Source organism: Lolium perenne, chromosome 5, assembly GCF_019359855.2.
Source record: "Lolium perenne isolate Kyuss_39 chromosome 5, Kyuss_2.0, whole genome shotgun sequence".
NCBI lineage: Eukaryota > Viridiplantae > Streptophyta > Magnoliopsida > Poales > Poaceae > Lolium > Lolium perenne.
The window spans coordinates 14,862,007-15,006,185 of NC_067248.2; the positions used below are offsets into that span (position 1 = coordinate 14,862,007).

At 43.2% G+C, this 144,179-nt stretch overlaps 2 protein-coding genes and 2 long non-coding RNA genes across 6 annotated transcripts; 2 read left to right on the plus strand and 2 right to left on the minus strand.

The window, feature by feature from the left end:
* Nucleotides 1-11,502: 11,502 nt before the first annotated feature.
* LOC139831217 (transcription factor HHO6-like) lies at nt 11,503-11,991 on the minus strand. The gene is made up of 2 exons (XM_071820560.1): nt 11,901-11,991; nt 11,503-11,802 (listed from the first exon to the last, which is right to left on the minus strand). The coding sequence occupies exons 1-2, from the start codon at nt 11,949-11,951 to the stop codon at nt 11,518-11,520; spliced, it is 336 nt and encodes a 111-aa protein (XP_071676661.1). The 5' UTR covers nt 11,952-11,991; the 3' UTR covers nt 11,503-11,517.
* An 18,501-nt stretch (nt 11,992-30,492) lies between these two features.
* LOC127298916 (uncharacterized) lies at nt 30,493-33,423 on the plus strand. Its single transcript, XR_007850206.2, has 2 exons — nt 30,493-31,127; nt 31,212-33,423. It is a non-coding gene; the product is annotated as an uncharacterized lncRNA (long non-coding RNA).
* A 2,564-nt stretch (nt 33,424-35,987) lies between these two features.
* On the minus strand, nt 35,988-107,212 carry LOC127298915 (transcription factor HHO6). Of its 3 annotated transcripts, none has more exons than XM_051328779.2 (5): nt 106,910-107,196; nt 106,568-106,812; nt 105,806-106,076; nt 36,553-36,629; nt 35,988-36,454 (listed from the first exon to the last, which is right to left on the minus strand). In XM_051328779.2, the coding sequence occupies exons 1-5, from the start codon at nt 107,148-107,150 to the stop codon at nt 36,170-36,172; spliced, it is 1,119 nt and encodes a 372-aa protein (XP_051184739.2). In that variant the 5' UTR covers nt 107,151-107,196; the 3' UTR covers nt 35,988-36,169. The 3 variants fall into 3 exon arrangements, with proteins under 3 accessions (XP_051184739.2, XP_071675844.1, XP_051184747.1); XM_071819743.1 differs by lacking the exons at nt 35,988-36,454; nt 36,553-36,629 and adding exons at nt 59,682-60,056; nt 60,167-60,243 and having other exon boundaries at nt 106,910-107,212; XM_051328787.2 differs by lacking the exons at nt 35,988-36,454; nt 36,553-36,629 and adding exons at nt 105,112-105,518; nt 105,644-105,720 and having other exon boundaries at nt 106,910-107,206.
* LOC127298917 (uncharacterized) lies at nt 50,492-52,477 on the plus strand. The gene is made up of 3 exons (XR_011745889.1): nt 50,492-51,665; nt 51,810-51,854; nt 52,042-52,477. It is a non-coding gene; the product is annotated as an uncharacterized lncRNA (long non-coding RNA).
* Nucleotides 107,213-144,179: the final 36,967 nt, after the last annotated feature.

Sequence of the window (144,179 nt, forward strand, 5' to 3'; positions counted from 1 at the left end):
CATGACACCCTTTACTCAATCCACCCCGGAGGTACCAAGATGTACCAGGACCTGAAAGAACAATTTTGGTGGCACGGGATGAAGAGAGAGATCGGTAGCTATATCGCTAAGTGTGACATCTGTCAGAGAGTCAAGGCAGAACATCAACGACCCGCCGATCGTTACAACCCCTCCGTATTCCGGAATGGAAATGGGACTCCGTAGGAATGGACTTTATCACCGGACTGCCCAAATCCAGAAAGGCAATGATTCAATATGGGTAGTGGTCGATAGATTGACCAAAGTCGCCCATTTCATTGCCGTCAAAACCACCTATCAAGGCCCAAAGTTAGCTGAACTTTACATCTCCAGAATAGTCGCTCTGCACGAAACCCCCAAATCGATAGTGTCAGATAGAGGATCACAGTTCACCTCAAGGTTCTGGCAGAAAGTGCATGAAGGACTAGGCACTCGCCTAAATTTCAGCACTGCCTATCACCCTCAGACCGACGGACAGACTGAGAGAGTAAACCAGATACTGGAAGACATGCTTAGAGCATGCGTACTGGAATACGGATCCAAGTGGGAAGACTGCCTACCTTACGCAGAATTCTCTTACAACAATAGTTACCAAGCCAGCCTACAGATGGCCCCCTTTGAAGCCTTGTACGGAAGGAAGTGCCGTACCCCCCTGAACTGGTCAGAAGTCGGAGAGAGCCAAGTTTTCGGCCCTGATGTTCTTCGTGAAGCCGAAGAGAAAGTCCACAAGATCCGAGAGTATCTCAAGACTGCGCAATCCAGACAGAAGAGCTACGCCGACAAGAGACGTCGGGAAATGACCTTTGAGATCGGAGACTTCGTCTATCTCAAAGTATCCCCCTTGAAAGGAATGCAAAGGTTCCAACTGAAAGGAAAACTTGCACCCCGCTATGTCAGACCTTTCAAAGTCCTCAGCCGCCGAGGTGAAGTATCTTATCAACTGGAGTTGCCTGAAGAAATGTCGGCGGTGCACGACGTGTTTCACATCTCACTTCTCCGGAAATGCCTTGAAGTCCCGGAGAAGACCGAAGTGTTCAAGAACATCGATCACCGATCGGTGGATATCAACAAGGATCTGACTTACCGCGAAGTGCCGATTCGCATTCTGGAAGAATCTTACCGAACCACCCGCACCCGAAGCATCAAGTTTCTGAAGATCCAATGGAGCAATCATACCGAGGATGAAGCCACATGGGAACGCGAAGACTTCATGAAGAAGGAGTACCCAGATCTCTTTAGTACCTAACTTTCTTTTCGATCTCGGGACGAGATCTTTTGTAAGGGGGAAGGGTTTGTAACACCCCAAATTTCAATAAAAAGAAAGTTAGAGAAATCCAGAAAGCAAAATTTCAAACCAACAAAAACTTTTCTATTTGCATATAGTACCATGCATAGGACTTGTGCATTTGAGTGATATGCCATGATGATTTCTTTTACTTGTATTTGATATGCTCTAAAACCCTAATGTGATCATATGAAGATCACCAACCAAATAAATCAAAGAGGAAGAAAATCCATAAAATGCAAAACCCTAAAAACCCTCACATATGCCCTATGGCATTTTTATAAATTTTGACCCTAGACCTATTGGGTCTTCACCATTAGTTGAATAATGTTATTAAACACTTATTACAACTTTTGGAATCAAAGTTTCACAATTCAAATGGATTCCAAACACAAATCCCACTCACATATGATAATGGTCAAAACTGAAATTTATAGTCTGATCACCACTTTGAGCCCTTGCCATTCATTTTTCCCAAACCAATTCTTGCTAACTCTTTGCACCATTTCAAAGTCAACATCAAGGTGAACAACTTTGGTGAAGATCACCATGCCAAAATCATCTTTGATCATGAGCAAGGCTCATCCAAAGTCCCAACTTTTTAACATATGGAACAATCTACACTTAGCCATTTTGGCAAATTTTTGAATTCTAAAAATTCCACCACCACCTCAAATCACCTCTGGTCATTTACAACTAATATCAACACTCACTTTTCAAACACATTCACCATTTGAATTATTTCAAATTTGGACAATTTTGTAATTTCCAAATTCGGGCACTATTTGCAACTATTGCAAATAGTGATCTACCTCACCTAATCTAACCCAAAGCTATTCTACATTGTCCCCTGGTCCCCTTAAACCCTAAGTGCTGCATAGCAAACCTAGGGAGAGGAGGAGCAAGCTAGGGCATAGCCATGCCGGCCATGTCCCCGAGCTCGTCGACCTCCCCCTCTCATCCTTCCTTCCCCAACCTGGCCACCATGCCGTAGCTCGCCACCTCGCTCCTCTACGTCGCCTAGCACCGGCCATTGTCGAGGAGGAGCACTGCATCGGCCAGACCAGCGCGCGCCCCTGGCGGCCAGCATGCCGCTCGCGTCGCACGTGTGCGCGCCGCGGACACGCCCTGGCCACACGCCGCGCAGCCACCTCGCTCACGCCCTGGCCCCGCTCGCAACGCCTTGAGCCTCGCCGTGACACCGCAACACCTTGGGACACGCCCTCGACCACGACCCGTGCCCGCCGCCGCCGGAGACGAAGAGGAAACCCCGCCGCGGGCGCGACAGACGCGGAAGCGAGGCGACCAAACCAGCCACCCCCTACCCTACCTGTCGCCATCCACAGGACCACCGTGGACGCCGGGGAACACCACCGCGCCCTCGCCTAGCTCGCTAGACCGCCGGAGACGCCGCGCCCTTGTCGAGTTCGCCGCAGAGCCTCGGGCACTCGCTCGCCTATAAAAGGAGGCCTCGCCTCGTCGATTTCTTCACACCAGCCGCGTCACCTCTTCTCACTCAACCGCCTGAGCTCCTCCACTACCTCGATTAGCCATCGCCACCGCCCAATTTCTACCTCACTGCCGCACGCCGCCGCGGAAGCTCGCCGACGATTGGAGCCACCTCAGGCGACGCCACCGGTACCTGGAGCTTCGCCGTCATCCACATCTACCCCAAGCACACTGCCATACCTTGCTGGAGCCGCCGTAAGCCCTCCGACCCCCTACTGCCGCCGCCGCATCGTCGGGTTCTCGTCGGCGACGACGATGAACCACGGCCGTTGATCTGGATTCTAATCCAACGCTCCCCTTTAAAACATACCGCTTCGGGCGTTATGAGCCACTGACGCCCGGACCCCACCCTGTCAGCGCGCCGCGCGTCTGTGGACCGTGGCTGGGTTGGACTGGGCCGTTTTTATTCGAATCTGGCCCAGTTTCGTTTCCCGCCGGCCTTTTAATTCAAACTAGATTTAATTAATTCAAATAGTTTTGAATACTGCCTCCACTTTGAAATTCAATAGATTCAAATTGGCTAAACCAAATTTAGTGAACTTTATATGGTTGGAAAGCTACTGAAATTATCTAGCCAATGCCACTGGCCTCATGGCCAGATTCTTTGTATAATAAATGTGATAAAAATAACAAGACAGGGACTTTTCCCTATTCAAATAATTCTTAAAAATCAACCAAAATAGATATTAAGTTAATTCCAACTCTAATAGCTCACATTTGACTTGCACTAATTGTTTATGCAATAAAATGGTGTGGTCACTTTGCATGATCATGCCCTAGTTTAATTAAAGGATCATTTGACTAGTTTAACTAGTTGATATTGTCCAAAACTATTAAAGTACATTATGTGGAGTCTTACACTTCATTTAAACTTGTCTCACATGAATTCATGGGATGTTTGGACCCCTGGTCCTAAACTCTCTTATATGAATTACTTGAGATTTAAATCAAATGTAGTGTTATTTAAATAGTATGAGGTGATCCACCTCATTTAAATCATTTTCCCAAATGATGATGATGAACATTTGACTTAGGTCAATATGAGTTCATCCATGATTGTTTGAGAAATTAAATCTTAAGAAGATTTCCATGAGAGGAAATTATTTCTCAAGAACCCTATGGAAACTATCATTTACATATGAAATACAAAGAAGTGAATTCTATTTTAAACCACACAACCCATGTACTCTAGTTAATTTATTTGTGTGCATAGAGTAGTTTGTGTGTTATATGTGATGTATGGAATAGCCATTGAATTAGTGAGTAATTATACTCGTATTCAAATTTAGACAGTAGCACCGGAGAGTACGCCGAAGAAGAAGGTTGCTACCAAGAGGAGGAGGAGGAACAGTTTGAGAACTACCAAGGCAAGCTAACATTCTTGCAAAGTGCAAAGCCCCTTGGGGCAAGGCACCATGTTTCTTATCTTTTCTTATATGAACCCATCCCAAGTTTTTACTTTACAAGTTTTTACTTGTTTTCTAAATGAGTACTTTTATAGTTAACTTTGGTCAAAGTACAAGTTGATTTCTAGAGTAGTGAGTTAGTCTCTCCAAGCAAAGCAAGATAGCACCCCTCATGAATTAGAGCTAGTGCTAATGAATTAAAACTTGACTACTCTAGATGGGAACAATGTGAATTTGAAGTGATTTTGAAACCTTGGAATGAAGATGCATTCCAGTGAATGATTTTTGAAGGTGATTGTGAACAAGAGAAGATGGTGATTTTTGATAAACAATGATGTTGGGTTGAATGCGATACCTTTCCAATTATTAAGTACCCCCACAATACCTGATTATGGGTAGGGCTTAACTGGAAGTTTATGCGTCTTAGTATGGGTTCCCTCTAAACAAGCGTCATCGGGGTTATGCCGAAAGCTGCCTCTACAACAAAAGAAATGATATGATATGATGCGAAATGAGGTGAATATCCGGCCCAAGCCCTGTGCAGTTCCCGAGTTGACGGTTGGTCTTCACCGGGAGGCCAAGCTCATGGGGAGAGGTGCTCATACTAGGATTCGTAAGTGAAAGGTTATGGTTGATGATCCGCGTATCGTGTTACGATGAGTCGGGGTAATCCCGACGGATGAAATCAAATGTTGTGGCACAAGTGTGCAACCTCTGCAGAGTGTAAACCTATTCGAATAGCCGCGTCCACGGTTACGGACGGTTGGAAAGGCCATACAGTTTCCGATGTCATATCTTTGAAAATGATGTTGAAAAGGGTGATGGTGAAATGACTTGTGGTGAATTGAATTGAAATCACCACTTGAATGGTGGGAATGACACTAATGTTCCCACTTGAGTTAGTTAGCACTTGAATAAGCTTTTCTCAAACTTTGTGAACTAAAACTAGCTTTATGCAAATAAACTAGAGCTTAGCAAACCATACTAGAATGTCTAGCACTTACATTAGTATTAGTTTGCGAGTACTCAACGTACTCACGGCTTTGTCCCTGGCTATTCAAATGGCCAGAGTATGAAGATGATCAAGGAGATGACCAGCAGGACGCCTACGACAACTAAGCGCCTTCCGACGTCAAGCGTTGGCCTGTGGACTAGAGAGTCCTTGTATCTTACGCTTCCGCTATGTTGAACTATGAACTTGTGTTTGTTCGTTGATCAATAGATCAACTATTCGTGTAATATGGATCATGTGATTCCAAATTTGTAAGACTTATGGTTTGTAATGAATGATGACTGTGATACTTAACTATTATGCCTCGCAACAACAATATTCCTGGGATTGCGATATATGACATAATAGGCATTCGGACTTAAAAATCCGGGTGTTGACAGGGGGTGGCCGGCCCCCTTAGGGGAGTCCACTTGGGACTCCTCCCCCTTTAGGTTTGGCCGGCCATGGAGGTGGAGTCCCTTTGGGACTCCGCCTTCCAAAGTGGTTTCTTCCGGACTTTCTAGAACCTTCTAGAACCTTCCATAGAACCTTCCGGATCATTTTAAATCTTATAAAATGACTTCCTATATATGAATCTTATTCTCCGGACCATTCCGAAACTCCTCGTGATGTCCGGGATCTCATCCGGGACTCCGAACAAATATTCGAACTCCATTCCATATTCAAGTTCTACCATTTCAACATCCAACTTTAAGTGTGTCACCCTACGGTTCGCGAACTATGCGGACATGGTTGAGTACTCACTCCGACCAATAACCAATAGCGGGATCTGAAGATCCATAATGGCTCCCACATATTCAACGATGACTTTAGTGATCGAATGAACCATTCACATACGATACCAATTCCCTTTGTCACGCGATATTTTACTTGTCCGAGGTTTGATCATCGGTATCACTCCATACCTTGTTCAACCTCGTCTCCTGACAAGTACTCTTTACTCGTACCGTGGTATGTGGTCTCTTATGAACTTATTCATATGCTTGCAAGACATTAGACGACATTCCACCGAGAGGGCCCAGAGTATATCTATCCGTCATCGGGATGGACAAATCCCACTGTTGATCCATATGCCTCAACTCATACTTTCCGGATACTTAATCCCACCTTTATAACCACCCATTTACGCAGTGGCGTTTGATGTAATCAAAGTACCTTTCCGGTATAAGTGATTTACATGATCTCATGGTCATAAGGACTAGGTAACTATGTATCGAAAGCTTATAGCAAATAACTTAATGACGTGATCTTATGCTACGCTTAATTGGGTGTGTCCATTACATCATTCATACAATGATATAACCTTGTTATTAATAACATCCAATGTTCATGATTATGAAACTAATCATCTATTAATCAACAAGCTAGTTAAGAGGCACACTAGGGACTCTTTGTTGTTTACATATCACATATGTATCAATGTTTCGGTTAATACAATTATAGCATGGTATATAAACATTTATCATAAACATGAAGATATATAATAACCACTTTTATTATTGCCTCTTGGGCATATCTCCTTCATTCAATTCTTCCACAGACAGACTAATGTCATTAGGAAGAAAGCTAGCAGGATTAGAAAGATGAAAATTAACAAGTCTTTTAGTTTCAACCTCCTTAATCTTATCAATGACAGCATCAACATTTTTTGTTTTAAGACCCAGGCTAATGCCAGCCTTATTTGCTTTATCAAGTAAAGAAGGATTATCAAGAGCAGCAAAAGAATTAGAAAATCCAAAGATCTTATTACCTTTGGGAATGTACAGGTTTTTTGCCTTCTTAAGGCTTGTGCTTTTTCAATAACACTCTTGCCATCTCTTGGAATTCTAGAGCTCATCCTAGTAGCTTGAACATGGCCCCAATGCTTCTTCTCCTTCCATGCCATGGGAGGCATGGTAAAATCAGGCTAGTTTTTTCTTTTTTCTTTTTGAGGGTAAGAAATCAGGCTAGAAAGGAGGCAAAAGGACGGGAGTCATTTCTTTTGCGTCAGGTTCAGCCCATTTCTGATGGGTCCAAGCCACAACGCTCCAATCCGCTGTGGTGGTCAGCCCACAACGGTCAAATCCATTTAGTTGTAGCACCTACTTCAGCCCGACCCAACCATACCTAATCAAAATCCGCGCCCTAAACTCCCACTTACTTTATTTTGAGAGAAATGTAATTGGTAATTTAGGACATCCTAAACTCCCAATTACACCCGCACCTTTATAAGCGCGGGATAAAATATCTCTCAAAAAAAGCGTGAATAAAAGACAAGGTAAACACGTTTTGCAGGTTTAAAAAGTAAAAGAATACATTGTGCAGATCAACCCCACGTATATTATTACACCATTTTCTTTTGCAAGGTCTAGTAGCGAGGCTCGCGCGACCTTAAATATTGTTTGCAACGTTTCAACATATATGTGTAACATAGTGTATAAAATTTAAATATAATGGCAATATAAACTAAATATGCTTTTTTTTAAATGTGAACCTACGCACATACTCAATGGTCGTATCTTCATCAATGTGAAGGTACTCGTCAGTGTAGTTGACCGAAATGCCATATGCGATAACTCTCAGCGCTACAGACATCTTTTGATATGCCCTAAACCCAAGGAATTCGGTTGCATTTCTATTGCGCTTAAAATAGAAACGTTTTGCCTCGCGAGTTTTGATTGTCTCAAAAAAAGAGATCGACGCATTCAATAGGGGTGATGAAAGAGATGAGCCGGATATGTCGATACCTCGGTGATGAGCATGATGTGGCCGAGCGCGTGGTTTTGAGGAATGCAAATCGGGTCGAGTTTGGATCCCGGATAGCGCTTCTTCCTCCGATCCTTGAGCACCTCCGCGGCGAGTAGCACCACCATTTGCTCGACATCATTGTCAAGCAAATCCTCCAAATCCGAAGTAATCATCACTTGATCTCCCCTTTGTAGTGATGTGTTCTGATGGAGTGTCAATAACATCTCTCTGGTGTACTTTTTGGGGTCAAACTTTAGTAGCCATTGACACGATAATTAGTAAAAATGATCGATTGAACTACATGTATTGCCAGTTATTTCATCGAGTTCATATGTTGATTCCTCACTTCCTTGGTGCTCAACTGCACATCCATGTCATCTCTTTTCTTCGATAGTGAAGTTATTGGACATCCCGTGAACAAAACGGTGAGTGCGGCCCATGGTCAATGGAACGAGTGGTTTCATCAGAGTACTTGGACTTTCCAAGCAAAATTTTCCAATTTTAATAGTTCACACTATTGACAATTTTCTAGAAAAAAAACTTATATAAGGAAGCTTTGAATATCCATATATTCGATAAGCAGCTAAAATATGCAAGTAAAATTACTTCGCCCCTAATAGGTAATTATTCATAATGGTGGATTGCTACTTTACACACACATGTGCGCGCACAAATGCAGAAGTACTATGAATTTATTGAAGAGACTAATGGAAGTAAATGATGAGTACGCTAGCTGCTCACTCAATGATAAGTGCACCTTCAACCCTTTTCTATACAGCCGCATGCTTGAGTCTTCAGTGCCTACTACAAATCTTCATGAAACCACGTACAACAGAAAAGTGGTTATAATTATAGAAAACAACATAGAGACATAATGGTCTATAATGAAGATATAACACATGTGTCTAAGAAGCGAGGATCTAAAATGGCTGAAGAAAGGCATTTAACTAAGACTGGCACAAGTTTAAGGTGTGTCTTACTTAAGAATGGGAGGCTCGGCGGAAAATTGATGGAATAAACTAGGAAATAGTGTTGCTCATTTGCTATGTGATCTTGACAAGACCTCTCTATTCAGTGGCATTTCTTCTATTGTTGTCATCATATTACTTCATTCCCGTTAAAACCGAGGCCTTTGATCTTCCACTGTTTTTCTCATTCTATCTCCATTTGTGTAAACTCCATTCCCACCATGAGATTTCATTCAAGAAAGTCGAAATGGATGGAATCAAATTGGATTGATACTTTCTTCATGATGATGTTTGGTTGCTTGCGACAATTAAGAAATATGTTATCACATTCATTCAAAGCTTGTTCAATGGACTAACATTGGATAATTTTCCAAATTTGACCAAGCATGGTAATCGATGCTCTAGAAGATTAAGCTAAGAGCATACACATGACATGGACCTAGGAGTAGCATGGAACTGTATCAAAGTTAATATATGATAATTATTATATATTTATGTGCATAATTCAGGATATGGTGTGTTGCACTTTATAGTAGTTTTCCACCGTAACTGGAAAAAATTATGTGTGTATCTCTCAAAAATATAGTTTTCCATAACTGTCACAACTATAATGTACTTATTTAGTGATGATCTTATGTGTATGTGGTTCAAAACTGAACAAGGAGACAGAAAATAAAGAAACGACGCAATACTGCCTCGCCATTAGAAAACAAAATTTTAACCTAGAAGTACCAGCAAAATCATATCAACTACATTCAGCCGTTTGACAAAATTAAGGGGGCTACAGAGATAAAATAAAAGTAGTTACAAGAAAGGTGTTGATTCGAAGTCATGGTAAGGTACTACTCTATCCAGAGATCTAAGATTTATGCCTTGAACAACCCAAAGTTAAGTTAATAATGTGCTAGGCCCATTCCATTTACTTGCAACCCATAGCCTATGCAGGTATAGCTATATATAACCATTCGACGCGCAAAAAAACCCACTCGTGGTTTGGTTTCTTCACCGAAATTAGAGCAAGGAGGGATTTGTATGTGTGTGTGTGTTTCCTTCTTTTTTTTCCACTCTCCATGATGTTAACTAGGAATGAGTTGCATCAAGAACTTGTGATGTTCATGGAAACCAATTCTTGGTTCCTAATGCAACATGAGTTGTACACTTGATGCTGATGGGACCTCAATGGACTGGGTTCTCCAAAGCGGATGAACCAGCCTTAGACATTGGGCTAGGAGGGATTAAGTGATACCATCTCTCACTGTTGAGTTTCAGGTAGTACGATAACAATAGGACTGGCATTTCAACCTGGTACTACTTTGTATATAGACTTTTATCACTCTGTAATGGTTTATAGAACTTAGTTTTCTAAACCAGCCTATTAATTTTCACGGACCTTAACTTATTCTCCGATGTATGTACGGTCCGGTTCAAACTTTGGTTGTAGTGTTTCTGTCTACCTCTAGCTCCGGATTAATTTATCCATCTCCTAACTCCACTCTTGCAAGAAATGAACTTCTTCCAGCGGCACAAGTGGAGGGGTGTGTTTCTATGAAGAAAAAAACCTGCTCTACTTTGAACTAGAACCTAAAACATGTCTTTTCTGCTTTGTATTTCTCTAGAGAACTCAAAATGTCTTCATGATAAACTTGAAGGTGAAATATGCTTCTGTTGAAAAAACTTTGTATCATTTCCGTGGACAGTTGGTTCCTTAGCATGCCTTTGATGCCGATGAACTCGTGTTAAAATTTGTAATCCATCCTTTTCAAAATTTCTAGATCTTGCTTGTATTCCTAAATCATCAATTTGACCTACGAAGTATTTCTTGTCCTTCATGCAGCACAACAACATGGTTGTGCAATTCTACAAACGATCGCGTTGTTCAAGATGGGGACGAGGACGCCTTCGTGCCGGTCTGCTGCATCTCCCAGCTGAAGCTCGCCGACTTGCCGTCCTCCTCCTCCTCGCCGCCATCGCAGCTGTCTCCGGCATATGAGTTGGCACTTCTAAAGAATTAACATGCTGTTGTGATTGCTGTTGATAGAACATATTTAGTTTTGTGAACAAGTTCGTTCCCTGTTTATTTTCACGGACTCTAACTTATTATCCGATGAGAACGATGATAACCAAGTTGCCTAACTAGTGGAGGGGTGTGTTTCTACGAAGAAAAAACCCTGCTCTACTCTGAACTAGAACCTAAAACGTGTCTTTTCTGCTTCGTTCTTCTCTAGAGAACTAAAATGTCTTCATGAGAAACTTGAAGGTATTTGTTGAACAAACTTTGTGTCATTTCCGTGGACAGTTGGTTCCTTAGCATGCCTTTTGATGCCGATCAAGTAGGTGTTAAAATTTGTAATCCATCCTTTTCAGGGTTTGTAGATCCCGCTTGTATCCATGAAACAACTCAATTACTCACATCAGTTCAGTTACTTTCAGCACAATCCACCTCAAAAAATTACATTTCTCAGTCTCAGGTCTCTCCTTCGCTGTACACAGGGGAAAAAAGCCTCAATCCCGAATCCTCAGTTACGTTGTTCTGGTCCTACATGCAGCACTGCAGCATGGCTGTGCAAATCTACAACCGATCGATAGCGGTGTTCAAGACGACGACGCCGCCTTCGTGCCAGTCTGCTGCACCTCCCAGCTGTAGCTCGCTGACTTGCCGTCCTCCTCCTCCTCCTCGCCGCCGTCGCAGCTGTCTCCGGCGGTCGCCGACACGTCGCGGCTGGACCCGGTTGTCATCAGACGCAGGGGCCCCTGGGGCGAGCCCGACTGCGACGTGCTGTGCTGTGACGTGGTGTACTGCTCCGGCGGCGGCCAGACGCTTGCGGACTGCTGCTGCCGATGGCCGTCGGATGTTCGCCGCGTGTGTAGCCTGTATTTCTGCAGTGTTTTTTTTGTACACGTGGTCAATGCTCCAATGCTTGATGGTGAGGATCACGGTAGCTGGTGTGGTGTGAGTGGATCAGATGGGAACAAACCTGCAGATGGCTCTTGACCTCGTCGTTGGTGAGCCCATCCACCTTCATCATGTCCCTGATCTGCTTCGGAGTGGCAACTGCGTCTACATCAATCACAACAACATGTTAATTGTTCGGACCAACCCAGCAAACATTTTAATTGCTGGTGCTGTGGCTCCCGTGGGTCGAGAGCTACGCGGAGCTCAGCTCCTCTTGTCCGTCAACGGAAAGTGTGGTTTCATCGGCGTACTTGGACTTTCCGAGCTAATTTTCCCAATTTTGATAGTTCACACTCTTGGCAATTTTCTAGGAAGAAACTAATATAAGTAGGAAGCTTATATAAGTAAGCTTTGAATAGCCATATATACGATACGCTGCTAAAATATGTAGGTCAAATTACATCGCTCCTAATAGGTAGTTGTTCATAATGGTAGGTTGCAACTTTACACACACATGTGCCCAAATGCAGAAGTACTCTGAATTTATTGAAGAGGCTAATGGAGGTAAATGATGAGTACTCTACTCACTCAATGATAAGTGCACATTTGACGCTTTTCTATACAGCCACATGTTTGAGTCTTCAGTGCCTTTACTACAAATCTTCATGAAACCATGTACAATAGAGAAGTGGTAACAATCTATCTATTATATACTAAAAGCAAAATAAGGGAGTTTAATAGAGCCACCATATTAAGCCACACCATCCAAATTATTTTAACAGTTAGATATAAAATAAGTGGCTATGATTTAATGAAAGATTATTGTGTACGTAACAGTTTATAGTCCCATTAACACGTTTAATATATGGAGAGACCCGTGTCTCCGTATTGTTTTTGGCCAGTCCATAGAATTGTTTTAAACAAGGTGGATCCTTCTAATTAATTAACCTACTAATCCTTTTATTTGCGACCGGACCGGATACTCCAATTAGATAACTCCATTCACCCCCAAAAAAAAAGCTACCCAGCTAGCTCCCCATCAGAGATTTCGACCATACAAAAAAAAATAACGTACACGTACTAGCTTAGTTAGCTTATAATATAATGAAGTGTAATTGTATGTGAGTGTACAGATCTATGTCATGTGTATTACTCCCTCCGTTCAACAAAGATATCTCAACTTTATCTATATAGATATATTTGGTTTGATTTAGTGTATAGGTAGACCTAAATTTAGGCAAAGTTGAGACATCATTTGTTTGATGAAGAGAGTATTATTTACTAAAAACAATATAAAAGTATTTGTTGAGGCGTCAGGTTAATCCAGATATACTAAAAAAAATTAATCATAGCTTCTAAAATTGTATGTGTACAAAGTTATCGGCTGTGACCAACATCGGGGATCGATAGAATCGAGCGAAGCAGTATCAGTCCTCATGGATTCTTTGGTTAGGAATTAAGAAGTCCAGACATTACACGATATGTGAAATTAGGCCAGCTTATTTTTTTTGTTTATATCCTTTTGCTATATGCCGTGTCAACCGAGCTAGCTATGTAGCTTAAATAACTCCATGGAGAATACGCCAATGACACATTAGCCGGGCTGAGTTAATCTGTATAGAATTTACTTGGTCTAACACACTTATGTTTTGTCAGTTAATTAGTGGATCTTTAATTCTCAAGATTATAACGTGTATGAGATTTCAGTTTCATGCATACTTGATTCCTTCCAAACTTAATTTGTACAAACAAAATTTTCTTTTTGATAGATTTGAGTGTGAGGAGAACTTAATTTTCAAAACTATAGCTAGGATAAATCGGTAGGCGCTTTTTAGAACTTCCTTGCCGATCCACCTCGCCACCGTAGATTCGTCGGATCCCTCGCCCTCTGGCGGCTGCTCCGGCGGCGGGAGGGTTGGGGATCCCCGTCTCTCGGTTGTAGATAGCGTAGGTTCTGCAGGGGCTTCAGTCGGTGGCGCTGTGGAGGTGGTGGGCTCGCCGGTGTGGTTTCTTTTGTAGGCGTGCGTCCCCTTCGACGGTGGCGCTCGGCGGAGCTTCACGGTGGCGCGCCTGAGTCTCCTGCACCCGCGGATCGGTGGATCCGTGTAATGTCCCAGGTTTAGAGACGATCGAGGGGTAGATTTTAGAAAGGGATATGCATTGCATCGTAAATTCTGGGGAAATTTCGCGCTTTTAAAACAAAACTGCATCGAAGGGGGACAAGTTTCTCTCTCGACACCTTACAGGGTTAGGGTTTCGAGAGTGCGACAAACTTGTTTCTCATTCAACTAAGTTAGGGTTTTGAGAAGAGAGGATAGCACACACACATCCAGTGAGTCACCAAGTATTGCCAGGCTCAGCTGTCGACCAGGAGAGCAAAGAGAGGATGAAATAAAAGCCTCCACAGTAAACCCTAACCAGGCCATCGACACAAGCAGCTGGGTAAGTTCATCAGAAACACAAGAACTCAAGAACAGGAAGAACAACTACTGCTGTTCAACCTGCTCAAACAGCCACAGCACTTAAACAAGCATCACAAGCTTGCAAGGAGGAGCAGGGCAAGCATAAGCAATCACTGAAGCAATCCTCTACACCAACAACTAATCTAGGAGCTGGAGTGAGGTATAAACAAGATCATCCTGAGCAAAACCATGTTTTGCTCATAAATAAGCATACACATGCATGTGTCACAGAAGCACAGAAGGGTAGAACCCTGTTTGTGTCATCATCTGGCTACAAAGCCATTTGGTGCAAGCAAATATGGGTAAGGCCAATAGGTAATCATCCTAGGGGAACATTAGTTGTGTCAATCAGTGGCACAACTAAGGAAATCCAGCAAAGAATGAATTCACAGCTAGCCTAGCCCAACACACTTAGCACCTACAACTAGCTATGCCATCAGACAATAGACAAATCCTTGTCTATATAATTTCTCAACATCAAAAGCCACTGGAAGTCCAGTATTGGATCAACCAGTGAGCAATGATCCAATTCCAGCAAGCAATCACCAACCATAGCAAGCCACAGAGAGGGGGAGCTACCCTTGACAGCATCAAAGAGCTGCCAGGGCCACCTCAAACCCACAGACCAACACTTTGAACCACCACATCATCACCCAGGAGGGTTCAGTAGTGGGCTAGGGTACCAACCAGTGGTTGGCATCCAGCTAGCCCTAACAAATTCATTGAAATGATCATCACTGAATCATAGTTCACATCATTCATCCATTTAATAAAGCAAGATAAACAGATAAATGAATTACACAAGCAATTGATGCACCAGAGCCTTACAGATGATCCAATGGATCATTGCAAGCATCCACTGATGCTTGAGCAAGCACCATCACACACAGACCAAGCCTGTGTGATGCCCACACAGCACAGGGTGAGCACCAGATAGGCACAAACAGAAGTACAACAATTAATCATCAAGCAACTGATGATCATATGATCACCAGAGCTTGCTAGCACTTGTTACAAGTGGTTAAAGCCAAGCATAGCATCAGTAATGAGCCAGTTACTGAGGAATTACTGAAGGAGATATGCCCAAGAGGCAATAATAAAAGTGGTTATTATATATCTTTATGTTTATGATAAATGTTTATATATCATGCTATAATTGTATTAACCGAAACATTGATACATGTGTGATATGTAAACAACAAAGAGTCCCTAGTATGCCTCTTAACTAGCTTGTTGATTAATGGATGATTAGTTTCATAATCATGAACATTGGATGTTATTAATAACAAGGTTATATCATTATATGAATGATATAATGGACACACCCAATTAAGCATAGCATAAGATCACGTCATTGAGTTATTTGCTATAAGCTTTCGATACATAGTTACCTAGTCCTTATGACCATGAGATCATGTAAATCACTTATACCGGAAAGGTACTTTGATTACACCAAACGCCACTGCGTAAATGGGTGGTTATAAAGGTGGGATTAAGTATCCGGAAAGTATGAGTTGAGGCATATGGATCAACAGTGGGATTTGTCCATCCTGATGACGGATAGATATACTCTGGGCCCTCTCGGTGGAATGTCGTCTAATGTCTTGCAAGCATATGAATAAGTTCATAAGAGACCACATACCACAGTACGAGTAAAAAGTACTTGTCAGGAGACGAGGTTGAACAAGGTATAGAGTGATACCGATGATCAAACCTCGGACAAGTAAAATATCGCGTGACAAAGGAATTGGTATCGTATGTGAATGGTTCATTCGATCACTGAAGTCATCGTTGAATATGTGGGAGCCATTATGGATCTCCAGATCCCACTATTGGTTATTGGTCGGAGTGAGTACTCAACCATGTCCGCATAGTTCGCGAACCGTAGGGTGACACACTTAAGGTTTGATGTTGAAATGGTAGAACTTGAATATGGAATGGAGTTCGAATATTTGTTCGGAGTCCCGGATGAGATCCCGGACATCACGAGGAGTTCCGGAATGGTCAGTATAATAAGATTCATATATAGGAAGTCATATTCCAAGTTTGGAAATGATCCGGTGCATTTATGGCAGGTTCTAGAAGGTTCTAGAAAACTCCGGAAGAAATCACCATGGAAAGTAGAGTCCCGGAGGGACTCCACCTTGCATGGCCAGCCAACCCTAAAGGGGAGGAGTCCAAGGTGGACTCCCCAAGGGTGGCCGGCCAACCCCCCTCATGGAAGGGGGGAATCCCACCCCAAGTGGGATTCCCACCTTGGGTAAGTTTCCCTACACATGGAAGGTTTTTGGTCCGGGTCTTATTCGAAGACTTGTAGTCCAACACTTGGGGCTTCCACCTATATAATGAGGGGCATAGGAGAGGGGGCTGACCACCACAAGCCCATAGCTTGGCCGCACCCCTAGGTGGCCGGCCACCCCCTCTCCCAAACCCTAGCCGCCCCCTCTCTCCTCCTCTTCTCCCGCACGCTTAGCGAAGCTCCGCCGAAGATCTCCACCGCCACCGCCACCACGCCGTCGTGCTGCCGGATTCAAGGAGGAGCTACTACTTCCGCTGCCCGCTGGAACGGGGAGAAGGACGTCGTCTTCATCAACACCGAACGTGTGACCGAGTACGGAGGTGCTGCCCGATTGTGGCACCGTGATCAAGATCTTCTACGCGCTTTTGCAAGCGGCAAGTGATCGTCTACCGCAGCAATAAGAGCCTACTCTTATAGGCTTTGGAAATCTTCAAGGGTTAGTCTTGATCATCCCCTCGTTGCTCCCGTCTTCTAGATTGCATCTTGGCTTGGATTGCGTTCTCGCGGTAGGAAATTTTTTGTTTTCTATGCAACGAATCCCTACAGTGGTATCAGAGCCGTGTCTATGCATAGATGGTTGCACGAGTAGAACACAATGTTTTTGTGGGCGTTGATGCTCTTGTTGTCTTTAGTTTGAGTACTTTGCATCTTTGTGGCATAGTGGGATGAAGCGGCCCGGACTAACTTTACATGACCACGTTCATGAGACTTGTTCCTCGTTCGACATGCAACTTGTATTGCATAAGAGGCTTTGCGAGTGTCTATCTCTCCTACTATAGTGAAGATTCAATTTACTCTTCTATTGACAACATTAGTATCACCGTTGTGGTTCATGTTCGTAGGTAGATTAGATCTCTCTCGAAAACCTAAACCACGTAAAATATGCAAACCAAATTAGAGACGTCTAACTTGTTTTTTGCAGGGTTTGGTGATGTGATATGGCCATAATGTGATGATGAATATGTATGAGATGATCATTATTGTATTGTGGCAACCGGCAGGAGCCTTATGGTTGTCTTTAAATTTCATGTTGAGTAGTATTTCAAAGTAGTTGTAATAGTTGCTACATGAGGTGAACAACCATGAAGACGACGCCATGAACCTTGACGCTACGCCGATGATGATGGAGATCATGCCCGTTGATGATGGAGATCATGTCCGTGCTTTGGAGATGAAGATCGAAGGCGCTAAGACAAAAGGGCCATATCATATCACATATGAATTGCATGTGATGTTAATCCTTTATGCATCTTATTTTGCTTAGAACGCGGCGGTAGCATTATAAGATGATCCCTCACATTAATATCAAGATAATAAAGTGTTCTCCCCTCGTATGCACCGTTGCCAAAGTTCGTCGTTTCAAAGCATCTCGTGACGATCGGATGTGATAGATTCAACGTTCATATACAACGGGTGTAAGCCATGTTGCACACGCGGAATACTTGGGTTTGCTTGACGAGCCTAGCATGTACAGACATGGCCTCTGGACAACGAAAACCGAAAGGTTGAACACGAGTCATATGGATGATATGATCAACATGTTGATGTTCACCATTGAAGCTACATCATCTCACGTGATGATCAGTTTTGGTGTAGTGGATTTGGATCGTGTACCACTTAACAACTATGAGGGATGTTGTATTAAGTGGGAGTTCATTAGTAATTAGATTAAAACATGAACTAATTATCATAAACATAGTCTGAGTAGTATTTTGAATTAATTTTGTAGTATTGGCATCCGTTTTCTACCATGCGCTAGTCTTGTAATTGAGATAGAAATACTGTTAAGTCTGATAAGAAACTTTACGGACTGATACCGTATTGTTAAAGAATCAAGAAATGATTAAGTCCTATTGCAAACTTTTAGTAAACCTCACATTGTTGATTCAAAGAGTTGTGGTTTCAATTAGTACCTAAAGTTATCTTGTCTCCGTAAAACTTGAAGTTCAAATCTGTTTGAAAAATAAGGAGCTGAAAATTTAGTTTTCAGAAATAATCAAGGTATGAGATATATGTGATATCTAAGACCTTATTGCAAGATGATAGAATATTTTTTGGTGAGACTACATAAACTCATAAGTTTTATGGGAATGTACGAAGGTTGAAGACGCAAGGCGTCCCAATCCTCCAACTATTGGGGCACTAACGATATTCGCATATCCATGAAGTGATTGTCCTTAGTATGCACCGTTGCTAAGACTCATCGTTTCGGAGCATCACGTGATGATCGGGTGTTATAGATTCAACGTGTGCTTACAACGGGTACAAGCCAGATTTGCACATGCGAATACTAAGGTTAAACTTTACGAGCCTAGCATGTACAGACATGGTCTCGAAAATTCGTCATGATATGATGGATAAAATTATGAGTGAAATTGTTCATCATGTTAAAAGGTTATTAATAGAGAAATCCGGAACACTTGTCATATGATGATCAACTTCAAAGTAAGAACCTCAAGGTTATTGGTATTTGTTATCACCAAAATTTGACCGGATCAGAGGTGGGCCGTGATTAAGATGGGCTTGAAGAATATGCACGGAAGATATACATGAATCGGCCTTGTACACGAAGTTTGGGCTAGTTTGCCCGTGTATCTGTAAATATAGTAGGATACGTGTCGGTTAGGGAGAATTTGGCTCGTACACGGTTGGGATTATTCCCACGTTAGAAAGTCTACGGACTATAAATATGTATCTAGGGTTATTGAGAAAAACAACAATCACGTTCACAACAAACCAATCTAGGCGCATCGCCAACCCCTTGTTTCGAGGGTTTCTTCCGGGTAAGCATCATGCTGCCTAGATCGCATCTTGCGATCTAGGTAGTATACGTTTATTCGTTGTTCATGCGTTGCTCGTGCTGAAGCCTTGTTGATGGCGAGCAACGTAGTTATCGTAGATGTGTTAGGGTTAGCATTGTTTTACCACGATATATGCTTTTATCCATGCTATCCCTAGACGTCTAGCTGCCTTTACACCTATCTTAGGTGTAAGGGCAGCACCTTGCTTGATCCGTATTTAGTAGATCCGATCTGTTATGATTGCTCCTTGTTCTTCAAGGATTAGTTTAATATCTGCATAGTTAGGCCTTGCAAACGGGTTGAAGGATCCAGTAGCACGTAGGGTGTAGTTTGCTAGCCCTAGATAAGATGTTCCAGGAATCAACTCCATGTTGGTTTTTAGGCCTTATCTAGGGCTGACTTATTATCATCTTGCGTGGCTGCCAGGCTCAATCACGTGTAGGATATTCCGATTATGTGGTGAAAACCCTAAATCGTCGTAGGCCGTTTTAGCTTTATATTGATCAAGCAGGACCACCATGTGATCGTAGACCTCATACGAATCATGGGTGGATCGGCTCCTTGAGCCGATTCACAGGACAACCTGAGAGCCGATCGAGGCTCGTATTTAATGTTTACGTGTATGCCATGCATGAAACTAAGCGAAGCAATCCATCACCTTCCTGACCAGGTATAGGTCAGGTGGCACGCCCTTGCACCAGCATCGGGACGTGCGTGCCGGAGCTTTACGGGTCGTCGCACGAGGGACCAGGGCCTACCGCAGTTCTGGGAGCCTCCCGGCTCTACGTGTTGCCCGTCGCTACTCGCCGGTGGGTTTCGGACGCCAATAGTGTTTGACCAACAAACCTAGAAGTTATTGATGTTGAAGTGTTTTTCTGAATAATGAGGAAAGCTAAAAGAGAAACTGCAAAAGATATTTTGGCAGAAAGAAAGAAAAGACTAGAAAGTCTAGCTCAGGTGTATATAAATGATATACATGTTATGGTTGTATTCCTAGTTAGGTCACACTATGAAATTCTTGAGTATTAGTACTATATTGGTTGGTATGAAGTGTCATACAAAACAACACAATACAAGAATACAATGGCCTAAGTGACTGACAAGGAATATGATAGGAATACACGTCTGGAACAAAATAAAGTGTTATTATGTTCGTTGTTGGCATTCTATCTAGCCCTTAGAATTTATAATAAAGAACTTAATAATTGTTATTTTGCTCTGGTCAAATGAAAACAATGAGTTGTTCAAATTATGACATTACTCCATGTACGATGGATAAGTTATTATAAATCTTAATGGTGAAACACACATACATAACATTGACGCTAAAATGCCATAAGGCAAATGATTTGAATTCTACGTATTTGTGGAATCGCCATTTAGGTCATGTTAGAAAGGAACGCATGAAGGAACTCCATGCAAATGGATTTTGGAGTCATTTGATTTTTGAATCATTTGGCGCTTGCAAATCTTTTCTTAAGAGAATGATTAAAATACCGTTCATAGGCCAAGAGTTGAACGGGCAACTAACTTAGTGAAAAATACATGATGATGTATGTGGTTCACTGGGCATAGTTGTGTGCGGGAGATTCTTCTACTTCATGAAAACTTTCAACAATGAATTGAGTATATATATGTGGATATATTCAATAAGGAAGAAGTTTGAAATATTTGAATGGATTCAAATAAATTTCAGCATGAAGTGGAAATCATCGTAATAGAAAAGTCAAATATCTATGATTGGATCATGGTGAAAATATTTGAATTACGAGTTTTAGCGAACATCTAAGAGAGTCATGAAATTGTTCTACAACTCATATTTCTTGGAGCATCATAATGATGATATAGTATCCGAGAGATGTATCCAAGCCTTGTTGGATTAATGATGAAATAAAATATTATGACGCCATTATATTTTTGTGGATTATGCTTTAGTGACTACCGCTTTTACACTGAATAGAGCATCATCATGATCCGTAGAAATGACACCATACGAGTTATGGCATGGGTATAAACCCTAATAGTTCTTTCTTTAAATTTTGGTCTAAAAGTTAACAACCAAAATCGGATGAATGTCTTTGTTGGTTATCCCAAAGAATTGATTGGGAATTCTTTCCACTATGAAGTAAACGACAAAAGTGTTTGTTAATGTTACTTGCTTATTTCCAAGAAATTGTTTTCTAGCGAAGTATTTGAGTGGGAGGACAATAGAACTTGATAAGGTTTACGAACCTGAGCATAATGATCAGAGTGGCGCAGCATCGGAAATTGGTTCCGGAAGCGACCATGACGAACATGGCTCCCATGACTACAAAGTGTTTTAGCCATGGAGATCGAAGTACATATTGAACCTTGTAGGTATGGTTTACTTTGTGATCAAATAAATGATTTGTGAACAAAGGATTGATTTTGAACAATGATAAACCAACTACAAACAAAGAAGTTATGATGGGCCCTGACTCCGTTAAAATGGCTATATGCCAAGAAATCCAAGATAGATAAATACTTTTTGAAAGTAAATGGATCTATAAAATGGATGGACTTGGATGGAATATCCTTAAAGAAGATCGACTTGTCGAAAAATTGTTTACGACAAAGTTCAAAGAGTTGACTACGATAAGATTAGATCTTCCGTAGCAATGCTTATAGTCTATGTGGATTATTCTAGTAATCACTACATATTTCTTTTATGAGATATGCTAGTAGGATGGTAAAATACATTACTTATCAGAAGTATGTATTAAAAGGTGTATACAAGATACAACCAAGAGTTTTGCTGGTCCGTGAAATACTAGATAGGTATACAAACTTCAATTTGATGAAGTAAGTATAGCGGAGTTTGAATCTTCACTGGATGAAATAGTCAAAGAGTTTTTGATTTCATCAGAGACGATGAAGAGGCATGCATTTGCAAGAAATTAAGTGGGAGCGCTGAGACATATTTATAATACTTATGTAGAAGACATATAGTTGGTTATAAATAATGTAATTACATACTTGATTAAAAGGTTTCATTGAAAAATTAACTTCAATGAAAGTGATATGGACTGAAACAAATTTTGTGTCAAGATCTATGAAGATAGATTGAAACACATAATATGTTCAAGTCAAAGTACATAGAATGGATATTGAAATAGTTCAATATAAAAATTCTTGTCATGTTAAGTTTTAACAAGACTTGAGTGTATCTGACACTCAATGAGTAAAAACACATGAGTGATTATAGATCACGAATAATATGTACACAATCAGATATCATGTGCTATAAAGTGTTATGAGCATATACCAGAATGATTCATATGATGATCATTGGACGACAGTAAGAATATTCTTGAGTATTTTAGAAGAACTAAGGATATATATATAGTTTTGTATGGGAAATGACAAACAAATCGCTGTAAGATGTTGCACCGATATTTGTTTTGTCACATATGAAAATAAAATTTCAATCTCAAATTAGACTAAGTGTTGTTTAAAAGGTAGCACGATGAGCTAGAAGTTGTCTATGTTAGATTTAGAAGAGTTCTAAATATTATGACGGATTCTACAAAAGAAGGCAGAATATGTCATTGTTTTGACAATGACAAAGGATGTTAAAGTCAAGAGGTTCTTTGAGAACTTGGTGTAGTTCCGGCGTAGTCGGAACTTTGAAGCTATATTGTGTGTGACAATATTAGTAACATATTTCAGACCGCGGAATTAAGGTTCCACCAGAAGACCAAACATATTTAATGCCGACTCATTTGGAAATGAGTGATGCGTTGAGATGCAAATGAATTACAAAATACATACGTTTCTGAGCATGTCAGATCAGTTGACTAAAACCTCTCCCGTGAGCAAAACATGATAAAACACCAGAAGGCCAAGGTGTTATATCTTTACAAATGTAAACTAGATTATTGACTCTAGTGCAAGTGGGAGACTGAAGGAGATATGCCCAAGAGGCAATAATAAAAGTGGTTATTATATATCTTTATGTTTATGATAAATGTTTATATATCATGCTATAATTGTATTAACCGAAACATTGATACATGTGTGATATGTAAACAACAAAGAGTCCCTAGTATGCCTCTTAACTAGCTTGTTGATTAATGGATGATTAGTTTCATAATCATGAACATTGGATGTTATTAATAACAAGGTTATATCAATATATGAATGATGTAATGGACACACCCAATTAAGCATAGCATAAGATCACGTCATTGAGTTATTTGCTATAAGCTTTCGATACATAGTTACCTAGTCCTTATGATCATGAGATCAAGTAAATCACTTATACCGGAAAGGTACTTTGATTACACCAAACGCCACTGCGTAAATGGGTGGTTATAAAGGTGGGATTAAGTATCCGGAAAGTATGAGTTGAGGCATATGGATCAACAGTGGGATTTGTCCATCCTGATGACGGATAGATATACTCTGGCCCCTCTCGGTGGAATGTCGTCTAATGTATTGCAAGCATATGAATAAGTTTATAAGAGACCACATACCACGGTACGAGTAAAAAGTACTTGTCAGGAGACGAGGTTGAACAAGGTATAGAGTGATACCGATGATCAAACCTCGGACAAGTAAAATATCGCGTGACAAAGGGAATTGGTATCGTATGTGAATGGTTCATTCGATCACTGAAGTCATCGTTGAATATGTGGGAGCCATTATGGATCTCTAGATCCCGCTATTGGTTATTGGTGGAGTGAGTACTCAACCATGTCCGCATAGTTCGCGAACCGTAGGGTGACACACTTAAGGTTTGATGTCGAAATGGTAGTACTTGAATATGGAATGGAGTTCGAATATTTGTTCGGAGTCCCGAATGAGATCCCGGACATCAGAGGAGTTCTGGAATGGTCCGGAGAATAAGATTCATATATAGGAAGTCATATTCCAAGTTTGGAAATGATCCGGTGCATTTATGGCAGGTTCTAGAAGGTTCTAGAAAAGTCCGGAAGAAATCACCATGGAAAGTAGAGTCCCGGAGGGACTCCACCTTGCATGGCCAGCCAACCCTAAAGGGGAGGAGTCCAAGGTGGACTCCCCAAGGGTGGCCGGCCAACCCCCCTCATGGAAGGGGGGAATCCCACCCCAAGTGGGATTCCCACCTTGGGTAGGTTTCCCTACACATGGAAGGTTTTTGGTTCGGGTCTTATTCGAAGACTTGTAGTCCAACACTTGGGGCTTCCACCTATATAATGAGGGGCATAGGAGAGGGGGCTGACCACCACAAGCCCATAGCTTGGCCGCACCCCTAGGTGGCCGGCCACCCCCTCTCCCAAACCCTAGCCGCCCCCTCTCTCCCCTCTTCTCCCGCACGCTTAGCGAAGCTCCGCCGGAGATCTCCACCGCCACCGCCACCACGCCGTCGTGCTGCCGGATTCAAGGAGGGGCTACTACTTCCGCTGCCCGCTGGAACGGGGAGAAGGACGTCGTCTTCATCAACACCGAACGTGTGACCGAGTACGGAGGTGCTGCCCGATTGTGGCACCGTGATCAAGATCTTCTACGCGCTTTTGCAAGCGGCAAGTGATCGTCTACCGCAGCAATAAGAGCCTACTCTTATAGGCTTTGGAAATCTTCAAGGGTTAGTCTTGATCATCCCCTCGTTGCTCCCGTCTTCTAGATTGCATCTTGGCTTGGATTGCGTTATCGCGGTAGGAATTTTTTTGTTTTCTATGCAACGAATCCCTACAATTACACCAAGCCATAACTGAATAAACAGATACAGAAATAATGACTTTATAATTGTATCCAGAAGCACATCAAAGGCATGATGAACCACTGGATCAAGATACACAAATAAAGCACACAACATTCATCACTGAATAGTACTGTTAAACCAACAAGAATGCCCAATTAAGCATGCTCATGAATTTAAGCACAAGATATAGCACATCAGAGCACTGGTACTTGCAAATTGCAAGGAATACACACAGTAATCAAGCCAGGGCAGCATAATTGAATACACTTGAGTGTCTAGCAAGAACGGTAACAAGAACAGAGGCACAGGGAAGGATCCTAGCAAGAAATGCAAGCTTAAACAAGCACATAGCTTAGGAACTTTGCACAGAACCATGCACAACAAAGATAGCCACAATTAAGCAAAGCCCTTAGGCAGAGTAGGGTAGCACAGCAGCACAAGCAGCACAGCAGCAGCGCAGCAGCATACGCGCATACACATCTAGCTAGGCACAGCAGCAGAGCATCAGCATGGCAGGCATCTCCACGAGGAGGAGTAGCCGTGGCCAGAGCTAGAGGATGAAAAAGAAGAACAGTTAAGAGAGAGAGAGAGGGTGGAGCACGTACTAGGGCGAGCAGACAGCAGACGCGGCCATGGCGGCCACGGCGGCGCACGCCGAGCGCACGGTAGCACCTGGCCAGGCCAGGCCACGCCTCGACCAGCGCCGCAACGCCCCGCACCACTTCGGCGAGGCTCACGGCGGCGCCATAGCACCAGGAACCCTAGGAGCAGTGAGATCGCCGCGGATCCCGTAACCCTAGCCACAGAGAGGGGGTCGGGGACGAGCAGGAGCAACGCCAGCTCCATATCTACGCGGAGGAGAATGACCGGCGTCGAGGGGCGGTTCGATTGCGCCCCATGGCGAGGGCCATGGCGGTCGGAGTTCGCCGGAATCGACCGGCGACGGCGAGGGCGACGCGAGTCACCAGAGCGCGCGGGGAATTAGGGTTCATTGAGGCGGCGCGGTGGGGGAGAAGTGGGAGCGACCGCACGGGTCGGTTGGACCCAAGCTAGGCTAACCCAACCCACTGGGCTCCACTGACAGGTGGGCCCAGGGGTAATTGTGACATTTCACAATTCCATAAAATGCAGAAACTTTGAAAATACATAGTAAATGTTTAATAGCTCTAAAAAATAATTAAAATATGAAAACCACTCAGTATAAAAATCTCTATCATAATAAAATATGAAATAGAATTTTTGAAGTTAAACAAGAATAAGTTCAAATTTGATGATTTAAATAATCATTTAAATCACACCTTATATTTTCAATAATGAAAATAAGTCCATAAATTCTTTTGGACTTTAAAAACACCTTGACAACATTTCAAGGTTGTATTTTACCCTAAATAGAGTATCCCTAAATTATTCTTAGTATTAAACTCTCACATAAAATAATAAGACATCGGAAGGGGGGAACAAACCCTAAAACTGGAATCATGCATCAATGCTTCTTTAACCATTGCCCTTATCGGACAATGATGCTATTTTTCAGAAACAGAGGACAAGGGTCAGTCCACACCATCCAACTGCAACACTTTGCAGTGTTCAGGCAAGTTCATCACTTGCTCATGTCATTCGAGTATTTTTATCAAATTACTTGCAAAGTACTATGTTTATCACTATTGCATAAAAAGCAAAACCACTATTTTCATAACTATGAATATGACTAAGTGGTGGGCAATGGAACCATGGATTGTGTTGATATGGTGGAGGTTCCATTGCAAGGGTTTATATCCATCTAGGATTAAATAACAAATGTCGTCCAGTGATTCTTGTGCCGTAATACCCGTCTTAACCATAAGATCCGGAGTGGGACAGAGTAGTCAAAAGTGTTTCCACCTCTCGTTCATCAACGGATGCGCATTACTGTGTGCACTTGATCTCAAGAGACAAGATGCAGGGTGGGGAACCCGTAGAAGTCCCCACGGTAATGTGGTCTATGATGGTTTGCAACTGCCGGCGAAGGAATGTATGATAGAGCTCTGCATTGTCGTCGTGGTCGGGGTCTATCCTTAATTGGTGTAAGAGGACCGGCGAGGACCCAGGGTCGGAGATTGCAACAACGGGTGGGTGTTCGAGGTAGCGGAGGAACATGATTGGCTAGACCTTATACCGGGCCTCACACCATAGGAAGTGTGGACGGGAAAGCTGTCCGGTTGGCACCAAGGTTAAGATCTCTTATGGGTAAAGCAACACACCTCTGCAGAGTGTAATGAACCGTGACCTGTCAGTCCCTGTTCCGGGATATGGAACTGCGAACGCTGCCGGAAAGGAACTCCATGAAGTTCTAGTAAACCGGTGAAGGCTGACGGACATAGTTCTTTGGAATAAAAGCAACCTCTTGAAGAAATGTTTATCAAAACCTGCATTGGTATTAGGCTTTCTGGTCTAATATCGTAGCTAGTGCATTAAACACCTCTTTTCTATAATAAACTTGTTGAGTACGCTCGTACTCATACCACTCTTAAATCCCCTGCTTAGATTGTCTGAACCATCTGGAGGAGGACAACGACAACCCTGAAGGAGCCGACATAATCGGCTATGAAGAACCAGACCTCTCTGGAGGTGTTGAAGGTGTAGACTACCTTATAGTCTACGGAACCGGGGAGGGTTCTGGAGGAGAGCAAGCTTAGACCGATAAGTAGTAGTAGTAACTGAGCAGTACGAACTCTTAGTACTTAACTGCTCGAGGGAATAAATGTATAACTTAGTAAGACTTCTATATTGTAAGTTGAGTTGGGTTCGCCGCGAACCCAGGAGTATCCCTCTTAGGACCCAAGAGGAGCTCTGAGATGATATGTATATTATGCTTGTAATAATAAATGAATGAGTTATGGACCTGCTATGTTCTGTTGTACTACTCTGAGGGATGTAATATTTGCGGATTGGTACTTCGTGAATGTTATATCAACGACTGGCATACTACAACATGCAGTGGTATGCAGGGTCACCACAATCCGTGTTGTGCTTCGTTCCTCGGCCAGATCCTGTGCGGCGGCGGATCTGGGTTGAAGATGAAGCTGCTGTTGATGATGGAAGACGATGTTGCCGACGGAGTAGGGCGGAGGCTCTCCGGAGTTCGAGGCCCGACGACTTCCCGTACGCTAGGGGACATCCTCCGATACAAGGCTCAAGGGAGGATGCTGCGGGGGCGCGCCATCGGAACGTTCTGCTCCTCGCCGGCGACATCGAGTTGCAGAGGGTCTTCATTGTAATTTATATCTTTGTTGTGTGCCTTTCTGTAACCTTCTTCCTTTAGTATCATCGGTGGTTCCCCGTAAAAAAAGGTAGCACCACGTCTCGATATTCTTGAACTTTTTTCTAGATAATTATTTTGTTAAGGTAAGATAGCGGTGTCGCTCGGTTATCTAGAAGACATTAACACTAAAATATAGCATGTTTCTCAACATGTATTTTGAAAATATTTAAAGTGTCACGGAAGTGACATAACTATCATATGTCTAAAATAAAATAATATATTTCCTATAATGCAATAAATATTGTGCTCAACATTATAAAAAAAAGATGATACCCTCGCATTTGCGAGGGTCACCTTGCTAGTTATAGAAAACAACATAGAGACATAATGGTCTATAGTGAAAATATAACACATGTGTCTAAGATGTCGGGATCTAAAATGGCTGAATAAGGGCATTTAACTAAGAATCGCACATGATTAAGGTGTGTCTTACTTGCTACGTGATCTTGCAATACCTCTCCATTCAGTGACATGTTTATTCTTCTATTGTTGTCATCATATTATTTCATTCCCATTAAAACCTTGAAGCATTTGATCTTCCACTGTTTTTCTCATTCCATCTCCATTTGTGTGAACTCCATTCCCACCATGAGAGTTCATTCAAGAAAGTCGAAATGGATGGGATCAAATTGGATTGATATTTTCTTCATGATGATATTTGGTTGCTTGCGATGATTAAGAATTATGTTATCACATTCGTTCAAAGCTCATTCAATGGACTATCGTTGGATAATTTTCCAAATTTGACCAAGCATGGTAATCAATGCTCTAGAAGGTTAAGCTAAGTGCATACACATGACATGGACCTAGGAGTAGCATGGAATTGTATTGAAGTTAATATATGACAATTATTATATATTTGTGTGCATAATTTAGAATAGAGTGTGTTGCAGTTTATTGTAGTTTTCCATCGTAACTGAATTTTTTTTATGTTTCTATCTCTCAAAAATATAGTTTTCCAGAATTGTTACAACTATAATGTAGTTATTTAGTGATGATCTCATGTGTATAAGTAGTATACTAAACCTTAACAGCTTCCTTTTTTGTGAGAGTTTTGACTTCTTTTTGAGATTAACAGTGTGGTGACACGTAGGTTACTTGGTGATTGATTTCTACAATGTTTTTTCCTGTGTGTAGTTTCGGTGTTGCCTAACAATTTGGGGTTGCATGTTTTTCTTCCTCCTACATAAGTGGTGATTGTTCTGGTGCGTTCCTGGTGTGACCATAGCTGCAAGATGGATAGAACGGTGGATTTGCACAACCTGTCGACCCACGTGTGTTGCTTTGACGATCTTTTGTTCTGTCTGACTATGTGGCCTCTCTCTGGACGAATCCCCTGTCCATACCGTTCCATATTTTTTCGATTCCCTCCCCTCTCTCTCCTTCCAGTATCTTCACGAACGTCCCGGATTCCGTCCGCCGCAGCTGCTCCTGGCCATCCCCACACTTCCACCCTCCTCCCCCGCGTCAGCTTCTCTCTGTCGTCGAGCCCTCCTCCCCAGTTCCCTTCCCTCTCCTGCAGTCGCCGGTGTTCCATGCCGCCGCAAAAATGCCTGCACGGATCTGGCCACAGAGAGACCTTTCCCTATGCGTTGCCCTCGACCGAGGAGACTCGGAGTGGCGGCCGGCGGCGCGTCCGGCGAGCCCACGCCGACGAGCCTCTTCGTCGAGTTTGTGCTGGTGGCCGTGCTCTGCGTGGTGAGCAAGCTCCATGATCAATCGGCTGATTTCTCACCCAGAAAGGGAATGAAGATCGATCGACCAACCGGCCGGTCCGCCGCGCGCGAGGAAAGAACAAGGGGCGCGCTCAAGGCTACGCAGACGGCGCCAACCGACGTGCGTGCTTGCCCGCCGCCGTTGCGTCTCGCTCGCCTGCCTCCTCTCCCCCGTGTGTTGCTCGCCTACCGCCCAACCGTCATGCCGTTCACGACCGGTTGATGAGGCCTGTAAGATCTGCTGCTGGGGGTTGACATTGAACACCGGCTACAGCGGCAATTCATAGGGGCTCAACGGCGACTACAAGGGATGAGCTGCCTCTCCCCTGAAAATAAAGGTAGCATCAGCCACTGGGTGAGTACGGTGGGCGGGTGGCGGTGGCCATGGGTGCTCTACTGAAATTTCTTTTCTCTTTTCCCCTTGATTGCACAGGTAGCGCAAAGGGGTCATGCCCTTTCACTTTGCCATGGCGGGACACTAGGCGAGCGGAGGGAGATATCCTGTTTCCGTGGCTGGTGGCCGGCCTCTATGCGCATGGCCCATGGGGAATTGGGGAGCGACCCCATTGCCGCTGCATCACACTGTCGACCATGGGCACATGGAGCACGAGCGCGGAGACGAGTCCGGCGACCGCCGGCAGTGGACGAGTTCGTCGACTCCGACGCGAGAACTCCACGGCTTCCATTCAACTATTCTTTTCTTCGATTTTCCTCCTTTGTCTTATATATGTGTTCATCTCTCATTAATTTTTCCGGTTATGTTTAGTTATGCAATCACCCACCACATTGCAACGTTGGCGACCAGGTGCGCGGTGGCATACTTTCTTGGTTTGGATGGTTGACCTGCCGAGCTTCCCATGGGGAGAGATGCCACTGCTTCAGATCGTAGCCTCCACGCCCAGGAGCCTCCGCTAATGAGCTCTTATGTCACTATGTCAGTGGTTTTCAGAAAGATGCTAAAACAAGAGAGTTTCAGGGGTTGGCATTTGAGTTCAATCTCTGCGAAGCTTTGCCCTCAAGGGAGCAGGTAGGTATTTTTTTTCTGCTCTGCTGATTTATCTTTCTGATTCAGTTGATACAACTTCAGGTCCAGGGGTTGCCTTATTTACAGATATGAGATTAACTCATTCAAGGATGAAGTACCAGAGTACATTACAAAGCATGGACTTCGCATCTGTCGGGGGTCATGGCATGTTGTTGTGGCTGGGAGGAGCAGTGTTGAATGGCGGCGGTGGCGGCGCTGGGGAATGGGCGTGATTGTGTGGACCACGAGCGGGCACAATGAGCTGCTGCTCTGCGGTTCCTCCACCTTCTGCTGAATTATTTGTTCTTACAAAGGAAGGTAAACTTGACGAAAAATTATGTTTTGGATCTAACACTCCTCTGTTCCAATTTTTCTTTGCCCTGCTCTATTTTTTCTTCCCTTTCGATCTCGATTCTCTTCCCTATACCAGTTAATTCTGAATTGGTGACAAGTATTGACCATTGCTATTCGGTGAAGGTAATTTTACTACCAAATTAATGGCACTGTATAGTTTCGAAAGTGGTTCAAATTCAGGACAGAAAAGAACTAAACTTGTTCCTGTCCAGAGAAAAGAATGATTTAAACAAATAGAATGGTAGTACAAGCAAGCACAGATTAAGAGAATGTTTTTTGAGCATTGTTTTATTTTCGTGATGAGTAATTCAATTCCATATACTGCAGTCCACGAGACAAAATTCAGTTCACCCAGTTAAACAATACGTATATCCTTGAATGATGTTCCCTGATTTATTTAAAAAAAAATCCTTGATGAGCTACCAGCTACACTGGTAATGGTGTTTCAGAGAATTGGTCCAGTTACTCACTAGAGTGTGAAATGTAGTAGAACTACTCCAGAAAAGGTACTCTGATTTCTTTGGAAACCTGTATTGATTGGAGCATATGCATGTCAAAACTTAACCAGAATTGTACCCCCTACTACGTGGAATATTTAATCACCCTTGATATGTATTGGTATGTTTACAAAAAAAAGGAAACGCTCTCTGAAAAAGAATGCACAATGATTTGGCATATTATACTTCATGTGCCTTTGTTCTGCTATAGTACACTAGGACCATGGAAACATGAGCTTCAGTTTTTGCATGATTCATATTTTTACAGGTACATATGTGTGCTACTTCTCAAGAGAGGCAAGCATCAGCTGTGTGTTTGCTTAAGGAGAAGACAACCCAACAGCTTCTTCGTATCGATTATTTTGATCAATAGGTCATATTGTCAGTATTACTGTATTTTATTCAATCTTTAGTAGTTTAATTACTTGCACAACAATATTACCTAACTGAATGTTCCTCCCATTTAGATTTTTTCCTCTGCAGTAGTAAGAAATTCAGTGGTTCAGCTGACTTACCAGGGGAATTACTACTGAATTTCTTCACCAACATTTTAGAGTGTGTTTGACTGGTGTAATGGTGTTCTCGATGAACATTTTCAGAGTGAGCTTACTACAATATCAGATTGACTACTTCAAGTACATTTAAACTCGCTTTCCACAGTTGTGTGCTCTATGTCAAGTCAATGGAATCATAGGCGAGGGGATCAGAATGTGTCAATGAAGAACGGAAAAATATTTGATCGTATATTCAGGTTAGGTGCCATGTTCATCTGTACTTTCTACCTATTCCATTGTCTTTAATTGCTTCGACCACTTCAGTTTTCCTAAAATTGATGGCATCACAAGTTTCAGTTAAGCACACAGAATTCTTATGCGGTACAGGTTAAGTTCCACGTTCTTCTCTACTTTCTAGCTATTCCATTGTCTTTAATTGCTTTGAGAAGTCTAGATTTCCTAGAATTGATGGCATCACAGAGTTAGAATTGATGGTTGTGCTAAGTTAAGACCACAGTTTATTCATTTCTTTAATTTTCCTAGAAGAAAAACTGGGACGGGACACTGGGACTGGGACGGGACTGGGACGGGAGCAACCAACAATTTTCTGTACTCAAAGATGTCAGCTCTGCAACTGAAAAGAAGATAAGGAAGGCCAAAGCATGGCTACTGCACCAGCCAAGAAACCACTCCTCGGTAAGCAGCAGGTTTAGACACAAATTAAACACATACAATGAACTGACTTTTACCTTATTTCTTCTCGCACCAAAACAAAGATTTCACTTAGAAGAACGGCTCAGATCAGCCTAAGAACCGATGAAGCAAAGATTTAATACACTACTACCAATCAGTTATGTATAGTATTATGGACCTACCAACTATCCTAGACGATAAGTAATTTTGATGTATTGTAATATTAAGTATTCATCACCCAGCTATGTATAATTGTCCTAATCGTATTCTCATGTTTCTGCAATAGTAGTATTCTACTATTTGGTACAGTTGATCGCTCTAGATACTATGTATAATACTCTGTTCGGTACTGAATCTGTTGTCGGTATATATTTGTCTTGCCAAGGAAAACTAATAATGCCTCTTTGCTCAAATGCCCGACATTACATTTCTCCATTATTCTCTGTCTCCACCTGCCCCTTTCAAGGCGATAGACTCAGCTTCACAGGTTGAGGTGGGCTCAACATGTAAATTCTCATATAAAAAATAAATTGTCAAACAAAGAGGATTCAAACAAGAATGTATCACATTCTTTAAACATATTAAGAAAAAGGGTAATGGAGATAAATTCTCAAATTGTACATTAACCTAGAAAATCAGCCTAGATTGTGGCCATCGAAGATGCAACAATGAGGAATCATTCATGAATATGTGAGATTTGAGCGGGTTCATCCTCTGTTTTGCATTTCCTTGCCTAGATTGTGGCCATCGAAGATGCAACAATGAGGAATCATTCATGAATATGTGAGATTTGAGCTTCATATGAGTGTTTCGTCCTGTATTCTTCATTTCCTCCTTGCTGTATAAATTAGGGCAATTTTGTTTCGACATGGTATCTATTGTGTTCCTTGCAAATTTTGTTTACATTCGTCTCTTTGATGAAGAGAGTCTTAGTTTCAAAACAAAATGCACGTAATAATGAATTTGCAGTTTATTGTAAAGATGTTGATCCTGCTTCACCTTAATTATTACTTTAGAAAAATGATCACACTATTTTCTTATGGAAATCTTGTCTTTGTCACAGTGGGCTACGTACTCCATAAATTATGGACTTTATGCATGTTTTGCGTGAGTGGAGTTACAACTTTGTTTACTATGATTTGCGAAAACTAGCAAGCCTGTTATTGTAGTGTGTGGTCATCTTTCTGTATGCCCTCCCGCTATCAATGTATCATGTGTTCAACTTAATTATCAGTTATTTTTATGTCTTACTTAATGTGGGTAAAATTCTATATATATTTTAATCTGAAACACAAAAGCATCCCTCCCGCTGGTATAAATAAAAGGATCCCGCTGGTATAAATAGAAGGACACGATTTATTCACTTGATCTTCAAGATTCAATTTTTATACACCTAATTTCTTTCACTGTAGGTTATATCCAACTTCATTGCCAAGCATCTGAAAAACTAATGTTTAAACACGAAAATCTTATTTATTTGCATCAATTCAAATATGTTCTTAAAAATATTATAACCATCATATTACACATTTGCGCGGCGTGCCGCCGCGCCCATCCGTTGCTAGTATGAGTTAAAACTGAACAAGGAGGCATAAAAGAAAGAAAAGGCGCAGTAATGCCTCGCCATTAGAGAAAAAAAAAACCTAGAAGTAGCAGAAAAACCATATCAACTGCATTCAGCCATTTGAGAAAATTAAGGAGGGTTACAGAGATAAAATAAAGCTAGTTACAAGAAAGGCGTGATTTCAAATCACGGCCAGTAACATACTACTCTATCCAGATATCTGAGATTTATGCCTTGGACTACCCAGAGTTAAGTTAATAATGTGCTAGGCCCATGCCATTTATTTGCAACCCATAGTTATATATAATGGGTCGACGCCCAAAAATCTACTTGTGCTTTAGTTGTTTCACCGAAATGAGGCAAGGAAGGCATTGTACTTGTGATTGTGTTGCCTACATTTTTTCCACTCCCGTTGATATCAACAAGGAATGAGTTGCACCAGAAACTTGTAATGTGCAAGAAAACCTCTTCTGGGTTCCCAATGAAACATGAGTTGTACACTTGTTGACGATTGAACTCAATGGAGTAGTTCTCAAACACAGATGAACCAGACTTAGACATTGAATTAGTAGGGATTTAGTGGTATCATTTGTCCCTGTTGAGTTTCAGGTAGTACGATAACACTAATCGAACCAGCATTTCAAGCAGGTACTACTATGTATATATAATTTTATCATTCTGATTTATAAAACATATTTAGTCTTGTGAACTAGTTCGTTCACTGTTAATTTTCACGGACCCTAACTTATTCTCCAATGTATATGTACGATCCGGTTCAAACTTTGGTTGTACTGTTTCTATCTAGCTTTAGCTCCGGATTAGTTGATCCATCTCCTGACCACCCTACTCTTGCAAGAAATGAACTTCTTCCAACGGCACAACACAAGCAACACGTACTACGGAGAGTCTAGGCAAGACCTCAACGCACGCTTACGGCGACTTTCACAATGAGAGCCATGATAACCAAGTTGCCTCACCAGTTGAGGGGTGTGTTTCTACGAACAAAAAACCCTGTTCTACTCTGAATTACTAGAACCTAAAACGTGTCCTTTTCTGCTTTGTATTTCTCTAGAGAACCCAAAATTTTCTCATTAGAAACTTGAAGGTAAAACCGATTTTGGTGAATAAACTTTGTGTCATTTCCGTGGACAGTTGGTTCCTTAGCATGCCTTTGATGCCGATCAAGTAGGTATTAAAATTTGTAATCCATCCTTTTCAGGATTTCTAGACCCCAATTGTATCCATGAAACAACTCAACTACTCACATCAGTTCAGTTACTTTCAGCACAATCCACCTCAAAAAATTACATTTCTCAGTCTCAGGTCTCTCCTTCGCTGTACACAGGGGAAAAAAGCCTCAATCCCGAATCCTCAGTTACGTTGTTCTGGTCCTACATGCAGCACTGCAGCATGGCTGTGCAAATCTACAACCGATAGCGGTGTTCAAGACGACGACGCCGCCTTCGTGCCAGTCTGCTGCACCTCCCAGCTGTAGCTCGCTGACTTGCCGTCCTCCTCCTCCTCCTCGCCGCCGTCGCAGCTGTCTCCGGCGGTCGCCGACACGTCGCGGCTGGACCCGGTTGTCATCAGACGCAGGGGCCCCTGGGGCGAGCCCGACTGCGACGTGCTGTGCTGTGACGTGGTGTACTGCTCCGGCGGCGGCCAGACGCTTGCGGACTGCTGCTGCCGATGGCCGTCGGATGTTCGCCGCGTGTGTAGCCTGTATTTCTGCAGTGTTTTTTTTGTACACGTGGTCAATGCTCCAATGCTTGATGGTGAGGATCACGGTAGCTGGTGTGGTGTGAGTGGATCAGATGGGAACAAACCTGCAGATGGCTCTTGACCTCGTCGTTGGTGAGCCCATCCACCTTCATCATGTCCCTGATCTGCTTCGGAGTGGCAACTGCGTCTACATCAATCACAACAACATGTTAATTGTTCGGACCAACCCAGCAAACATTTTAATTGCTGGTGCTGTGGCTCCCGTGGGTCGAGAGCTACGCGGAGCTCAGCTCCTCTTGTCCGTCAACGGAAAGTGTGGTTTCATCGGCGTACTTGGACTTTCCGAGCTAATTTTCCCAATTTTGATAGTTCACACTCTTGGCAATTTTCTAGGAAGAAACTAATATAAGTAGGAAGCTTATATAAGTAAGCTTTGAATAGCCATATATACGATACGCTGCTAAAATATGCAGGTCAAATTACATCGCTCCTAATAGGTAGTTGTTCATAATGGTAGGTTGCAACTTTACACACACATGTGCCCAAATGCAGAAGTACTCTGAATTTATTGAAGAGGCTAATGGAGGTAAATGATGAGTACTCTACTCACTCAATGATAAGTGCACATTTGACGCTTTTCTATACAGCCACATGTTTGAGTCTTCAGTGCCTTTACTACAAATCTTCATGAAACCATGTACAATAGAGAAGTGGTAACAATCTATCTATTATATACTAAAAGCAAAATAAGGGAGTTTAATAGAGCCACCATATTAAGCCACACCATCCAAATTATTTTAACAGTTAGATATAAAATAAGTGGCTATGATTTAATGAAAGATTATTGTGTACGTAACAGTTTATAGTCCCATTAACACGTTTAATATATGGAGAGACCCGTGTCTCCGTATTCTTTTTGGCCAGTCCATAGAATTGTTTTAAACAAGGTGGATCCTTCTAATTAATTAACCTACTAATCCTTTTATTTGCGACCGGACCGGATACTCCAATTAGATAACTCCATTCACCCCCAAAAAAAAAGCTACCCAGCTAGCTCCCCATCAGAGATTTCGACCATACAAAAAAAAATAACGTACACGTACTAGCTTAGTTAGCTTATAATATAATGAAGTGTAATTGTATGTGAGTGTACAGATCTATGTCATGTGTATTACTCCCTCCGTTCAACAAAGATATCTCAACTTTATCTATATAGATATATTTGGTTTGATTTAGTGTATAGGTAGACCTAAATTTAGGCAAAGTTGAGACATCATTTGTTTGATGAAGAGAGTATTATTTACTAAAAACAATATAAAAGTATTTGTTGAGGCGTCGAGGTTAATCCAGATATACTAAAAAACTTAATCATAGCTTCTAAAATTGTATGTGTACAAAGTTATCGGCTGTGACCAACATCGGGGATCGATAGAATCGAGCGAAGCAGTATCAGTCCTCATGGATTCTTTGGTTAGGAATTAAGAAGTCCAGACATTACACGATATGTGAAATTAGGCCAGCTTATTTTTTTTGTTTATATCCTTTTGCTATATGCCGTGTCAACCGAGCTAGCTATGTAGCTTAAATAACTCCATGGAGAATACGCCAATGACACATTAGCCGGGCTGAGTTAATCTGTATAGAATTTACTTGGACTAACACACTTATGTTTTGTCAGTTAATTAGTGGATCTTTAATTCTCAAGATTATAACGTGTATGAGATTTCAGTTTCATGCATACTTGATTCCTTCCAAACTTAATTTGTACAAACAAAATTTTCTTTTTGATAGATTTGAGTGTGAGGAGAACTTAATTTTCAAAACTATAGCTAGGATAAATCGGTAGGCGCTTTTTAGAACTTCCTTGCCGATCCACCTCGCCACCGTAGATTCGTCGGATCCCTCGCCCTCCGGCGGCTGCTCCGGCGGCGGGAGGGTTGGGGATCCCCGTCTCTCGGTTGTAGATAGCGTAGGTTCTGCAGGGGCTTCAGTCGGCGGCGCTGTGGAGGTGGTGGGCTCGCCGGTGTGGTTTCTTTTGTAGGCGTGCGTCCCCTTCGACGGTGGCGCTCGGCGGAGCTTCACGGTGGCGCGCCTGAGTCTCCTGCACCCGCGGATCGGTGGATCCGTGTAAAGTCCCAGGTTTAGAGACGATCGAGGGGTAGATTTTAGAAAGGGATATGCATTGCATCGTAAATTCTGGGGAAATTTCGCGCTTTTAAAACAAAACTGCATCGAAGGGGGACAAGTTTCTCTCTCGACACCTTACAGGGTTAGGGTTTCGAGAGTGCGACAAACTTGTTTCTCATTCAACTAAGTTAGGGTTTTGAGAAGAGAGGATAGCACACACACATCCAGTGAGTCACCAAGTGTTGCCAGGCTCAGCTGTCGACCAGGAGAGCAAAGAGAGGATGAAATAAAAGCCTCCACAGTAAACCCTAACCAGGCCATCGACACAAGCAGCTGGGTAAGTTCATCAAAAACACAAGAACTCAAGAACAGGAAGAACAACCACTGCTGTTCAACCTGCTCAAACAGCCACAGCACTTAAACAAGCATCACAAGCTTGCAAGGAGGAGCAGGGCAAGCATAAGCAATCACTGAAGCAATCCTCTACACCAACAACTAATCTAGGAGCTGGAGTGAGGTATAAACAAGATCATCCTGAGCAAAACCATGTTTTGCTCATAAATAAGCATATACATGCATGTGTCACAGAAGCACAGAAGGGTAGAACCCTGTTTGTGTCATCATCTGGCTACAAAGCCATTTGGTGCAAGCAAATATGGGTAAGGCCAATAGGTAATCATCCTAGGGGAACATTAGTTGTGTCAATCAGTGGCACAACTAAGGAAATCCAGCAAAGAATGAATTCACAGCTAGCCTAGCCCAACACACTTAGCACCTACAGCTAGCTATGCCATCAGACAATAGACAAATCCTTGTCTATATAATTTCTCAACATCAAAAGCCACTGGAAGTCCAGTATTGGATCAACCAGTGAGCAATGGTCCAATTCCAGCAAGCAATCACCAACCATAGCAAGCCACAAAGAGGGGGAGCTACCCTTGACAGCATCAAAGAGCTGCCAGGGCCACCTCAAACCCACAGACCAACACTTTGAACCACCACATCATCACCCAGGAGGGTTCAGTAGTGGGCTAGGGTACCAACCAGTGGTTGGCATCCAGCTAGCCCTAACAAATTCATTGAAATGATCATCACTGAATCACAGTTCACATCATTCATCCATTTAATAAAGCAAGATAAACAGATAAATGAATTACACAAGCAATTGATGCACCAGAGCCTTACAGATGATCCAATGGATCATTGCAAGCATCCACTGATGCTTGAGCAAGCACCATCACACACAGACCAAGCCCGTGTGATGCCCACACAGCACAGGGTGAGCACCAGATAGGCACGGACAGAAGTACAACAATTAATCATCAAGCAACTGATGATCATATGATCACCAGAGCTTGCTAGCACTTGTTACAAGTGGTTAAAGCCAAGCATAACATCATTAATGAGCCAGTTACTGAGGAATTACTGAAGGAGATATGCCCAAGAGGCAATAATAAAAGTGGTTATTATATATCTTTATGTTTATGATAAATGTTTATATATCATGCTATAATTGTATTAACCGAAACATTGATACATGTGTGATATGTAAACAACAAAGAGTCCCTAGTATGCCTCTTAACTAGCTTGTTGATTAATGGATGATTAGTTTCATAATCATGAACATTGGATGTTATTAATAACAAGGTTATATCACTATATGAATGATATAATGGACACACCCAATTAAGCATAGCATAAGATCACGTCATTGAGTTATTTGCTATAAGCTTTCGATACATAGTTACCTAGTCCTTATGACCATGAGATCATGTAAATCACTTATACTGGAAAGGTACTTTGATTACACCAAACGCCACTGCGTAAATGGGTGGTTATAAAGGTGGGATTAAGTATCCGGAAAGTATGAGTTGAGGCATATGGATCAACAGTGGGATTTGTCCATCCTGATGACGGATAGATATACTCTGGGCCCTCTCGGTGGTATGTCGTCTAATGTCTTGCAAGCATATGAATAAGTTCATAAGAGACCACATACCACAGTACGAGTAAAAAGTACTTGTCAGGAGACGAGGTTGAACAAGGTATAGAGTGATACCGATGATCAAACCTCGGACAAGTAAAATATCGCGTGACAAAGGGAATTGGTATCGTATGTGAATGGTTCATTCGATCACTGAAGTCATCGTTGAATATGTGGGAGCCATTATGGATCTCCAGATCCTGCTATTGGTTATTGGTCGGAGTGAGTACTCAACCATGTCCGCATAGTTCGCGAACCGTAGGGTGACACACTTAAGGTTTGATGTTGAAATGGTAGAACTTGAATATGGAATGGAGTTCGAATATTTGTTCGGAGTCCCGGATGAGATCCCGGACATCACGAGGAGTTCCGGAATGGTCCGGAGAATAAGATTCATATATAGGAAGTCATATTTCAAGTTTGGAAATGATCCGGTGCATTTATGGCAGGTTCTAGAAGGTTCTAGAAAACTCCGGAAGAAATCACCATGGAAAGTAGAGTCCCGGAGGGACTCCACCTTGCATGGCCAGCCAACCCTAAAGGGGAGGAGTCCAAGGTGGACTCCCCAAGGGTGGCCGGCCAACCCCCCTCATGGAAGGGGGGAATCCCACCCCAAGTGGGATTCCCACCTTGGGTAAGTTTGCCTACACATGGAAGGTTTTTGGTCCGGGTCTTATTCGAAGACTTGTAGTCCAACACTTGGGGCTTCCACCTATATAATGAGGGGCATAGGAGAGGGGGCTGACCACCACAAGCCCATAGCTTGGCCGCACCCCTAGGTGGCCGGCCACCCCCTCTCCCAAACCCTAGCCGCCCCCTCTCTCCTCCTCTTCTCCCGCACGCTTAGCGAAGCTCCGCCGGAGATCTCCACCGCCACCGCCACCACGCCGTCGTGCTGCCGGATTCAAGGAGGAGCTACTACTTCCGCTGCCCGCTGGAACGGGGAGAAGGACGTCGTCTTCATCAACACCGAACGTGTGACCGAGTACGGAGGTGCTGCCCGATTGTGGCACCGTGATCAAGATCTTCTACGCGCTTTTGCAAGCGGCAAGTGATCGTCTACCGCAGCAATAAGAGCCTACTCTTATAGGCTTTGGAAATCTTCAAGGGTTAGTCTTGATCATCCCCTCGTTTCTCCCGTCTTCTAGATTGCATCTTGGCTTGGATTGCGTTCTCGCGGTAGGAAATTTTTTGTTTTCTATGCAACGAATCCCTACAGTGGTATCAGAGCCGTGTCTATGCATAGATGGTTGCACGAGTAGAACACAATGGTTTTGTGGGCGTTGATGCTCTTGTTGTCTTTAGTTTGAGTACTTTGCATCTTTGTGGCATAGTGGGATGAAGCGGCCCGGACTAACTTTACATGACCACGTTCATGAGACTTGTTCCTCGTTCGATATGCAACTTGTATTGCATAAGAGGCTTGGCGGGTGTCTGTCTCTCCTACTATAGTGAAGATTCAATTTACTCTTCTATTGACAACATTAGTATCACCGTTGTGGTTCATGTTCATAGGTAGATTAGATCTCTCTCGAAAACCCTAAACCACGTAAAATATGCAAACCAAATTAGAGACGTCTAACTTGTTTTTGCAGGGTTTGGTGATGTGATATGGCCATAATGTGATGATGAATATGTATGAGATGATCATTATTGTATTGTGGCAACCGGCAGGAGCCTTATGGTTGTCTTTAAATTTCATGTTGAGTAGTATTTCAAAGTAGTTGTAATAGTTGCTACATGAGGTGAATAACCATGAAGACGACGCCATGAACCTTGACGCTACGCCGATGATGATGGAGATCATGCCCGTTGATGATGGAGATCATGTCCGTGCTTTGGAGATGAAGATCGAAGGCGCTAAGACAAAAGGGCCATATCATATCACATATGAATTGCATGTGATGTTAATCCTTTATGCATCTTATTTTGCTTAGAACGCGGCGGTAGCATTATAAGATGATCCCTCACATTAATATCAAGATAATAAAGTGTTCTCCCCTCGTATGCACCGTTGCCAAAGTTCATCGTTTCAAAGCATCTCGTGACGATCGGATGTGATAGATTCAATGTTCATATACAACGGTGTAAGCCATGTTGCACACGCAGAATACTTGGGTTTGCTTGACGAGCCTAGCATGTACAGACATGGCCTCGGGACAACGGAAACCGAAAGGTTGAACACGAGTCATATGGATGATATGATCAACATGTTGATGTTCACCATTGAAGCTACATCATCTCACGTGATGATCAGTTTTGGTGTAGTGGATTTGGATCGTGTACCACTTAACAACTATGAGGGATGTTGTATTAAGTGGGAGTTCATTAGTAATTAGATTAAAACATGAACTAATTATCATAAACATAGTCTGAGTAGTATTTTGAATTAATTTTGTAGTATTGGCATCCGTTTTCTACCATGCGCTAGTCTTGTAATTGAGATAGAAATACTGTTAAGTCTGATAAGAAACTTTACGGACTGATACCGTATTGTTAAAGAATCAAGAAATGATTAAGTCCTATTGCAAACTTTTAGTAAACCTCACATTGTTGATTCAAAGAGTTGTGGTTTCAATTAGTACCTAAAGTTATCTTGTCTCCGTAAAACTTGAAGTTCAAATCTGTTTGAAAAATAAGGAGCTGAAAATTTAGTTTTCAGAAATAATCAAGGTATGAGATATATGTGATATCTAAGACCTTATTGCAAGATGATAGAATATTTTTTGGTGAGACTACATAAACTCGTAAGTTTTATGGGAATGTACGAAGGTTGAAGACGCAAGGCGTCCCAATCCTCCAACTATTGGGGCACTAACGATATTCGCATATCCATGAAGTGATTGTCCTTAGTATGCACCGTTGCTAAGACTCATCGTTTCGAAGCATCACGTGATGATCGGGTGTTATAGATTCTACGTGTGCTTACAACGGGTACAAGCCAGATTTGCACATGCGAATACTAAGGTTAAACTTTACGAGCCTAGCATGTACAGACATGGTCTCGAAAATTCGTCATGATATGATGGATAAAATTATGAGTGAAATTGTTCATCATGTTAAAAGGTTATTAATAGAGAAATCCGGAACACTTGTCATATGATGATCAACTTCAAAGTAAGAACCTCAAGGTTATTGGTATTTGTTATCACCAAAATTTGACCGGATCAGAGGTGGGCCGTGATTAAGATGGGCTTGAAGAATATGCACGGAAGATATACATGAATCGGCCTTGTACACGAAGTTTGGGCTAGTTTGCCCGTGTATCTGTAAATATAGTAGGATACGTGTCGGTTAGGGAGAATTTGGCTCGTACACGGTTGGGATTATTCCCACGTTAGAAAGTCTACGGACTATAAATATGTATCTAGGGTTATTGAGAAAAACAACAATCACGTTCACAACAAACCAATCTAGGCGCATCGCCAACCCCTTGTTTCGAGGGTTTCTTCCGGGTAAGCATCATGCTACCTAGATCGCATCTTGCGATCTAGGCAGTATACGTTTATTCGTTGTTCATGCGTTGCTCGTGCTGAAGCCTTGTTGATGGCGAGCAACGTAGTTATCGTAGATGTGTTAGGGTTAGCATTGTTTTACCACGATATATGCTTTTATCCATGCTATCCCTAGACGTCTAGCTGCCTTTACACCTATCTTAGGTGTAAGGGCAGCACCTTGCTTGATCCGTATTTAGTAGATCCGATCTGTTATGATTGCTCCTTGTTCTTCAAGGATTAGTTTAATATCTGCATAGTTAGGCCTTGCAAACGGGTTGAAGGATCCAGTAGCACGTAGGGTGTAGTTTGCTAGCCCTAGATAAGATGTTCCGGGAATCAACTCCATGTTGGTTTTTAGGCCTTATCTAGGACTGACTTATTATCATCTTGCGTGGCTGCCAGGCTCAATCACGTGTAGGATGTTCCGATTATGTGGTGAAAACCCTAAATCGTCGTAGGTCGTTTTAGCTTTATATTGATCAAGAAGGACCACCATGTGATCGTAGACCTCATACGAATCATGGGTGGATCGGCTCCTTGAGCCGATTCACAGGACAACCTGAGAGCCGATCGAGGCTCGTATTTAATGTTTACGTGTATGCCATGCATGAAACTAAGCGAAGCAATCCATCACCTTCCTGACCAGGTATAGGTCAGGTGGCACGCCCTTGCACCAGCATCGGGACGTGCGTGCCGGAGCTTTATGGGCCGTCGCACGAGGGACCAGGGCCTACCGCAGTTCTGGGAGCCTCCCGGCTCTACGTGTTGCCCGCCGCTACTCGCCGGTGGGTTTCGGACGCCAACAGTATTTGACCAACAAACCTAGAAGTTATTGATGTTGAAGTGTTTTTCTGAATAATGAGGAAAGCTAAAAGAGAAACTGCAAAAGATATTTTGGCAGAAAGAAAGAAAAGACTAGAAAGTCTAGCTCAGGTGTATATAAATGATATACATGTTATGGTTGTATTCCTAGTTAGGTCACACTATGAAATTCTTGGGTATTACTACTATATTGGTTGGTATGAAGTGTCATACAAAACAACACAATACAAGAATACAATGGCCTAAGTGACTGACAAGGAATATGATAGGAATACACGTCTGGAACAAAATAAAGTGTTATTATGTTCGTCGTTGGCATTCTATCTAGCCCTTAGAATTTATAATAAAGAACTTAATAATTGTTATTTTGCTCTGGTCAAATGAAAACAATGAGTTGTTCAAATTATGACATTACTCCATGTACGATGGATAAGTTATTATAAATCTTAATGGTGAAACACACATACATAACATTGACGCTAAAATGCCATAAGGCAAATGATTTGAATTCTACGTATTTGTGGAACCGCCATTTAGGTCATGTTAGAAAGGAACACATGAAGGAACTCCATGCAAATGGATTTTGGAGTCATTTGATTTTTGAATCATTTGGCGCTTGCAAATCTTTTCTTAAGAGAATGATTAAAATACCGTTCATAGGCCAAGAGTTGAACGGGCAACTAACTTAGTGAAAAATACATGATGATGTATGTGGTTCACTGGGCATAGTTGTGTGCGGGAGATTCTTCTACTTCATGAAAACTTTCAACAATGAATTGAGTATATATATGTGGATATATTCAATAAGGAAGAAGTTTGAAACATTTGAATGGATTCAAATAAATTTCAGCATGAAATGGAAATCATCGTAATAGAAAAGTCAAATATCTATGATTGGATCATGGTGAAAATATTTGAATTACGAGTTTTAGCGAACATCTAAGAGAGTCATGAAATTGTTCTACAACTCACATTTCTTGGAGCATCATAATGATGATATAGTATCCGAGAGATGTATCCAAGCCTTGTTGGATTAATGATGAAATAAAATATTATGACGCCATTATATTTTTGTGGATTATGCTTTAGTAACTACCGCTTTTACACTGAATAGAGCATCATCATGATCCGTAGAAATGACACCATACGAGTTATGGCATGGGTATAAACCCTAATAGTTCTTTCTTTAAATTTTGGTCTAAAAGTTAACAACCAAAATCGGATGAATGTCTTTGTTGGTTATCCCAAAGAATTGATTGGGAATTCTTTCCACTATGAAGTAAACGACAAAAGTGTTTGTTAATGTTACTTGCTTATTTCCAAGAAATTGTTTTCTAGCAAAGTATTTGAGTGGGAGGACAATAGAACTTGATAAGGTTTATGAACCTGAGCATAATGATCAGAGTGGCGCAGCATCGGAAATTGGTTCCGGAAGCGACCATGACGAACATGGCTCCCATGACTACAAAGTGTTTTAGCCATGGAGATCGAAGTACATATTGAACCTTGTAGGTATGGTTTACTTTGTGATCAAATAAATGATTTGTGAACAAATGATTGATTTTGAACAATGATAAACCAACTACAAACAAAGAAGTTATGATGGGCCCTGACTCCGTTAAAATGGCTATATGCCAAGAAATCCAAGATAGATAAATACTTTTTGAAAGTAAATGGATCTATAAAATTGATGGACTTGGATGGAATATCCTTAAAGAAGATCGACTTGTCGAAAAATTGTTTACGACAAAGTTCAAAGAGTTGACTACGATAAGATTAGATCTTCCGTAGCAATGCTTATAGTCTATGTGGATTATTCTAGTAATCACTACATATTTCTTTTATGAGATATGCTAGTAGGATGGTAAAATACATTACTTATCAGAAGTATCTATTAAAAGGTGTATACAAGATACAACCAAGAGTTTTGCTGGTCCGTGGAATACTAGATAGGTATACAAACTTCAATTTGATGAAGTAAGTATAGCGGAGTTTGAATCTTCACTGGATGAAATAGTCAAAGAGTTTTTGATTTCATCAGAGACGATGAAGAGGCTTGCATTTGCAAGAAATTAAGTGGGAGCGCTGAGACATATTTATAATACTTATGTAGAAGACATATAGTTGGTTATAAATAATGTAATTACATACTTGATTAAAAGGTTTCATTGAAAAATTAACTTCAATGAAAGTGATATGGACTGAAACAAATTTTGTGTCAAGATCTATGAAGATAGATTGAAACACATAATATGTTCAAGTCAAAGTACATAGAATGGATATTGAAATAGTTCAATATAAAAATTCTTGTCATGTTAAGTTTTAACAAGACTTGAGTGTATCTGACACTCAATGAGTAAAAACACATGAGTGATTATAGATCACGAATAATATGTACACAATCAGATATCATGTGCTATAAAGTGTTATGAGCATATACCAGAATGATTCATATGATGATCATTGGACGACAGTAAGAATATTCTTGAGTATTTTAGAAGAACTAAGGATATATATATAGTTTTGTATGGGAAATGACAAACAAATCGCTGTAAGATGTTGCACCGATATTTGTTTTGTCACATATGAAAATAAAATTTCAATCTCAAATTAGACTAAGTGTTGTTTAAAAGGTAGCACGATGAGCTAGAAGTTATCTATGTTAGATTTAGAAGAGTTCTAAATATTATGACGGATTCTACAAAAGAAGGCAGAATATGTCATTGTTTTGACAATGACAAAGAATGTTAAAGTCAAGAGGTTCTTTGAGAACTTGGTGTAGTTCCGACAGAGTCAGAACTTTGAAGCTATATTGTGTGTGACAATATTAGTAACATATTTCAGACCGCGGAATTAAGGTTCCACCAGAAGACCAAACATATTTAATGCCGACTCATTTGGAAATGAGTGATGCGTTGAGATGCAAATGAATTACAAAATACATACGTTTCTGAGCATGTCAGATCCGTTGACTAAAACCTCTCCCGTGAGCAAAACATGATAAAACACCAGAAGGCCAAGGTGTTATATCTTTACAAATGTAAACTAGATTATTGACTCTAGTGCAAGTGGGAGACTGAAGGAGATATGCCCAAGAGGCAATAATAAAAGTGGTTATTATATATCTTTATGTTTATGATAAATATTTATATATCATGCTATAATTGTATTAACCGAAACATTGATACATGTGTGATATGTAAACAACAAAGAGTCCCTAGTATGCCTCTTAACTAGCTTGTTGATTAATGGATGATTAGTTTCATAATCATGAACATTGGATGTTATTAATAACAAGGTTATATCATTATATGAATGATGTAATGGACACACCCAATTAAGCATAGCATAAGATCACGTCATTGAGTTACTTGCTATAAGCTTTCGATACATAGTTACCTAGTCCTTATGATCATGAGATCAAGTAAATCACTTATACCGGAAAGGTACTTTGATTACACCAAACGCCACTGCGTAAATGGGTGGTTATAAAGGTGGGATTAAGTATCCGGAAAGTATGAGTTGAGGCATATGGATCAACAGTGGGATTTGTCCATCCTGATGACGGATAGATATACTCTGGGCCCTCTCGGTGGAATGTCGTCTAATGTCTTGCAAGCATATGAATAAGTTTATAAGAGACAACATACCACGGTACGAGTAAAAAGTACTTGTCAGGAGACGAGGTTGAACAAGGTATAGAGTGATACCGATGATCAAACCTCGGACAAGTAAAATATCGCGTGACAAAGGGAATTGGTATCGTATGTGAATGGTTCATTCGATCACTGAAGTCATCGTTGAATATGTGGGAGCCATTATGGATCTCCAGATCCCGCTATTGGTTATTGGTGGAGTGAGTACTCAACCATGTCCGCATAGTTCGCGAACCGTAGGGTGACACACTTAAGGTTTGATGTCGAAATGGTCACTACAAGAGAACTGATATACTGTGACGAAAATGCTCATGACGGTGGTTTGTAACGTCACAGAATATGGTAATGCAAGACGTTTTGCACGTATCGTCATGGATTCCTAAAAATCTGTGACGATCATACAATCATCGTCATTCATTAACATAATCCATGACGGTTCCACTAACTTCCATAAACTGGGGGTAGTTGGAGATCTAACTTGTCTCTTCAAATCATGCAATGACATTTTTTTATCTAGAACAACGCAATCAAAGTAAATTCCTTATTAATACGACTAAAATCGCATAGTTTAGAATTGAGCATATCACATCCATTGCATTGTGGGCACTCCACGAGAATCCGGCCCGGCGGCGCCAACCACGCGTCCTTCTTGTATAGCCGAGTCCTCGACGATCTCCATACCAGTACCGCCACCGTTTTACTCACATCATTTTTCTTTTACTCACATCGCCGCTTTTACAGAAATTACCTTATGTTTTTTTGCAGCACCCATCTGCAAATCTATAAACATTTTTGCACATAGATTTTTTCTGGTGAATATTAGCAATATGTATTTCTTTGAAATTCATATACGGAGAAAATTATTTTCATCTCCCGCTATTTGTTTAACACTCAAATTACATATCAAAAGTTTTGAACCGTTCTCCTCTGAAACTCCGCGATCCTCTAACTAACTGCCCACGACTTCGTGAAACCCTACCGCGCCGCCCCATCTTCTCCTCTCCCATCCCCTCTATGCAGGTGCCTCCACGAGACCAAGACTACCGCCATGGCTCCAGAGTGGCCCGCCAAAGTCGGCAGCTCCACCCCCAGCCAGCGCCGGAGCCCTAGGATGACGAGGCAAGGTGCTTCCGCGGTGTGAATCACGGTCGACCCCATCTGGCGCCTCTCGTCCTGCACCTTCGACACCCCCTCGGTAGGTGCCGTCTACGAGTTCTCCGGCTTCAACTGGTGGAACTCGCAGGAGTCGCGCATCATCATGCTCCCTCTCTGCCTGCGGCCACCAGGGCATGGTCTCCTCCTTTCTTCACTACCGGGCCACCATCAGGCACGGCGACCTAGTCAGGTATCTCAACCGTGGTGAGCACCATCCTTCTTTCCCATCGTTCTTGGTATCGCTCACTCTGATTTGTAAATCCAAAGTGGAAAACAACTGCCCGTGTCAAACAACTCACCGTGAGTCTGACAATCTCATGACTAGGGTGTATTAGCTTAGTACCTGCGCTGCTGCGCGCAGCCCTACCGAACATGGGCAAGAATTGGCCTTTAAAGTTTTTTGACGAATGATTCATGAGCTCTTACTTATCCAATTACTTGGTAGGACTATAAGAGATATGGCTGAGGTCTCATCGGATGACATTATTTTTGGCGAGGCAAATTTGGGCACCAATCAAACATGTCCTGTATGCTTTTACTGTGTTCTTTATAGGTGCTGAACCATACATATCTTGGACTATTGCATTTCAGCAACACAAGTTGTAAGCCTTTGATACTGCAAGTCTGCAACCTTGCTTCTGGAAATTGAGCCACGTAGTGCACAGGGGCAAGTGCTCTCTGTAGTCCGGCTTCAGCCTGCCTTTTAGTGTTCTTGCTGACTTTTCTCTTGTACCTTCTAATTTTTTTGTAGCCATTGCCAGATGATATCTATTAAACCTTAATAGTTGAAGTATTCCTATTTATTATACCAGTGCATCATGTATATATATACCTTAACAGTTGAACAGTCAGCTCTGTGGATGATATCTACTTTGTATTATTTAAGTTACCTTAGCACGTCATCATTTTCATGAATGTACTTCGTATTATATTAGTTTTATTAGCCCATCGTCATTTTCAGTGAACTATGCTTTGACATTTGACTTTCCTTTTTGTTATAGATCATCACAAAAGTGGCTGCTACTAATGGAGTGAGACGTGTTTGGGTTGGACAACACAGCTTCTTGTCTATTCCAGCTGCATCTGCTATAATCTGAGAAAGAATCGCTGCTGATGTAAGTTCCTTTTCTCCCAAAGTGCCCATTTGTTGTACGGACCATTGCAGTAGCTTCATAAAAGTGGATCACATGTCTAGCAAGCCCCATACTTCTAATTATCTGTTACAGTTCATGGGTGTTTGCTGGTCGTAGAATTCTATGTTATTGCTACATATTTACTGGATTACAACGCATCATGTTCTTTGTTCTAAAGCATTCGGCTGTACTTTGTTATGTGTTTCAGTACAGTACTTCAGCTGTTGTTGGGACCAATTTTCAGATTGTGAACATGCTAGCCAGGATGGAAATCTGCTTTTTGCATGAACAGATACGTAATATCCTCGTTATCAGTTTTTTGGCATGATTTTCTCTATCTACACATGCATAAATAATGCCATGTACCTTAGTCTCACTCGTTTTTCATGCTTCTATTTAGTCTTTTTAATTCTGTTACATCTTATGAAATGGAGTATAGTTCTAGCTGATAATTATTCTTAGGAGAATGATTTCTAAAATTCTCTTTTGTTTGATCATTTCCTACTATTGAGTTTATCAAACCTACAATTATTTGTTCTTTTTTGTTTTTGGTGATCTGCATGGACTCGCCAAGGAAAATGACCCCATGGTAACATATTGAGGAACAAATTAAAGATAAGATCTGCATCTTTTTATTGTGGCAGTATTATTTTCCGAGAAACCAGATTTGCGAAACATATATGCTAGCAATTACGAATGTTTCAATTTGTAAGGAGCACTTGTTTTTTTCTCTAAACAATATATTACTCACATGATCCCCTGTTTTTTGTTTTGCGTTTTGCGGTTAGCTTTCTGTCTTGGGAAGGTTCTTAAAGCAAGGATTGATATTTGGTTTAGTATCAGGTAATTTATTCCCCTCAATTAGGAAATCGTATATAATGCATGGCTTACACTCCGGTTATTCATATATGATGTGAATAGTTTACTGGTAATATTTACATCTCGTTTCAGCCCTAAGTAACTTTGTCTAAACTATTTTTGTTGCAGTTGCCCTTTCCATTGGATTACGTATACACAGATCCTGAGCACAAGGTACTAACTCACATGATCAAGAATTAGTGTACCTACTTGATATCTAACTTACTACTAGTACCAGTATCAATATGGAACTATATGTGAATATAGTTTCATGATTTATTGTGCTTCATTGTATTTTATTTAAAATTTTGGTACTTCTGCATACTAAAATCATTATGGGTAAATGCGCTTATTTTTTTAGTTCCAAGAAGGATGCGCAGCCTGGTCGAAAAAAAAACTTTGCTACGTACTAACGTCTTTTATTGTTTCTAGTATGTCCATTTAGAGTTGTTATTTAGTGAACTGCTGCAGGTTTATTCATAACGCCAAAGGTATGATGCTACTTTCATTGTTAGATTGCACTCTTGGGTCAATCGAAATCAAACTCATGTATAAAAAACCTTTTCTTATTGAGTGCAGCAGGCTGGAAAGATAAACTGGACTTGATAGCAGAGGACACATCGGTTAGAAACAATTCCTGGCTTCTTGTGTTTGCTTCAACTTGGGTCCGCATAGAAGTGAAGAATAAGTGTGTGTCTGTAGAATTGAAAGATAACATTAGTAGTGTAGTTTCTGGTCAGTGCAATGGATGAATTAGTGTGTGTAATTTATGTGTTTCAGTGACAATTTATTTTCAGCATGGTGATATATACTTTGTAATTTCAGTATGTACTTTCGACTTTCAGCGAATAAAGCTTTACTATGATAGTGAACACGTCCATGGCCTAAGTGAACTGCAGACTAGCGTAAGACAAAGATATATGGGATATTTCCGATGGTTTAACAAAAGTTGAATTAGTAAAGATATCAGTCAAAGCATAAATATTCAAAGTAAATAATATACTTTTAGAAAAAGTAAAAAACGAAAAAAACAATCCAGGATTTAAAAAATTAATCTCATGACATCACCTATGATGTCATCTGCATCCGTGACGATAATCCGTGACATTCGGATGATCCCCTAGGTGCTGACATCACATATGACGTCATCCATACTTAGTGACGTTTTCTCGCGCACCGCGTCACTAGGGAGTAATCTGTGACAGGGATTCTGTGACGATGCTTGTGACGCTCAAACTATGTCACAGAGGGGTCTTTTGTGACGTTTATTGCTATTACATGACGTCTAGAGCTCATCACAGTATATCAGATCTCTTGTAGTGGGTAGAACTTGAATATGGAATGGAGTTCGAATATTTGTTCGGAGCCCCGGATGAGATCCCGAACATCAGAGGAGTTCTGGAATGGTCCGGAGAATAAGATTCATATATAGGAAGTCATATTCCAAGTTTGGAAATGATCCGGTGCATTTATGGCAGGTTCTAGAAGGTTCTAGAAAAGTCCGGAAGAAATCACCATGGAAAGTAGAGTCCCGGAGGGACTCCACCTTGCATGGCCAGCCAACCCTAAAGGGGAGGAGTCCAAGGTGGACTCCCCAAGGGTGGCCGGCCAACCCCCCTCATGGAAGGGGGGAATCCCACCCCAAGTGGGATTCCCACCTTGGGTAGGTTTCCCTACACATGGAAGGTTTTTGGTTCGGGTATTATTCGAAGACTTGTAGTCCAACACTTGGGGCTTCCACCTATATAATGAGGGGCATAGGAGAGGGGGCTGACCACCACAAGCCCATAGCTTGGCCACACCCCTAGGTGGCCGGCCACCCCCTCTCCCAAACCCTAGCCGCCCCCTCTCTCCTCCTCTTCTCCCGCACGCTTAACGAAGCTCCGCCGGAGATCTCCACCGCCACCGCCACCACGCCGTCGTGCTGCCGGATTCAAGGAGGGGCTACTACTTCCGCTGCCCGCTGGAACGGGGAGAAGGACGTCATCTTCATCAACACCGAACGTGTGACCGAGTACGGAGGTGCTGCCCGATTGTGGCACCGTGATCAAGATCTTCTACGCGCTTTTGCAAGCGGCAAGTGATCGTCTACCACAGCAATAAGAGCCTACTCTTATAGGCTTTGGAAATCTTCAAGGGTTAGTCTTGATCATCCCCTCGTTGCTCCCGTCTTCTAGATTGCATCTTGGCTTGGATTGCGTTCTCGCGGTAGGAATTTTTTTGTTTTCTATGCAACGAATCCCTACAATTACACCAAGCCATAACTGAATAAACAGATACAGAAATAATGACTTTATAATTGTATCCAGAAGCACATCAAAGGCATGATGAACCACTGGATCAAGATACACAAATAAAGCACACAACATTCATCACTGAATAGTACTGTTAAACCAACAAGAATGCCCAATTAAGCATGCTCATGAATTTAAGCACAAGATATAGCACATCAGAGCACTGGTACTTGCAAATTGCAAGGAATACACACAGTAATCAAGCCAGGGCAGCATAATTGAATACACTTGAGTGTCTAGCAAGAACGGTAACAAGAACAGAGGCACAGGGAAGGATCCTAGCAAGAAATGCAAGCTTAAACAAGCACATAGCTTAGGAACTTTGCACAGAACCATGCACAACAAAGATAGCCACAATTAAGCAAAGCCCTTAGGCAGAGTAGGGTAGCACAAAGAAAGACAAGCAAAGAAAGAACAAGAAGAAGCATACGCGCATACACATCTAGCTAGGCACAGCAGCAGAGCATCAGCACGGCAGGCATCTCCACGAGGAGGAGTAGCCGTGGCCAGAGCTAGAGGATGAAAAAGAAGAACAGTTAAGAGAGAGAGAGAGGGTGGAGCACGTACCAGGGCGAGCAGACAGCAGACGCGGCCATGGCGGCCACGGCGGCGCACGCCGAGCGCACGGTAGCACCTGGCCAGGCCAGGCCACGCCTCGACCAGCGCCGCAACGCCCCGCACCACTTCGGCGAGGCTCACGGCGGCGCCATAGCGCCAGGAACCCTAGGAGCAGTGAGATCGCCGCGGATCCCGTAACCCTAGCCACAGAGAGGGGGTCGGGGACGAGCAGGAGCAACGCCAGCTCCATATCTACGCGGAGGAGAATGACCGGCGTCGAGGGGTGGTTCGATTGCGCCCCATGGCGAGGGCCATGGCGGTCGGAGTTCGCCGGAATCGACCGGCGACGGCGAGGGCGACGCGAGTCGCCAGAGCGCGTGGGGAATTAGGGTTCATTGAGGCGGCGCGGTGGGGGAGAAGTGGGAGCGACCGCACGGGTCGGTTGGACCCGAGCTGGGCTAACCCAACCCACTGGGCTCCACTGACAGGTGGGCCTAGGGGTAATTGTGACATTTCACAATTCCATAAAATGGAGAAACTTTGAAAATACATAGTAAATGTTTAATAGATCTAAAAAATAATTAAAATATGAAAACCACTCAGTATAAAAATCTCTATCATAATAAAATATGAAATAGAATTTTTGAAGTTAAACAAGAATAAGTTCAAATTTGATGATTTAAATAATCATTTAAATCACACCTTATATTTTCAATAATGAAAATAAGTCCATAAATTCTTTTGGACTTTAAAAACACCTTGACAACATTTCAAGGTTGTATTTTACCCTAAATAGAGTATCCCTAAATTATTCTTAGTATTAAACTCTCACATAAAATAATAAGACATCGGAAGGGGGGAACAAACCCTAAAACTGGAATCATGCATCAATGCTTCTTTAACCATTGCCCTTATCGGACAATGATGCTATTTTTCAGAAACAGAGGACAAGGGTCAGTCCACACCATCCAACTGCAACACTTTGCAGTGTTCAGGCAAGTTCATCACTTTCTCATGTCATTCGAGTATTTTTATCAAATTACTTGCAAAGTACTATGTTTATCACTATTGCATAAAAAGCAAAACCACTATTTTCATAACTATGAATATGACTAAGTGGTGGGCAATGGAACCATGGATTGTGTTGATATGGTGGAGGTTCCATTGAAAGGGTTTATATCCATCTAGGATTAAATAACAAATGTCGTCCAGTGATTCTTGTGCCGTAATACCCGTCTTAACCATAAGATCCGGAGTGGGACAGAGTAGTCAAAAGTGTTTCCACCTCTCGTTCATCAACGGATGCGCATTACTGTGTGCACTTGATCTCAAGAGACAAGATGCAGGGTGGGGAACCCGTAGAAGTCCCCACGGTAATGTGGTCTATGATGGGTTGCAACTGTCGGCGAAGGAATGTATGATAGAGCTCTGCATTGTCGTCGTGGTCGGGGTCTATCCTTAATTGGTGTAAGAGGACCGACGAGGACCCAGGGTCGGAGATTGCAACAACGGGTGGGTGTTCGAGGTAGCGGAGGAACATGATTGGCTAGACCTTATACCGGGCCTCACACCATAGGAAGTGTGGACGGAAAAGCTGTCCGGTTGGCACCAAGGTTAAGATCTCTTATGGGTAAAGCAACACACCTCTGCAGAGTGTAATGAACCGTGACCTGTCAGTCCCTGTTCCGGGATATGGAACTGCGAACGCTGCCGGAAAGGAACTCCATGAAGTTCTAGTAAACCGGTGAAGGCTGACGGACATAGTTCTTTGGAATAAAAGCAACCTCTTGAAGAAATGTTTATCAAAACCTGCATTGGTATTAGGCTTTCTGGTCTAATATCGTAGCTAGTGCATTAAACACCTCTTTTCTATAATGAACTTGTTGAGTACGCTCGTACTCATACCACTCTTAAATCCCCTGCTTAGATTGTCTGAACCATCTGGAGGAGGACAACGACAACCCTGAAGGAGCCGACATAATCGGCTATGAAGAACCAGACCTCTCTGGAGGTGTTGAAGGTGTAGACTACCTTATAGTCTACGGAACCGGGGAGGGTTCCGGAGGAGAGCAAGCCTAGACCGATAAGTAGTAGTAGTAACTGAGCAGTACGAACTCTTAGTACTTAACTGCTCGAGGGAATAAATGTATAACTTAGTAAGACTTCTATATTGTAAGTTGAGTTGGGTTCGCCGCGAACCCAGGAGTATCCCTCTTAGGACCCAAGAGGAGCTCTGAGATGATATGTATATTATGCTTGTAATAATAAATGAATGAGTTATGGACCTGCTATGTTCTGTTGTACTACTCTGAGGGATGTAATATTTGCGGATTGGTACTTCGTGAATGTTATATCAACGACTGGCATACTACAACATGCAGTGGTATGCAGGGTCACCACAATCCGTGTTGTGCTTCGTTCCTCGGCCAGATCCTGTGCGGCGGCGGATCTGGGTTGAAGATGAAGCTGCTGTTGATGATGGAAGACGATGTTGCCGACGGAGTAGGGCGGAGGCTCTCCGGAGTTCGAGGCCCGACGACTTCCCGTACGCTAGGGGACATCCTCCGATACAAGGCTCAAGGGAGGATGCTGCAGGGGCGCGCCATCGGAACGTTCTGCTCCTCGCCGGCGACATCGAGTTGCAGAGGGTCTTCATTGTAATTTATATCTTTGTTGTGTGCCTTTCTGTAACCTTCTTCCTTTAGTATCATCGGTGGTTCCCCGTAAAAAAAGGTAGCACCACGTCTCGATATTCTTGAACTTTTTTCTAGATAATTATTTTGTTAAGGTAAGATAGCGGTGTCGCTCGGTTATCTAGAAGACATTAACACTAAAATATAGCATGTTTCTCAACATGTATTTTGAAAATATTTAAAGTGTCACGGAAGTGGCATAACTATCATATGTCTAAAATAAAATAATATATTTCCTACAATGCAATAAATATTGTGCTCAACATTATAAAAAAAAGATGATACCCTCGCATTTGCGAGGGTCACCTTGCTAGTTATAGAAAACAACATAGAGACATAATGGTCTATAGTGAAAATATAACACATGTGTCTAAGATGTCGGGATCTAAAATGGCTGAATAAGGGCATTTAACTAAGAATCGCACATGATTAAGGTGTGTCTTACTTAAGAATGGGAGGCTCGGGGGGGGGGGGGGGGGGGCGAGGGGATTTTATGGGCTAAACTAGGAAATAGTACTGCTCATTTGCTACGTGATCTTGCAATACCTCTCCATTCGGTGACATGTTTATTCTTCTATTTTTGTCATCATATTATTTCATTCCCATTAAAACCTTGAAGCTTTTGATCTTCCACTGTTTTTCTCATTCCATCTCCATTTGTGTGAACTCCATTCCCACCATGAGAGTTCATTCAAGAAAGTCGAAATGGATGGGATCAAATTGGATTGATATTTTCTTCATGATGATATTTGGTTGCTTGCGATGATTAAGAATTATGTTATCACATTCGTTCAAAGCTCATTCAATGGACTATCATTGGATAATTTTCCAAATTTGACCAAGCATGGTAATCAATGCTCTAGAAGGTTAAGCTAAGTGCATACACATGACATGGACCTAGGAGTAGCATGGAATTGTATTGAAGTTAATATATGACAATTATTATATATTTGTGTGCATAATTTAGAATAGAGTGTGTTGCAGTTTATTGTAGTTTTCCATCGTAACTGAATTTTTTTTATGTTTCTATCTCTCAAAAATATAGTTTTCCAGAATTGTTACAACTATAATGTAGTTATTTAGTGATGATCTCATGTGTATATGAGTTAAAACTGAACAAGGAGGCATAAAAGAAAGAAAAGGCGCAGTAATGCCTCGCCATTAGAGAAAAAAAAAACCTAGAAGTAGCAGAAAAACCATATCAACTGCATTCAGCCATTTGAGAAAATTAAGGAGGGTTACAGAGATAAAATAAAGCTAGTTACAAGAAAGGCGTGATTTCAAATCACGGCCAGTAACATACTACTCTATCCAGATATCTAAGATTTATGCCTTGGACTACCCAGAGTTAAGTTAATAATGTGCTAGGCCCATGCCATTTATTTGCAACCCATAGTTATATATAATGGGTCGATGCCCAAAAATCTACTTGTGCTTTAGTTGTTTCACCGAAATGAGGCAAGGAAGGCATTGTACTTGTGATTGTGTTGCCTACATTTTTTCCACTCCCGTTGATATCAACAAGGAATGAGTTGCACCAGAAACTTGTAATGTGCAAGAAAACCTCTTCTGGGTTCCCAATGAAACATGAGTTGTACACTTGTTGACGATTGAACTCAATCGAGTAGTTCTCAAACACAGATGAACCAGACTTAGACATTGAATTAGTAGGGATTTAGTGGTATCATTTGTCCCTGTTGAGTTTCAGGTAGTACGATAACACTAATCGAACCAGCATTTCAAGCAGGTACTACTATGTATATATAATTTTATCATTCTGATTTATAAAACATATTTAGTCTTGTGAACTAGTTCGTTCACTGTTAATTTTCACGGACCCTAACTTATTCTCCAATGTATATGTACGATCCGGTTCAAACTTTGGTTGTACTGTTTCTATCTAGCTTTAGCTCCGGATTAGTTGATCCATCTCCTGACCACCCCACTCTTGCAAGAAATGAACTTCTTCCAACGGCACAACACAAGCAACACGTACTACCGAGAGTGTAGGCAAGACCTCAACGCACGCTTACGGCGACTTTCACAATGAGAACCATGATAACCAAGTTGCCTCACCAGTTGAGGGGTGTGTTTCTACGAACAAAAAACCCTGTTCTACTCTGAATTACTAGAACCTAAAACGTGTCCTTTTCTGCTTTGTATTTCTCTAGAGAACCCCAAATTTTCCCATGAGAAACTTGAAGGTAAAACCGATTTTGATGAATAAACTTTGTGTCATTTCCGTGGACAGTTGGTTCCTTAGCATGCCTTTGATGCCGATCAAGTAGGTATTAAAATTTGTAATCCATCCTTTTCCGGATTTCTAGACCCCAATTGTATCCATGAAACAACTCAATTACTCACATCAGTTCAGTTACTTTCAGCACAATCCACCTCGAAACATTACATCTCTCAGTCTGATGTCTCTCCTTCGCTGTACACAGGGGAAAAAAAGCCTCAATCCCGAATCCTCACGTTGTTCTGGTCCTACATGTAGCACTGCAGCATGGCTCTGCAATTCTACAAACGATAGCGGTATTCAAGACGACGATGACGCCGCCGCCTTCGTGCGGTTCTGCTGCATCTCCCAGCTGTAGCTCGCCGACTTGCCGTCCTCGTCCTCCTCCTCGCCGCCATCGCAGCTGTCTCCGGCGGTTGCCGACACGGCCCGGCTGGACCCGGTAGTCAGATGCAGGGGGGCTTGGGGCGAGCCAGACTGCGACGTGCTGTGCTGTGACGTGGTGTACTGCTCTGGAGGTGGCCAGACGCCGGCGGACTGCTGCTGCCGATCGCTGTCGGATGTTCGCCGCGTGTGCTGTATTTCTGCAGAACTGTTTGTGCACTTGGTCAATGCTCCAATGTTGAATTGTGATGATCACAGTAGTGTGGTCTGAATGGATCAGATGACTGAACTTGGAACAGAAGGCGGTTAGAAACAAACCTGCAGATGGCTCTTGACCTCATCATTCGTGAGCCCGTCCACCTTCATCATGTCCCTGATCTGCTTCGGAGTGGCAACTGCATGAACAGCAAGCAAAGAAATTCAGGCACACCAATCAAGAGCAACATACTTGCTATGCTAATTCTTCAGACCAACCCAGCACTCCAGCATACAAAAATGTGATTGTACAGTCAGCCTCTCACTCACCATGGGGGCCGCCGAGGCGCTAGAGCGCGGCGACGAATTGGCGGTGCAGCTCCGGTGACCAGCACCTCCTGGCCTTGCGGGACTGCTGCCGCTGCTGCTCTCCGGCGTCCGTGACGACGCTGCTGTTAGCGCTCAGGGCGGCCAGGCACGGCACATCGATCGCAGGGGATGACAGGGACAGGTCCGGGACTGCCATGGTGGCCGTTTCTGGTCTCTCCGATGATTTTGCAAAGACTGGCATGCCATTCAGTGGCATGAATGCACTGGACACCTAATGGAATTGAAATTAACAACCCAAGTTAGAAAAAAACAGGTAGCTAGATGCATATGAGTTGGCACTTCTGAAATTGACATCACAAGTATAAAGCAAAATATATCATGATTTTCTTTCCTCGTGATGGAATGGAAACGCTATAAGCTTGGCATGAATTTACTTATCTTTGTATATTCAGAAACTTGCTGTAAAATCTCAGAGTTTTTGAGTGTCACATAATTAAATTCGACATACTTCTTGAACAAACCAGCTCATGCACTTTTGTTGTTGCATTACCTAGTTTTCTCCCCCTCTAACCCATTCCGTATTAAACTAGTAGTGGTAGATGCAGCAGTTAGCAGGATCAATTAAACAAAGTATTCCGTATTATGAAACCAAATTTTAAACCGCCCCAAAAAAAATCCATCTGCATCTTCGTGCTGTAGTACTACTTTTGTATGCAACGATTAAGAATTATGTTATCACATTCATTCAAAGCTCGTTCAATGGACTAACATTGTATAATTTTCCAAATTTGACCAACCATGGTAATGGATGCTCTAGAAGGTTAAGCTAAGAGCATAAACATGACATAGACCTAGGAGTAGCATGGAATTATATTGAAGTTAATATATGACAATTATTATATATTTGTGTGCATAATTCGGAATAGAGCGTGTTGTACTTTATAGTAGTTTTCCACTGTAACTGAAAAAAGTTTATGTTTGTATCCCTCGAAAATATAGTTTTCCATAACTGTGACAACTATAATGTACTTACTTAATGATGATCTCATGTGTATGTGATTCAAAAATGAACAAGGGGACAGAGAGAATATAAGCTAGTTACAAGAAAGGTGTTGATTCTAAGTCACGGTAACGTACCACTCTATCCAGATATCTGGGATTTATGCCTTGGACTACCCAGACTTAAGTTAATAATGTGCTAGGCCCATGCCATTTACTTGCAACCCATAGCCTATGCAAGTATAGCTATATATATAAAGGGTCGACGCCCAAAAAAACACCACTCGTGGTTTAGCTTCTTCACCGAAATTAGAGCAAGGAGGGCTTTGTATGTGTCTTTGCGTTACCTCCATTTTTTTTCACTCTCGGTGATATCAACTAGGAATGAGTTGCATCAGGAACTTGTGATGTGCATGGAAATCTGTTGTCGGTTCCTAATGCAACATGAGTTGTACACTTCATGATGATGGAACTCAATGGACTAGTTCTCCAGACTAAGACATTGGGCTAGGAGGGATTTAGCGGTACCATCTGTCGTTGTTGAGTTTCAGGTAGTACGATAACTCTAATCGAGCCAGCATTTTAACCATGTACTACTATGTATATAGAATTTTATCATTCTGATTTATAAAACATATTTAGTCTTGTGAACTAGTTCATTCACTGTTAATTTTTGCTGACCCTAACTAATTCTCCAATGTAGCTACGGTCCGGTTCAAACTTTGGTTGTACAATTTATGTCTAGCTTTAGCTCCGGATTAGTTGATCCATCTCCGCACCATTCCACTCTTGCAAGAAATGAACTTCTTCCAAGGGAACAACACAAGCAACACGTATACCATACCGAGAGCCTAGGCATGATCTCAACACACGCTTACGACGACTTTCACTATGAGAACGATGATAACCAAGTTTCCTAACTAGTGGAGGTGTGTGTTTCTACGAAGAAAAATACCTGCTCTACTCTGAACTAAAACCTAAAACGTGTCTTTTCCGCTTTGTATTTCTCTAGAGAACCCAAAATGTCTTCATGAGAAACTTGAAGATAAAACAACTTTTGTTGAACAAACTTTGTGTCATTTTCGTGTACAGTTGGTGTTAAAATTTGTAATACATCCTTTTCAAAATTTCTAGATCCCGCTTGTATTCCTAAATCATCAATTTGACCTACAAAGTATTTCTATGGCATGGAAAAGTGTATCGATATTAACTTCTTTTGTATCCAAAACCAGTGAAGCCGATGCTCTTAATGAACCTTGAAGCTCATCTATCCCTGTAACTTCTGAACCTCGATTGTTACACATGGTCGTTGAGCCAAACTTTGAAATAGCATTATAATCTAGAAATAAAGGGGTGGTGAAGTGAACTGGTGAGGGTGAATAATGTTGAAGTCGCGTCGTGCGGAAAGAGAACTGAGATTTTTTTTAATTAGGCGGATGTTGTGCAATAGATTTAGTGGTTCAGTGGTAGGATATTCCAGATCTGACATGATTTATGTTTTTTATTAGTGGATGGCTGGATGGATTGTTAACGTTGGAGGTGTCAAATCGATCTACCGAGGACAAGCAATCACAGCAAACGACACATATATTTGGTAACGCAGTTCGGTGAACGCCTACATCTACGGGGCATGCTTTACGGGCGCTCCTCCCTAGGTACTATCACGGTACCGTCGACAACAAGCCCGCCAAGGTGTACATACACACATGGGCGGATCTAGGATCGGTTTTTAGTGGGGGCAAAGATGTGCTTAGTGGTGCAAATACTTTTATTAAGTGGGGGCAAACCAGTATTTAGCATGGCATATTACAAGGTGGTACAACTTTGAGTGGGGGCAGCCGCCCCCATTGGGTAAATGCTGGATCCGCCGCTGCATACACATCAGATCTACAATGTCACGACGGTCCAGTGCCCCTGCCACGGGCGTCAGACCGTCCCCGACAATCGATCTTATGTCTAACCTAGCTTTTCGTCTTGTCTATTTTGGCTACTCATGGTGCCTTTATGTATTAGAAAACAAAATTTTAACCTAGAAGTAGCAGCAAAACCATATCAATTGCATTCAGCCATTTGACAAAATTAAAGAGGGATACAGAGAGAAAATAAAGCTAGTTACAAGAAATTTGTAGATTCTAAGTCACGGTGAGGTGCTACTCTATCTAGATTTCTAAGATTTATGCTTTGAACTACCCAGAGTTAAGTTAATAATGTGCTAGGTCCATGCCATTTACTTGCAACTCATAGCCTATGCAAGTGTAGCTATATATAACGGGTCGACGTCCAAAAACCCACTCGCAGTTTAGTTGTTTCACCGAAATTAGAGCAACGAGGGCACTGTGTGTGTGTCTGTACTGCCTTCATTCTTTCCACTCTCCGTGATATCAACTAGGAATGAGTTGCATCAGGAACTTGTGATGTTCACGAGAACCTCTTCTTGGTTCCTAATGTAACATGAGTTGTACGGTTGATGATGCTGGAACTCATTGGACTACTTCTCAACGTGGATGAACCAGACTTATACATTGACTTAGGAGGGATTTAGTGGTACCATCCATCTCTGTTGAGTGTTGAGTTTCATGTAGTATGATAACACTAATCGAACCAACATTTCAACCGGGTACTACTCAGGGCTGGCTCTAACCCATGGCCACCTTGGGCGACGACCTAGGGCCCAGGCCTCAGAGGGGCCCTAGATTTCGTCCTCTCATGTATACCTCTCACCAGTGTATGTTTGGCAAAAGAATTGGCAGCAGCTCAGCACATGCCCGACGAGGTTGGGAAACACATCCGTGGACGAACGGTTGAAACGCCAGCCGCCACACTACGGGAAAACAAGAAGTTGCCGTGCGGCACTTTGCACGGCAAAGGCCGCTATATGCACGGCAAAGGCTTTGCCGTGCGTGCACGCACGGCAAAGGTTGCCCGGCAAAGAGAGCGCCGGCAAAGCCAACGTTGCCGTGCGCATCGCCGATCTGCACGGCAAAGACCATTGCCGTGCGTGGTTGTCTCTGACGTGCGTGCGATTCTTTGCCGTGCGGCACAGCTTTGCCGTGCGTCCTCACCTTTGCCGTGCGTCCTCAACATTGCCGTGCGGCACCTCCTTTGCCGTGCGTGGCAACATTGCCGTGCGCGAGCACTGTGCCGTGAAGCTGGCTTTGCCGTGCGGCAGCAGGCCAGCCCGCACGGCAAAGGCCTTGCCAGCAGACCCTCCAGGAGCTCCCAGGAGCACAGGCTTGTGCCACGTGGCCCCTTTGCCGTGCGTGTGCACACGGCAAAGTGACCAAAAGTCCTTTGCCGTGTGCACACACACGGCAAAGGGGCCCGATTTTTCATTTTTTTGCTGTTTTTCATTTATCCCTGCAGTTCAAATATTGCATTTCACAAATATAGCATAAATATCAACATATGATCACCAAACACATCAACAACACCACAAATACGTCGAGCACACATAGTTCATGCATACAATCCGTTACATAGAGTTCATAGTCCATCCACACAAGTTACATAGAGTCCATAGTGCAATATCTAATATTACAATCCATTACAAGCATACAATCTGACAAAGTGCACGAAGACCATGCCATCAACCTTGTCCTCCTCCATTGCTTGCGCCCGCCTCATCGTCATTGCCTTGTGACACATAATCTACAAGGTTTGATGAAATTGGCATTTGTCATTTGCATAATGATCACTTGAACAAGCACAAGTAGCGGGTTGGGCACAAGTGTAGGAGGACTCACCGCGGTTCATGCTCCGGATGATGTTCATGTTGTTCACGGTGATAGGTGTCCCCGGGGTCTGAGTGGGCGGTGGCGGCATCCACGGCATGGAGTAAGGTGGAGGAGCAGGAATACTCCCCGGTGGAGAAGATAGAGCCGTCTGGCTCATCAGCCAGCTCATCTGTGCCTGATGCTGCTGCATCATCTGCTGCTGCTGTTGCATCTGCAGCATCATCTGTGCCTGCTGCTGCTGATACTCCAGAACCTGCCGCGCAAACCTAAAAGAATGAAAAAGTACATTTGTGCACCCTCGCGCGGAGTAAGGGTCCCAATATTGGTTATCCATGTGTATATGTCCTAAACAAACCTAAAAGAATGAAAAAGTACATTTGTGCACCCTCGCGCGGAGAAATCTAGGGGGGTAGACCCGCCAGGGCACACGTTCCGCTGTTTTGGGGGGAGGAGGGGGAGAACGACCGCCGGAGCACCGGAACCCCACCAAATCTTGCATGTGGACCTATGCTATGTGTGAAAGTATGGTGCAAGGTGTGATTCACCAAATGGTGCATGGCATGGATCCCCGGTCTGACATTCCTCACCTTCGGGCGATAACACTTAACAGATTCCTGGACGTGTACGGTGAAGTGTCCCGCCGCGGGTATATCAGGGGCTAGACTGTGCCAAAGGGTGCCACACATGGTTTTCCATATGTCCATGGACTAAACAAACCTAAACCTATGAAAAGGTATATTGGTGCACCCTCGCGCGGAGAAATCTACGGGGGTAGACCCGTCGTCCCGCTGTTTTGGGGGAAGGAGGGGGACGGCCGCCGGAGCACCGGAACCCTGATATATGTGGGGGATGAACATGGAGACTAATTTTGTATTGCACATAGTGTAATAAATAGTCATCAAAAAGAAAAACTAATTAACAAAATAAATATAAGTAGTAGATGAAATAAAATAGTTAGAAAAACAAATAAAATGTATATTGGCGCACGGCAAAGGGAGCAGCGCACGGCAAAGGACCCTTTGCCGTGCAACTGGTCTGTCTGCACGGCAAAGGGGCGAGACACGGCAGTGCCCAGGCCTTTGCCGTGCATTGTTTCTTTGCCGTGCGGCTTGCAGGGACTTTGCCGTCCGACTATCATTGCCGTGCGCTGCTCCCAGACTTTGCCGTGAGATATTGCTTTGCCGTGCGCCAAGTCTTTCTTTGCCGTGCTAGGTTTCTTTGCCGTGCGCTGCTCCCAGACTTTGCCGTGCGTGTTGACGTTGCCGTGCGGTCTGCTTGCTCTTTGCCATGCAGCAGCTCACGGCAAAGATAGGCTGCACGGCAGCGCCTGATTTTCCCGTAGTGCCAGGTTTGAGCGATTGGCTTGGTTTGTTCCTTTTCGAGTATTCCCGATCGTGATGCCTACGCGACTACTCTTCAGCCTCGCCTTACGTCCTCGTCCGATTGCCTGCTCGTTCCTCCTTGGCTCGGCTGCCCCTCACGGACATATTGCGCATCTGCTCACCCGGTGCCCTCTGTCAGTCCCTGAATCTCTGATCTAATTCATGCTTTAATATGTGTCTAATCCATGATTAAATCACTCAGTTACTCATCTCTTTAGCTAGCATGCTAGATTAGGGGTTCTGTGTATATTGATCAAAGTTATCGTACAAGTGTGGTCACAGGCACTTCAAAACAAAACACGAGATATGTCTACACACAAGTATGTACGCATGCACGGCAAATTGAACACAATATTTGTAATGATGTTTTATCATTGTTGATCTGGCACTAGAGGTGTGTTAAATTGCTTGTATGTCAAATTATTGCATTTACAGAAAAACTGTAAGATTACAATAGCTAGTTTGCATACATGGAGCATGAGTTTCTCGTCCAAACTCTAAGCCCTAAATACTACTTATTGTATTTTGCTTCTCCATCAATCATAATATGACATTGATTAAGTAGACAACTCAGGCTAAAAACATGTGGTTAGATGTTAACTTTTCAAATTTTGTATGCAAAAGTAGACACATCTATATAAGTCTTAGTGGCCCATTTCGTCAACTTCGCCCTAGGGCCCCGGAAACATAGAGCCGGCCCTGGTACTACGTTTACCATTCTGATTTATAGAACATATTTAGTATTGTGAACTAGTTCGTTCCCTGTTAATTTTCATGGACCCTAACTTATTATCCAATGTAGGTACGGTCCGGTTCAAACTTTAGTTGTACTGTTTCTATCTAGCTCTAGCTCCGGATTAGTGAGCTCTTTTACCGTACCCGGCGTGGATTATAGGCCCTCCAATCGATGGATTTAACGGTGAAGATGAAATCATGACCAGTATAGGGGTGTCCTGCTGCCTTAGAGCCACCAGTGTACCCGGACGAAGGCATTTTTGGAAGATCAAACTTTATAGCAATGCAGAGTCCACCTCCCGAGCGCTCCTCCTAGTTTGCCCACCCAAAAGGAAAATCCCCTCCGAACCTTCCGGCCGCCGCCGCCACCCCCCCCCCCCCCCCCCCGTTGGAGTCACCCCTCCGAGCTAGGTTCCGGACGGCACCGACGCGCGCCCCCCGTAGCGATCGCTACGAACTAGGGTTCCGGCCGTCATCGACGCGCACCACCGTGTGGCCCAGCTGGTTGATCTCCGGGCAGGCTAAGGCGGTTGATCAGGCGCCGCACAGTGAGCTGACGAGCTGTGGAAAGATGCTTGGTATTGGTACGATTCAGAGTTGGCTTTTTGCGAGATGTACCAGTTCTGAGATGCTGGATATTCCTGGAATGATTTGGCACTTTCAAACAAAACAATATCTATTTTTCCCAATCATCACTCGAGTAATCAGTACATCTCTTGTGCAACATGAACATTAGTTGTTCCAATAAATTTTCTTTTGCACTGTAACTTACAGTGTGGTGGATACAGAGGCTAACATGGTCAGATTGATAAAAAAAGAAGGACCATACAACTACAGCAAACAATACTTAAGGTTGAGCTCATTGAAGCTACAGGCGCAACAAGTGTGACATCATGAAGGTGATGACCGCCACAACATCACCAGGTCGTCGCTGCAAACCATTCATGACCTCGTCAGGTTCTGTGAAGGATCCCGGTTGATAGTAACTAAATAGTATGCCCATTATAGCCAGTTCTGAGATGATGCAGTCCGTTTGGTGAAAGATGTGTTTGAAAACAAGTGTATATTTTTCCCAAACAAAACATTCCTAGTTAGTCTCTTCTGGAATATAAATATATAAGTTGCTCAAAGAAAATTTTCTTTTACAAAGTACAGTTACATTGTTTCCAAGCATAGACATTACTTGCTAATTTATAGCAATGATTCTTTACACAGAGAAATATCTACACGGTCACATGGGGAGATTGAGCAAATATGCATCTCAAAACTAATACAGACCAAACGCCATTGACATGGATTTACACATCCTCCGGATCATCTCCGGCGAGAACGCTGGACATGACAAGCAGTAGATAGCCTCGTCAAACGCGGCGGCAACGCTGCAAGCGGATGATGGCGGGAGCGCGCCGGGAAAGGGTACAGGGATGTGGCGGCCAGGACGCAAGGTCGGCGAGGGCGTGGCGGCTATGTCGATGCGGCGGCAAGATGCACACAGCGACCGCATGAGAGGCAGAGGCAGGGGCTGGTGACGATCTTGGTTGCACATGGGCTAAGATCTTGGCCCATCAACAACTCCAATTACGTAAAAATAAATCTTTCACTATTTTGAAAAGTTAGAAATGTCTATCACACCCTCACCAAATCAACTGTGAGATGTTCAATACTGCTGCCTGCAGTATAGGGTACCATAAAAACTCTCGGATTAGTTGATCCATCTCATCACTTACACTCTTGCAAAAAATGAACTTCTTCCAACGGCACAACACAGGCAACACGTACTACTGAGAGTCTAGGCATGACCTTAACGCACGCTTACGGCGACTTTCACAATAAGAGCGATGATAACCAAGTTGCATCACCAGTTGAGGGGTGTGTTTCTACGAAGAAAAAACCCTGCTCTACTCTGAACTAGAACCTAAAACGTGTCTTTTCTGCTATGTTTTTTCTCTAGAGAACCCACAATGTCTTCACGAGAAATTTGAAGGTGAAATATGCTTCTGTTGAATAAACTTTGTGTCAAGCCTCTACTTTCTCTCGCCGTGAGTTTATTTTTTGTAACAGGGAAGCAAATTGTGTAGCTGATTGTTTATCAACATAGATGGCTTTACTTCCGTGTGTTTTGGTAGATGAACCAGTTTGGGTAGATGAACTACCGGATTTTATGATGTAGTTGTGATTTAATTAATACAGATGGCAGCAGAGTCCTGTTGGTTCCCTCAAAAGAAAACTCTGTGTCATTTCCGTGGACAGTAGGTTCCTTAGCATGCCTTTGATGTCGATCAAATAGGTGTTAAAATTTGTAATCCATCCATTTCAGGATTTGTTGATCCCACTTGTATCCATGAAACAACTCAATTAGAGCATCCCAGCCATCTCCCCGACGAGACCTTCAGGACGCATTTTTTTCATCCGGATGGACGAAAACGGTCCAGTCGCGCTCCTGGACCCTCGTTTTCGTCCGGATTAGGCCTTTCATCCGTCCGAAGAGCCCAGGCCATCCCCAGGTTCCCGAGGCCCGATCGGGGACTCCGGACGAAACAAAAGCGCGCGAAACATCGAGCGGGCCCGCGTTGTCGGTGACAGAACTGGTAGTTCCCTCCATTAATTTCGGTTTCCCTCCATTTTCCCGCATAGAACCATTTTCCCCGCCGAATTTCGGAGGAGCTACCGCCATTCCCCCCCCCCCCCCCCACAGTTTCAGCTCCTCCCCTTCCACCACCATGCCGCCGAAGAAGCTTGCCGCCAATTGCGCGCCGAAGGCGAGGAAGCCGCAGGCGTCAAAACAGAGGCCGCCGGGCATGACAAACGCGGAGTGAGCGGCGGATCAGGAGCGGCGGCGGAACGAAACTCGCGGCAGGGCGGAAAGGGAGAAGAAGTGCAACGCGAAGAGGGTTGCGGCGGCAGTGGAGGAACAGGCGAGGCTGATCTCCATCAACTTCAGCCAGTCGCGCGTCGGCCAATTCCCCGGGCCATGGCCGACCCAAGGTATGATCGGCTCTCCTTCCTTCTCGTCGGTGTCGCCGGCCATGACCATGTTCCACGACACCTACGCCGCCAGCATGGTCGGGTTTACGCCGTCACCGCCGGTGTACGATGGCACGATGTACGAGGGCATCTCGCCTCCCTGCGACATGGGCCGCTCTCCTTCTCCAACTCCGGGATGCCGCCACCCAATGAGCCTGTGATGCATGAGATGATCACGGCGGGCTCCGTGGTGTTGGGATTCGTAGCATAGAAAACAAAATATTTCCTACCGCAAGAACGAATAACAAGCCAAGATGCCATCTAGAAGATGGTAGCAACGAGAAGATCATGAGACTAACCCTCGAAGATTTCCAAAGCCTACGAGATTAGATCTCATTGTTGCTGTAGTCGATCACTTGCCGCTTTCAAAAGCGCGTAGAAGATCTTGACGGTGCCACAGTCGGGCAGCACCTCCGTACTCGGTCACACGTTCGGTGTTGATGACGACGTCCTTCTCCCCGTTCCAGCGGGCAGCGGATGTAGTAGATCCTCCTCGGAATCCCGACAGCACGACGGCGTGGTGTCAGTGGTGGCGGAGATCTCCGGCAGGGCTTCGCCTAAGCGCTGAGGGAGAAGATGGAGGAGGAGAGAGGCTAGGGTTTGGGAGAGGGCCGGGGGCTGTCTTGGGCGCCGGCCTTGGGGGGCCTATGTGGTGCGGCCAGGTGTAGGGCTTCCCCTCCCTCTCCTCCTCATTATATAAGTGGAATCCCTAAGGGTTTGCCCAAAGATCTGAATAAGACCCCAATTCAAAAACTGCCATATGGACGAAACCTATGGGGACAGGGACTCTCCCCTTCCCCCCTTGCTTGGCCGGCCAAGGAGGTGGAGTCCACCATGGACTTCACCCTCCCACTTGGTTGGCTGGTTAGGGTTGGTGGAGTCCAACCGGGACTCCACCTTCCATGGTGATTTCTTCCGGAAAGTTCTAGATCATTCTAGCACCTTCCATAAATGCACCAGATCATTTCCAAACTTGGAATGGCTTCCTATATATGAATCTTATTCTCCGGACCATTTCGGACCTTCTCGTGATGTGCTGGATCCCATCCGAGACTCCGAAAAAAATATTCGAACTCCATTCCATATTTCATATCTACTTAAAACGACATCAAACCTTAAGTGTGTCATCCTACGGTTCGTGAACTATGTAGACATGGTCGAGACTCCTCTCCGACCACCAATAACAAATAGCGGGATCTGGAGATCCATAATGGCTCCCACACATTCAACGATAACTTAGTGATCGATTGAGCCATCTACACACGATACTGATTCCCTTTGTCACGCGATATTTTACTTGTCCGAAGTTTGATCATCGGTATCTCCTTACCTTGTTCAACATCGTCACCGACAAGTGCTCTTTACTCGTACCATGGCATATCATCTCTTGTGAACCAGTCACATGCTTGCAAGCTAATCAGACGACATTCCACCGAGAGGGTCCAGAGTATATCTATCTGTCATCGGGATGGACAAATCCCACTCTTGGTCCATATGCCTCAACTCATACTTTCCGAATACTTAATCACATCTTTATAACCACCCATTTACGCAGTGGCATTTGATGTAACATGATCTCATGGTCGAAGGACTAGGTAACTATGTATTGGAAGCAAATAGAAAATTGAACTTAATGACGTGATCTTATGCTACGCTTAATTGGCTGTGTGGCCATTATATCATTCATCCAATGACATAACCTTGTTATTAATAATATCCAATGTTCATGATCACGAAACCATGATCATCTACTAATCAACAAGCTAGTTATACAAGAGGCTTACTAGGGACTCCTTGTTGTTTACACAACACACATGTATCAATGTTTCCTGTTAATACAATTATAACATGGAGTGTAAACATTTATCATAAACACAAAGATATATTATAATAACCACTTTATTATTGCATCTTGGGCATATCTCCAACACGTGGCCGCCGCGTCGAGCCCGAGTTTCTTCACCCAAGAGGAGGCAAGGGTTACGAAAGCCGTCGCGGAGCGGCGTCTACCTCGACCACGGTCACCACGATGAGAATGACGGTACCGAAGACATCGATGAAGAAGACGAGAAGACCTACGTCGACCAGGATGTCGACGTAGAGGATTCGCCTGAACCCACGCAGGCGGCGTCCAAGGGGAAGAAGAACTCGCCGCCGGCTTGGAAGACCGTGTCTATGAACGCATCACCAGTTCCAATCAGAACTGCGACACGTACTGGCAGCGGGTCAAGGTGGCGTTCGATGAGCGCAAACTCGTCGATCCATACTTCAACAAGATGGTGATGGACCGCGGCGACAAGGCAATGGGCACCCATTGGGGGATCATTGAGGCGGCGTGCAGCAAGTGGCACGACATACAGGAGGAGATCGACAAACATGTTGTGAGCGGCGAGGACTTTGAAGCAAAGGTATGCTCACTCGCCGTGGCTCCTCCGTTGAATGTACATTGCCGTGGGAAATCTTGAATCGTCGGCTTGTTTTTGCAGATTCAGCGGGCGCCGGACGACAACGCTGGCCAGATGTTCAAGTTCCTCAATGTGTTCGCCCGCATCTCGGACTACGACAAGTGGAAGGTGGTGCGCTAGAATCTCGCCAGTAACAAGGGCGCGCAGTACAACCCCAACGATCCTACACCTGCCGCGTCGGTGGGCCGCCCCGAACTCGGCCAGAAGAAGGTCAAAGAGCAGAAGAAGGCCGGCCATCCAGCCGACAAATTCAAGCGTCCTTTGAGAAGTGCTGGGCCGACGCGAGGGCGCACGCCGTCGGGAGGGATGATACGTCTCCGACGTATCGATAATTTCTTGTGTTCCATGTCACATTATTGATGTTATCTACATGTTTTATGCACACTTTATGTCATATTCGTGCATTTTCTGGAACTAACCTATTAACAAGATGCCGAAGTGCCTGTTGCTATTTTCTGCTGTTTTTGGTTTCAGAAATCCTAGTAACGAAATATTCTCGGAATTGGACGAAATCAACGCCCAGGGTCCTATTTTGCCACGAAGCTTCCAGAAGACCGAAGAGGAGACGAAGTGGGGCCACGAGGCGGCCAGACTACAGGGCGGCGCGGCCTAGGTCTTGGCCGCGCGGCCCTGTCATCTGGGCCCCTCGTGTGGCCCCCTGACCTGCCCTTCCGCCTACTTAAAGCCTCCGTCGCGAAACCCCCAGTACCGAGAGCCACGATACGGAAAACCTTCCAGAGACGCCGCCACCGCCAATCCCATCTCGGGGGATTCAGGAGATCGCCTCCGGCACCCTGCCGGAGAGGGGAATCATCTCCCGGAGGACTCTACGCCGCCATGGTCGCTTCCGGAGTGATGAGTGAGTAGTCTACCCCTGGACTATGGGTCCATAGCAGTAGCTAGATGGTTGTCTTCTCCCCATTGTGCTTAATTGTTGGGTCTTGTGAGCTGCCGAACATGATCAAGATCATCTATCTGTAATTCTATATCTTGCGTTTGTTGGGATCCGATGAATAGAGAATACTTGTTATGTTGATTATCAATTTATGTTTATGTGTTGTTTATGATCTTGCATGCTCTCCGTTACTAGTAGATGCTCTGGCCAAGTAGATGCTTGTAACTCCAAGAGGGAGTATTTATGCTCGATAGTGGGTTCATGTCTTCGTGAATCTGGGGGAGTGACAGAAACCTCTAAGATTATGGATGTGCTGTTGCCACTAGGGATAAAACATTGGTGCTATGTTCAAGGATGTAGTCACTGATTACATTACGCGCAATACTTAATGCAATTGTCTGTTGTTAGCAACTTAATACTGGAGGGGGTTCGGATGATAACCTGAAGGTGGACTTTTTAGGCATAGATGCATGCTGGATAGCGGTCTATGTACTTTGTCGTAATGCCCAATTAAATCTCACTATACTCATCATAATATGTATGTGCATGGTCATGCCCTCTTTATTTGTCAATTGCTCAACTGTAATTTGTTCACCCAACATGCGGTTTATCTTATGGGAGAGACACCTCTAGTGAACTGTGGACCCCGGTCCAATTCTCTATACTGAAATACAATCTACTGCAATACTTGTTCTACTATTTTCTGCAAACAATCATCTTCCACACAATACGGTTAATCCTTTGTTACAGCAAGCCGGTGAGATTGACAACCTCACTGTTTCGTTGGGGCAAAGTACTTTGGTTGTGTTGTGCAGGTTCCACGTTGGCGCCGGAATCTCTGGTGTTGCGCTGCACTACATCCCGCCGCCATCAACCTTCAACGTGCTTCTTGACTCCTACTGGTTCGATTAAACCTTGGTTTCTTACTGAGGGAAACTTGCCGCTGTGCGCATCACACCTTCCTCTTGGGGTTCCCAACGGACGTGTCAACTACACGCATCAAGCAAATTTCTGGCGCCGTTGCCGGGGAACTGAAGAAAAGTTACACCACAGAGATCTCTAACTCCCACGTCAACTTTGCGCCAGCAGCAAATTTCTGGCGCCGTTGCCGGGGAGATCAAGACACGCTGCAAGGGGAGTCTCCACTTCCCAATCTCTTCACTTTGTTTTTGTCTTGCTTTATTTTATTTACTACTTTGTTTGCTGCATTATATCAAAACGCAAAAAAAATTTAGTTGCTAGTTTTACTTTATTTGCTATCTCATTTGCTATATCAAAAACACAAAAAAATTAGTTACTTGCATTTACTTTATCTAGTTTGCTTTATTTACTATTGCTAAAATGAGTAATCCTGAAGTTGAAGTTCGTTCGTTTAAGCAACAAGGGGGAGAATGTTTAAGAGATGCTTGGTATAGAATTAGTAATGCCCATAATAGGTGCACTAAAAAACACTCCACCACTATTTTACTCAGGAATTTTTATGTTGGTATCTCTAGCTGGAATAGGTATGTTCTTGATTGTCTCGCAGGAGGTAACTTCTTAAGTACTCCTGCATTAGAAGGTAGCTGCATTATTGAGAGTCTATTTGGAATACCCCCTGTTGATGAAGTTAAAACTGAAATCTCTCTTGAAGATGTTATGAAAAAATTGGAAACCATAGAGAAAATTTTTCCAAGTGTTGAAACTAAATTGGAAATGTTACTTGATAAAACTGATGAACTTGATAAATCCTTAGGAGGAATTGATGAAAGAATTAGTGTCCTAGGAACTTGTGTTGTCCATGATGATCAAATTAATAGGATTGACGAACTTGAAAAAGCTATGAAAACCTTGGGTTCAACATTTTCTTCTCTTAAATATAAGGAGAAAGCTTATGTGGGTAAGGAGCAAAAGTTTATGTATGTCTCTAAAGTGCCTAAACCAAAGAAATATTACTATAGGCCTAAAATTGATAAAGCCCTTAGTACCACCACGGATGGGGGAGCTTGTGATAACGATACACCATCTCTTGATAATACTTGATACACACTTTCCGCGCCTAGCTGAAAGGCGTTAAAGAAAAGCGCTTATGGGAGACAACCCATGTTTTTACTACAGTACTTTGTTTTTATTTTGTGTCTTGGAAGTTGTTTACTACTGTAGCAACCTCTCCTTATCTTAGTTTAGTGTTTTGTTGTGCCAAGTAAAGTCGTTGATAGTAAAGTTCATACTAGATTTGGATTACTGCGCAGAAATAGATTTCTTTAGTGTCACTAATCTGGGCTGTTTTCTCTGTAGGTAACTCAGAAAATTATGCCAATTTACGTGAGTGATCCTCAGATATGTACGCAACTTTCATTCAATTTGAGCATTTTCATTTGAGCAAGTCTGGTGCCTCGATAAAATTCGTCAATACGAACTGTTTTGTTTTGACAGATTCTGCCTTTTATTTCGCATTGCCTCTTTTGCTATGTTGGATGAATTTCTTTGATCCATTAATGTCCAGTAGCTTTATGCAATGTCCAAAAGTGTTAAGAATGATTATGTCACCTCTGAACATGTTAATTTTTATTGTCCACTAACCCTCTAATGAGTTGTTCTAAGTTTGGTGTGGAGGAAGTTTTCAAGGATCAAGAGAGGAGTATGATGCAATATGATCAAGGAGAGTGAAAGCTCTAAGCTTGGGGATGCCCTTGTGGTTCACCCCTGCATATTCTAAGAAGACTCAAGCGTCTAAGCTTGGGGATGCCCAAGGCATCCCCTTCTTCATCGACAACATTATCAGGTTCCTCCCCTGAAACTATATTTTTATTCCATCACATCTTATGTGCTTTTCTTGGAGCGTCGGTTTGTTTTTGTTTTTGTTTTGTTTGAATAAATGGATCCTAGCATTCACTTTGTGGGAGAGAGACACGCTCCGCTGTAGCATATGGACAAGTATGTCTTTAGGCTCTACTCATAATATTCATGGCGAAGTTTCTTCTTCGTTAAATTGTTATATGGTTGGAATTCGAAAATGATATATGTAGTAATTGCTATAATGTCTTGGATAATGTGATACTTGGCAATTGTTGTGCTCATGTTTAAGCTCTTTCATCATATACTTTGCACCCATTAATGAAGAAACACCTAGAGCTTGCTAATTTGGTTTGCATATTTGGTTTCTCTAAAGTCTAGGTAATTTCTAGTATTGAGTTTGAACAACAAGGAAGACGGTGTAGAGTCTTATAATGTTTTCAATATGTCTTTTATGTGAGTTTTGCTGCGCCGTTCATCCTTGTGTTTGTTTCAAATAGCCTTGCTAGCCTAAACCTTGTATCGAGAGGGAATACTTCTCATGCATCCAAAATCCTTGAGCTAACCACTATGCCATTTGTGTCCACCATACCTACCTACTACATGGTATTTCTCCGCCATTCCAAAGTAAATTGCTTGAGTGCTACCTTTAAATTTCTATTCTCCATCTTTACAATAAATAGCTCATGGGACAAATAGCTTAAAAACTATTGTGGTATTGAATATGTACTTATGCACTTTATCTCTTATTAAGTTGCTTGTCGTGCGATAACCATGTTTCTGGGGACGCCATCAACTATTCTTTGTTGAATATCATGTGAGTTGCTATGCATGTTCGTCTTGTCTGAAGTAAGGGAGATCTACCACCTTATGGTTAAGCATGCAAATTGTTAGAGAAGAACATTGGGCCGCTAACTAAAGCCATGATCCATGGTGGAAGTTTCAGTTTTGGACATATATCCTCAATCTCATATGAGAATAATAATTGTTGCCACATGCTTATGCATTAAAGAGGAGTCCATTATCTGTTGTCTATGTTGTCCCGGTATGGATGTCTAAGTTGAGAATAATCAATAGCGAGAAATCCAATGCAAGCTTTCTCCTTAGACCTTTGTACAGGCGGCATGGAGGTGTAGGATAACGTTGCATAGAAAACAAAAATTTTCCTACCGCGAACACGCAATCCAAGCCAAGATGCAATCTAGAAGACGGTAGCAACGAGGGGGTATCGAGTCTCACCCTTGAAGAGATTCCAAAGCCTACAAGAGGAGGCTCTTGTTGCTGCGGTAGATGATCACTTGCCGCTTGCAAAAGCGCGTAGAAGATCTTGATCACGATCGGTTCCGGCGCCACGAACGGGCAGCACCTCCGTACTCGGTCACACGTTCGGTTGTTGATGAAGACGACGTCCACCTCCCCGTTCCAGCGGGCAGCGGAAGTAGTAGCTCCTCTTGAATCCGACAGCACGACGGCGTGGTGTCGGTGGCGGTGTAGAAGTCCGGCGGAGCTTCGCTAAGCTACGCGGGCAATATGGAGTGGAGGAGCTTGGCTAGGGTTTGGGAGGGGTGGCCGGCCACTCTATGCGGGCGGCCAGCTTGTGGTCTTGGGGTGGCCGGCCCCCTCCCTTGGCCCCTCATTATATAGGTGGATCCCAAGTGTTGGTGTCCAAGTCTTCGAATAAGACCCGAAACCAAAACCTTCCATAGGAGGGGGAAACCTAGCCCAACTAGGACTCCCACCCAAAGGTGGGATTCCCACCTCCCATGTGGGGGGTGGCCGGCCCCCTATGGTGGAGTCCACTTGGGACTCCACCCCATCTAGGGCTGGCCGGCCATGGTGGTGGAGTCCCATGTGGACTCCACCTTCCTTGGTGGTTTCTTCCGGACTTTTCTAGAACCTTCTAGAACCTTCCATAGTGTAATGTCCCAGGTTTAGAGACGATCGAGGGGTAGATTTTAGAAAGGGATGTGCATTGCATAGTAAATTCTGGGGAAATTTCGCGCTTTTAAACAAAAACTGCATCGAAGGGGGACAAGTTTCTCTCTCGACACCTTACAGGGTTAGGGTTTCGAGAGTGCAACAAACTTGCATCTCACTTCACTAGTCTAGGGTTTTGAGAAGAGAGGGGAGAGTTTGCTTGATTGAATTCCAGATGATATGACATGGTTGAATTCAAACCAAGGTTGAATTTGAATTTCAAATTTAAACATCATATGAATATCTCATAATTCAAAATTGAGGTAATTCATTAAACAAATATTAATAATCAAGAATATAAACATTACATATATTTAGTAAAGCTCATTAAGGAAACTTTGAGCTTTATTAATAATCACACAAGATACATTGTCTTTACAACATCCAGAATTGAAATATAAAATATTACAACACATTCCAAGAATTAAATAAATTGAAAATAGAAAATGAAAATTACAAAGTTATTGTAAATGGCTAAACTAGATAAGAAAATCTTCATGATTTTCTTGGACATCACTTGATTGAACTTCTTGATCATTTCCTTAAACCTGCATAGGAAGACAACAAAGACAAGAAAATAGGGATTATGCCAAGTGGTAACACCACTTGGCAGGTTAGCAAATATGAACAAATGGAGAGGATAACTCAAACACTGCCGGGGTGTCAAGCCAAAGGACCAAGTCCCAACCTGTGAAGCACACAGGCAGCTCACAGGGATAGCTGCATGTCTCACAACACACACGAGACCGGGGAAGAGTCACCAAAGTGACCAGAGCCAAGTCACATCGACCGTGGAGAGTACAGAAGAACATATATAACCTTTTCAGTGCTCAAACCCTAGTCATTTGCTCATCCATCGACAGGCTGAAGGGGTAAGATATCAAGAACAGCCAAGAACACCAAGACCAGGTGAACAGCTAAAGCTGTCTCATCTATTCACAATCACCAGAAATTAAACCAAGACTTCAAGCTTGCTAGGAGGAGCAGGGCAAGCAAAAGACCACCAGAAGCAAAACCTCTACACCAACACTCATTTTCTAGGAGCTGGAGTGAGGTATATCACACAAAAGCCTGAGCAAGATCATATCTTGCTCATAATTAAGCATACAATGCATCATCGAGCACAGAAGGGTAGAATGCCCTGTGTGTGTCATCATCTGCTACCGTGCCATTTGGTGCAAGCATAGATGGGTAAGACCACTAGGTAAACATCCTATGGGAACAACAGTTATGCAAATCCATGCATAACTAGAGAAATCCAGCCAAGAATGAAACCATAGCTAGCCTAATCCACACACTAAGCACCTACAGCTAGCTAGGCCATCAGACTATAGACAAATCCTTGTCTATATAAATTTCTCAACACCAAAAGCCACTGGTAGTCCAAGATTGGATCAAGCCGTTGAACAATTATTCCATTCCAGCCTACCAACACAAACCATGGCAAATCACGGATAGGGAGCAACCAGGACAAGCAACACAAGTGCTGTCGGGGCCACCTCAACCCCGAGCCAAAGACAAGAACCTATACCTCATTATCCATTTGGATTCAAGATGGGGCTAGGGTACTCAACCGAGAGTTGGCATCCATCTAGTCCTGTCACAATTAATTAGATGATCACAACCGCACAAGAACTCACATCACTTATCCACTTCAAGAAATTCAGGCAACACAGATAAGTGAACAAAACAAATAAAGAAAAGCACCAGGGCTTTGCAGTGATCCAATTGATCAGTGCAAGCAACAGCATCTGCTAAGCCAACAGTAATACTCAATTAAGCATAGTCATGAATCTGAACAAAATGAACTAGCCCAGGGGCACTGGCACTTGCAAGTATGCAAGGATTAATCACCACAATCAAGCCAGGGACAAGATTAAGCACACACAGTATGCCCTAGTGACAGTAAAAATGAATAGGAGCATGCCAGTAGGCCATGAGCATCACTGGATGCTCATGAGCAATCACAGGAGGACCACAGCCAGAGATTACAATAAACCGAGATAGCTAGGAAGCACAGCGAGCAATTGAGCAAGAACAAGACAAGACAAGACAAGCTAAGATCTATGGCGGCAAGCAAGTCAAGCACAGCAGCGCACCAACATCAGTAGGCCAGCACCTCCACAAGGAGGGAAGCCATGGCCAGGGATACTGGAGGAAGAAGAAGAGAGGCACAGGAGAAAGGGGGCGGCGGAACACTTACCGTGGTCGAGCAGGTAGGCAACGGCCATGGCGACACCACGGCACCGCCCGCACCACGGCGGCGAAGCCAGGGCGGAGTCCAAGCACCAGGAGCGCCAGGAACGGCGGGATCGAACGGATCCCGTAATCCTAGCACCAGACGGGGACGAGATCGAAAGCAGCAGGTCGCCCGCGTCAGATCGACGCGGATAGGATTGACCGCCGTCGTGTGGCGCGTTGATTGCGCACCATGACGGGGGCCAAGTCCGGCGAATCTCGCCGGAATCGAGCGGCGACGGCGGAGGCGACGCGGGTCGCCAGAGCGGGTTAGGGTTAGGGTTCGATCGCGCGTGAGGAGAAGAGAGAGGAGTGGGGCTGGTCGAGCCGGACCGGGCCGGTCGGTTCGATCTAACCCACTGGGTTGCACCGACAGGTGGGCCCAGGGGTGTTTTTGTCTTTTCACAAACAAATAAAAATGCTGAAACTTTGAATAATCATAGAAAATTATGATTAGCTCTAAAAAAATAATTAAAAATATGAAAATAGATCAACATAAAATTCTCTAACTAAATAAAATATCATAGAGAATTTTTGAAGCCAATTAAGAATGAATCTTAATTTGATGATTTAAATAATGATTTAAATCACACATATAATTTTCTATAATGAAAATAAGTCCATTAATGCATTTGGACTTCAAAAACACCTTGACAACATTTCAAGGTAGTATTTTACTCTTAAACAAGTATCCTCAAATTATTCTTAGTATTAACCTCTTACATGAAATAATAACGACATCGGAAGGGGGGAACAAACCCTAAAAATGGAATCATGCATAATTGCTTCTTTAACCATTGCCCTTATCGGACAATGATGCTATTTTTCAGAACAAGAGGACAAGGGTCAGTCCATACCTTCCAACTGCAGAACTTTGCAGTGTTCAGGCAAGTTCATCACTTGCTCATGTCATTTGAGTATTTTTATCAAATTACTTGCAAAGTATTATGGTTATCACTATTGCACAAAAATCAAAACCACTACTTTCATAACTATGAATATGACTATGTGGTGGGCAATGGAACCATGGATTGTGTTGATATGGTGGAGGTTCCATTGCACGGGCTTATATCCATCTAGGATTAAACAACAAATGTCGCCAGTGATTCTTGTGCCGTAATATCCGTGTTAACCATAAGATCCGGAGTGGGACGGAGTAGTCAAAAGTGTTTCCACCTCTCGTTCATCAACGGATGCGCTTTACCGTAGACACTTGTATCTGTCAGGGCAAGCGGTGGGCTGGGAAGCCTAAAGTCCCCACGGCATAGTCCGTAGACACTTGTCGCTCGAAGTGCAAGCGGTGGGGTGGGAAGCCTAAAGTCCCCACGGTATTGCGGTCTATGATGGGTTGCAGCTACCGGCGAAGGAGTTTGGTTCGATCCCAAACTGTTGTCGTGGTCGGGGTCCATCCTTAAGTGGTATAAGAGGACCGACGAGGACCCAGGGTCGGGGTATGCAACAAAGGGTGGGTGTTCGAGGTAGCGGAGGAACATGATTGGCTAGACCTTATACCGGGCCTCACACCTAAGGAAGTGTGGACGGAAAGCTGCCCGCATGGCACCAAGGGTAACATCTCTTATGGCTAAAGCACCACCCCACTTCACAGTGTAAGAATCGTGACCTGTCACTCCCTCGTTCCGGGATTGAGGAACTGCGAACGCGCGCCGGAAAGGAGCTCCATGAAGTTCTAGTACACCGGTGAAGGCCGACGGACATAGCTCTTTGAAATAAAAGCAATCTCTTGAAGAAATGTTTATCAAAACTTGCATTGGTGTTAGACTTTCTGGTCTAATATCGTAGCTAGTGCATTAAACACCTCTTATCTATAATGAACTTGTTGAGTACGCTCGTACTCATACCACTCTTAAACCCCATGCTTAGATTGTCTGAACCATCTGGAGGAGGAGGACTACGACAGCAATGATGGAGCCGAGATCATCGGCTACGAGGAACCAGACCTCTCAGGAGGTGTTGAAGGCGTAGACTACATCATAGTCTACGGATCCGGGGAGGCTTCCGGAGGAGAACAAGCCTAAGGATATCAGGAGGAGTAGTAGTAGCCGAGCAGCGCGAACTCTTACTATTTAGCTGCTCGTTTAAATAAATGTTTAGTTTAATGAGACAATGGTATTGTAAGTTAAGTTGGGTTCGCCTCGAACCCAGGAGTTATCCTCTCAGAACCCAAGAGGAGCTCCGAGACGACTTGTGTATGATGATTGTAATAATATGTGAATGAGTTATGGACCCTGCTATGTTCTGTTGTACTACTCTGAGGGATGTAATATTTGCGGAATGGTACTTCGCGAATGTTATATCAACGACTGGCATACTACAACATGCAGTGGTATGCGTGGTCACCACGCTTGGTATCAGAGCAAAAGCTTTGACCTTAGGTTGGAACCTAGTAAATGGGACTAAACGTTAGGAGTCAAATAGGATTAGTAAAGAATTCTCTAAAAATATGGTGTATATTCAATTGAGAATACAACAATCATATCTTTTAGTGCGATAATTCTTTATTATCTCTATTATGATGCATTATTACTAATCTTATAATCTTTCTATTTCTACAGCCAACATGGCAAGTTCACGACCGGGAAGAAACGTGAAAGTTATGGATTCCACACTGAACGAATATCGAGGAGGACTTGCTGATATCCTACGAGCCATGTTATTGGAATTTGGGTGTGATCCCCAGATTCCAGTAAAGAAGTACATGTTCTATGATGGACCGGTGTTGGCCAAGTGCAGAGTAGGACTGCGACTTCCCGAATCTTTGGGAATGAGCATAGTCATGCCAGCTGGAGAAGCGAGGACAACCAATACAGCCTATCATATAGCTGTTATGAGAGCCATAACCGACATACGGGAACATAAGACAAAAGAGCTTATGGATTCCGAGTTTTCCCATATTCCCCATAATCAGGAGGAAGAAGATCCCTTGCTCAACCACTACAAATACGCCAAACGCAAACCCATAGCAGCGGCAAAATATATGGATAATAGCCGTAACTTCATATCATTACTCTTTCAGCTGAATCATCATCTGATAGGAGCTATTGATACGATGCTAGAGGAATTTACCGAACCCAAGGAGGAGAGTAGGGGAAAAGAACCTATGGAGAATGTAGTGCACACACCAGTTTATTCAGCTGGTGACTACATCAGCTTTGATCCACTTGCACGTGAACCTACACCTGCTACACCTGGGAACTACCTGAATAGTTCCTATGGGGGATACGAAGGCGGAGCGGAATCCGGAAACAACCAGCGTTCCGAGACTCCGATCGAGAATTCTAGGGGTTGGCGTTGGGGAAATGATACTGGAACCCATAGTACTACGGAGTATTATGATGGAGAGATGAACGATGATGCAACAACCCAGAACCAGAGCTATCCTAGTAATGAAGGAGTGGATGGAGGATATCCGACACAGGTTGAGTCGGGTATGGGTTTTGGTAACCCCTATGGTGGGGCAACAGGAGAGTACACCCGATGGGTGGACTATGATGCACTCAACGATCAGTTTGTGAACACTGATTTCTCCTTAGGGTCATCATCGGATTCGGACTACAAGCCAACGGGGAGACCTTATGTTCCAGGGTCTATCAGGAGGACGACACGTTCGACCGGATGGAAGCCTGGAATGTATCGGGAGTGAAGACCGATTAGAAGTCCACCAAGGGAGGCGTGGCTATAATACACAAGTACCACGTGTATTATAGTTTGTAATATTTGTATAAATTTGTATATATACTTTAATAAGTGAGTTTGCATACTCACATCGACTTGAGTATTGTAATAAGACCACTTATGTATGTATATACAGGGTATATGTTTTGTATGATTTGGTTTTGCTTCTTGATTTCCATTGCGTGACTAGTTCTGTGCACAAAGTTGAGCTCAGAAAACTTGCGCATGGAGTAACTATGAGTATCATCTTGTGTTGCAGAACTAGGGGGAATATGTCGGGAACGTTAGGAAACGAGACTGAAGCGCAGCGCATGGAGCGCGAAGCAAAAGAAAAGGAAGAGGCTGAGGGTGCAGCCAGAGATCAGTTTCCACCACCACCACCACCCATGACCCAGCAGAACTTTATCCAGTACATGCAACTGGCGGAAGAGAGGCAGCGTGTAACACTGGAGCTGCAGAACAAATTCCTTCAGGATCTGATGCAGCAGAATAGAGTGGAGAGACCGGAGAACCAGGGAGTCACATTAGCAGACTTCCAAAACACCAAGCCGATATCTTTCGCATACGCGCCAGAGCCCATGGACGCGGAAGATTGGCTGATGGATACTGAGCGCAAGCTCAACACTGTTGGATGCAATGACCAAGAGAAGGTTAGATATGCTACCCATCTGCTATGTGGACCTGCCGCATCATGGTGGGACAATATTGTAGCCGTGTATCCGGCAGGAAAGGTATTCACCTGGGAGGAGTTTGCAAGGAAGTTCAGGGAATCCAATGTCCCTGAAAGTATTGTGGAACTGAAGCGTCGAGAGTTTGAGAGTCTCGAGCAGAAGGATAAGGCAATCCTGACTTATGTCAGGGAGTTTTCAAAGCTGTCCCGGTATGCTGTTGAGGAAGTCAATACCGAGGACAAGAAGAAGAAGAGATTTCTGAGGGGGTTAAGTCCCCAGTTTAAGGTGCAGCTACGGATGATGAGAGCAACGGAATTCCAAGAGTTGGTGGATGCAGCCATCACTCTTGAAGATGACTTTAAACAACTGCAAGAAGAGAAGAGGAAGAAGGCCAAGTATGAGCCTAAGAGGTTTGTTAGTAACAAGCCTAATACCAGCTTGAGTTTCAAGCCACGGTATAGCAACAACAACAACAACAACAACAACAACAACAGCAATCAGTGGAGGAACCAAGGATATCAGTCTGCAAATCAGATTATATGCCATTCCTGTGGTTTAAAAGGACATGTCATGAAGGATTGTAGGAAACCCAAGATCATATGCTTTGGGTGTCGTCAGGAGGGGCACATGCTGAAGGACTGCCCCAAGAAGAATAGTGGAGGAGGAGGAAATCGAGGAAACACCGGAGGGAATTGGAAGAATAAGAAGCCCTTCGGCAAGCTGAACTGTACCAGTCTGGAGGAGGTGGTCAACTCTGACCAAGCGGTGATAGGTACGCTCCAGATACTCACTCATCCTGGCAAAGTACTTTTTGATACTGGTGCAACTACATCATTCATTTCTCAACAATTCATCATCAAACATGGGATTAGTTGCACTAAGTTAGATACACCCATAACCATACTTTCTGCGGGGGGAACGATATTAGTAACCCATGCCAAACAAAAACAAGTCATTATGATCAATAAGTGCGCGTTTGACGCGGACCTGTTCATTTTACCGATGAAGGACATTGATGTCATTCTTGGTATGAACTGGTTAGAAGCTAATGGAGCATTGATCGACTGTGTAAACAAAACGGTGTCATTAAAAAGTCCCGATGGAAGTAGAATGATCTACCAAGGCGACAAACATACACAGATTGAAGTGGAGCTACAGCTGAATAGCATGAAGGAGGTGAAGTTAGAAGATATACCTGTAGTAAATGAATTCCAGGATGTGTTTCCTGCGGAATTACCTGGTATGCCACCAGATAGGGAGATAGAATTCACTATCGACCTAATTCCAGGAACAGCTCCGATTGCCAAGGCACCATATAAAATGGGGCCTAAGGAATTGAAAGAACTCAAGGAACAACTGGATGACTTGGAACAGAAGGGATTCATTCAGGAGAGTGTTTCACCATGGGGATCACCTGTGATCTTCGTGGATAAAAGGGATGGAGGAAGAAGGATGTGCGGAGACTACAGAAATCTGAATAACGTCACAATCAAGAACAAGTATCCACTTCCAAGAATACAAGATCTATTTGATCAGGTTAGAGGAGCGGGAGTCTTTTCCAAGATTGATCTAAGATCGGGTTATCACCAGATAAAGATCAAGAAGGAGGACGTTCCGAAAACTGCCTTTGTCTCAAGGTATGGTCACCATGAATACCTTGTAGTACCTTTTGGACTAACCAATGCCCCAGCAATATTCATGAATCTCATGAATAAGATTTTCATGCCATATCTTGACAAGTTTGTCATCGTATTCATCGATGATATCTTGATATATTCCAAGAACAAGGCGGAACATGCCGAACATTTGAGGTTAGTGTTGCAAACACTAAGGGAACACCAACTTTATGCAAAACTCAGTAAGTGTGAATTTTGGCTAGATCAAGTGGAATTCCTTGGTCATGTCATTAGTAAAGATGGAATCGCTGTCAACCCGAGCAAGGTAGCAGCAGTTTTAGAATGGGAAGCACCCAAGACTGTCAAGGAAATCCGAGGATTCCTTGGAATGGCAGGATATTATCGGAGATTCATTGAAGGATTCTCTAAGATCGCAGGACCAATGACAAAGTTGCTAAGGAAGAACACACCATTCGTGTGGTCAGAGGAGTGTGAGAAGAGTTTTCAAACTCTGAAGGAGAAACTCACCACAGCACCGGTGTTAGCAGTTCCGGAAGTTGGCAAGGATTACACCATGTACTGTGATGCATCCAAACATGGATTGGGTTGCGTACTCATGCAAGATCGGAAAGTGATATCCTATGGATCGAGGCAACTCAGACCTCATGAAGTGAACTATCCAACGCATGACTTAGAATTAGCAGCGGTCGTTTTTGCACTCAAAACATGGAGACATTTTCTCTATGGAGCTAAGTGTGAGCTCTATACAGATCATAAAAGCCTCAAATATTTCTTCACTCAGAAGGAACTCAACATGAGGCAGAAAAGATGGCTAGAATTGATCAAGGATTATGATCTGACAATCAATTACACACCAGGGAAGGCTAATGTAGTCGCAGATGCCCTGAGTAGGAAGAGTACCGGAGGAGTGGAACAAGAAATATCACCGGAGCTGAGGAAGGAAATAAGCCAAGCCCAAATACAACTTTGGGAGAAGGAAGCCCATGAAGGATTATCGGCGTTACAAGTAGCCGATGAGTTGAATGTCAACCTGAAGAATGAGATAATGATGGGTCAGTTGGACGATCCATTCATTGTAGAAGAGATGAGGAGAATAGATGAGGGAAGACCATCAGAATTTCACCGTGGAGAATCTGGATCTTTGTGGTTCCAGAAGAGGATTTGCGTTCCGGATATTGCTGAAATCAAGGAAGTAATACTCCGGGAAGCTCATCAAACACCATATTCAATACATCCGGGAAGTACAAAGATGTACATGGATCTAAAGGAATTATTCTGGTGGAATAACATGAAGCGGGAGATAGCACAATATGTGGCAGAATGCCATACCTGCCAGCGAGTGAAGGCTGAACATCAGAGTCCCGCAGGGAAGTTACAACCTCTACCTATTCCAGAGTGGAAATGGGAAGAGATAGGGATGGATTTCATCACCGGACTACCCATGACTAATAAAAAGAAGGACATGATATGGGTAATCGTGGACCGGTTGACGAAAAGTGCACACTTTTTAGCGGTAAACCAGCAGGATAAAGGAGAGAAACTTATCGATCTTTACATCAAAGAGATCGTGAGTAAGCATGGAGTGCCTAAGAAGATCGTGTCGGATCGAGGATCCGTGTTCACATCAGCATTCTGGAAGCAACTTCACGAAGCTTTAGGATCCAAGTTGGATTATAGTACCGCGTATCATCCACAAACAGGTGGACAAACTGAGAGAACCAATCAGATCTTAGAAGATATGCTTAGGGCTTGTGCCCTAGACTTCGGAGGATCATGGGAGGAGCATCTACCTTTAGCAGAGTTTTCATACAACAATAGTTACCAAAGCAGCATCAAGATGGCACCATTTGAAGCCCTGTATGGAAGAAAGTGTAGATCACCCATATGTTGGTATGAAGCCGGAGCAAGCAAAGAGTTCAATCCTGATTATGTCAAGGAAAAACAACAAATCATTGACATTATCAGAGACAGGCTCAAGATAGCCCAGAGTCGGCAAAAGAGTTACGCCGATCAGAAGAGAAGGACGTGGGAGCCACAAGTTGGAGACATGGTTTATCTTAAGGTAAGCCCGATGAAAGGACTCCAGAGGTTTGGAGTAAAAGGGAAACTCAGTCCTAGATATATAGGACCTTTCAAGATATTGAGTCAGAATCGAGGTTTAGCTTTTGAGTTAGATCTACCGGGAAGGTTAGCTCAAGTTCATAACGTATTCCATGTGTCACAACTTCGGAAATGTTTGAAGACCCCAGATGAACCAATATCACATGAGGAGCTTGAGTTGCAACCAGATCTGACGTACATCGAGAAGCCAGCCAAGATTCTCGAGGAGAGCTGGAAACAACTCAGAAACAAGGCAATCAAGTATTGCAAGATTCAATGGAAGCATCATCCCGAGAGGGAAGCCACCTGGGAAAAAGAGGAAGACCTAAGGAAAACATACCCCGAGCTGTTCAGGTATTCCAACCACAACTTCGGGACGAAGTTTTCTTTAAGGGGGAAAGGCTGTAATGTCCCAGGTTTAGAGACGATCGAGGGGTAGATTTTAGAAAGGGATGTGCATTGCATAGTAAATTCTGGGGAAATTTCGCGCTTTTAAACAAAAACTGCATCGAAGGGGGACAAGTTTCTCTCTCGACACCTTACAGGGTTAGGGTTTCGAGAGTGCAACAAACTTGCATCTCACTTCACTAGTCTAGGGTTTTGAGAAGAGAGGGGAGAGTTTGCTTGATTGAATTCCAGATGATATGACATGGTTGAATTCAAACCAAGGTTGAATTTGAATTTCAAATTTAAACATCATATGAATATCTCATAATTCAAAATTGAGGTAATTCATTAAACAAATATTAATAATCAAGAATATAAACATTACATATATTTAGTAAAGCTCATTAAGGAAACTTTGAGCTTTATTAATAATCACACAAGATACATTGTCTTTACAACATCCAGAATTGAAATATAAAATATTACAACACATTCCAAGAATTAAATAAATTGAAAATAGAAAATGAAAATTACAAAGTTATTGTAAATGGCTAAACTAGATAAGAAAATCTTCATGATTTTCTTGGACATCACTTGATTGAACTTCTTGATCATTTCCTTAAACCTGCATAGGAAGACAACAAAGACAAGAAAATAGGGATTATGCCAAGTGGTAACACCACTTGGCAGGTTAGCAAATATGAACAAATGGAGAGGATAACTCAAACACTGCCGGGGTGTCAAGCCAAAGGACCAAGTCCCAACCTGTGAAGCACACAGGCAGCTCACAGGGATAGCTGCATGTCTCACAACACACACAGACCAGGGAAGAGTCACCAAAGTGACCAGAGCCAAGCTGTCGACCAGGGAGAGTACAGCAGCAACATATATAACCTTTTCAGTGCTCAAACCCTAGTCATTTGCTCATCCATCGACAGGCTGAAGGGGTAAGATATCAAGAACAGCCAAGAACACCAAGACCAGGTGAACAGCTAAAGCTGTCTCATCTATTCACAATCACCAGAAATTAAACCAAGACTTCAAGCTTGCTAGGAGGAGCAGGGCAAGCAAAAGACCACCAGAAGCAAAACCTCTACACCAACACTCATTTTCTAGGAGCTGGAGTGAGGTATATCACACAAAAGCCTGAGCAAGATCATATCTTGCTCATAATTAAGCATACAATGCATCACTGGAGCACAGAAGGGTAGAATGCCCTGTGTGTGTCATCATCTGGCTACCAGGCCATTTGGTGCAAGCATAGATGGGTAAGACCACTAGGTAAACATCCTATGGGAACAACAGTTATGCAAATCCATGCATAACTAGAGAAATCCAGCCAAGAATGAAACCATAGCTAGCCTAATCCACACACTAAGCACCTACAGCTAGCTAGGCCATCAGACTATAGACAAATCCTTGTCTATATAAATTTCTCAACACCAAAAGCCACTGGTAGTCCAAGATTGGATCAAGCCAGTGAACAGCTATTCCATTCCAGCCAGTCAACACAAACCATGGCAAATCACAGATAGGGGAGCAACCAGGACAGCAACACAAGTCTTTGTCAGGGCCACCTCAACCCTGAGCCAGCACAAGAACCTATACCTCATTATCCATTTGGATTCAGTAAGGGGCTAGGGTACTCAACTGAGAGTTGGCATCCATCTAGTCCTGTCACAATTAATTAGATGATCACAACTGCACAGCAGCTCACATCACTTATCCACTTCAGTAAAATTCAGGCAACACAGATAAGTGAACAAAACAAATAAAGAAAAGCACCAGGGCTTTGCAGTGATCCAATTGATCAGTGCAAGCAACAGCATCTGCTAAGCCAACAGTAATACTCAATTAAGCATAGTCATGAATCTGAACAAAATGAACTAGCCCAGGGGCACTGGCACTTGCAAGTATGCAAGGATTAATCACCACAATCAAGCCAGGGACAAGATTAAGCACACACAGTATGCCCTAGTGACAGTAAAAATGAATAGGAGCATGCCAGTAGGCCATGAGCATCACTGGATGCTCATGAGCAATCACAGGAGGACCACAGCCAGAGATTACAATAAACCGAGATAGCTAGGAAGCACAGCGAGCAATTGAGCAAGAACAGCACAGCACAGCAAGCTAAGATCTATGGCGACAGCAGCAAGTCAAGCACAGCAGCGCACCAACATCAGTAGGCCAGCACCTCCACAAGGAGGGAAGCCATGGCCAGGGATACTGGAGGAAGAAGAAGAGAGGCACAGGAGAAAGGGGGCGGCGGAACACTTACCGTGGTCGAGCAGGTAGGCAACGGCCATGGCGACACCACGGCACCGCCCGCACCACGGCGGCGAAGCCAGGGCGGAGTCCAAGCACCAGGAGCGCCAGGAACGGCGGGATCGAACGGATCCCGTAATCCTAGCACCAGACGGGGACGAGACCGAAAGCAGCAGGTCGCCCGCGTCAGATCGACGCGGATAGGATTGACCGCCGTCGTGTGGCGCGTTGATTGCGCACCATGACGGGGGCCAAGTCCGGCGAATCTCGCCGGAATCGAGCGGCGACGGCGGAGGCGACGCGGGTCGCCAGAGCGGGTTAGGGTTAGGGTTCGATCGCGCGTGAGGAGAAGAGAGAGGAGTGGGGCTGGTCGAGCCGGACCGGGCCGGTCGGTTCGATCTAACCCACTGGGTTGCACCGACAGGTGGGCCCAGGGGTGTTTTTGTCTTTTCACAAACAAATAAAAATGCTGAAACTTTGAATAATCATAGAAAATTATGATTAGCTCTAAAAAAATAATTAAAAATATGAAAATAGATCAACATAAAATTCTCTAACTAAATAAAATATCATAGAGAATTTTTGAAGCCAATTAAGAATGAATCTTAATTTGATGATTTAAATAATGATTTAAATCACACATATAATTTTCTATAATGAAAATAAGTCCATTAATGCATTTGGACTTCAAAAACACCTTGACAACATTTCAAGGTAGTATTTTACTCTTAAACAAGTATCCTCAAATTATTCTTAGTATTAACCTCTTACATGAAATAATAACGACATCGGAAGGGGGGAACAAACCCTAAAAATGGAATCATGCATAATTGCTTCTTTAACCATTGCCCTTATCGGACAATGATGCTATTTTTCAGAACAAGAGGACAAGGGTCAGTCCATACCTTCCAAGCTGAGAACTTTGCAGTGTTCAGGCAAGTTCATCACTTGCTCATGTCATTTGAGTATTTTTATCAAATTACTTGCAAAGTATTATGGTTATCACTATTGCACAAAAATCAAAACCACTACTTTCATAACTATGAATATGACTATGTGGTGGGCAATGGAACCATGGATTGTGTTGATATGGTGGAGGTTCCATTGCACGGGCTTATATCCATCTAGGATTAAACAACAAATGTCGCCAGTGATTCTTGTGCCGTAATATCCGTGTTAACCATAAGATCCGGAGTGGGACGGAGTAGTCAAAAGTGTTTCCACCTCTCGTTCATCAACGGATGCGCTTTACCGTAGACACTTGTATCTGTCAGGGCAAGCGGTGGGCTGGGGAAGCCTAAAGTCCCCACGGCATAGTCCGTAGACACTTGTCGCTCGAAGTGCAAGCGGTGGGCTGGGGAAGCCTAAAGTCCCCACGGTATTGCGGTCTATGATGGGTTGCAGCTACCGGCGAAGGAGTTTGGTTCGATCCCAAACTGTTGTCGTGGTCGGGGTCCATCCTTAAGTGGTATAAGAGGACCGACGAGGACCCAGGGTCGGGGTATGCAACAAAGGGTGGGTGTTCGAGGTAGCGGAGGAACATGATTGGCTAGACCTTATACCGGGCCTCACACCTAAGGAAGTGTGGACGGGAAAGCTGCCCGGTTGGCACCAAGGTTAAGATCTCTTATGGGTAAAGCAACACACCTCTGCAGAGTGTAAGAATCGTGACTGTCACTCCTGTTCCGGGATTGAGGAACTGCGAACGCGGCCGGAAAGGAGCTCCATGAAGTTCTAGTAAACCGGTGAAGGCTGACGGACATAGCTCTTTGAAATAAAAGCAATCTCTTGAAGAAATGTTTATCAAAACTTGCATTGGTGTTAGACTTTCTGGTCTAATATCGTAGCTAGTGCATTAAACACCTCTTATCTATAATGAACTTGTTGAGTACGCTCGTACTCATACCACTCTTAAACCCCATGCTTAGATTGTCTGAACCATCTGGAGGAGGAGGACTACGACAGCAATGATGGAGCCGAGATCATCGGCTACGAGGAACCAGACCTCTCAGGAGGTGTTGAAGGCGTAGACTACATCATAGTCTACGGATCCGGGGAGGCTTCCGGAGGAGAACAAGCCTAAGGATATCAGGAGGAGTAGTAGTAGCCGAGCAGCGCGAACTCTTACTATTTAGCTGCTCGTTTAAATAAATGTTTAGTTTAATGAGACAATGGTATTGTAAGTTAAGTTGGGTTCGCCTCGAACCCAGGAGTTATCCTCTCAGAACCCAAGAGGAGCTCCGAGACGACTTGTGTATGATGATTGTAATAATATGTGAATGAGTTATGGACCCTGCTATGTTCTGTTGTACTACTCTGAGGGATGTAATATTTGCGGAATGGTACTTCGCGAATGTTATATCAACGACTGGCATACTACAACATGCAGTGGTATGCAGGGTCACCACACATAGAACCTTCCGCGACATTTTATTTCACATAAAATGACATCCTATATATGAATCTTATTCTCCGGACCATTCCGGAACTCCTCGTGATGTCCGGGATCTCATCCGGGACTCCGAACAAATATTCGAACTCCATTCCATAATTCAAGTGCTACCATTTCAACATCCAACTTAAGTGTGTCACCCTACGGTTCGAGAACTATGCGGACATGGTTGAGTACTCACTCCAACCAATAACCAATAGTGGGATCTGGAGATCCATAATGGCTCCCACATATTCAACGATGACTTTAGTGATCGAATGAACCATTCACATAAATTACCAATTCCCTTTGTCTCGCGATATTTTACTTGTCCGAGGTTTGATCTTCGGTATCACTCTATACCTTGTTCAACCTCGTCTCCTGACAAGTACTCTTTACTCGTACCATGGTATGTGGTCTCTTATGAACTCATTCATATGCTTGCAAGACATTAGACGACATTCCACCGAGAGGGCCCAGAGTATATCTATCCGTCATCGGGATGGACAAATCCCACTGTTGATCCATATGCCTCAACTCATACTTTCCGGATACTTAATCCCACCTTTATAGCCACCCATTTACGCAGTGGTGTTTGGTGTAATCAAAGTACCTTTCCGGTATAAGTGATTTACATGATCTCATGGTCATAAGGACTAGGTAACTATGTATCAAAAGCTTATAGCAAATAACTTAATGACGAGATCTTATGCTACGCTTAATTGGGTGTGTCCATTATATCATTCACACAATGACATAACCTTGTTATTAATAACATCCAATGTTCATGATTATGAAACTAATCATCTATTAATCAACAAGCTAGTTTAAGAGGCATACTAGGGACTTCTTGTTTGTCTACATATCACACATGTACTAATGTTTCGGTTAATACAATTCTAGCATGATATATAAACATTTATCATAAACATAAAGATATAAATAATAACCACTTTATTATTGCCTCTAGGGCATATCTCCTTCGATCTCCCACTTGCACTAGAGTCAATAATCTAGATTACATTGTAATATACCTAACACCCATGGCATTCTGGTGTTGGTCATGCTTTGCCCTAGGGAGAGCTTTAGTCAATGGATCTGCTACATTCAGATCAGTGTGTACTTTGCAAATCTTTACTTCTCCATCTTCGATGTACTCGCGAATCGAGTGGTAACGCAGCTTGATATGTTTCAGCCTCTTGTGTGACCTTGGCTCTTGTGCATTGGCGATGGCACCCATGTTATCACAAAGAAATGATTAATGGGTCCAATGCACTAGGAACCACACCGAGCTCTACAATGAACCTCTTCATCCATACCGCTTCGATGAAGCCTCTCAAGCCGCTTATGTACTCGATTCTGTTGAAGACTTTGCCACCGTGCACCGCTTCGAGCTTGCCCAGCTTATCGCAGCACCATTCAATATAAACACGTACCTGCATTGTGACTTAGAGTCATCGGGATCGGTGTTCCAACTTGCATCGGTGTAACCGTTTACAACGAGCTCTTGGTCACCTCCATAACAAAGAAACATATCCTTAGTTCTTTTCAAGTACTTCAGATATTCTTGACCGCTGTCCAGTTGTTCCATTCCTGGATCACTTTGATATCTCAAGTAGTCAAACTAACGGCATGTGCTATATCCGGTCTAGTACATAGCATGGCATACATGATAGATCCCTACGCCGAGGCATAGGGGATGTTACACATCCTTTCTCTTTCTTCTGCCGTAGCCGGTCCTTGAGTTTTACTCAATACCTTGCCTCGGTAACATAGGTAAGAACCCTTTCTTACTTTCGTCCATTCTAAACTTCTTTAGAATCTTGTCCGTATATGTACTCTGTGATAGCCCTATTAGGCGTCTTGATCTATCTCTATAAATCTTGATGCCTAATATATACGATGCTTCACCAAGGTCTTTCATTGAAAAACTATTATTCAAATAACCCTTAACACTGCTTAATAGTTCTATATCATTCCCGATCAATAATATGTCATCTACATATAATATCGGGAATGCTACGTAGCTCCCACTCACTTTTTTTGTAAATACAGCCTCTCCATGACACCGTATAAACCCGAAGTCTTTGATCACCTTATCAAAGCGTCGGTTCCAACTTCTTGATGCTTGCTTCAGTCCATAGATTGAACGCTGAAGTTTGCATACTTTGTCGCATTTTTAGGAACGACAAAACCTTTGGGTTGTACCATATACAACTCTTCCTCAATGTCTCCATTAAGGAACGCCGTTTTGACATCCATCGCCAAATCTCATAATCGAAAAATGCAGCTATTGCTAACAAAATCCTCACAGATTTTAGCTTCGCTACAGTGAGAATGTCTCATCGTAGTCAACTCCTTGAATTTGTCGGAAACCCTTTGCGACAAGTCGAGCTTTATAGACAGTAATATTACCATCGCATCTGTTTTTCTCTTGAAGATCCATTTATTCTCGACAGCCTTACGGCTATCGGGTAAGTCTACCAAAGTCCATACTTTGTTATCATACATGGATCCCATTTCGGATTTCATGGCTTCTTGCCATTTGTTGGAATACGGGCTCATCATCGCTTCTTCATACGTCGCAGGTCCTCATCATTGTTATCCACAATCATGACATTTAGACAAGGATCATACCAATCAGGAGTGGCACGTTCCCTTGTCGATCTGCGAGGTTCGTAGTTTCCTCGTTCGAAGTTTCATGATCATTATCATTAGCTTCCTCTGTTGCCGGTGTAGGCGATACAGGTACAACTTCCGGCTTTGCGCTACTCTGATCAACGAGTATAGATTCATCAATCTCATCGAGTTCTACTTTTCTTCCAGTCACTTCTTTAGTGAGAAATTCTTTCTCAAGAAAGGTTCCGTTCTTAGCAACAAAGATTTTGCCTTCGGATCTGTGATAGAAAGTGTACCCTATAGTTTCCTTAGGGTATCCTATGAAGACGCATTTCTCCGCTTTGGGTTCTAGCTTGTCCGGTTGTAACTTCTTTACATAGGCTTCGCAACCCCAAACTTTCAGGAACGACAGCTTAGGTTTCTTATTAAACCATAATTCATACGGTGTCGTTTCTACGGATTTTGATGGTGCTCTATTTAAAGTGAATGCGGCTATCTCTAATGCATAACTCCAAAATGATAACAGCAAATCAAGAAGAGACATCATACTACGAACCATATCTAAGAGAGTTCGACATTTATACGCTCGACACACCGTTTCGTTGAGGTGTTCCCGGCGGTGTCAATTGTGAAAGTATTCCGCATTTCTTTAAATGCATGCCAAACTCATAACTCAGATATTCACCTCCACGATCAGATCGTAGAAATTTGATCTTCTTGTTACGTTGATTTTCTACTTCACTTTGAAATTCCTTAAACTTCTCGAAAGTTTCGGATTTATGTTTCATGAAATAGATATACCCATATCTACTCAGATCATCTGTGAAGGTTAGAACATAACGATAACCACCGCGCGATGCTACGCTCATTGGTCCACATACATCTGTATGTATGATTTCCAATAGGTCGGTAGCTCGCTCCATCATACCGTAAAATGGAGTCTTTGTCATTTTACCCATTAGACATGCTTCGCATCTATCAAGTGACTCAAAGTCAAGTGATTCAAGTAATCCATCAAGATGGAGTTTCTTCATGCGTTTCACTCCAATATGACCAAGACGACAAATTGCCACATATAAGTAGAATTATCATTAAGTTTAATTCGCTTAGCATCAATGTTATGTATATGCGTATCACTACTATCGAGATCTAATAGAAATAAGCCATTCTTTTGTGGTGCTCGACCATAAAAGATATTATTCATAAAAATAGAACAACCATTATTCTCAGACTTGAATGAATAACCGTCTTGCATTAAACAAGATCCAGATATAATGTTCATGCTCAACGCAGTACATAATAGCAATTATTTAGGCTTAAAACTAATCCCGAAGGTAGATGTAGAGGAAGTGTGCCGATCGCGATCACATTGACCTTGGATCCGTTTCCAACACGCATCGTCACTTCATCTTTCAGCGGTTGTCGTTTATTCTTTAGTTCTGTTTCGAGTTACAAATATGAGCAACCGAACCAGTATCAAATACCCAGGTACTAGAACGAGAACCAAGAAATGAACATCTATAACATGTATATCAAATATACCTTCTTTCTTCTTCTTGACAAGGCCGCTCTTCAGATCAGCCAGATACTTGGAGCAATTACGCTTCCAAAGTGTCCCTTCTCCTTGCGAGAATAGCACTCAAGATCGTGCTTAGGGCCGTTCTTAGGTTTCATAGGAGGCGTGGCAGCTTTCTTGCCACCCTTCTTAAATTTTCCCTTAGACTTGCCCCTGTTTCTTGAAACTGGTGGTCTTGTTGACCATCAACACTTGGTGCTCTTTCTTGATCTCAATCTCAAAGACTTTTAGCATGCCAAAAAGTTCAGGTAACTCCTTGTTCATGTTCGCATATTGTAGTTCATCACAAAGTTCTTGTAACTTGGTAGCGATGATTGAAGGACACGATTAATCCCAGTCTGTTAGGAATCACTATTCCCAAGTCACTGAGTTTCTTCGCATGCCCGGTCATGGCGAGCATGTGCTCACTAACGGAGCTGCCTTCTTCCATCATACAAATTTGAAGAAATGTTTCGATGCTTCATAGCATTCCACTACCGCATGAGTCTCGAATATAGCTTTCAGCTCATTCATCAACTCATGAGGATCATGGTGCTCAAAACGTTTTTGAAGATCGGATTCCGCATCGCACAGATGGCACACTGAACTTGAGAGTACCGAGTTTTCCGAGTCGCGTAAACAGCTTTTACTTCATCGGATTCATCTTCTGCAGGAGGGTCACCTAGCGGTGCATCAAGCACAAATTGCAGATTTCCGCCGCAGAGGAAGATCCTCACATGACGGAACCGGTCGGTGAAGTTGCTACCGTTGCTCTTAAGTTTCTCTTTCTCTAGGAACTGATTAAAATTGATTGGGGACGCCATCTCTACAACATATATTTGCAATAGTTTAGACTAAGTTTATGACAAATTGAGTTCAAATTTTAATTCAACATAATTAAAAACCTAAGTGAACTCCCACTCAAAACAATATCCCTCGCATTGTCTTAGTGATCACACGAACCAAATCCACCGCACCTAAACCCGATCATCACGAGAAAAGGTGTGATTTCAATGGCGAACACTCAAAGTGTTCATCATATCAACCATATGATTCATGCTCTACCTTTCGGTATCACGTGTTCCGAGACCATGTCTGTACATGCTAGGCTCGTCAAGGCCACCTTAGTATCTGCATGTGCAAAACTGTCTTGCACCCGTCATATGTACTTATTGAATCTATCACACCCGATCATCACGAGGTGCTTCGAAACGACAAGACTTGGCAATGGTGCTACTAAGGATGAACACTTTATTATCTTGAGATTTTAGTGAGGGATCATCTTATAATGCTACCGTCGCGATCTAAGCAAAATAAGATGCATAAAAGGATTAACATCACATGCAGTTCATATGTGATATGATATGGCCCTTTTGTCTTTGCGCCTTTGATCTTCATCTCCAAAGCACGGACATGATCTCCATCATCTTCGGGCATGATCTCCATCATCGTCGGCGTAGCACCAAGGTCAATGGTGCCGTCTTCATGATTGTCCTCCATGTAGCAACTATTACAACTACTTTGAAATACTACTCAACATGAAATTTAAAGACAACCATAAGGCTCATGCCGGTTGCCACAATACAATAATGATCATCTCATACATATTTATCATCACATTATGGCCATATCACATCACCAAACCCTGCAAAAACAAGTTAGACGTCTCTAATTTGGTTTGCATATTTTACGTGGTTTAGGGTTTTCGAGAGAGATCTAATCTACCTACGAACATGAACCACAACGTTGATACTAATGTTTTCAATAGAAGAGTAAATTGAATCTTTACTATAGTAGGAGAGACAGACACCCGCAAAGCCTCTTATGCAATACAAGTTGCATGTCGAACGAGGAACAAGTCTCATGAACGCGGTCATGTAAAGTTAGTCCGAGCCGCTTCATCCCACTATGCCATAAAGATGCAAAGTACTCAAACTAAAGATAACAAGAGCATCAACGCCCACAAACCATTGTGTTCTACTCGTGCAACCATCTATGCATAGACACGGCTCGATACCATCGTAGGATAACGTTGCATAGAAAACAAAAAATTTCCTACCGCGAACACGCAATCCAAGCCAAGATGCAATCTAGAAGACGGTAGCAACGAGGGGGTATCGAGTCTCACCCTTGAAGAGATTCCAAAGCCTACAAGAGGAGGCTCTTGTTGCTGCGGTAGATGATCACTTGCCGCTTGCAAAAGCGCGTAGAAGATCTTGATCACGATCGGTTCCGGCGCCACGAACGGGCAGCACCTCCGTACTCGGTCACACGTTCGGTTGTTGATGAAGACGACGTCCACCTCCCCGTTCCAGCGGGCAGCGGAAGTAGTAGCTCCTCTTGAATCCGACAGCACGACGGCGTGGTGTCGGTGGCGGTGTAGAAGTCCGGCGGAGCTTCGCTAAGCTACGCGGGCAATATGGAGTGGAGGAGCTTGGCTAGGGTTTGGGAGGGGTGGCCGGCCACTCTATGGGGGCGGCCAGCTTGTGGTCTTGGGGTGGCCGGCCCCCTCCCTTGGCCCCTCATTATATAGGTGGATCCCAAGTGTTGGTGTCCAAGTCTTCGAATAAGACCCGAAACCAAAACCTTCCATAGGAGGGGGAAACCTAGCCCAACTAGGACTCCCACCCAAAGGTGGGATTCCCACCTCCCATGTGGGGGGTGGCCGGCCCCCTATGGTGGAGTCCACTTGGGACTCCACCCCATCTAGGGCTGGCCGGCCATGGTGGTGGAGTCCCATGTGGACTCCACCTTCCTTGGTGGTTTCTTCCGGACTTTTCTAGAACCTTCTAGAACCTTCCATAGAACCTTCCGCGACATTTTATTTCACATAAAATGACATCCTATATATGAATCTTATTCTCCAGACCATTCCGGAACTCCTCGTGATGTCCGGGATCTCATCCGGGACTCCGAACAAATATTCGAACTCCATTCCATAATTCAAGTGCTACCATTTCAACATCCAACTTTAAGTGTGTCACCCTACGGTTCGAGAACTATGCGGACATGGTTGAGTACTCACTCCAACCAATAACCAATAGTGGGATCTGGAGATCCATAATGGCTCCCACATATTCAACGATGACTTTAGTGATCGAATGAACCATTCACATAAATTACCAATTCCCTTTGTCTCGCGATATTTTACTTGTCCGAGGTTTGATCTTCGGTATCACTCTATACCTTGTTCAACCTCGTCTCCTGACAAGTACTATTTACTCGTACCATGGTATGTGGTCTCTTATGAACTCATTCATATGCTTGCAAGACATTAGACGACATTCCACCGAGAGGGCCCAGAGTATATCTATCCGTCATCGGGATGGACAAATCCCACTGTTGATCCATATGCCTCAACTCATACTTTCCGGATACTTAATCCCACCTTTATAGCCACCCATTTACGCAGTGGTGTTTGGTGTAATCAAAGTACCTTTCCGGTATAAGTGATTTACATGATCTCATGGTCATAAGGACTAGGTAACTATGTATCAAAAGCTTATAGCAAATAACTTAATGACGAGATCTTATGCTACGCTTAATTGGGTGTGTCCATTATATCATTCACACAATGACATAACCTTGTTATTAATAACATCCAATGTTCATGATTATGAAACTAATCATCTATTAATCAACAAGCTAGTTTAAGAGGCATACTAGGGACTTCTTGTTTGTCTACATATCACACATGTACTAATGTTTCGGTTAATACAATTCTAGCATGATATATAAACATTTATCATAAACATAAAGATATAAATAATAACCACTTTATTATTGCCTCTAGGGCATATCTCCTTCAGGAGGTACCCCTTTGTGACACTTGGTTAAAACATGTGCATTGCGATGATCCGGTAGTCCAAGCTAATTAGGACAAGGTGCGGGCACTATTAGTATACTATGCATGAGGCTTGCAACTTGTAAGATATAATTTACATGATACATATGCTTTATTACTACCGTTGACAAAATTGTTTCTTGTTTTCAAAATCAAAGCTCTAGCACAAATATAGCAATCGATGCATTTCCTCTATGGAGGACCATTCTTTTACTTTCATTGTTGAGTCAGTTCACCTATTTCTCTCCACCTCAAGAAGCAAACACTTGTGTGAACTGTGCATTGATTCCTACATACTTGCATATTGCACTTATTATATTACTCTATGTTGACAATATCCATGAGATATACATGTTACAAGTTGAAAGCAACCGCCGAAACTTAATCTTCCTTTGTGTTGCTTCAATGCTTTTACTATGAATTATTGCTTTATGAGTTAACTCTTATGCAAGACTTATTGATGCTTGTCTTGAAGTACTATTCATGAAAAGTCTTTGCTTTATGATTCACTTGTTTACTCATGTCATATACATTGTTTTGATCGCTGCATTCACTACATATGCTTTACAAATAGTATGATCAAGGTTATGATGGCATGTCACTCCAGAAATTATCTTTGTTATCGTTTTACCTGCTCGGGACGAGCAGAACTAAGCTTGGGGATGCTGATACGTCTCCGACGTATCGATAATTTCTTGTGTTCCATGCCACATTATTGATGTTATCTACATGTTTTATGCACATTTTATGTCATATTCGTGCATTTTCTGGAACTAACCTATTAACAAGATGCCGAAGTGCCGCGATTCTTTGTTTTACTTGTTTTTGGTTTCAGAAATCCTAGTAACGAAATATTCTCGGAATTGGACGAAATCAACGCCCAGTGGTCCTATTTTGCCACGAAGCTTCCGTAAGACCGAAGAGGAGACGAAGTGGGGCCACGAGGCGGCCAGACTACAGGCGGCGCGGCCTAGGTCTTGGCCGCGCGGCCTGTCATCCGGGCCCCTCGTGTGGCCCCCGACCTGCCCTTCCGCCTACTTAAAGCCTCCGTCGCGAAACCCCCGGTGCCGAGAGCCACGATACGGAAAACCTTCCGCAGACGCCGCCGCCGCCAATCCCATCTCGGGGGATTCAGAGATCGCCTCCGGCACCCTGCCGGAGAGGGGAATCATCTCCCGAGGACTCTACGCCGCCATGGTCGCCTCCGGAGTGATGAGTGAGTAGTCTACCCGGACTATGGGTCCATAGCAGTAGCTAGATGGTTGTCTTCTCCCCATTGTGCTTAATTGTCGGGTCTTGTGAGCTGCCGAACATGATCAAGATCATCTATCTGTAATTCTATATGTTGCGTTTGTTGGGATCCGATGAATAGAGAATACTTGTTATGTTGATTATCAATTTATGTCTATGTGTTGTTTATGATCTTGCATGCTCTCCATTACTAGTAGATGCTCTGGCCAAGTAGATGCTTGTAACTCCAAGAGGGAGTATTTATGCTCGATAGTGGGTTCATGTCTCCGTGAATGCGGGGAGTGACAAACCTCTAAGATTATGGATGTGCTGTTGCCACTAGGGATAAAACATTGGTGCTATGTTCAAGGATGTAGTCACTGATTACATTACGCGCAATACTTAATGCAATTGTCTGTTGTTAGCAACTTAATACTGGAGGGGGTTCGGATGATAACTTTTCAAGGTGGACTTTTTAGGCATAGATGCATGCTGGATAGCGGTCTATGTACTTTGTCGTAATGCCCAATTAAATCTCACTATACTCATCATAATATGTATGTGCATGGTCATGCCCTCTTTATTTGTCAATTGCCCAACTGTAATTTGTTCACCCAACATGCTGTTTATCTTATGGGAGAGACACCTCTAGTGAATTGTGGACCCCGGTCCAATTCTCTATACTGAAATACAATCTCTCGCAATACTTGTTCTCTTGTTTTCGCAAACAATCATCTTCCACACAATACGGTTAATTCTTTGTTACAAAGAAGCCGGTGAGATTGACAACCTCACTGTTTCGTTGGGGCAAAGTACTTTGGTTGTGTTGTGCAGGTTCCACGTTGGCGCCGGAATCTCTGGTGTTGCGCCGCACTACATCCCGCCGCCATCAACCTTCAACGTGCTTCTTGACTCCTACTGGTTCGATTAAACCTTGGTTTCTTACTGAGGGAAACTTGCCGCTGTGCGCATCACACCTTCCTCTTGGGGTTCCCAACGGACGTGTCAACTACACGCATCAAGCAAATTTCTGGCGCCGTTGCCGGGGAACTAAAGAAAAGTTACACCACAGAGATCTCTAACTCCCACGTCAACTTTGCGCCAGCAAGGGACGACAAGCATGACGTGCGGTGGAAGGCGATGCTCGCCAACCAGGGCGTCCAGATTGCCTTGCTCAAGGAAACCTCCGCGGCGAAGAAGAGGAACACCGACCTAGCGTTCCTGATCGGCGGCAACGACGCCAACATGGACAAGGAGACGAGGGCTTGGTACAACGTCCATCGCCAAGACATCCTCCGGCCACCGTCAGCTCCTTCGTTCTCCGCTTCGACGTCAACTCCCGCCGTTGCGACAACTGCAGAGGCCAATGCTTCGCCGCCCAATGCCCCCCTAGATGATGATGGGTCACCGCCCGATGCCGCGCCAGACTCCGATGCCGATGAGCCTGTATCGTCTAGTTTCGATCGCCGGAATATGGCTGATCCGATCGCCGGACTTTGGCGATTCTTTTATGTAGCAGGAAGACGATATTTTGAATCTATTGCCGCTGATGGGCGAATGCCAGGACTGCGACTGGGAAATAGTTGCCCCACGTCCTTTTTACATCCAATCCAGCGTTTGTTATATCCGGATTTTCGTCCGGGAGCTCGAACTGCTGGAGATGCTCTTACTGATATCAGTTCAGTCACTGTCAGCACGATCCACCTCAAAAAATTACATCTCTCAGAGCATCCCCACTCGTTGGCGCTCCCCACGCCTAAATCCGGCGAAATTTTCGTCCGGATTGGAGGAAGATTTGGCGTGGGGGGCAGTATATTTCCAGTCGTGTGGTCCCCAAGCGGCGTTTTTCGGGGAAAAATAGGACGGCTCGGGGAATCCGGACGAAAGAGGAGACACGTGGGCGTGGGCGGTTGGTTTAGCTTCATCCGGAGTCCCGAGCGCTCCCCGGGGGGCCGGGGATGGCATGGGGAGTCCGGACGAAAATAGGCTCAAATCCGGATCAAAACGAGAAACCGGGGGCCTGACTGGACCGTTTTTCGCCGTCCGGATGAAAAAAAGTGGCCGTGGGACGAGTGGAGATGCTCTCAGTCTCAGGTCTCTCTTTCGCTGTGCACAAGGAAAAAAAGCCTCAACCCTGAATTCTCAGTTACGTTGTCTGGTCCTACATGCAGCACTGCAGCATGGCTCTGCAATTCTACAAACGATTGCGGTGTTCAAGACGACGACGACGACGCCGCCTTCGTGCCGTTCTGCTGCATCTCCCAGCTGAAGCTCGCCGACTTGCCGTCCTCCTCCTCGCCGCCGTCGCAGCTGTCTCCAGCGGTCGCCGACACGTCGCGGCTGGACCCGGTTGTCAGATGCAGGGGCGAGCCCGGCTGCGACGTGCTGTGCTGCGACGTGGTGTACTGCTCCGGCGGTGGCCACACGCCGGCGGACCGCTGCTGCCGATCGCCGTTGGATTTTCGCCGCGTGTGTAGCCTGTATTTCTGCAGTGTTTTTTTTTTTGTACACGTGGTCAACGCTCCAATGTTTGATGGTGATAATCACGGTAGCTGGTGTGATGTGAATGGATCAGATGACTGAACTTGGAACAGAATGCGGTGGAACAAACCTGCAGATGGCTCTTGACCTCATCATTCGTGAGCCCATCCACCTTCATCATGTCCCTGATTTGCTTCGGAGTGGCAACTGCGTGACAGCAATCACAACATGTTAATTCTTCAGACCAACCCAGCAATCAAAAATGTGATTGTACATTTGTACTCTCCCTCACCATGGGGGCCGCCGAGGCGCTGGAGCGCCGCGACGAATCGGCGGTGCAGCTCCGGCGACCAGCACCTCCTGGCCTTGCGGGACTGCTGCCGCTGCTGCTCACCGGCGTCCGTGACAGCGCTGCTGTTGGCGCTCGGGGCGGCCGGGCCCGGCACATCGATCGCAGGTGATGACAGGGACAGGTCCGGGACTGCCATGGTGGCCGCCTCTGGTACCTCCGATGATTTTGCGAAGACTGGCATGCCATTCAGTGGCATGAATGCACTGGACACCTGATGGAATCGAAATTGATAGCACAGGTTAGAAAAAACGGGTAGATGCATATGAGTTGGCACTTCTGAAATTGACATCACAAGTATAAATCAAAATATATCAAGATTTTCTTTCCTCGTGATGGAATGGAAACGCTATAAGCTTGGCATGAATTTACTTATCTTTGTATATTCAGAAACTTGCTGTAAAATCTCAGAGTTTTTTGAGTGTCACATAATTAAATTCGACATACTTGTTGAACAAACCAGCTCATGCACTTTTGTTGTTGCATTACCTAGTTTTCTCCCTCTCTAAACCATTCCTTATTAAACTAGTAATGGTAGCTGCAGCAGTTAGCAGGATAAATTAAACAAAGTATTAAGCCACCAAATTTCGCAAAAAAAAAAGCCACCAAATTTCAAACCGCCCCCCAAAAAAAATCCATCTGCATCTTCGTGCTGTAGTACTACTTGTGTGTAAGGAGTAATTTGCATTTCACGGCTCTCTCTACCTTTTGGGCCTGCTTCCTGTCGCTGCCGCCATTGCTGGTGCTGGTGCTTGCGGTGCTGTGGCTCCCGCAGGTCCAGAGCTGCGCGGAGCTCATCCAGCTCCTCTTGTCGGTGGCGTCCGCCTCCGTCTTGACGCCCTCCGCCTTCCTCTTGGCCGACGGCGACGGTGACGGTGCCGCGGCGAGCAGCTGGTCCGGCGCCGGCCTCTTCCGGTACTGGGCCACCTCATCTTTCAGCCACTCGATCACTGCACCCAAAACAAGAGGAAACAAAAAACTCAGCCAAATAATCCAAGAAACCAGTTGCAAGTACAACACGGATGCTGCGAGAAGGGACGGACGTACCGTCGGCGATGAGGTGGACGCTGATGGGGAGCTCGCGGCGGAAGACCTCCATCTTGGCCTTCTCGGCCTCGAGGCTCCTTGCGCACTCCTCGAGCCTGGCCGCCTTCTCCGCCGCGCCGGACCTTGCCACGGCCGCCCTGAGCGAGTCCGTCGCCGTCCTCGCCGCCATCGCCCGCATCCCCTGGTGCTGGTCCTCCCCCGTTCCGCCGCAGTCCTTACTGACCGCGGACGACGGCACCATCGACGCCGCCTATCCAGACTCCAGAGATCCCTGGCTTGCACGGATCCGCGACGAGGAGGTTGCAGGTAGGGAAATGGAAATGGTGGTGCCGTTGGCGTCCTGCTGCTCATGCGTTTATACGGGACAGAGGAAGAGACGGTTCAGGTGAGTGGGATGGACATGGTCGTCATTCTGTGCGAAGGAATGAGCAGCACAGAATCGTCCACGGAAGATACTAGTGTCTCCTTGCTTGTTCCTCACTCTCCCATTTATTCTCTGTCAAGCAAAAGAATCAACTTAGTTACCGTTCACAGGTTTTTACCAGGCTGTGTAGCTGACTTCAACATTATGATCTAGCTTCTAAACCAGTGTGGGACACACGTCAGTGGAAATTTTGCATGACAGTTGCGAAGAAGACTTTGTGAGAACAGTACTGGTTGGCTTTGATGAGGGTGGCAGGGGGGTAGGATGGTAAATTGGTAAGGGGTGGGAGTCGGAGAAAAGAAGATGGTCGCTGCGTGTGGTTGGCAGGCAGACAGAGGCGTTTCGTCGCGTATCACGGAAGAGGCGTCCAGATACCGCCTGCTCTGCTCCCACGCGCCTGCGGTGTGCCCCGTCTACCCGGAATCTTTTCCCTCTCCTTTGCGATCCGCCCCTTCCACATTGCTATTATCCAAAAAAATATCACTCTTGTATATTTTGTTGCTTCTCGCGACGCCACTATTCCTTGCTATTGGGTTGTCTGCCGAGACGCAAACTGTCTTCTGCGTGGGCCGCGCGTCATCGCTCCCCTTTGTCTCGGGCCCGCCTGACAGCGACTACATCTGGTTCGTCTTCTGCGTGCCTCTGGCGGGTGGCGTCGCTTCCGAATCCTGCCAAGTGGAATTAATGGCCGCACCGCGATGTAGGTTCCCGAGGCCTAGCAATGGATGCCGGCCTTAATGCGCGCCACTACCCCCTCAGCTACCTTCCACGTATAAAATGGTGCGTTGGCGCGTCCATTCCCTCATACAATCCTAGCTACCTCAATCCCCAACCCTAGCACCGCCATCCACCTTCTCTCAAGCACTGCATGGAGGGTCCTAGGGGCCGAGGTCGCGGACGCCGTGGCCGGTGCAGGGGCAAGGGCAATCGTGCTGGATCTGCACCGCCTGCACGCTCGCCCTCGCCTACGGAGTCGGAGTGCAAGCACGATGGGTACTTCGAGTTTGTCGCCCACATCACCGAGGACCCTTTTCAACAGAAAGAGACTCCCGAACAAGGGCCATCGTAAACTTGCGGGAAGTCAGTTGCGGCTCTTGCCGGTGGCCCGTCGAGATCATGTTCGACGGGCAAGGTAAGATGTACGTCGAGGCTGGCTTTGAGAAGTTTGACGCGCCCACAACCTGGAGGTCGGATGCCTGCTGCATTGCCTCTACGAATGCGATGGTGACATGTGTGTTAGGGTGTTCGACGACTCTGGCGAAGACAACGCCAATAACGAGGATCAGCTATAGGTACTAGGGTGTTCTTTTTGCAGCGAAGATGGTAAGTGCCAATTGAAGCCACTAATGCAACTTTCTGGATATTATTCCATCGCAGCAAAGAAGGCGCGGATGCACGTAACCCTCTAGGCTTTCTAGTTTGAGTGTCTAGGTGTTCTTCGCACCAAAAAAGATGAGAGCCATCAAAACCCACTAGTTCGGTTTACTCATTTTAAATACCTCAAAATGTATGTAAATATTTCTATCTATCAATGAAAATAATTTTTTGCATATGTAAAATGCGTTGGACCGTTGGAGCTGCTCCTCGACGCAAATAGACATTCGTGACAAGGCAGTCAATTTCATGTCCGTAATCCAATCTAAATAAACACGAACGAACTCTTCTCATATCCGTTTTACGTCGGCCGTTGAAGATGTTCTAACGCAATATGAGAAGTCTAGAAGGGTGCAAAATTGGACCATGCATGCCTCGAAGATTCCCTCTCCTTTCGCTGTCGTTAGCCATGAGGTTTGTGCCACTCTATTCCGTGGTCCATTCCACCAAAGAATCGTGGCGGGTGTCTCGGTTCCTGCTGCTTCCTGACTCCCGTGATGAGATTCGGCTGCTGGTGGGGTTGGTGAAGGGTAGGTCTCGAATCACACACGGGATGGAGAAGGACACGTAGCGCCTCCTATACGACCTAGTAGCATTTTGTACCTTCGGTTGAGACGGTAGATGGACCTCACACACTTCTCCTCATGTCCCTTCCAATCGAAATTATAGCATTATTTTTCTTCGCATATGTTTACTTGGCTATACAAAATGAGTTGAGATACTTTGTAACAGCAGGTATTCGTGCTATCTTTAGTTAATGCAAACCCTGTATTCGTCTCTAAACTACTCCCTCCTTTCTAAATTAAGATGCATATTAGTTTTAGTAAAAAATTCAGACTTATAAACTTTAATCAGATGTACAAAAAACAATATTAACACCTACAACACTAACTTAAAGTTATTAGAACCATCATAAATGTGTTATCATATTATATGCATCTGATATCATGAATATATTTTCATATACATTTAGTCAAGTTTAACCAAAACTAATATATGTCATAAATTAGGAAGCAGGGGGTATCTCACGGACTTAATTATACGTGGAGACGCCTACTTCCTCTGGTCTTTTTTAATTGACTCGAATTTAATATAATTTTTTACTAAATTCGAGTCAATTAAAAGAGACGGAATGGAGTATCTCTATACCAAACAAAGGTGAGTTGGACTGGATTCAACGAAATATTTATTCCTCCGTTCAACCAATGGTTTTCCTCCATGTGGCAGGGATTTAGGGCCTGGAGGGACCAGCTTAAGATTTTCAAATAGCCGCGTCAAGGAAATTATGAGCAAGGGATAAGGATTCCATGTAGCGAGTGGGACAGTGGAGAGAGAGACGATTTGGCAAGATTTTATTTCTGCCATTGATGAGGTCTCGTGGCAAGGGATAGATTATCTCACCCCCTCTCTAATGAAGGAGACAAGCTAATGTCACGTTTCTAGCGATTTTTTTTAAAATAATACACTTTTTTTTATTAATTCCAGGAATAATATTCGTTTTTCAGATTTTTCAGGAATAATACACCGTCGGGTTCCGCGTAGCCGAAATTGAAAAATCGGGGTTCAGAAACCCGATGCGCAGGGAATCTGGCGCAGCAGCGCAATTTCGGGGTGGCTGACCCCGAGTCGCCCGTGTCGGCCACGCGCGCGCCGGGCCGGGCTGTCGGCTGGGCAGGGGCAGGTCGTGTCGGAGAGCAGAATCCCGAGGCGAGGAATCGGCGTCGCTGAGCCCGAGTCGGGTTCTTTGAACCCGAAGCGTGGGGGTATTAAAATCGCCCGAGCGCGCTGCTGCCTTGACTCTCTTCTTCCTCCTCCAGCTCTCAGTTCATCTGCTCTCTCTCTCTCGTTTGCTCTCAGTACAGCAGCATTTTCTCTCATTTCTGAGCGATTTGTCCAGCCATTTGTTGTAGTTTGACCACCAAATGCTGTAGAATCACCTGATCTATAGATGGGTTAGTTTTTGAGGTGTTTTGGTGGAGGTGTTGTTGGTGGTGGTGGTGGTGGAGGAGCAGGTGGTGGTGCTGCTGTTGCTGCTGCTGCGTGGTGGTGCAGCTGCTGCGTGGTGGAGGAGCTGAGCTGCTAACGGAGGTGTTTGGCACGCTTCAAGGGTAAACCCTAATTCCTGATATTAGATGGTGTAATAATGCATGTTGCGTTCGTTAGCTTCGCAGAATAGTTACTGAAATAGGTACCGGTAGAAAGTATTTATTTAGGACTGTAGGTGCTAGATTTTTATTTATTTGAGAGTGTAGGTGCTAGATTTTTTTGACGAGTCTGTAATTTGTATAGGTGAGCAGATATGTCAGATAGAGTAAAATTCGTTGTTTACTTCGGTAACGGCACGGTCCGAACAACTCCGATGGGAGCTGATCTGAGCGAGTTTCGGTATGAGGAGTTGCATTTGTCAAACCCAAAAACATGGCGAGTTAATCAGTTGAAGTAGTGGTTGACCGTGAATTTCGGGCTTAATCCCGAAGCATACACTGTTGGTGTGCATGCTATGTGGAGCAGTTCAAGTACCCAAATTTTCTGGCGGTTGAAGCCGATTGAGCGGACCTCTCAGTGGGTGCACTGGTTAGAAGCGTGCGAGCGCAGGGGAATTCACCCCATCGCCTTAATGCTTCCCAAGGCGAAGGAGGTGAATTCCCAGGAAGGTGAGGGTGAGTTCCATCCAGGGCAGAGTAGTCAAAGTTCTGATGCTGGGGGCAGCAGTTTCCAATCCGGGCAGAGTAGCCATGCAGCTGGTGGTTATGACGGTAGTGACGAGCTTCAAAGCGAGGATGAAGAAGAAGACCAGATGCAGAACATGATGGATGAGGAAGACGATGATGGAGTGGACGATGAGCTTGACTCAGATGAATCCGGTGGATCCGATAATTCAGATGACAACGAGGAGGAGGATCCGATCCCCTCTTCTTGGAACCATGATTTCTCGGAGGCAATGATAGTGGATGATCGGCATGATTCTGCCTAGGAGTACAGCATGAACACCATCTCAATTGGTGCTAGATATGCTGACAAGAGACATCTGCAGGAAGCAATCACCCACTCAGTTTTTCGCATTCAGCATATGCATCGAGGCTTTCATGCACTGTCGTCCGGTGATGTGTGTTGATGGAACTTTTCTGACTGGCAGGTACATGGGTCAGATTCTGACAGCCATTGGAGTGGACGGCAACAATCGAATTGTGCCTCTCGCATTTGCATTTGTTGAGAGCGAGAACACTGCTAGCTGGTTATGGTTCTTCAGCCAGTTAAAAAATTCGATAGTGAAAAATCGCCCAAATGTGTGCGTGCTCCATGACAGGCATGCAGGTATACTTGCGGCTATCAAGACGCTGAAAGAAGCCGGACCTGATGAAGACACGCCATGGCAGGATATGCAGAGTAGGTGGTGCATGCGCCACCTGGGGGCCAATTTCTTCCTCTCCGCTTAGTCTCTTCCTCTCCGCTTCACGAGCCTCCCTGCGCACCTCTTCCTCTGCAAACCTGCTTGCAGCCTCATCATCCATCCTCTTCTGATTCACCTCGCGATTACGAGCTTGTTCCGCCCTAAGTTTCTGGATCTGTCTCTCTCGCTCTGCTTTAGCATTAGCACGAGCCTTTTCCTGACGCTCCTCCTCAAAGAATGTTGCCCACGCACGCCGGTGTTTCTCCTCAACCTCCTGCCGCGCCCAGTCCGGCTGCTCCGTGTCTATCCAGTGAAACCATTTGCATAGGGGCGGGGGAGACTGCAACACAAACAGTAACATTAAATCACATTCACACAAAAAATTAAGCCAACATGAAATTATGTCGAAACATACCGGCGGCCTGGTGGACGACGAAGCTGAACTACGGGGTGGATCATGCTCATAGCTCGCACACATGAAAAATTTCATGCCAAACTGATCAGAGAAATCCTCCACCTGCTTAACCTTAGCAAGACGGCCGCACCAACACCGCTTCGCAGTCACACCCGGGGGCAAACTTGCAGCCTTCGCCTTCACCGGCCTTAACTCCTGGTCAGAGCACGACACACTCATGACGGCTAAGGGTGAGCCAACAGAAAAAAAAGAGATAGAAGCACTTGTGCATCGAAGAGTGTCGATGCCTGCTTTTATAGGGAAAAATCCGAGAGCGTGGCGGGACAATATAGCGGGAGATAGTGGCGGGGTAAAATTGGCGGGAAGGAGTGGCGGGAAGGATGGCGGGAAGGAGTGGCGGGAAGGGTGGCGGCAAGGGCGGGAAGGAAACACGGCGGTGTGAACGCGAAAAGGCGGGAAAAAATTCAGCTGTGAAACACCTCGGGTTCACCTGACCCGAATCATTAAAATCGGGTTCAACTTATCCGAATTACTAAAATCGGGTTCAACTACCCCGATTTTATCCTCCCTATTTCTTTCTTTTTTCTCGACGCACGGTACAACATAAATTCGGGTTGGTCAACCCCGATTTCCATATATCGGGCTCCTCTGCCCCGATTTTTCCATTTCGGGTTCCTGAAACCCGACGGTGTATTATTCCTGTAAAAGATAAAAAACAAATATTATTTCTGGAATTAATAATAAAAAGTGTATTATTTAAAAAAAAATCGCACGTTTCTAAGCTGCAAAGATTCCACCAATTTTAGGGGTGGAAACCACCAGAAAGATTCTTCTAGTGTTTACCATATACCGCTATTTGGTAAGTTAACGTCACGTTTCATGTTTCTCTATGCTTCCTCCATCTACGAGTAAATATTACTTCTCGCTTTTGTCTTATGTTAGTGGTTAATTTAGTTGTTGAAATTAATTGGGAAGCTATTCCTTTTTAAAGAGCAAAACAAGTTTTTTGTTGCAGTAAAAGAAATTTTGTTTCTTTTTGGGCAATTTTGCACCATGCATGTTGAATAATATTATGGCTGAACTCGAGGTTAAGACAATCCACAGTGAAGATATTATATTGTACTATGATTTATGCAAAAAAAATCTAACATGTCACTGCAATTAAGCTTATAGTAAAGTCATAAGTAGATATTGTAGCATAGCACATGTAACTACAAAAATGAACATCAAATTCATCTAGGGCATGGTTTGACATTGAGATTTTATGGATCAATAAATGTAATGAGACATTAGTATCTCTGTTTTTATTTAATTCGTGTTCTAAGTTTAGTCAAAGTATTCATGTTTGACTTAATACATAAGAAAAATATGGAAATTCAGTTCGGCTCCTGGGTGCATATGCTCCCTCTGCCAAAAAATAAACATATTCCAAAGTGTCGAATTTTTTTGACAAAACGTTCTACATGTACATCTCCACTATTTATGCGCATTCGTCAAGTTTCGCGAAAAACCGATATTTTTGTGTGTCTATGTAAAAAAAAAATTGTCGTGTCAAAAGCCTTATTTTTAACATCGAATTTTACCTTTCTAGACATGCCACACAACAAACCGATTTTTCATCAAACGAATTTGTGGGAGTGTAGCACATGAACATGTACATGCGAACTCTTTGTTTCATTTTTTTAACATTTGAAAATGTGTCTAAGATGTATTTGAAAATGAAGGAAGCATATGCTTCCATGAGCCAAAACACCCTTCCAGAAAAATATCAATATCCATAATAACAAATGTGCAACAAAGGGAGTGATGTTTTGGCACATGGGAGCATATGCTCCCTTTATTTTGAAATGCATCTTAGACATATTTCAAAATGTTAAAAAAATGAAACAAACAAATTTGCACATACATCTTCACGTGCTACGTGCTCACAAAGTCGTTTCATGAAAAATAAACTTATCGTGTGGCATGTGTAAAAAAGACAAAAATCGGTGCTAAAATAAAAGCTTTTCACAAGAAAAGTTTTCTCTTTTTTACATAGACCACAAAAATTATCGTTTTTCCGCGAAACTTGACAAACACACATATATTGTGGAGATGTCCATGTAGAATTTTTTATCAAATTATTTCGACATTTTGAGATATTTTTTTTGTAGAGGGAGCATATGCATCCGGGAACCGAATTGAGTTTCCAATAAAAATATGTAATATGTGATGATTATATAATATAATAGAATTTATAATAAAGTTTGCCTTTGACAAAACCTAGACCGCAAAGTAATTATGAACGGAGGAACTACTTCATGATACAATGCATTATAGAGATAATAATAGCACATTAATATCATATGCATGATATTATTGTATGATAGTTTCTATGTCCCCTTATATAAGGTGCCATTAAATTTCCCTCGTCAACAACTTAGAACATTAACTATTGTGGTTTGTACTTATAATATGTCCACAATTTTTTTATAGATACGTATACGGAAGATATTTGCATGACAGATCGAACCATACCATTTAGGGTCTGTTTGATTCAAATGAATTTTGTAGGATTTTTACCCATAGAAAATTTCCTACAAAGGCCGTTTGATTCAAAAAACTGAACCTTCTAAAATTCTTATGGACTGCCTTTTTATACCATAATTTTATATGATTTCTAGCAAGAGATTAGACCTCTTGAAAAATTTCCAATGTGTCTATGATAACTATGGCATGCACTCATTCTCTATAGAGATGTTCAGCATTTTGCCTATGGTACAATCAAACGATTTCTGCAACTAATTTCCATATGATTTTACATGTCATGACTTATTGTTCCTAAATTTTGTCAAATTTGATTTTTCATATTCATATGCTTTAAAAAGCCTTTGAATCAAACCGGGCCTTATACATTTACAATCCAAATATTTTTGTATTATATATTACCGGTCAGAGTTCTGCATAAAAGACTAAAACTCCATGTTTTGGGATTGAGAGAGTACCGCTATGATCGGACTTTAAAAAAATGCAAATTAGCGTTGCACTTGAATTTAGGCCGCCCAAAAGGGCAGAGTAGAGAACACGCACGCATGCGGCATATACACCCCGGGTTAATTCGCAGGGCATGATTGAGTTTGGATCCGTGGAGATTCCGACGGTGCCCCCACATCACCAGATGCCTTTGGACGCAAGCATGGGATACCGAGGATTTCCATGGATCTTGATTCCTTGCTTATCTCACCGATGGACAGCTTGCCGTACCAGCGAATCTGGAGAGGTTCAGTCGGTGCACCGCATGCTTTGTCGACAGTGCAATTTTGGTATCATATACTCCCATCTAATTCACGATTGTACTACTGTACTACCATGACAATAATAATCAAGGAGGATGGAAGCATATGAGATAGTACCCAGTTTCCCAAAATATACTGGCATGATTCATCTTGGTACAATAAACTTCGTTTGTCCTATTTGGCCGTCCATGGCCGATCAAGGGCGTCAGTTTATTAACATATCCTCTTGGTACGGCAATGTATCGACGGATCATGACGAGGGGCGGCTCCTGTTAATTGTTGTTTAGCTTAATACATAGGCGGCGGCGGCACTACTATGACCCAGCTCGATCGAGCATTTGCGATATCATCCTTGGTGCCCGTCCAATCAAATTAATCGGCTGGCTTCATCATTAGTTTAAGAGTTGACCAAGTCCCAAACGATTTGGCACGATTTTTAGTTAGCACGGTGATGAACCGACTCGATTTATCAATCTAATGAGCTCTCTCATGCTCAAACAATGATGACCTATACCGGAAAGGTGCAACATGACGTGAATGATTCAACATAAAATAAAGCGAAGGGCACGTTTATGGCCGCGGCGAGATTTTCACGCAAACCATTCTTCATGATTTTGCAATTGGGGTCATAACACATTCGAACCAAACCCTTACTACTCCCTATGTTTTTATTTATTTCGTGTGCTACCTTTAGTCAATGTAAAGTAATTAAATTTTACCAAAAACATAGAAAAAATTAGCAACATTCATAATACCAAATGAATATAATACTCCCTCTGATCCATATTATTTCATGAATATACTTTATGATGAGTTGAATACTGCGATTTTTTTTAAAATAATACACATTTTTTTGTTTATTTCAGAAATAATACTCGGTTTTGAGATATTCCAGGAATAATACACTGTCGGGTTCAGGAAACCCAAAATTTAAAACTCGGGGTAGAGGAACCCGAAATTTCAAAATCGGGGTAGAGTAACCCGACTAATCCTGTTTCCGCGCGAAAAAGAAGGAATTGGGGTAGAGGAACCCGAAATTTCAGAATTAGGGTAGAGGAATCCGAAATTTCAAAATCGGGGTAGAGTAACCCGAAATATGCGGGAATCTCGGGGTCGCCTAACCCGATTCACTAATATCGGGTTTCTAAAACCCGATTCTTCCTTTTCCTTTTCTTTCTCCTTTTTCGCCTCTCGGCAAAAGAATGAGTCGGGGTTGTCTGCCCCGATTTTAAGTACTCGGGTTCTGCTACCCCGATATTTAAAAATCGGGTTCAACGAACCCGACGGTGTATTATTCGTGGAAAAACCTAAAAACGAGTATTATTTCTAAAATAAACAAAAAAAAGTGTATTATTTAAAAAAAATGTGCTTGAATACTATGTATTTTACATTCTAGATATTGACACTTTTTCCTGATTATTCTGTAAAATTTAACAAAGTTTAACTTTGACTAAACTTAGAATTCAAAATAATTATGAATGGAGGGAGTAGTGAATAACAACAGATACTCAATTAACTACTTATGATACATTGGTCAAATTTGAATCGACGAACTACCCGAGACATGGCTCCCTGCTAACAAGTAAATCATTGATAAATATTAAAATAAATTTAAAACTATCAATGTAACCTGCACATTTGTTTCTTTTATGTGAGTGGATTCAAAATTTATTCGGAAGAGACATGTGGTGTGTCTTTTACAAAAAAAAGTAGGGCTCTAAAAAACAATTTCTTTTTTTCGCGGGGGCTAAAGGCAATTTTTTAAGCACCAAATTTATTTTGCTAGACATGGAACGAATCTTATTTCTTTTTTTTACATATATACACAAGCACATACATGTACATCTGTAAGAGAATCATTTTTATAGTGAGAATCCACCAGGAAGTTCTCTCTCTCTCTCTCTCTACATATGAATGGATCACGCATGGATAAGTTAGTGGTGGAGTCCATAGTTGATGGGCCAGTACGTGCAAGCTACCAAGATAATGCATGATTCTGCCACCCTTTATAGGAGCCGTGGCTTTTGGTTGGAAAGGGATCGACAAGCCGGCCGGGCGGGCACGCGTGAATCGAGCACTTCAGCGAGATGCAAACATCAATCCACCACATTCTTTCGGTGATAAGGTCAGGGAGAGATTCCATTCTCTTCCCCTTCCCTTTCCTTGAAGGGGACCAAATCAAGAAGCTAAGATAGCAAGAGATCACATTGGCACTTGCTTTGCCACAAATTTTAGGTGTATCTTAGGGTTGATCCTATGTATATTTCTCAAACGAGAAAATATATAGATCACATCTTTTGTAAATGCTCAAATGATGTGTATGGCTAGAACAACAATGGAAAACCTTATTGGGTGTTCGAGTGGATTTTTTTCATGCAAGTTCTCAAGATCTTGGACAAGTTCACAATTCTGGGAGGTGGAGTTTTGTAATGTACACTAGATTTACAATACACCAAGATCGAGTTCAAACAATCAATTAAAAATTAGATTATTTTTGGAGTATTGTAAAACTTCTCTCTTAGCATTTCTTTCCTATATGATACACCTTCCATGGTGTATTCTAGATTTTGTTTTTAGAAAAAAGAGCTAAGTTTTGAAACGTTATTTCTACATTAATTTTCTATTTCTTTTTTTAAGAAACTTAGAAAATGATCACATTATAGACGAAAATTTACTCAACTCAATATTTATGTGAGTGATTTTTCAAGAGAATGCTGCTAGGCGTCCGACGAATCTATGTCTGATGTGCATGCTACGCAGTTCCTCCACCGTTGGCAGCAGTTGTTCAGCAGTTTTCCACCATTTGTACAATATCGTATGTGAAGCAACAATTCCGTTTTCAATATCTGTTAAAAATTACAAATGTGTTCCTTTTCTAAGATCTGTAATTTATGTGCACAACCTATATTTATATTTATATATGCACGGATCTCTAATGGCGATTTGGGCAGTGGTCTAGGGTTTATGTATGCACCTTTCTAGTACCATATTAGCATTTCCGTCTCGGATGTCAAGTTTCTAGCTATGCCTACTCTCATGTAAATAACCAGGATTGAAACATAAATTAGTCAACAAGTGAATTGCAAATTAAATTTGGTCAGCAGTGCCAAAAATTGGCAAGCGAAATTAGTCGAAGCAAAGATAATAAAAAGGTTTGAACAAAGGTGTTCCAAGGGGGCGATAGTGTGATGTGCCTAAAAAGAGATAATATAGGTCCACATTAATTATCATCAAGGGTTTGGCACCTATAGAGATCCTTATCGTATCTCCTTATCGATCGTATCTTCAAGTCAAAGTTGTTGTGAATATAGGGCACTAGCTATATCTGGTTAACTTTCGTGATGGTGTCTGTCGATCTCATGGTAAATGCCCTTTGAGATCACTTTAGATGTCCCCTTAAAGCTTGGCCACCTTACCCAGCACTACCTGCCACTCTTGCAGGTTAATTGTAGTAACAAATTAATAAATAATTTTTCCATGTGTAATTTCTTACATTTTTGTGTTAGAAACACGATGATATATATAACGAAAAAGGAGTTTTGTTGTTGAAGGTGTCAAGAAGATACATTACATGAACAAGCTTCCCTAAACATAGTACTACTACTACTCCTAGCTCCCAAGGACCAGGGTCTAAAGGGAGAAGCACTTAAAAGTTCTGATAGCACATCTGCAAGCTAAACATGTGGACCGGCAGTTCACAATTAATTGGCCAATTTGGCCCTTCTAGCTTCCAAGAGCCACAAGAAAAGCTAAGACCAATTTGGAGGGCAGAAGAATCTATGAGATACCCGAATTTTCTCCGAGGACTCATACGATTTGCTTTCTCTATCTTCCTCTTCATTGAATTATGCGTATGCGACTAGGATTCTTTCAAAAAAAACAGTACACAAGAGATTCTTATATGATATCTTGCCTTATCTCAGATCTAATTTATTAGTGGCCATGAGATTAGATCAGATTCTAATCTCTTCCTTATGGTTGGGCCATAGAAGCTTGGAGGTGCATGCCATCCATACTAATACTAAACATATCTATTTGTGGTGTGAAGGTGATGCCATGGGGCACTTACACAATATTCCTCTCACGAGAGTATGACAGGTCACCGCCCAACCCATTACTAATCATGTCAATGGGTCATGCTTAATTCTGCCCCATCTATTTTTTTTTCTTAATTGTATGGAGTCCTAAACAAACTGGGTCAAACACAACGGCAACTAATTGCATAGCATAAAGCAAAGTTGTTGTGGTTGCAACTGTCCAGAGGTCGACAAATCAAGATAGGGGCTAATAACCATAATATATTGTTACAGCTTCGTCAACTTTGCGTCGTGAATTTATCCGTACAAAAGGCTTTAGGCAGAATTATGTGAAACCCAATACTCAATAGCAAATGATCTAGTGCACTCTGAAAGATATAGAGTCACGAGGCAGATAGGCTGTCCCAACCAAATTCGCTTTAAATTACGGTTTGGATAGCATGCATGTAATCTCAATTTGAGAAGATTCTTCTAAACTCTTACTCGGGCTAGGCCAAAATAATGTGCCCTTTTAGACATAATTTTGGTCAAAATTTTGACCACAAATATTTACTAAAAGAATAATTGGATGAATCTCATGTACATATTTTTCCAGAGTTTTATCTGGTACTAGAGTTCTATTCTAGTACACAATAATCATCAAACTTAGGAACGTGCAAGTGTGAATGCTGCAAAAAAAAGCACAAATGAAGGCATCAGCGGAGGAGATTCGTTTAGCGGGGGAAGAGAATCAACGAGGTGGACTTCGAATGGGCTGGCCAACCACTGTGTGAAAGAGGAATATATCTACATGTCAGTGCCATGGATAATGGCCGCACACAAAGACATGGCAAAGAAAAACGTATATGCGGCAGTTTGCGACCGTCCGCATTGCGCAGCGCCGAAGCTGCACCGAGCTCTAGAAATTCTGCCAGATTCTCATTCATTCTGAACAAAGTTCATCTGATCTGAATCCTATGGTACCTTTTCCATGTTTAGTCAAGAATGGTTTTCTTTCAGATTTTTTTTGGGGTCAATATTCAGTCGATTATATAATCTTTAAGAATAATGTGATCTACATTGTTCAATACTCAAACGGGTTCCCTACAACCAGAAGTGGAGGAGAGTACCGCAGTTTAACAGAGACAGCGTACATAAGCTTTACACCATTGACATATCTATATGTCCTGTCGTCATCCTCGGATCCATTATCTCCGATCTCACTCACAGATTTTGGAGATCTTGGCACATATAGTGGCCTCGCCGACGGCTTGGCCCTCGTTGGTGCAGAGCCCCCTCTTTTTGAAGGAGTTGCTTTTGCTAGAAACCCAAGTGAATACCTCAGCATATTCACCGTTGGTGATCTCACGAACGGATATTGTGTTGCCCAACGAGAACCTCCTCCCCTCGCCATCTTCAATTCACATGTTTCTGCTGACTTGTTCCTCCTCTTCTTCTCTAGCTCTTTCCTCATAACCACCAGCTCTATCTTCTTCTTCTTCTTTTGCCTTCTCTGTTGCTGCTTCTTCTTCTTCTTCCTCTTCTCCTCTAGCTTCTTCAGTTTCCAGTGGTCATCAACGGCATTCCATTGTTAGTTGATCTCGGCTCTGACCGGGTAAACAAAAGGGTTACGTTAAGTGGGAGGAGTCACGAACCAACGTTCGTTGGCTTTGACCCAACAGAATCGCCCTGATCGGGGGCACCCCTAACTAACAGAAGGTTTTGGTCCCCTGTTGCTAGCACATATGAAAGGGTGGGGCCTGGATATCTACGTGTGAGTTCATGTACGTTTTCCAGTTCCACAGAATTCTAACGACCCTAGACCGATCCAGAAGGGAGTGCTAAAGCAACGGGAAAGCCATCACCATCGCCAGCCATCTCCAGCACCGCACCTCCCATCGCCATGGGCTTCACCATGCCTGCATCTGGCAGGCAAAGAACACTTCATCAATTTCCTGTAAGTTCATCTACTAATCCCTCTGTTAGGTGCTCTAAGATATGATCAGATTATGTTAATGTTCTCCCCTAATGACATGTTAAATCTAACAATGGTATCAGAGCAGATCTGATCACATTAGAGTCCTAATTATGATTAGGAGATTATGCCTCGGCCTAAATAAATAGCATGTTGGTGATCAAGTTTTACTTCTAATTGCTATGTTCACATGATAGTGTTCACATGCTCACGGTTATGGCCTGCTAATTCCTTTGATGATGTCCAGTATTGTTTACGTTTTTATTAGCAATTAGAAGGAGAGGAATCAAATGCTTAAGAAATTCCCAGAAGTTTTCCCCCATTATGAAGCCCTAGCAAGAAATTCCCAAAATGTAAAACGGAACCCTAGAATTCCAAATCAAGCAAATCCTGAAAGTTTAGGGTTCGGGATAATCACCGTTTGACCGCTGCGGCAACTCATGGACGACGACGCTCATGGTCTCCTTGCCTTGCGCGTAGCCGTCGCCTCCTCATGGCCGGCTCCATGCCGGAGCCGCTGCTCTTCCGGGAAAGGACGCCGATCGGCGCTTATGGACCACGACGCCGTCCGCTCCCTATCGGAGAGGACGCGCGGAATGACGCGCTTGGGCGGGAAGAACGAAGAAGACGCCGGGGCTTCGAGCCTCGCCGTCGTCGCTCAAACGGCCGCAGGTTCACCGGCGAGCACCACCTCCTCCCCGCGCTAGCCGCGACGCACAGGCCACACTCGACGAAGCAGCGCGCGGGATCCAATCCGCAGCACGCTGCTCCGCCGAGCGGAGCCACAACGCCGCCGGGAAAGGGCGTGCTTCGGCCGCCACCACCGTGACGCGCGCCGCCGTGGATTGGCAGGCCGCCGTCGTCCATCGGCAGCTGGAAATCGGGAGAAGAGAATGAAATGGGGATTAGGGTTAGGTTTGACCGGTTGCTGGTTTTGTTCGAGCCACAACAATTTTCGGCCGTCCCTTTAGACCCGACGGCCTAGATCGCTGCGGGTATGGTACCGGGCCTCAGGCGCTTAATAGGCCAAATTAGACTATAGGCTTTGGCCCAGGTTTTCTTTGCCCATAAAGTTCTGTTGCGTTTTTTTTTCTGCTGCTGGGCTAGAAGCACTAATGGGCTGCAGTGTTTGTTTTGGGCCGAATTGCATCTGTTTTTGTTTTCTGTCTATTTCCAGTACTATATGTGCCTTTTAATTAATAATGTTCTAGTACTAGTTATACTCAGAATTCAAAATTGTCTCACATTATGTTTATGGAACACATTTGTTTTATGAACAGAATGATAATGTTTTTTATATCAATTGATGGCTTAATATTGAAGTTTATTATGAGAATAATGTGCTCATATTTTGATGAAATTTTAATGCTCTTTTTTTAGCATAATGACAATGTTTTGTTTGCCTTTTCATGGCATATATGGTTATTGCTATAAGATGATGTTGATTTTGAGCAAAATTATGGTAATCTATCATAATTTTGAATATTATGTTACGAAATTTATTTATTTTTGAGCAAGAAGTTTATGATGATGTCATTACTATGATATTTATGTCTTGGTGATGTGCTCAATACTAATGATTTTATGTTGATGTTATTCCTTAATGATGTGATCATGACTAATGGGCTGAGGCCATCCTAATGATTATGGTTGCATGGTTCGGTTTTCCGCACTGCACTATGTAACCAAATAATGTTGAGAAATTATTCCAAGTATTGTGTCCGTGTGTTTTGTCTTTTGACATGCACTGAAGGTGATGAAGGATCATAATGATGTTAATTCTCTAACGAAGGATGTTTTTTGTTTGGAGAATTTTAATGTGATATTTAAACCGTGGTCATGTGTTGTCATTTATTTGATTCTTATTGTTTACCATTTATTTGGTGAACCATGATGTAATTTAATGTCTAGATTGATGGGTTCGTTGCATGGAAAACAAAAAATTTCTACCGTGAACATGAACAAAAACCAAGATCCAATCTAGGAAGAAGCAAGATCTAATCTTCCAAGATCGAAGCAACGAGAAGAGCATGAGACTAACCCTCGAAGATTCCAAAGCTTACGAGATTAGATCTCGTTGTTGATGTAGTCGATCGTCCGTGCTGCAATCCGGCAGCACTTCCGTACTCGGTCGTGCGTACGGTGTCGATGAAGCCCGTCCTCTCCCCGTTCCAGCGGGCAGCGGAGGTGTGGTAGATCCCCTCGGAATCCCAGCAGCACGACGGCGTGGTGGTGGTGATGGAGGAGAAAAGCTGCAGGGCTTCGCCTAAGCCGGAGCAGACTATGGTGGAGGGAGAGGGGCGGCCAGCCCCTTCACCCCTGCACCTCTTTATATAGGGGGGGTGCGGCCAGGGTTGCCTTGTCCCCTCCTCCAAGTCCTTAGCCGGCGGCCCAAAGGGGGAAGGGGGGGGACTTACCCCCCAAGTTGATCCCCCCCTAGAGTTTGGGGAAACCCTAAGGGGTGGCCGGCCTGGGCCTTTGGGGCTTGGTGCGCCTAGCCCATTAGGGCAAGGCAGCACCCCCTCGGCCCATGTTGGCCCCCCTAGGTCGTGGGCCCCATGGTGGTGATAGGATTCGTAGCATAGAAAACAAAAAATTTCCTACCGCAAGAACGAATAACAAGCCAAGATCCAATCAAGAAGATGGTAGAAACGAGAAGATCATGAGACTAACCCTCGAAGATTCCAAAGCCTACGAGATTTGATCTCGTTGTTGGTGTAGTCGATCACTTGCCGCTTTCAAAAGCGCGTAGAAGATCTTGACGGTGCCACAGTCGGGCAGCACCTCCGTACTCGGTCACACGTTCGGTGTTGATGACGACGTCCTTCTCCCCGTTCCAGCGGGCAGCGAAAGTAGTAGATCCTCCTCGGAATCCCGACAGCACAACGGCGTGGTGGCGGTGGTGGTGGAGATCTCCGGCAGGGCTTCGCCTAAGCGCTACGGGAGTAGTATGAGGAGGGGGGCGGCTAGGGTTTGGAGAGAGGGGGCAGCTGGGGCGCCGGCCTTGGGTGCCCTAGATGGTGCGGCCAAAGAGGTGGCTGGCCCCCTCCCTCTCTCCCTCATTATATAGGTGGAACCCCAAGGTGCAGCCCAAAAGTTCGAATAAGACCCCAATTCGAAACCTTCCATATGGACGAAACCTAGGGGAGGTGGGATTCCTCCCTTTCCTTCCCCTATGGCCGGCCATGGTGGTGGAGTCCACCATGGACTCCTCCTCCCTTAGGCTGGCCGGCCAGGGTTGGTGGAGTCCACCCGGGACTCCACCTTCCATGGTGATTTCTTCCGGAAAGTTCTAGAACATTCTAGAACCTTCCATAAATACACCGGATCATTTTCAAACTTGGAAAATGACTTTCTATATATGAATCTTATTCTCCGGACCATTCCGGACCTCCTCGTGATGTCCTGGATCCCATCCGAGACTCCGAACAACATTTGAACTCCATTCCATATTCCATATCTACTTAAAATGACATCAAACCTTAAGTGTGTCACCCTACGGTTCGTGAACTATGCAGACATGGTCGAGACTCTTCTCCGACCAATAACCAATAGCGGGATCTGGAGATCCATAATGGCTCCCACATATTCAACGATAACTTAGTGATCGATTGAACTATTTACATACGATAACGATTCCCTTTGTCACGCGATACCTTACTTGTCCGAGGTTCGATCATCGGTATCTTCATACCTTGTTCAACCTCGTTACCGACAAGTACTCTTTACTCGTACCGTGTTATGTCATCTCTTGTGAACTAGTCACATGCTTGCAAGCTAATCAGACGACATTCCACCGAGAGGGCCCAGAGTATATCTATCCGTCATCGGGATGGACAAATCCCACTCTTGATCCATATGCCTCAACTCACACTTTCCGAATACTTAATCCCATCTTTATAACCACCCATTTACGCAGTGGCGTTTGATGTAATCAAAGTATCCTTCCGGTGTAAGTGATTTACATGATCTCATGGTCGAAGGACTTAGGTAACTATGTATCGAAAGCTTATAGCAAGTTGAACTTGATGACTTGATCTTATGCTATGCTTACTATGGGTGTGTCCATCACATCATTCACCTAATGATATGATCTTGTTATTAATAACATCCGATGTACATGATCAGGAAACCATGATCATCTATTAATCAACAAGCTAGTTAAATGAGAGGCTTACTAGGGACTCTGGTTGTTTACACAACACACATGTATCAATGTTTCCGGTTAATACAATTATAGCATGGAGTGTAAACATTTATCATGAACACTAAGATATAACAATAACTATTTTATTATTGCCTCTCGGGCATATCTCCAACAGTCTCCCACTTGCACTAGAGTCAATAATCTAGTTTACATATGTAAAGATATAACACCTTGGCCTTCTGGTGCTTATCATGTTTTGCTCACGGGAGAGGTTTCAGTCAACGGATCTGACACGCTCAGAAACGTATGTATTTTGCAATTCATTTGCGTCTCAACGCATCACTCATTTTCCAAATGAGTCGGCATTAATCATATATGTTCAGTCTTCTGGTGGAACCTTAATTCCGCGGTCTGAAATATGTCACTAATATTGTCACACACAATATAGCTTCAAAGTTCTGACACTATCGGAACTATACCAAGTTCTCAAAGAACTCCTCGACTTTAACATCCTCAGTCATTGTCAAAACAATGACATATTCTGCCTTCGTTTGTAGAATCCGTCACAATATTTAGAACTCATCTAAATCTAGCATTGTGCTACCTTTTAATGAACAATTAGCCTAACTGAGATTTGAAATTCATTTTTATATGTGACCAAACTAATATCGGTGCAACACCTTACAGCGATTTGTTTGTCATTTCCCCATACAAAACTAATATCCTTGGTTCTTCTAAAGCACTCAGGGATATTCTTACTGTTGTCCAATGATCATCACATGAATCATTCTGGTATATGCTCCTAACTCTTTAGAGCATAGGACATCTGATTGTGTACATATTATTCGTGATCTAAAATCACTCATGTGTTTTTACTCATTGAGTGTCAGATACACTCAAGTATTGTTAAACCTTCACATGAAAAGAACACCTTCTTAATATTTTTATATTGAACTACTTCAATATTCATTCTATGTACTTTGACTTAAACTTATTATGCGTTTCAATATATCTTCATAGATCTTGACGCTAAATATGTTTCAGTCCATATCCTTTCATTGAAGTTAATACTCAATGAAACCTTCTAATCACATCAAGTACATGATTACATTATTTATAATTAACGATATGTCATCTACATAAAGTATTATAAACATGTCTCAGCGCTCCCACTTAATTTCTTGCAAATGCAAGTATCTTCATCGTTTCTAATGAAATCAAAACTCTTTGATTATTTCATCCGGTGAAGATTCCAACTCCGTGATACTCACTTCATCCAATTGAAGTTTGTATACCTAGTATTCCACGGGCCAGCAAAACTCTTGGTTGTATCTAGTATACATCCTTAATACACACTTCTGGTAAGAGTGTATTTTTGCCATCCTACTAACATATCTCATAAAAGAAATATGTAGTGATTACTAGAATAATCCACATAGACTATAAGCATCGCTACGGAAGATCTAATCTTATCGTAGTCAACTATTTGAACTTTGTCGTAAACAACTTTTCGACAAGTCGAGCTTCTTCAAGGATATTGCATCCAAGTCCATCAATTTTATAGATCCATTTACTTTCAAAAAGTATTCACCTATCTCGGATTTCATGGCTCTTTAGCCATTTTAACGGAGTCAGGGCCCATCATAGCTTCTTTATATGTAGTTGGTTTACCATTGTTCAAAATCAATCCTTTGTTCACAAATCATTTATTTGATCACAAAGTAAACCATACCTACAAGGTTTAATGGGTACTTCGATCTCCATGACTATAACTATTTGTAGACATGGGAGCTATGATCTTCGTGGCCGCTTCCGGAACCATTTCCGATGCTGCGCTACTCTGATCATCATGCTCAGGTTCATAAACCTTATCAAGTTTCATTGTCCTCCCACTCAAATACTTCGCTAGAAACAATTTCTTGGAAATAAGTAAGAAACATCGACAAACACTTTTGTCTTTGTCTCCATAGTGGAAAGAATTCCCAATCAATTCTCTGGGATAACCAACAAAGACATTCATCCGATTTTTTGTTGTAAACTTATTTACTTATGCTATGCATACCAAAATTTAAGAAAGGACTATTAGGGTTTATATCCATGCCATAACTCGTATGGTGTCATTTCAACGGATTATGATGATGCTCTATTTAGTGTAAAAGCGGTAGTCTCTAAAGCATAATCCACAAAAATATAATGGCGTCATTTTATTTTATCTCATCATTAATCCAACAAGGTTTGGATACGTCTCTCGGATAGTCCATCATCACTATGATACTCCAAGAAACGTGAGTTGTAGAACAATTTCATAACTCTCTTAGATGTTCGCTAAAAACTCGTAATTCAAATATTTCCACCATGATCCAATCATAGATATTTGACTTTTCTATTACGATGATTTCCACTTCATGCTGAAATTTATTTGAATCTATTCAAATGTTTCAAACTTCTTCCTTATTGAATAAATATATCCTTATATATACACTCAATTCATTGTTGGAAGTTTTCATGAAGTAGAAGAATCTCCCGCACACAACTATGCCCAGTGAACCACATATATCATCATGTATGTTTCCACTAAGTTAGTTGCCCGTTCAACTTTTGGCCTATGAACGGTATTTTAGTCATTCTCTTTTGAAAAGATTTGCAAGTGCCAAACGATTCAAAAATCAAATGACTCCAAAAATCCATTTGCATGGAGTTTCTTCATGCGGTCCTTTCTAACATGACCTAAATGGCGGTTCCACAAATAAGTGGAATTCAAATCATTTGCCTTATGGCATTTTAGCGTCAGTGTTATGCATGTGTGTTTCACCATTAAGATTTATAATAACTTATCCATCGTACATGGAGTAAGGCCACAATTTTAACAACTCATTGTCTTCATTTGACCAGAGCAAAATAACAATTATTAAGTTCTTTATTATAAATCTGAAGGGCTAGGTAGAATGCCAATGACGAACATAATAACACTTTATTTTTGTTCCAGACGTGCATTATTACCACATTCCTTATCAGTCACTTAGGCCATTGTATTCTTGTATTGCGTTGTGTTGTATGATATCTCATACCAACCAATATGGTACAAATACCCAAGAACTTCATTGTGTGACCAATCAAAGAATACATTCATAACATGTATATCATCTATATACACCTGAGCTAGACTTTCTAGTCTTTTCTTTCTTTCTGCCAAAAACTTTTGTAGTTTCTCTTTTGGCTTTCCTCATATTTTAGAAAACACTTCAACATCAATAACTTCTAGGTTTTTTGGTCAATTACCAATAACTTTGAGGTTCTTACTTTGAAGTTGATCATCACATGACAAGTGTTCCGGATTTCACTATTAGTAACCTTTTAATGTGATGAACAATTTCACTCATAATTTTTATCCATCAAATCATGACGTCTTTCCGAGACCATGTCTGTACATGCTAGGCTCGTCAAGTTTAACCTCAGTATTCGCATGTGCAAATCTAGCTTGCACCCGTTGTATGCACACGTAGAATCTATAACACCCGATCATCACGTGATGCTTCGAAACGACGAGTCTTAGCAACGGTGCATACTAAGGACGACCACTTCATGGATATGTGAATATCGTTAGTGCCCAACTAGTTTGAGGATCGGGACGCCTAGCGTCTTCAACCTTCATACATTCCCATAAAACTTATGAGTTTATGTAGTCTCACTAAATTATATTCTATCATCTTGTAATAAGGTCTTAGATATCACATATATCTCACACCTTGCTTATTTCTGAAAACAAACTTTTCAGCTCCTTACTTTTCAAACGGATTTGAACTTCAAGTTTCACGGAGACAAGATGATTTTAGATACTAATTGAAACCATTGCTCTAATGTGAGTTTTACCAAAAGTTTGCAATAGGACTTAATCATTACTTGATTCTTTAACAATACGGTACCAGTCCGTAAAATTACTTGTCAGATTTAACAGTATTTCTATCTCAATTACAAGACTAGCGCCTGGTAGATAACGGATGCCAATTCTACAAATTTAATTCAAAATACTATTCAGACTATGTTCATGATAATTAGTTCAAGTTTTAATCTAATTACTAAAGAACTCCCACTTAATACAACATCCCTCATAGTTGTTTAGTGGCACACGATCCATATCCACTACACCAAAACCGATCATCACGTGAGATGATGTAGCTTCAATGGTGAACATCAACATGTTGATCATATCATCCATATGACTCGTGTTCAACCTTTCGGTTTCCTGTGTTCCGAGGCCATGTCTGTACATGCTAGGCTCGTCAAGCAAACCCAAGTATTTCCGCGTGTGCAACATGGCTTACACCCGTTGTATGTGAACGTAGAATCTATCACATCTGATCATCACGAGATGCTTCAAAACGACGAACTGTAGCAACGGTGCATACGAGGGGAGAACACTTTATTATCTTGATATTAATGTGAGGGATCATCTTATAATGCTACCGTCGCGATCTAAGCAAGATAAGATGCATAAAGGATTAACATCACATGCAATTCATAATGTGATATGATATGGCCCTTTTGTCTTTGCGCCTTTGATCTTCATCTCCAAAGCACGGACATGATCTCCATCATCAACGGGCATGATCTCCATCATCGTCGGCGTAGCGTCAAGGTCCATGACGCCATCTTCATGGTTGTTCACCACGTGTAGCAACTATTACTACTACTTTGAAATAATACTACAACATGAAATATAAAGACAACCATAAGGCTCCTGCCGGTTGCCACAATACAATAATGATCATCTCATACATATTCATCATCACATCATGGTCATATCATATCACCAAACCCTGCAAAAACAAGTTAGACGCCTCTAATTTGGTTTGCATATTTTACGTGGTTTAGGGTTTTCGAGTAAGATCCAATCTACCTACGAACATGAACCACAACGTTGATACAAGTGTTATCAATTGAAATTGTAAATTGAATCTTAACTATGGTGAGAGAGACAGACACCCGCAAAGCCACTTATGCAATACAAGTTGCATGTCGAGCGTGGAGCAAGTCTCATGAACGCGGTCATGTAAAGTTAGCCCGGGCCGCTTCATCCCACCATCCCGCAAGATGCAAAGTACACATAACAAGAGACAACAAAAGCATCAACGCCCACAAAACCATTATGTTCTACTCGTGCAACCAATCTATGCATAGACACGGCTCTGATACCACTGATAGGATTCGTAGCATAGAAAACAAAAAAATTCCTACCGCAAGAACGAATAACAAGCCAAGATCCAATCAAGAAGATGGTAGCAACGAGAAGATCATGAGACTAACCCTCGAAGATTCCAAAGCCTACGAGATTAGATCTCGTTGTTGGTGTAGTCGATCACTTGCCGCTTTCAAAAGCGCGTAGAAGATCTTGACGGTGCCACAGTCGGGCAGCACCTCCGTACTCGGTCACACGTTCGGTGTTGATGACGACGTCCTTCTCCCCGTTCCAGCGGGCAGCGGAAGTAGTAGATCCTCCTCGGAATCCCGACAGCACAACGGCATGGTGGCGGTGGTGGTGGAGATCTCCGGCAGGGCTTCGCCTAAGCGCTACGAGAGTAGTATGAGGAGGGGGCGGCTAGGGTTTGGAGAGAGGGGGCAGCTGGGGCGCCGGCCTTGGGTGCCCTAGATGGTGCGGCCAAAGAGGTGGCTGGCCCCCTCCCTCTCTCCCTCATTATATAGGTGGAACCCCAAGGTGCAGCCCAAAAGTTTGAATAAGACCCCAATTCGAAACCTTCCATATGGACGAAACCTAGGGGAGGTGGGATTCCTCCCTTTCCTTCCCCTATGGCCGGCCATGGTGGTGGAGTCCACCATGGACTCCTCCTCCCTTAGGCTGGCCGGCCAGGGTTGGTGGAGTCCACCCGGGACTCCACCTTCCATGCTGATTTCTTCTGGAAAGTTCTAGAACATTCTAGAACCTTCCATAAATACACCGGATCATTTTCAAACTTGGAAAATGACTTCCTATATATGAATCTTATTCTCCGGACCATTCCGGACCTCCTCGTGATGTCCTGGATCCCATCCGAGACTCCGAACAACATTTGAACTCCATTCCATATTCCATATCTACTTAAAATGACATCAAACCTTAAGTGTGTCACCCTATGGTTCGTGAACTATGCAGACATGGTCGAGACTCTTCTCCGACCAATAACCAATAGCGGGATCTGGAGATCCATAATGGCTCCCACATATTCAACGATAACTTAGTGATCGATTGAACCATTTACATACGATACCGATTCCCTTTGTCACGCGATACCTTACTTGTCCGAGGTTCAATCATCGGTATCTTCATACCTTGTTCAACCTCGTTACCGACAAGTACTCTTTACTCGTACCGTGTTATGTCATCTCTTGTGAACTAGTCACATGCTTGCAAGCTAATCATACGACATTCCACCGAGAGGGCCCAGAGTATATCTATCCATCATCGGGATGGACAAATCCCACTCTTGATCCATATGCCTCAACTCACACTTTCCGAATACTTAATCCCATCTTTATAACCACCCATTTACGCAGTGGCGTTTGATGTAATCAAAGCATCCTTCCGGTGTAAGTGATTTACATGATCTCATGGTCGAAGGACTTAGGTAACTATGTATCGAAAGCTTATAGCAAGTTGAACTTGATGACTTGATCTTATGCTATGCTTACTATGGGTGTGTCCATCACATCATTCACCTAATGATATGATCTTGTTATTAATAACATCCGATGTACATGATCAGGAAACCATGATCATCTATTAATCAACAAGCTAGTTAAATGAGAGGCTTACTAGGGACTCTGGTTGTTTACACAACACACATGTATCAATGTTTCCGGTTAATACAATTATAGCATGGAGTGTAAACATTTATCATGAACACTAAGATATAACAATAACTATTTTATTATTGCCTCTCGGGCATATCTCCAACAGGTGGACCCCTCCGGAACCTTCTAGAACCTTCCCGGTCTTCCACCGAAAAAATCCCGAACTTTTCCGAAACCCAGAAATCAACTTCCCTTATATGAATCTTATTCTCCGGACCATTCCGGGCCTCCTCGTGATGTCCTGGATCCCATCCGAGACTCCGAACAAACTTCGTTCTCCATCTCATATTCCGAATCTACTTAGCGACATCGAACCTTAAGCGCGTCACCCTACGGTTCGTGAACTATGCGGACATGATCGAGACTCCTCTCCGACCAATAACCAACAGCGGGACCTGGAGATCCATAATGGCTCCCACACATTCAACGTTAACTTAGTGATCGATTGAACCATTCACATACGATACCGATTCCCTTTGTCACGCGATACTTTACTTGTCCGAGGTTCGATCATCGGTATCTCCATACCTAGTTCAACCTCGTTTCCGAAAAGTACTCTTTACTCGTACCGTGGTATGTCATCTCTTGTGACCTAGTCACATGCTTGCAAGCTAATTAGACGACATTCCATCGAGAGGGCCCAGAGTGTATCTATCCGTCATCGGGATGGACAAATCCCACTCTTGATCCATATGCCTCAACTCACACTTTCCGAATACTCAATCCCATCTTTATAACCACCCATTTACGCAGTGGCGTTTGATGTAATCAAAGCACCCTTCCGGTGTAAGTGATTTACATGATGTCATGGTCGAAGGACTAGGTAACTATGTATCGAAAGCTTATAGCAAGTTGAACTTAATGACTTGATCTCATGCTACGCTTATTTGGGTGTGTGTCCATTATATCATTCACCAATGACATAACCTTGTTATTAACAACATCCAATGTTCATGATCACGAAACCATGATCATCTATTAATCAACAAGCTAGGTATACAAGAGGCTTACTGGGGACTCCTTGTTGTTTACATAACACACATGTATCAAAGTTTCAGTTAATACAATTATAGCATGGGATGCAAACATTTATCACAAAAACAAAGATATAATAATAACCATTTTATTATTGCCTCTTGGGCATATCTCCAACAGTCTCCCACTTGCACTAGAGTCAATAATCTAGATTACATGGTAATGTACCTAACACCCATGGCATTCTGGTGTAGGTCATGCTTTGCCCTTGGGAGAGCTTTAGTCAACGGATCTGCCACATTCAGATCTGTGTGTACTTTGCAAATCTTTACGTCACCATCTTCGACGTACTCGCGAATCACATGAAAACGTAGCTTGATATGCTTCAGCTTCTTGTGTGACCTTGGCTCTTGTGCATTGGCAATGGCACCCATGTTGTCACAATAAATGACTAATGGGTCCAATGCACTAGGAACCACACCAAGCTCAGTAATGAACCTATTCATCCATATTGCTTCCGATGAAGCCTTCGAAGCAGCTATGTATTCAGATTCAGTTGAAGACTTCGCCACCGTGCATTGCTTGGCACTCATCCAGCTTACTGCAGCACCATTCAATATAAACACGTACCCAGACTGTGACTTAGAGTCATCAGGATCAGTGTTCCAACTAGCATCGGTGTAACTGGTTACAACGAGCTCTTGGTCACCTCCATAACAAAGAAACATATCCTTAGTCCTTTTCAAGTACTTCAGGATATTCTTGACCGCTGTCCAGTGTTCCATTCCTGGATCACTCTGATATCTGCTAGTCAAACTAACAGCATGTGCGATATCCGGTCTAGTACACAGCATGGCATACATGATAGAGCCTACTGCCGAGGCATAGGGGATCTTGTTCATCCTCTCTCTTTCTTCTGCCGTAGCCGGACCTTGAGTCTTACTCAAGACCTTACCTGGCAACATAGGCAAGAACCCTTTCTTGCTTTCATCCATTCTAAACTTCTTTAGAATCTTGTCCAGGTATGTACTTTATGAAAGCCCTATTAGGCGTCTTGATCTATCTCTATAAATCTTGATGCCTAAAATGTACGCTGCTTCACCAAGGTCTTTCATTGAAAAACACTTATTCAAATAACCTTTAACACTGCTTAGAAGTTCTATATCATTCCCAATCAATAATATGTCATCTACATATAATATCAGGAATGCTACAGAACTCCCACTCACTTTCTTGTAAATACAGGCCTCACCATGAGTCTGTATAAACCCGAAGTCTTTGATCACCTTATCAAAGCGTCGGTTCCAACTCCGGGAAGCTTGCTTCAGTCCATAAATGGAACGCTGAAGTTTGCATACCTTGTCAGCATTTTTAGGATCGACAAAACCTTTGGATTGTACCATATACAACTCTTCCTCAATGTCACCATTAAGGAACGCCGTTTTGACATCCATCTGCCAAATCTCATAATCGAAAAATGCAGCTATTGCTAACAAAATCCTCACAGACTTTAGCTTCGCTACAGGTGAGAAAGTCTCATCGTAGTCAACTCCTTGAATTTGTCGGAACCCCTTCGCGACAAGTCGAGCTTTATAGACAGTAATATTACCATCAGCATCTGTTTTTCTTTTGAAGATTCATTTATTCTCGACAGCCTTGCGGCTATCAGGTAAGTCTACCAAAGTCCATACTTGGTTATCATACATGGATCCCATTTCGGATTTCATGGCCTCGTGCCATTTGTTGGAATCTGGGCTCATCATTGCTTCTTCATACGTCGCAGGGTCTTCATCATTGTTATCCACAATCATGACATTTAGACAGGGATCATACCAATCAAGAGTGGTACGAGCCCTCGTCGATCTACGAGGTTCAGTAGCTTCTTCGTTCGAAGTTTCATGATCATCATCATTTGCTTCCTCTCTTATCGGTGCAGGCTGCACAGGAACATCTTCCGGCACTGCGCTACTCTGATCTACGAGACAAGGTTCCATAACCTCGTCGAGTTCTACTTTCCTTCCAGTCACTTCTTTAGTGAGAAACTCCTTCTCAAGAAAGGATTCGTTCTTGGCAACAAAGATTTTGCCTTCGGATCTGTGATAGAAAGTGTACCAAATTGTTTCTTTAGGGTATACTATGAAGACGCATTTCTCCGCTTTGGGTTCTAGCTTGTCAGGTTGTAACTTCTTTACATAAGCTTCGCAGCCCCAAACTTTAAGGAACGACAGCTTAGGTTTCTTTCCAAACCATAATTCATACGGTGTCGTTTCAACGGATTTAGATGGTGCCCTATTTAAAGTGAATGCGGCTGTCTCTAATGCGTAGCCCCAAAACGATAACGGCAAATCGGTAAGAGACATCATAGACCGAACCATATCTAAGAGAGTTCGATTACGACGTTCGGACACACCATTGCGCTGTGGTGTTCCTGGCGGTGTCAACTGTGAAAGTATTCCGCATTTCTTTAAATGCATGCCAAACTCATAACTCAGATATTCGCCTAAACGATCAGAACGCAGAAACTTAATCTTCTTGTTACGTTGATTTTCTACTTCACTTTGGAATTCCTTAAACTTCTCGAAAGTTTCGGACTTATGTTTCATAAAGTAAATATACCCATATCTACTCAGATCATCCGTGAAGGTTAGAACATAACGATAACCACCACGCGATGCTACACTCATTGGTCCGCACACATCGGTATGTATGATTTCCAATAAGTCTGTAGCTCACTCCATTGTACCAGAGAATGGAGTCTTAGTCATTTTTCCCATTAGACATGCTTCGCATCTATCAAGTGACTCAAAGTCAAGTGATTCAAGAAGTCCATCAGAATGGAGTTTCTTCATGCGCTTCACTCCAATATGACCAAGGCAGCGATTGCCACATATAAGTAGAATTATCATTCAATTTAATTCGCTTAGCATCAATGTTATGAACATGTGTATCACTACTATCGAGATTTAACAAGAATAAACCATTCATCTCAGGTGCATGACCATAAAAGATATTATTCATATAAATAGAACAACCATTATTCTCTGATTTAAATAAATAACCGTCTTGCATTAAACAAGATCCAGATATAATGTTCATGCTCAACGCAGACACCAAATAACAATTATTAAGGTTTAAAACTAATCCCGAAGGTAGATGTAGAGGGAGCGTGCCGACGGCGATCACATCGACCTTGGATCCATTTCCAACGCGCATCGTCACCTCGTCCCTCGCTAGGCTTCGTTTATTCCGCAGTTCCTGTTTCGAGTTACAAATGTGAGCAACCGAACCAGTATCAAATACCCAGGCACTACTACGATTACCAGTAAGATAGACATCAATAACATGTATATCAAATATACCTTTCTTCTTGATGAGGCCGCTCTTCAGATCAGCCAAGTATTTGGAGCAATTGCGCTTCCAGTGCCCCTCCTCCTTGCAGTAAAAGCACACAGTATCAGGTTTAGGGCCAGCCTTGGGCTTCTTAGGAGGCGCAGCAACTTTCTTGCCGCCCTTCTTGAAGTTGCCCTTGTTGTTAGGCTTGCCCTGCTTCTTGAAACTGGTGGTCTTGTTGACCATCAACACTTGGTGGTCTTTCTGTATCTCCACCTCAGCAGATTTCAACATGGAGAAGAGTTCAGGTAACTCTTTGTTCATGTTCTGCATGTTGTAGTTCATCACGAAGTTCTTGTAACTAGGTGGCAGTGATTGGAGGACACGATGAATACCCAGCTGGTTAGGAATCACAATTCCCAAGTTACTGAGCTTCTTCGCGTGCCCAGACATCTTGAGCACGTGCTCGCTAACGGAGCTACCCTCTTCCATCATGCAGCCAAAGAAATGTTTCGAGGCCTCATAGCTTTCCACGGCCGCATGAGTTTCAAAGAAAGCTTTGAGCTCACGGACTAGCTCACAAGGGTCGTGGTGCTCAAAACGCTTTTGGAGCTCCGCCTCTAGGCTACACAGGATGGCACACTGAACTTGGGAGTACCGAGTTTTCCGAGTCTCGTAAACATTCTTTACTTCATCGGTTTCAGTTTCTGCAGGTGGGGCACCTAGCGGTGCATCGAGCACATATTGCAGGTTTCCACCAGTGAGGAAAACCCTCACATGACGGAACCAGTCAGTGAAGTTGCTACCATTGCTTTTAAGCTTTTCTTTCTCTAGGAACTGGTTAAAATTGATGGTGGGGGCCGCCATGATCTACAACATATTTGCAAAGAGTTTAGACTAAGTTTATGATAAATTGAGTTCATTTTAATTCTTAAATTAACTAGGTGAACTCCCACTCAAAACAACATCCCTCACATTGTCGTAGTGATTACACGAACCAAATCCACTACACCAAGTCCGATTTTCACGAGAAAAGATGTAGTTTCAAAGGCGAACACTCAAAGAGTTCATCATATCATTCATATGACTCATGCTCTACCTTTCGGTATTCCGTGTTCCGAGACCATGTCTGTACATGCTAGGCTCGTCAAGGCTACCTTAGTATCCGCGTGTGCAAATCTGGCTTGCACCCGTTGTATGCACATGTAGAATCTATCACACCCGATCATCACGTGATGCTTCGAAACGACAAGTCTTAGCAACGGTGCATACTAAGGATGAACACTTTATTATCTTGATATTTAGTGAGAGGGATCATCTTATAATGCTACCGTCGCGATCTAAGCAAAATAAGATGCATAAAAGGATTAACATCACATGCAATTCATAATGTGTGATATGATATGGCCTTTCTTCTTGTGCTTTTGATCTCCATCTCCAAAGCACGGACATGATCTCCATCATCACCAGCATGGCGTCAAGGTCAGTGGCGCCGCTTCATGGTTGTCCATCACTTATAGCTACTATAACAACTACTTGAAATAAAGCTATTACATGATGAATAGACACGCAGGTCTTTAACAAAAATTAAAGACAACCATTAGGCTCCTGCCGGTTGCCATAATACAATAATGAACATCTCATACATCAAATATAATCATCATCACATCATGGCCATATCACATCACCAAACCCTGCAAAAACAAGTTAGACGCCTCTAATTTGGTTTGCATATTTTACGTGGTTTAGGGTTTTCGAGTGAGATCCAATCTACCTACAAACATGAACCACAACGGTGATACTAATGTTGTCAATAGAAAGAGTAAATTGAATCTTAACTATGGTGAGAGAGACAGACACCCGCAAAGCCACTTATGCAATACAAGTTGCATGTCAAGCGTGGAGCAAGTCTCATGAGACGCGGTCATGTAAAGTTAGCCCGGGCCGCTTCATCCCACCATCCCGCAAGATGCAAAGTACACTAACTAAAAACAACAAAAGCATCAACGCCCACAAAGCTATTGTGTTCTACTTGTGCAACAGATCTATGCATAGACACGGCTCTGATACCACTGATGGGTTCGTTGCATGGAAAATAACAAATTTCTACCGTGAACATGAACAAAAACCAAGATCCAATCTAGGAAGAAGCAAGATCTAATCTACCAAGATCGAAGCAACGAGAAGAGCATGAGACTAACCCTCGAAGATTCCAAAGCTTACGAGATTAGATCTCGTTGTTGATGTAGTCGATCGTCCGTGCTGCAATCCGGCAGCACTTCCGTACTCGGTCGTGCGTACGGTGTCGATGAAGCCCGTCCTCTCCCCGTTCCAGCGGGCAGCGGAGGTGTGGTAGATCCCCTCGGAATCCCAGCAGCACGACGGCGTGGTGGTGGTGATGGAGGAGAAAAGCTGCAGGGCTTCGCCTAAGCCGGAGCAGACTATGGTGGAGGGAGAGGGGCGGCCAGAGGTGCAGGTGTGAAGGGTGGGCTGCGCCCCCTGCCCCCTCCCCTCTTTATATAGGGGGGGGGGGTGCGGCCAGGGCTGCCTTGGCCCCTCCTCCAAGTCCTTGGCCGGCGGCCCAAATGGGGAAGGGGGGGGGAAACTTACCCCCCAAGTTGATCCCCCCCTAGGGTTTGGGGAAACCCTAAGGGGTGGCCGGCCTGGGCCTTTGGGGCTTGGTGCGCCTGGCCCATTAGGGCAAGGCAGCACCCCCTCGGCCCATGTTGGCCCCCCTAGGTCGTGGGCCCCATGGTGGACCCCTCCGGAACCTTCTAGAACCTTCCCGGTCTTCCACCGAAAAAATCCCGAACTTTTCCGAAACCCAGAAATCAACTTCCCTTATATGAATCTTGTTCTCCGGACCATTCCGGACCTCCTCGTGATGTCCTGGATCCCATCCGAGACTCCGAACAAACTTCGGTCTCCATCTCATATTCCGAATCTACTTAGCAACATCGAACCTTAAGCGCGTCACCCTACGGTTCGTAAACTATGCGGACATGATCGAGACTCCTCTCCGACCAATAACCAACAGCGGGACCTGGAGATCCATAATGGCTCCCACACATTCAACGATAACTTAGTGATCGATTGAACCATTCACATACGATACCGATTCCCTTTGTCACGCGATACTTTACTTGTCCGAGGTTCGATCATCGGTATCTCCATACCTAGTTCAACCTCGTTTCCGACAAGTACTCTTTACTCGTACCGTGGTATGTCATCTCTTGTGACATAGTCACATGCTTGCAAGCTATTTAGATGACATTCCACCGAGAGGGCCCAGAGTGTATCTATCCGTCATCGGGATGGACAAATCCCACTCTTGATCCATATGCCTCAACTCACACTTTCCGAATACTCAATCCCATCTTTATAACCACCCATTTACGCAGTGGCGTTTGATGTAATCAAAGCACCCTTCCGGTGTAAGTGATTTACATGATCTCATGGTCGAAGGACTAGGTAACTATGTATCGAAAGCTTATAACAAGTTGAACTTAATGACTTGATCTCATGCTACGCTTATTTGGGTGTGTGTCCATTATATCATTCACCAATGACATAACCTTGTTATTAACAACATCCAATGTTCATGATCACGAAACCATGATCATCTATTAATCAACAAGCTAGTTATACAAGAGGCTTACTAGGGACTCCTTGTTGTTTACATAACACACATGTATCAAAGTTTCAGTTAATACAATTATAGCATGGGATGCAAACATTTATCACAAACACAAAGATATAATAATAACCATTTTATTATTGCCTCTTGGGCATATCTCCAACATAGATTTCATTTGGATAATACTTATGGTTGATGTTAATGTGATTTTCGTTGTGAATGTCACTTTCATGTTTACTCACGAAAATGTCATTTTCATTATTAATATTCAGAATGAATGTTACTCTGTACCATGCCTGATGTTGTCGAAATTATGGTGTCAAAGTTGAGAACAAAATGATCAATGATGGATTATGAATCCATGTGTATAACATAGTGGGTTGTATTATGTTAATACTTCATGTTAATGCTTGCTATAAACTTAGCAAATGTTCTCACGGGTCATTATGTGATTTTAAGTTTCTCCGGTTAAAATGGAACCAACGAGAAGTTTTGATCGGAGATTTTAATTATGAGCATATGATATATGGTACATGACGGTATTTTGACCAACGTTGGTTATTGTCATGTCCCATTTCTTTTTGTATAAATAAGGTTCTTTTCCGTTTTCAGCCCAACGGTGATACGGATTAGAACAACAAATAAACTTGTTGTGATTCTAATCATTGCAAGTTTTACTCATGTTTGATGTTTTATAATGATGCTTATAAAGATTCTGTCCCTTTTTTCCATCCCAAATGGATAAGGGGTTTTGCTATGAGGACAATGACGAATAAAGCATTGTAAGACAACTTGATTCTTTATATGAACATTTTTGTTCTTTGGAATGCAATTATTTTATGTAAGTCTCACCATGTGGTGAGAATTTTTATGTCCTCGGTGCATGTATCTTTTGTAATGATTATGTGTGCTATGACACAATTATGATGTAAGAGAGGTGAGAAATTAGACTTCGTCGAAATTGTGGTAAGTTTACCACATTTCGAAGAGGGAAAGGGAATGTCTCATTTGATGTGGGTCATCATACTCATTTTTCTTACGCCATAATGATATTGTATTAATTCTCCGAGTATGATGGAACCAACGAGAAGTCCTATTTGGAGAGTGAATGAATGACTATCACATTAATGTTTTGACTCCTTTTCATGTTAATGTGTTATTACTCCCTTATGAACATTGTTAAACACACATGAATGATAAAGTGGCAAGTTTGCCATTTTAATGTCGATTATGGTGTAGCATGTAGATTTTGATTATATTTCTGACCAACGTCGTTTATGATCGTTTGCCATGCTTCGCTAAAGTGGCGAGTTTGTTGGTACCATGTGGTTCACGATTGTAATTCTCGCCAGCGTCGTTTATAATCATGTCCCACATTTCATCAAGTTCTTTTCCACCTTCTTCCTAACGGTGTTGTGGTTTAGAACTAAAATGAAGTGTTATAAAGTTTTGGAGCCATGTTCTCGAACGTAAATTGATCATCAGGAACCTGGAACTTATGAGCATAAATCTTTAGGAGAATTCCATTAGATCTTTGTTCATATGCATCAGGTAGGTTGAGAATTATGCAATCCCTAATACAACACTTGTGTTGAGTCTCAACCATTTTCCTGTGAGAAACAATGTGTGTGAAAAATCATCTTAGTGGTTTTTAGCCATATAGGATGAATATTATGAGCTTTAGTGATGTATGAAACTTAGTAAAGTTTCCTGAATGGGTTAAATAATGGTTTGCCGTATATGGCTCTACAAAACTAAATATGACTCTGAGAAAATCTTGAAGGGATCAAACAAAGAATGTTACAATAGTACCTCAAGACGAGGGGGAGTAAGTTTCACTAATTTATGTAGATCGAATCTTATTGGCTATCCAAGAGTTTTCAATCTTCTAATTATGATATAAAGGATCTTGGTAATGCCTTCATGCTTTGATTGCGTTGAGGTTCGCCAAGATATAAATATATGTCCAAAAGGAGTATAAGTTCTACATTATGATGACATACGGAAATAGAGTACGAATTAAAAGAAAATATTATGTACTAGTACTCTATCTCACCTGCTACTAAAGTAAAGGGCAATAAAGATGGGCATTTCAATGTCTAAGGAACCATTTTAAATTGATCAGATAATGTGGGTTCCTTATGCTTCAGTTGTTAGAAGCAACTTGTGTATTCAAGAATGAACACGCCCTACTTACGACCGGGATAATTGGCAAATACAGTAAGTTCAGAAATGGACCATTGGAAAAGCCATCAAAATGTCTTGCGATACATGCAAGATAATAAAGTTTACATGCTCATTTGTAACATGCCTAGTAACCTCGATTTGTGGGTTATTCAGACATTGGTTTTGCGAGGTGTGTGGATAATAAAGTTTCCACGTCATGTCACATCCTCACCCTCGCATATGAAGTTATATCGTGGAAAAGCTCCAAAATGACACTGATGGCATCATAATGATGCAATTAGCTATGTGGCATGTTAAGAGGCTATCGGCAGGTGTATGTCAAAATGTTTTCCCGAAATTAATGTGGTAGACAACATTTTAAAGCCACTTACTGCATTATGAACACACAGTTTTCCTTGCAAGTAACAACACGTCAAATGGTGTTGCCAAAACCATTTACAATATGTTTTGTGTTGTGAAAGCTAGAATTCAGGATCAACCTATTGATGTTAAGCATATAAATATGTTTTTTGTATGTTTTTTTATGGATCCGTTTAAGGAAGCTTGTCACCCATATTTATGATTAAGCTGCCGGCATGGGTTGCTATAGAGATTTTGTGATCCTGGGGTTATGGACCACTAATATGAACCATTCCCAACAAGTAAAATGTTTACCATTTCAATATAGCCTTGTGTGCTATAAGTATTGAGGTTCAGTGGCATTTTCTTTGACCACTACAACACCTTACTTTGGTATATTATTCCTATAGAGGATGGGCGAATGTAGTTGAGCCTAACGATCAAGGGGGAGAATGTTAGTTGATCTCGGCTCTGACCAGGTAAACAAAAGGGTTACGTTAAGTGGGAGGAGTCATGAACCAACGTTCGTTGGCTTTGACCCAACAGAATCGCCCTGATCGGGGGCACCCCTAACTAACAGAAGGTTTTGGTCCCCTATTGCTAGCACATATAAAAGGGTGGGGCCTGGATATCTACGTGTGAGTTCATGTACGTTTTCCAGTTCCACAGAATTCTCTAACGGCCCTAGACCGATCCAGAAGGGAGTGCTAAAGCAACGGGAAGGCCATCACCATCGCCAGCCATCTCCAGCACCGCACCTCCCATCGCCATGGGCTTCACCATGGCTGCATCTGGCAGGCAAAGAACTCTTCATCAATTTCCTGTAAGTTCATCTACTAATCCCTCTGTTAGGTGCTCTAAGATATGATCAGATTATGTTAATGTTCTCCCCTAATGACGTGTTAAATCTAACATCCATATCTGCCTATTCTCGTAATT

Bases quoted from the DNA above. Each gene is read 5' to 3' on its own strand.
- LOC139831217 (XM_071820560.1), bottom strand. From the start codon at position 11,951: ATGATGAAGGTGGATGGGCTCACCAACGACGAGGTCAAGAGCCATCTG. The intron at 11,803-11,900 runs GTTTGTTCCCAT...AAAACACTGCAG, and splicing joins AGGTCAAGAGCCATCTGCAG to AAATACAGGCTACACACGCG.
- LOC127298915 (XM_071819743.1), bottom strand. From the start codon at position 107,150: ATGGTGCCGTCGTCCGCGGTCAGTAAGGACTGCGGCGGAACGGGGGAG. The intron at 106,813-106,909 runs GTACGTCCGTCC...TTTTGGGTGCAG, and splicing joins CGTCCACCTCATCGCCGACG to TGATCGAGTGGCTGAAAGAT. The intron at 106,077-106,567 runs GTAGAGAGAGCC...CGATTCCATCAG, and splicing joins ACAGGAAGCAGGCCCAAAAG to GTGTCCAGTGCATTCATGCC.